Source organism: Bos indicus, chromosome 11 (assembly GCF_029378745.1).
Source record: "Bos indicus isolate NIAB-ARS_2022 breed Sahiwal x Tharparkar chromosome 11, NIAB-ARS_B.indTharparkar_mat_pri_1.0, whole genome shotgun sequence".
NCBI classification, from domain to species: Eukaryota; Metazoa; Chordata; class Mammalia; order Artiodactyla; family Bovidae; genus Bos; species Bos indicus.
In genome coordinates, this window is record NC_091770.1 from 23,482,260 (window position 1) to 23,626,438 (window position 144,179).

At 37.6% G+C, this 144,179-nt stretch overlaps 1 pseudogene; it reads left to right on the top strand.

The window, feature by feature from the left end:
* Positions 1 to 40,209: 40,209 nt before the first annotated feature.
* LOC109565797 (large ribosomal subunit protein eL36 pseudogene) lies at positions 40,210 to 40,525 on the top strand (annotated as a pseudogene).
* The last annotated feature ends 103,654 nt before the right edge of the window (positions 40,526 to 144,179 follow it).

Here is a 144,179-nt window from a genome sequence, read left to right on the forward strand (position 1 = left end):
ATTTTGAGGCATTGCAACTTATGCTTCTATTGCCAACAACATTTGTAAAATTGACAGTTTTACAGGGAGGATTGTGAGCAGCTATAAAAATATTATTTTCCTATAGATAAAAGTTAACTCTGATTTCCATCAACCCATGAAACATGGTTTAGGGTTCAATCAACAGTCAGAAGCAAGAGTGTGGAATTTAATCTTGGTTGTTTAATCCTTAAGGATCTGCAAGTATCAGACTATGTTTTCTTTGAGCCTGAGTCCCTTTCTGACAGTGAGATAAGAACCCAGAGAGAAATATTTTTTCAGCCTTTTAGGGAACCAGGTCTTTCATTACTATACCATGAAGATTTAACTGTAACAATGCTACCGTCTCTCACTGAACAACACACACACCAAAAGCATTTTACTCTGGGCATTTTGGAGGTGAGAGTATACATAAAATGCTACAGTTCAGTTTCCAGCAAAAAAAAAAAAAACACAAATGTTCTTGAGACCAACAGAATATGTATGTTATGTGTCTCTCCATTGATATGGTCATTAGTACTGTGTTCATATGTGCAACACCTTCTTAGAAAAGCTTTTTGAAAAAGTTTGAATTGTACTATGTGTCTACTCTAACTCATTTGAGAGAATATAGGAAAATAATCTACAGGAAATCCATGATAAACTAAAATACATGGAGACTAATAAAATGTGTTTGTATGTTAGATAGGTAAAGACTACTTCTGTTACCTAAAAAAATGAAGTTGGATGAATATTATAAGAAATAACTCTACACTGGACTTTATCAAAGAGTAGTCCACTATAGAAGAGGAAGAGAAAAAGAGGAAACTATATACCATTACATTAAATAAGATTTTACTTATGTTCATTTATGAAATGGATATTGAGCCCCTAGTATTTACTAGGTATATTTTAAATAGATGCTTGAAATATATCACTAGGCTAAAATAGATAAAAATTGGTCTTTACGGAGCTTGAATTTTAGCAAGAGGAAACAGAAAATATAATGATAAAATAATATAGAACATTAGGAGGTGATAAGATGTGTGGCAAAAATAGAGCAAGGCAAGTGGGTATGGAAAAATTATGAAATCAAGGACCTAGATGCTGTATCTGGATTATATGAAGCAGTAGAGTTTAATATTTTTAACAGAATGATGAAGAGGGTATTCAGGCAATAATAGTTTAAGGAAAATTGTTGATTCCTATGATGGTTAATTTTATGGGTCAACTTGACTGGGCTAAGGGATGCCCAGACAGCTGGTACAGCATTATCTCGAGGCGTGTCTGTGACAGTGTCTCCAGAAAAGATTGGCATTTGAATCAGCAGACTGAGTAAAGAGGGCCACCTCTGCTTGTGTCCATGTGCACTACCCAACCTGCTGAGGGCTCGGATAGAACAAAAATGGTGAAGGAAGGATGAATTTGCTCTCTCTGCTTACCTGTGACAACTCTCTTCTGCCCACAGACACTGGCACTTCTGGTTTCCCCTTCTTTGGACTTGGATTAAATTACATCAGTGACCCTCCTAGTTCTCAGGCTTGAACACGGCAGACGGTGGGACTTCTTGATCTGCAAAACTGTGAGTCAATTCCTATAAGGAATTTCTTCTTTTATAGCTATAACTATCGCAAGCTATCTCTCTCTCTCTGATGGAAGAAGCATGTAGCGAGACGTTTGGTTAGGTACAATACTGACTTCCTAGACACTAGTGTGTCTAATAGAAGATATACTGCTTTCCTAGATAGCAATGTAATTTAGTCTGTTCCAATTCACCAGTCCTACATATAGTGCCAACTTTTGCTCAGTTTCATGGTAATATTGATAAATTATTGTATTAAAAAACATCTCATTTTTGATTATAAAGTCCAGGAAGGGGAGCTGGATCAAGGAGCAGAAGTGGTTTCTCTAATCCTTTTTCCAATAAAGATTGTGCTTTCAGAAGAGAAAATTATGGGAAAAGCCAATAACTATCAGCATTTCATAATTTTCAGTGGTGGTTTATAGTATAAGACTCATGAGGTTTTGATTCGTATTTCCTTAGTGATTGATGAGGTTGAATACCTTGTCATGCTCTTGTTACTCATTTGAACATCTTCTTTGAAAAATGTCTATGTTCATAGCTGAGTAATATTCTACTGTGTATATGTATCACAGGTTTCTTATCCATTCATCTGCCGATGGACATCTATGTTGCTTCCATGTCCTAGCTATTGTAAACAGTGCTGTGATGAACACTGGGGTACATGTCTTTCAATTCTGATTTCCTCAGTGTGTATGCCCAGCAGTGGGATTGCTGGGTCATATGGCAGATCTGTTTTAATTTTTTTAAGAAATTCCGCACTGTTCTCCATGGAGGCTGCACTAGTTTGCATTCCCACCAACAGTGTAAGAGGGTTCCCTTTTCTCCACACCCTCTCCAGCTTTTATAATGAGGCGGATGAAGCTGCCTATTATACAGAGTGAAGTAAGTCAGAAAGAAAAACACCCAAACAGTATATCAATGCATATATACAGAATTTAGAAAGATGGTAACAACGACCCTATATACGAGACAGCAAAAGAGACACAGATATAAAGAACAGACTTTTGGACTCTGTGGGAGAAGGCAAAGATGGCATGATTTGAGAGAGTAGCATTGAAACATATATATTACCATATGTGAAATAGATGACCAGTCCAAGTTTGATGCATGAAACAGGGGACTCAAAGCTAGTGCACTGGGACAACCCAGAGGTATGGGATGGGGAGGAAGGTGGGAAGGTGGTTTGGGATGGGGGACACATGTACACCCATGGCTGATTCATATCAATGTTTGGCAAAAACCACCACAATATTGTAAAGTAATAAGCCTCCAATTAAGTAAATTAATTTTTTTAATAAATTAATTTTTTTAAAAAGAAAGAAAAATGTCTATTTTCTCATTTGTAAAATTTGAATTACTTATTGTAGAGTTTTTAGCTGTTGAATTATATGCATTTCTTATATATTTTGAGTATTAGTACATTATGACATTTGTGGTTTGCAAATATTTTCTCCTATCCAGTAAGTTTCCTTTGCATTCTGTGTATGGTTTCCTTTGCTGTGCAGAAGCTTTTTGGGTTACTTGCTTGTTCTTGCTTTTATTGCTTGTGCTTTTGGTGACATAGCCATGAAATCATTGCCAAAACCAATGAAAAAATATTGTCCCTTTGTTTTATTCTAGGAGTTTTATGGTTTCAGGTTTTGCATAAGTATTTAATCCATTTCAAGTTAATTTGGGGGAGAGGTGTAAGACTGGAGTCCAGTTGCATTCTTTTGTATATGAATATCCAGTTTTCCTAGCACCATTTATTGAAGAGACTAACTTTTTTTTTCTTGATTCCTTTTCAAATATTAGTTAGTTTATTAGGGTTGATTTTGGAGCTCCTTATTCTGTTCCATTGGTCTATGCATCTTTTTTATGCTATTACCATACTGTTGTGTTTTTTGAACTACCTAGTCACTATCTTGATGACTTAAATGTTATTATTGGTATTCAGAGACTGTTATTTTATTTTGTAGTGTGAATAGCTAGGTTGATATCATTGAGATTAAAATTTATATCATGAGATAAATTCAATTGGCAAATTTTAATGAAGCTAAGTAAAATCTGTAATAATGAATGAAGAATAAATTAATCAGTAAGAATTCTTGATGTACTTTATCTTTAAAAGTACAGATATTTTACTTTTGACCACTATAAAGGCATGGAAATAATATCAAAGCCAGCAGTAAATGAGCATAGCCATTGTCCCATGTGAGGGAAATAGCACTATATGGAGACCAAACATGATAAGTAAATATATATAATATTTATAAAATAGAGGCTTCTTGCATTGATCATTGATGAGACTATAACTTGAACTGCAGATTATGATAAATTCAAATCTTTGTAATTGAAGCTCAACAAACAACAAAATGAAATAAAGCAAAAATAAAACACTGGCTGCTTACGCCAAGGCTAGTATTACTACTTCATCTCTGCTAATATCTCTTGTTTATGAATTAGGTGGTGATCTCTGACATCATCAACTGTGGTTCTAGATAGCACTTTTTCTAGAGTTTGGCAAGTGACTCAATTCTGGGAATAAGCCCTTTGGGGGCAGAGATAGCTCAGAGAAAATTACTCCTAGTTAGTATAAAGTTACAGTAGATTCAAGAAGAAGCATTTGTTCTGGGTTACACCTTGCTTGTCTCATTATTTTGAATGAAATCTTTGTGGGGATATGATGATCAGAATAACTTCCATCATTTTGGAACACTGAAAAAAAAGACCTGGGAAACTGTAGTGATGCCAGTCATAAATCCTTGGTGCTGACTTAACAAATGACTGCAAGAAATAATTATCCTACCCTTGTTGAGTGAGGAAGAGAAAATCAAGTCTCTAGTCTAGGCTACATTAGCTTGGCTATTGTCTCACTTGAAGGGAAAGCCTTTCCTAATTGATACATTAGCATGTGTATACAATCTCTATGTTAAAAAAGAAACACTGTCTGTTGGTTGTAAAGGCTACCATAATCACCAATACTAGTAGTGAACAGTTAATTCTTTCCATTTGTGATTTTTTTTTTTTTTTAGCGCAGTGCTGTTGCTCTTTCCTGAATGCTTCATTCTGTTGCAGGAACTGGAAGGTCATTAGATGAGGCTAGGAGTGAGGGGATACTTTGTTTCAACTATTTTGTCCCCAGTGCCAATCAAAGTAACATTTAGTTTTTACATGAACTTTGTTCCTATTTGAGCATTTTTCCTCTAAGGGTAAGATGAAGGGGTGTTCTGATAACCTTCATTAGAAATAATGTATTGACTAGTGTCAGCTTTCCAGGTGGTACAGTGATTAAAAAATATCTGCCTGTCAATGCAGGAGACAAAGGTTTGATCCTTGGATAGGGAAGATTTCTTGGAGAAGGAAATACCAACCCTCTCCAGTATTCTTGCCTGGAAAATTTCATGAATAGAGGATGAGGTCAAAGGGTCTGACAGTACTGAGCGACTAAGCATACACACATTGCCAATTGTACTGGAACTCTTGGAAAAACTTGTCCTTAACAGTGTTTGAGTAAGTTCCTCAGAGATGAGCAAGACATTTTAGGTGGAAAAATTAACCTTAATTTTAGGTAATTAAGGCCACTTGGTAGAGTCTAAGAGTAATTTGCTAAGTGGTAACCTGGAGGCATCAAAGAAATAATTTTCCACATAAATTGCCTGAATTTATCTCAGAAGAGCATTCAGCCTCTCTAAAGTAAAGTAATAACTCTTAACCTTTTATGTGGTCATGTTTCAGCACCTCTGTAAAATGTGAGCATATTCGGAGAAATAATCAATGCATATTTATAAAGATACTGCGTAAAATTTTAGGGAGGTATGCAAGTTCACTGCAGAGTTTCCCAGACTCTCTGTCTTCCCATTTTTCTGGCTTCTATCTTACATAGTAGCCACAGTAGCTACTCAGTGGTGTAATACATCCTGAACTTCTTTGACCCCCAACCTTGTGATCTTTCAATAATTGCAAATGCCAGCGTTATTATTCTGATAAACCAGGAGTATTTGGTAAATGTTCTATTGATTCTGAATGATTCAGATAAGTTATGAAAGTCTCCTGGCAGTAGCAAATCTATGGCTATGGTTTCAGATTCGCAATAAGACTCATGTGACATAAACAAAATGGCAATAAAATCTAATAATAGAGAATAGTAATATAATACTATAGTTAATTAGCTGTTTAGAAGGATACAAAGCAGGAAATACAATATCTTCATCTCATTAGAAGGCCTGAGCAAAATGTATCCAAAAATGCAACTACTTTTGTCTCCTTAGATACATGGGTCACACATGGTTGCCACAGGTGAGGATCAAAGAGTATGAGGATCACCTTGACCTATGGAAGGGCATCACCGCTCTACCCACCAATTTTGTATACCATTGCAGTTGAAGCCTTCCATCCCAAATCACCTCTCTCCCAAACCAGTGCAGTACCACGCCGCAAAGGAGGCATAAACATTCATTTGTCTTCACTAGTACTTCCAAGGAAAACGTCAAGCAGTGTTGTGTTAACTTCAAGCAGGCCCAGTGTTAACATTTTATTTACACTGCCCTTTGACCTCTAAGAAACTCTGATATTAGATGGGAATCCTGGTATGAATCAGTACCATTGTGCCAGGCCTAATTTCATAGGAGTTTACAATGTAATGTGAATTATTAGATAACAGTAGATTAGCAAAATAAAGAATGAAGTCAGTAATATAAAAGATACCTAAATCAAATGCATCATTCTGATTCTGTTAAGGCTGAGAAGACATCATTAAACCTTCACGGAAAACATAGCATTTAATTGAGGCTCAGAAAGAAGGTTAAGTTTGTCTGATGCACTGAACAAATGTTTTGAGGAGGTATAACTTCCTTTAAAAGAGATTGTCTTACAATGATTTATATAGAAATATATCAGCTCCACAAAATTTTCTCAAAATATGTGTAGTCAGTGGAGCAAGTATTACATTTTAAAATATCTTCAGTATGTCCCAGGTATAACACTGAAATAGGTGTAGTTTTGTGTGAGAACACTGAAAGGAAAACTACATTCTTCAGGGACTTTGTGTATATCAGGCACTATGCTAAATGACTTACAAATGCTATTAATGTCTTAATTATCTCTAGCTTCATAACAATCCTGTGAGGTTGATATTCTATTCATTCAAGAGGGAGAACCTGAGACTCAGGGCTGTGAAGTAATCTACCCAACCACTCTCATCTCGTAACCAGTGGAGTCAGGATGTTAACCAAGGTCTAACTGAATTCAATTTAAGGATTTTTTCAAGTATATTATGATACTCAGAGGCCACAGTGTTAGAGTTGCCTACACAAATTAAAGACTATTCAGAAAAGGATAAACATAATGTTGGAGAATAAGGACAACATGTACAAAAGAATATTGAAAGAACTAAGGATTATTAGGGGAGATTTGCCAGCTCTGAATAATGCACAGACTCGCTCTAAATTCTGAGCCAACTGAGATGAAGTTCAAGGATTTGGACGAAGGATGGAATGCATCCAGTATCAACTTTATTATCCAAAGCACACAGCTTACTGTTCACATTGAATGTGAAAATGTGTCTTGGACTTAACAGTGAAGAGAGGCTTTCTACACTCTTCGTTATGAATTGAACTCTCTTGCCCATCCAGTTTCAGGCCAGGCAGTTGAATAACCGTTATTTCCTATAGTTAGTAAGACTGGGAAGGTCTTTAGTGGTGAGCTTACCACATAGACAGGATTGAGGAGAATATCTGCCACTTAGAGGCATTCCTGTCATCTGGGAGAGAAACTGCAAGAGGCCAAGACAGACATGGTCAGTGAACTTGGAATATTAATTCTGACCATCAGAGAGGAATCGATATTAGGCCTTTGCCTGTATTAATCATTTTTTTTCCAGGTGGAAGAGAGAAGAGGCTATGCATAGATGGTGTGAATAGAGGGAATCAAATTGTGTCTCTCCTATTCATCGCTGATGAAAAAAGAAATAAAATTATTCTTCTATAACCTCATGGATAAAGAAATGTTCCTTTTCCTCCATCCTTGTAACACACAGACCCTAGAAAGAAAGACAGAAATGTGGAGAGGGATGGGGAAATGAAATGCTTTCAATTATTTAAGCGATCCTAATGTGGTAAAAGAAAAGGCCTCATTCAGAAGATAAATGTTTATAAGTTAAAGCAAGCCAGAGTTCTGCTTATTATAAGAAAGACTTGCTGTGAATTAGAGCTAGCCATTAGTAGAATGAGCTGCTTTAGTGTTGCATTAGCAAAGACTTATGCCAAAACTACTCGTAATTAATGTTCCAATGACCAGCAAACTCAGGGAAAATTCTTCTAATGAAAACCTTGAATCCTCACTTACTTTTAATACTTGATGGTCTTGACTCTTCCTACTTCTTAAATACTTGGATAGCTTTTCATCTTTTCAAAAGTCAGTAGAGACATTCATCAGGAGCATTCAAGTGGACACTGGATGATCATTTTTTCTCTCTCAGTTAAGAAAGCAGAACACGTGATTTTCCAACAGTGCAGTAGAGAGGCTAAGCTATTTGTTGAAGAAGTTCGGTTAGAGAAAAGGACTGCAGGTGAGGGAAAGTCATGGTACTCTAAGGATTACATTAAATCTATAGCAATTAACTTAGAAAGCTCATCACTTTTTAGTATTAAAACTTAAATATTAGCAAAATATTACTTGTAAAATACTTTATCACTTCTACTGTGTATTGAGACGACATTGTAGCATGATGACTTCCAGTCCTTTTTTGGAGTATTTTCATTTATATATTTTTAAAAGAGATATTTTTATTCACTGAGGTACAATTTACATACAGTAAAGTTCACCATTCTCATGTGATATATGTACAATGTATAATGAATGTAATCATCACTATAATCAAAATACAGAACATTTCTCTCAGCGCCTAAAATTCCCTTTCTGCTTCTTGGAGGTCAAACCTCTCCCTCCCCATCTTGTAATCACTGGTCTGATTTTGACCTTTCAAGAATTTTGTATAAATCTGGTTGTACAGTTAGTGATGTTTTTCGTCTCACTTCTTTCATTTAGCCTGATGCTTTTGAGATTGAACCATGTCATTGCATGTATCTGCTCATTGATTTTATTAATAAGTAGTTTTCTATTATATGGATATGCCACAATCTATTTATCCATTCTACGATTGGTCTGTATGTAGTGGTTTTCCAATTGTGCAGACTATATTAATCAGGAGACCTTTGACTTAGAGTAACAGGAAGTTCAAATTGATTTAAGCAATAGAAAATTTATTTCCTCATTAAACAGCAAGCTTAGACATAGGGTCGTTCTAGATTTTGTTGATTTAGTGGGTCAGCAATGTTATAATAGATAGTCTCAGGTTCTTTCCTTCTTCTCTTGTTTTCCACCTTATGTTCAACTTTATCCCCTGGCTTCCAGATGACTGAAGTGGGTTCACGTGACTTATGCATTCATAACATGTCAGAGAAGAGACTTCTTCACAATAGCACCTCATTTCCCAAACACGCACGCACACACACACACACACACATACAGATTTTTCTTCACATTTTATTGGCCAATAGGAATCCTGTCGGGGGCAGGAAGAAGGAAATCTGAGTGAATAAAGATCCAGAACTTTTTCTGTTTTGGATATTATTTTATCCAGATTAAGTGCCTGTTCTCCATAGTCTATATTATGTCAATTTAAAAAAATATTCATGAAGCTTATTGATTAAAAGAAAAATTTGAGGGCCATTTTTATTTAGTACATGTGAGGAAATAACTTGTGGTTTTATGAGATAATCTGATTCCATTACTGAAATTAATTTATTTTAAAAATGTTAATTATCTAATATCATTATATGAAACATGGGCATTACTGAAAATAAAATCCAAGAAAAAAACCTGAATTGTCACTTTCTCTTTTTAAAAATTTAATCTGGAGTTGTTTATAATTTTTTAAAAATCTCGCATTGGTAAAAAAAATATATAGATATATTCAAGATATCAATGCACTGGGTTAAATTTTCTCCATATAAAATAAAATTGTGAAGAGTACTATTAAAATTTTATTACTAAATATATTAAATAGGTATATATTATAGTTAGGCTGCATGTTTACCACCAATTTTTAGGCAAATAACAATATACACACATATAACATCTATCATATATACATATCACAATTGAAATTATATTCCCTCAAGTAAACAGGCTGGTACTTTAAAAGATGATATGTATTGAAATGTCATAATAGGGGTTTTTTCCTTTCAGATCTTTGGTTCAAGGATATGACAAAATATTTTGGGATTATTTTTGTTCTACTGTGGAAAATAAACTGGATTAATTGCAAACAGGTGGTTTGTGGATGTTTTGTAGTTTTAGTACTAAAACCCATTTTTATTATTGGGGCTATGTCTAAAAGGTGAAAGTTCAATAGAGTTTTACAGTGACTTTAAGAATCTCAGGAAAAAATATATAGTACATTGTAAAATTAAAAGTTATTACTATCTGCTTATATTTCACAATTTTATGCATCTTAATGTTTTGGTATGTCTATCCTCTACCACAAGCTCACTGAGGATAGGGACTGTCTTGCTGTACACATACTGCCTAGCACAATGCTTTACTAAAAATATCATCATCATTATAATAGCTACCATTTATTAAGCACATTTTAGTTTATTTTTTATTTTTTTGGCCACACCAGTCAGCATGTGGGATTTTAGTTCCCCAACCAGGGATTGAACCCACACTCCCTGCACTGGAAGCATGGAGTCCCAAACATCCAACCACCAGGGAATGGTTGAAGCATTAATCTCCTATTAAGCACATTTTTAATAGCATTTGTAAAAGAAAATCAGGCTTTTTGTACCAAGACTTTTCAACATTATGTCATCCTTACAGCACAATCACTATAATTTTTTTCAACTTTATTGAGCTATAATTGACATATAACTTTGTGTAAATTTAAGCTTCATGACAATCAGGGCCCACCTCTGTCAGCTTGCTTCCCTGTCATCAGCTTCCATTTTATAATTTTAGAGGTCTATTGACTCTCAGGCCATAATGACTTCAGCCTTCAGGAGGGAGAAAGAATGACAAGGATGACAGAGGCTTGTCTATCCTAACAGTGATGATTTCTGGACGCTTTCATATACTTTTATTTGCATTCTGTTGATCAGTGCTTAGTCATGTAGCCAAGCCTAGTATTAAGAGTCTGGGAAATGTATACTTTATTCACAGTAGGCCATGTGCCCAGCTAGAAATTAGGTATTTTATTATTAAGGAAGTCAGGGAACCCAGATAATTTCAAAGAAAACTCTATGTCACATCAGAGATGAAAGATACTAAATGCTTTCTCCATTGAATTATGTAGTCTTTGTATCGTTGATGTTCCTTTTCTTTGCTGTTTTCCTTTCCATTTTCTTGCTTTCCCTCTTCTTTCATACCTCCTCTTTTTATGTTCTTCCTGCTTTTCTTTTTAATGGGGACAATACAGACATATTTAAAGGCTAATGAGAAGCATCTAGTATGTACACAGACATCTAAAACTCTAGAAGATGTTGGGCCTCTGTACTTGATGTAGACAGGCATCATCTTGTGTCTTAAATTCTAGTTTTTATTTGCAATGAATCCTAAGTGTGAATTCTATTCTTATGCTGCTTCACTGGCAAGTACTCTTTCCCAAGGCACTCATAAACAAGAACTTTATTTTGCTTATTACTCCATGCCCAGTTTGATCCACTCTGATAAAGAGAAAACTCTTAGAATTTTATTACTAGTTTAATGTGCTTCACCAATACACAATGTTTTATTCTAATCACTATTTAGGAAGGATACCTGTTAAGGTGGCCAGACTACTGCTGAGTGCTCTCTTGTTCTGGCTCTTAAAATGTATCTCAGAAAGTATTATGTAATATTATAAATAATTAATAACATAGGAGGAAGATCTCTTGCGATTTCAATTTTCATAAAATGATGCCAAGTTTAGGTCTTTGATTTAAGCATGGAAACTGTACCCATAAACTGAAGGTACTGTCTGCTTAGGTTGGCACCTATTAGCTGTTTTAGAGCTGGTACAAGCTAGCAGAATCTGTTTTACTAATATTGTAATCCAGAATTTCTGCACCAAGCTTAGAGGTATAGATATGGCACCTTGAAACCCAAATGACCTAAAGTACCACCCTCTGGAGGCCAAGGATATCCTGGCTAATTGCAATGAAGTAGAAGGTTCAAATTTATAAGGCCTCCACCTAAAATCGGAGAAGGCAATGGCAACCCACTCCAGTACTCTTGCCTGGAAAATCCCATGAAAGGAGGAGCCTGGTAGGCTGCAGTCCATGGGGTGGCTGAGAGTCGGGCACAACTGAATGACTTCACTTTCACTTTTCACTTTCATGCATTGGAGAAGGAAATGGCAACCCACTCCAGTGTTCTTGCCTGGAGAATCCCAGGGACGGGGGAGCCTGGTGGGCTGCCGTCTATGGGGTTGCACAGAGTTGGACATGACTGAAGTGACTTAGCAACCACCTAAAATGCTCCAGGGTTAGTGTTGATGTCTCAATTCAGGTAGATAGAACATTTGCCAAAATGTTGCTGAAGTGGGCTGGGGTTTGGATCAGATGTTCTGGTGTTTTGGGAACTTGAGAAGTTAGGCACTAGTAATTGCATGCTAGGCAAAAATGCTTCAGATCAGATCAGTCACTCAGTCATGTCCGACTCTTTGAGACCCCATGAATCGTAGCACACCAGGCCTCCCTGTCCATCACCAACTCCCGGAGTTCACTGAGACCCACGTCCATCGAGTCAGTGATGCCATCCAGCCATCTCATCCTCTGTCATCCCCTTCTCTTTCTGCCCCCAATCCCTCCCAGCATCAGAGTCTTTTCCAATGAGTCAACTCTTCGCATGAGGTGGAGTTTTGCATAAGTACTGGAGTTTCAGCTTTAGCATCATTCCTTCCAAAGAACACCCAGGGCTGATCTCCTTCAGAATGGTGGGACGACCCAGATGGAGGGTATGGGGAGGGAGGAGGGAGGAGGGTTCAGGATGGGGAACACATGTATACCTGTGGCAGATTCATTTTGATATTTGGCAAAACTAATAGAATTATGTAAAGTTTAAAAATAAAATAAAATTTTAAAAAAAACACAAAAAACAAACAAACAAACAAAAAACCAGAATGGACTGGTTGGATCTCCTGCAGTCCAAGGGACTCTCAAGAGTCTTCTCCAACACCACAGTTCAAAAGCATCAATTCTTCAGCGCTCAGCCTTCTTCACAGTCCAACTCTCACATCCATACATGACCACAGGAAAAACCATAGCCTTGACTAGGCGAGCCTTTGTTGGCAAAGTAATGTCTCTGCTTTTAACTTGGTATAAAACAATAGAAAGTTAGGAGTAAGTGGTACTGGCTCATTTACTCAGCATGAAGAAATGTGCTGTGTCAGGCCCATTAGAAGACTCTGGATTCCTCTTATTATTCAAGCTGCTTGAGACATGTCAGTATTACATCATGGGAATCAGTATAGATATTTTGAAATACAACTCCTAATTTAATAGCTAAATAAGGAAGGCAGTCATATCTGACTCTGTGCAACCCCATGGACTGTAGCCTACCAGGCTTCTCAGTCTGTGGGATTTTCCAGGCAAGAGTACTGGAGTGGGTTGCCATTGCCTTCTCCAGGGGATCTTCCCGATCCAGGGGTCGAACCCGGGGCTCCCGCATTGTAGGCAGATGCTTTACCCTCTGAGCCACCAGGGAAGCCCATATAAAGATTACTGTTAATAAAATAAAGATGTATCACTCGCAGTGGAATGAGACTAGACAGAAGCAAATATAGAGGACTTCAATCAGCCTTCAATCACTGTCTAGTCTTAGAATTTGGGATAAATGCTACTATTGCTTCAAATCTACAAAAAACAACTTAGAGTATGTTGGAATGATGAAGTGGTCTCTGGATCTCCCAACCCTGAGCTTGTTCCTCCTAGTGATAGGCTTTCTGATTGCATAACCTCAAAACTCTAAACCTTGGCTAATGGCCTTGGAAGCTATAAGAATGCATTCTTGAAAGTCAGTGCTATCAGATGAAAGCTGACTACTAAAATTTGAAGAGATCTTCAACAGTGTCAGAATGAACATCTGCAATCTCAAATCCTGGGCAACATGAGATTAACATAAACACTGGTGCCTACAAACTCAAGGGTCACATTGGAATTTTTATTATTCTATGATAAAAACCTGTAATCTATAATGGAAAGGAGAGTGGAGAGGGCCAGAATAAATGGAGTTGTAATTAATATTACCTGGTTATATGTGCTTTTTTTTGATAATTTTTTGTCACCAGGATAAAGTGTAACAATTACTAAGATGGGATTAGTAAACAATTGTTTGAAAATTGGAAATTGTCACTTTATTGCTGACCAGAAGTGGATTCTAATAGACTATTGTCTGGCTTAATACACTAAAATCTCAGGTTGGCTTGATGATGATGCATTAAGAAATCGAATATTGCAATATATGTTCACGAGGCAACCATTTATATATATGGCAACAGAGGGAACTTTTGAGTATTGATGGCTTTTCTGTGAGTAAACAAAAAAAGCACAAGCCTCAACTATGCACATACCTAATCACGTGGATTTCCTATTCTATACAAGCTGTTTGATCATTAACCTTCAAGCACATCTCCAGGAACAAATGGCATCACATGATCAACCTCACAACACAGCAACTCCTCATTTTTATTCTTTATCCCCAGTATAACATTAACTTGCTACTTTGCTTGTTTGACAGAAAAACCTAAGAAACAGTTAACACTAGCTGTATTTTAGCCTAATAGTATTTGAGGATAACATAGGCCAATGCAGAAACAATGACTTATAGATGCTCTTCATGACTAAAGCAGGATGATATCATTATCAAAAAATATAGATGCTCCATAGAATAAATGTAATAAGATTTTTATATCTTGATATTTCTATATGATAATATCCTTTGTAATATACAAAGGGATATAATAAAATTCAACATCTTCTGCAATGGTGTCAGTTTGCCTGGAGTAAATGAAAATCAAAAAGTTGTCCTAAAATAAAGTGCACCCTATTTCATGCTGCAGATAAATGTCATAAAAGGAACTTCAGCAATTAGTGATTCAAGTAGATGATATCATTCGAGATGATTTGCTTGAGCTTTCTTCTACTCCAAGCTTAATAATTTTAGTAATACCTGGCCTCATCAGTGTTCCATAATAATGATTGTCTTACTTTTCTTCGCCAGGTGATAAGCAAATTTGCAGGATTTTTCATGACAAGTCTATGGGAAATCCAAGTTTTCAAGTCAAAACTTTTTCTTAAGTAAAAGCTCTACATTTACCAAAGTGTTTGAAAATGGACATATGTGCCCTTTAGCTTTGATAGCTTCATGTTTAAATGGGCAAGAATTTGCACAGGAAAAAAAATACTGGAGCCTTTATAATCTATCACATTTAGTAGTCAATGAAAACCCAATTGGCATAAGAGTTTTATCATATTTCCCTGCACATTTTCATTGTATGTTAAATTCAGCATAAAAAGAAGATGTGGACAATCATAGCAGGATTTAGCAATTTTTACTGCTTCATAGGATTTTTATTTCATTTTTATTTAAAGTATTTTGTGGAGGTATAATTGACATACACACTGACCATATGTAAAATGTAAAATTTGATAGGATTGACACATAGATACAAGAAATCATCACCAAAATCAGCAAAATGAAAAAAGATACGTGCATTTCATTGTATTTAGTGAATGCTATATAATTTCACTTTACATAATATTCTTGAAATGACAAACTTAAAAAGATGGAAAACAGTTTAGTGGTTGCCTGGGGTATGGTGGTGATGAAGGATAGAAAACCAAGTGACTGTAGCTATAAAAGGATAGTGAAAAGATAGCAATGGAACCGTTCTATATCTTGACTGGTGGTGGTCACATGAAACAACACAGGCAATAATACTGTATACGGTTAAATAGCCACCCACAAATGAGTATGTGTAAAACTGGTAATATCTGCACGAGGTTGGTAGATTGTGTCAATATGAATTTCCTGTTTATATAATTCCTGTACTATAATTATGCATGGATTTGCCAACAGGGGAAACTGAGTAAAGAAGGCATGTGCTCCCTCTGTATCATTTCTTATAACTCTATGGGAACCTAAAATTATCTCAAAAAGTTAAAAAAGATTATGATGTGTGTAGGAAGCCTAGTCCAACAAGAAAAGAAAATAATTTTGTCCATCATCCCTGAAAGTTTCTCTGTTCCCCTTAAGTTTCTGCACCTTGTCCATCAGACAACCACTGATCTGCTGTTACAAATAATCAATTTGACTATTCTATAACTTGGTAAAAATGAAAGCACACAGTGTGTTTTGTCTGGCTTCAGATAATTATGTTGATGTTCATTCATTGTGCATGCATATTAAACAGTTCATTCTTTTTTGTTGCTTTATACTATGCCGTTATATAGCTGTACCATGTACTGTGGTGGTGGCAGTCTCACTTGCATCTTTGCCCATGAGAAATCTGGAGTCATGACTACAGCTCTTCTTTTTACATTATATAGCATGTCTTTTGTGGGGAGAAGAGGGGTTACTTGGTTTTAAGATTTTCTCTTTCTCCATAGGTTTTGAGTAGTCTGTGATATGCCTTGGAATAGTTTTTCCCACATTTCTTGTCTTGGTGCTTGTTGAGTTTCATGGACGTGTGGTGTCCATTTTTTCATTAAATTGAAAAACTGTGATCACTGTTTCTTCAAATATTTGTCTACTGCTCCTTCTACTTCTCTTCTTCAGGGAATCCATGACACCTATAGTACAACTTAAGTTTTAAAAATTTAATGCACACCTTTCTATAGTTGATTCTGTAAGAAATCCTATGAATACCACCTGTCTGTTCAATTAGTCTTATGCCATGCTACATGCATTCAAAGTAAATTTTGATTTAATAGGCTTGCAAAATCAATATCCAAAAGTACGGGCTAAAAATAAACATTTATTTTTCATTAAATCCAGGACACTAATCTTATAAAATTATTTTAATCGTGTGATTGAAAATATATCAAATTATAGCACTGGAATATTACACCCTAAATATGAACCCTGGGGTTGTAGCCATTTTTGTTAAAATACAAAAAGAGACACAAATATAAAGAACAGACTTTTGGACTCTGTGGGAGAAGGTGAGGGTGGGATGATTTGAGAGAGTAGCATCAAAACATGTATATTACCATATGAGAAATAGATGGCCAGTCCAGATTCAATGCATGAGACAGGGCGCTCAGGGCCGGTGCACTGGGACAACCCTGAGGGATGGGATGGAGAGGAAGGTGGGAGGGGGATTCAGGATGGGGAACACATGCACACACATGGCTGATTCATGTCACTGTATGGCAAAACCACTACAGTATTGTAATTAGCCTCCAATTAAATAAATTTTTTAAAAAGAAAAAAAATACTAAAATAACAATGTTTTTCTTCCTAAAATGTTATTTAAAATGGTGCTTTTATATTTGAAAATGTTACCAATTAATGACATAAAGGTGGCCAATATTAGAAGATACATAAATGTGCATCATGTTTTGCTTCCTAACCTCTGAAATTAGAGGAGGTATGTGAACATTGTGACATTGTCATGTGAAAATGTTTGACTTCTTTCAGCAAGATAAAAAATAGTAAGAATGTCAAAACACGTTAGATATATAGATCAAGTAGAGATACATTAGGATATGTTATAAGAAGTTTTAAATTATATATTGTTTCCTCTGGTCTTCTCTAACATTAATATTTAAGACATATTTAAATATTTTTTATATTAGAACTAGTATTAGACTTAAGTTGGATGTCCTAAGCTCCATTTCCCTTCTAACTAGTTCAGTCATTCTAAAGCTAAAATACCAATTTTCCATCCTGCCTTCAAACTTCACGTTGCCATGAGGCACAATGAAACGTAATGGCTGGTTAGCCAGTGCAACCTCTTCTCCTCATCCCTTCTGTCTGTCTGGAAGGGGCTCTCAATGCACGAAACTGAAGCAGCCATCACTAAATGCTGTGAAAAGAAAGACAGAAGGAGCATCTCTCTAAAGGTGTTAAGCTGCTAGAAAAGCCATTCCTGGTATGTCTTGGTGCATAAATTAAATAAACTCTTGTGAAACTTCGTACAGGTTTTCTTTTACTTGGAGCCAAGTACATTTCTAGCTGATGGAAGTAGTATGGATAATACCTGTTATTGCATTAGATTTTAGTATGGATTGGATTTCATAAAAGCCTTTGCATCTGCTTGAGGTTAATCACACGTACTTGGTAACTTAACTCTGGTATAGCTTGCTGTATGCGATCATGAAGGCACCTTTCACTTCGTCTCTTGTCAGTAGCTAGAGAAAGCTGTGTGCTATTCTGTACTAGATGTTTTCTTACTAAGAAGCTGACATACACTACACAAAATTCACCTTCATCTTCACCATGAATTTAAAAAGCTTTATCAGACACCAAGAAGCATTACTGTTTGTTGACATAAGCTCCAGTTTTTCATATGTAGTATGTCTCCTGTACATGTGATAACTAATAAGTGTGGGACTATTCAGGGATGAAACTGGAAATGATTCCCAAATCTGGAGAGTCATTGTCCTTAGATTCCTGTGATCTAATTTTTTGATAGCAAAATTTAGACCTCACTCATGTTCACAGTCCCAGCTGCTTCGGATGAACAACCAAGAGGTTGACAAGCAATCTCTGCCATCAGTTTGCTTTGCCACCCAAATCTGATTGCTACAATTTGCATTTTGTAAAACCTTGTGTTTATTTAATGAAAATGTGCTGGAGGCTGGGCTAGCTCCTAAGACCTGTAGGGCTAAGAAGATCTAAAAGTTTTTTTTTCAGCATTGCCACTCTTTTAAAGATCTAATTCATGTGCTAAGTTTCTTTGTAACATTTCACAGAAAAAAGCATTTCATAACCAATTTTTTTATAAAATTAAAAATTGAAAGCATTAAGCTTATAGAATAATGTGCCTAGATAGACACATTAGCTTGCTTTCCTTTCTAGCATCAACTCATCATGCTATTTGCATTGTACTTACCCACTTGAATAATTAACTTATAGTTTTCTGATTTTGGAATTTCTGATTTTCGACTTAATTCTTCAGATTTTGGGTTAAAACAATAGTCAGTGTCCTTTCTCTCTTCGTCCATTCCCCGTAACATTTGAATTCAATGTGTGTTAAGGATTCATTTTATACAAACACTCACACTGACACACACTTTCTTGCATTCTCCCCACATATTATAATGCTGTTTCTCCCAAAACTTAAAATGTGTATACCTTTGCTGAGCCTAAATTAATCTGAGTATTGGGGATATAAGTGGATGTTTTTAGTGAGTTCATGATACAATGAGGATGAATTTCTTAGATCAGAAATTCTGAGTGGTGGGATCTACTAATTTATATATATATATATTTAAATTTTTTTCCAAGTGATACTGATACACACAAGGTTCAGAAACATAGGTAGCCTATATTTGTTGTTGTTCGGGCTTCCCTGGTAGCTCAATTGGTAAAGAATCCACCTGCAATGCAGGAGACCCTGGTTCGATTCCTGGGTCGGGAAGATCTGCTGGAGAAGGGATAGGCTACCCACTCCAGTACTCTTGGGCTTCTCTTGTGACTCAGCTGGTAAAGAATCCACCTGCAATGTAGGAGACCTGGGTTCGATCCCTGGGTTGGGAAGATCTCCTGGAGGAGGGAAAGGCTACCCACGCCAGTATTCTGGTGTCGAGAATTCCAAGGACTGTATAGTCCATGGGGTCGCAAAAAGTTGGACACGACTGAGCAGCTTTCACTCATTCATTTGTTGCTGTTCAGTTTCTAAGTCATGTCCAACTCTTTGTGACCCCATGAACTGTAGCAGGTCAGGTTTTCCTGTCCTTCACTGTCTCCCTGAGTTTCCTCAGACTCATGTCCATTGAGTCAGTGATGCCATCCCCAACCATCTCATCCGATGTCACCCCGTCATGCTCTTGCCCTTAATCTTTCCCAGCATCAGGGTCTTTTCCAGTGAGTCAGCTCTTCACATCAGGGGGTGAGAGTAGTGGAGCTTCAGCACCAGTCCTTCCAATGAATATTCAGGGTTGATGTCCTTTAGGATAGACAGGTTTGATCTCCTTGCTGTCCAACACTCTCAAGTCTTCTCCAAACCACAGTTTGCAGGCATAAATTCTTCGGTGTTCAGCCTACTTTATGGTCCAACTCTCCCATCCATACATGACTACTGGAAAAACCATAGCTTTGACTATATGGACCTTTGTCCACAGAGTGATGTCTAATTTTTAATACACTGTCTAAATTTGTCATAGCTTTTCTTCCCAGGAGCAAGCGTCTTTTAATTTTGTGGCTGTGGTCACCATCCACAGTGATTTTGGAGAAATCACTAAGAAAGTGAAACCTGTCACTGTTTCCACTTTTGCCCCATCTATTGGCCATGAAACGATGGGACCAGATGCCATCATCTTAGTTTTTTTTTTTTTGAATGTTGAGTTTTAAGCCACCTTTTTCACTCTCCTCTTTCACCTTCATCAGGAGGCTCTTCAGTTCCTCTTCACCTTCTGCCATAGGGTGGTATCATCTGCACATCTGAAGTTGTCGATATTTCTCTCAGAAATTTTGATTCTAGCTTGTGCTTCATCCAACCCACCATTTCACATGATGTACTCTGCATATAATGTAAATAAACAGGGTGACAATATACAGCTTTGACATATTCCTTTCCCAATTTTGGAACAATTTGTTGTTCCATGTCCGGTTCTAACTGTTGCTTCTTGACCTGCTACAGGTTTCTCAAGAGGCAGATAAGGTGGTCCTGTATTCCCATCTCTCAGAATTTTCCACAGTTTGTTGTGATCCACATAATCAAAGGCTTTAGTGTAGTCATGGAAGCAGAAGTAGATGTATTTCTGGAACTCCCTTTCTTTTTCTATGATCTAGTGGATGTTAGCAATTTAATCTCTGATTCCTCTACCTTTTCTTTTTTTTTTTTTCTTTTAAATTTTATTTTATTTTTAAACTTTACATAATTGTATTAGTTTTGTCAAATATCAAAATGAATCCGCCACAGGCATACATGTGTTCCCCATCCTGAACCCTCCTCCCTCCTCCCTCCCCACACCATCCCTCTGGGTCGTCCCAGTGAACCAGCCCCAAGCATCCAGTATCGTGCATCGAACCTGGACTGGCAACTCGTTTCTTACATGATATTCTACATGTTTCAATGTCACTCTCCCAAATCTTCCCACCCTCTCCCTCTCCCACAGAGTCCATAAGACTGTTCTATACATCAGTGTCTCTTTTGCTATCTCGTACACCAGGTTATTGTTACCATCTTTCTAAATTCCATATATATGCGTTAGTATACTGTATTTATGTTTTTCCTTCTGGCTTACTTCACTCTGTATAATAGGCTCCAGTTTCATCCACCTCATTAGAACTGATTCAAATGTATTCTTTTTAATGGCTGAGTAATACTCCATTGTGTATATGTACCACTGCTTTCTTATCCATTCATCTGCTGATGGACATCTAGGTTGCTTCCATGTCCTGGCTATTATAAACAGTGCTGCGATGAACATTGGGGTACATGTGTCTCTTTCCCTTCTGGTTTCCTCAGTGTGTATGCCCAGCAGTGGGATTGCTGGATCATAAGGCAGTTCTATTTCCAGTTCTTTAAGGAATCTCCACACTGTTCATAGTGGCTGTTTGCATTCTACCTTTTCTTAAATCCAGCTTATACATCTGGAAGTTCTCGGTTCACATACTGTTGAAGCCTAGCTTGAAGGATTTTGAGTAATACCTTGCCAGCATGTGAAATGAGTGCAATTGTGTGGTAGTTTGAATATTCTTTGACAATGCTCTTATTCGGTATTGGAATGAGACTCAATTTTTTCAGTCCTGTGGCTACTGCTGAATTTTCCAAATTTGCTGACATACTGAATGCAGCACTTCTAACAGCATCATCTTTTAGGATTTGAAATAGCTCAGTTGGAATTCCATCACTTCCACTAGCTTTGTAGTGATGCTTCCTGACCACACCATCATGGTTATCCATTTCATTAGGACCTTTTCATACAGTTCTTCTGTGTATTCTTGACACCTCTTCTTAATATCTTCCACTTCTGTTAGGTCCTTACCTTTCTGTCCTTTATTGTGCCCATCTTTGCATGAAATGTCCCCTTGGTATGTTCATATTTTTTGAAGAGACTCTAGTCTTTCCTATTCTATTGTTTCCCTCTATTTACACCCAGTCAAAATCTGCAAGTAATTTTTACAGAGTGTTTCTTTAAAACGTGTTGAATTCCTGCCATATTTTTTTTGCTTTGTTTTTCACCCCACCCTACCATCATCTTTTATTAATAGAATGTTAAAAAAAATTGTAGATAGCCTTTCTCCTCAGTGTCCACATGTTAAGATGAGAAAGTTGATGAGCAGACAGGTATAGGGATGGGTCATTCCAATATTATTACACAGTTCCCCTAACTCAAAATGTAATCCTCTTGTTTCTCCATGCTAGACAAAATCAGTACTATTATTACTTCATTGTATGAAAGAAAAATGATCTTCTTTTGTAAAATGTTTTCCATCACACACATACACCCTGACAAGAATCATAATTGCCTTCAAGTCTAGTAATTGTCTATATTTTCTTTCCATACCTAGACTCTTATTTTCCATTTCTTTTAACAGGCACTGTCTGAAGATGCAGTTATTACAATATCATTTTATTTTCAACATCACATCCTGGAATCATTAATTTTCCCTGTCACACCAGCTACTCGAGGATATATTTCAAAATATGATTTTCAGTTGGGACTGTCCTCTGGGACAACTGTCAGAATCTTTTCTTGAATAGGTATCAAGAGGAGACCAAGAAGGTGCCATTAGGAGCAGTCTGGTGATGGATATGTTGGTGGCATTGATTATGGTGGTGGTTTCATGGGTGTATTTTTATCCACAAATACATCAAGTTGTATACAATATATACAGATTTTTGTATGTCAGTCATACCTCAATAATACTCTGGTTTCTCTTCAGATCAAATAAATCATTTGCCTTTTACTAAAAAAAAAATCATACTTCAATAATGTGTTCTTTCTTAAAAAAGGAATAAAGTACATGAAATTTAACAAACTCATAGAAATTGTTATGCTTTATGTTGTTCATTATTCAGTCACTAAGTCATGCCCAACTCTTTACAACCCCATGGGCTACAGTATGACAGACTTTGCTGTCCTTCACTGTCTCCCAGAGTGAAGTCCATTGAGTGACTGACTCACGTCCATTGAGTCAGTGATGCTATCCAACCATTGCATCCTCTATTTCCCCCTTCTCCTGACCTTAGACAATTCTAGTATGAGGATCTTTTCCAATGAGTTGGCTCATCACATCAGGTAGCCAAAGTATCAGAGCTTCAACTTCAGCATCAGTCCTTCCAGTGAATATTCAGGGTTGATTTCCTTTAGAATTGTCTAGTTGGATCTCCTTGCAGTCCAAGGGACTCTCAAGAGCCTTCTCCAGCACCAGAATTCAGAAGCATCAATTCTTCAGCACTCAGCCTTCTTTATGGTTCATCTCTCATATCCATACATGCCTACTGAAAAAACCATTAGCTTTAACTATACAGCCCTTTGTCCGCAAAGTGATGTCTCTAATTTTTAATACACTGTCTAGGTCTGTCATAGCTTTTCTTCCAAGGAGCAAGCGTCATATTTTTGTGGCTGCAGTCACTGTCTGCAGTGCTTTTGGAGCCCAAGAAAATGAAATCTGTCACCGTTTCTATTTTTCTCTCTTCTATTTGCCATCTAGTGATGGGACTGGATTTCATGATCTTAGCTTTTTGAATGTTGAGTTTAAAGCCAGCTTTTTCACTTTCCTTTTTCACACTCATCAAGAAGCTCTTTAGTTCCTCTTCGCTTTCTGCTGTAAGGGTGGTGTCATCTGCATATCTGAAGTTGATATTTCTTCCAAAAGTTTTGATTCCAGCTTGTGAGTCATCCAGCCTTGCATTTCACATAATGTACTCTGGATCTAAGTTAAATAAGCAGGGTAATAATATACAGTCTTGACATACTACTTTCCCAATTTTGAACCAGTCTATTGTTCCATATCTGGTTCTATTAATAATTATTGCTGCTTGATCTGCATATAGTTTCTCAGGAGACAGGAAAGGTGGTCCGATACTCCCAGCTCTAAGAATTTTCCACAGCTTGTTGTCATCCACACAAAGTCTGTAGCATAGTCAATGAAGTTGAAGTAGATGTTTTTCTAGAATTCCCTTGCTTTTTCTATGATCCAGTAAATATTGACAGTTTGATCTCTGGTTCTTCTGCCTTTTCTAAATCCATCTTGTACTTCTGGAAGCTCTCAGTTCATTTACAGTTGAAGCCTAGCTTAAAGGATTTTGAACATTACCTTGCTAGCATGTGAAATGAGTGCAATTGTATGGTAGTTTATGAGCTAATGACTTTTAAATTTTTTCCAAGGCATAAATATCATAAAACATTATTAACAATCACATTGTTAAATATAAAACTTGTGATGAAAATAGAAAATTCAAGTTTTAAAAATCATTCCTATACATCTTCTCATGCCCCCATTTGTTGTAGCAATACCAACAACCACAATCTGTGGAGCACTTTTTGATATACAGTGTATGTTTTATAGTCCCTCAGTCGATTGTCACAATACATTTACAAAGGAGCAAATGTTTTCAGAGGAAAAAGTGACTCGTGCAAAGGCACTTTGCTAATAAATTCTGAAGCAGCAATTCAGTTCCAGATTTTTGGTTGGCAAATTTAAAGATCTCAGGTATATTATAGGACTTCTGTTGCAATTAAAGTGCATTTTCGTAGTGAATGTAATAGTGGTTGGTGTTCTTTAGAAAGATCTGCTTTTTCTCAGACAATGTAAGTGGGTAGGACTTTGTTTCATGAAATATGGAATTCATTTTGAACTACTAATGTTACATAAAACTACTAAATGATCACATGAACTAATCATTATGTGTTGATAGGTTTGTTATTATTATCACAGAAGTAGTGCTGGCATCATATTTGAATAATTTTAAATGCATAAATTTTGTGCTCATGTTATTACTAAAGATATATGGATATTGAATCACATTCCATTGATTTCCAAATTTCCCTACAGATAAGGGCATAATTGCACTAATTCTTTATGATTTTCTCTTGCAGATGATATACTAACTTAGAAACATCCATGTATTTCTAATATTTAGTCATAGCATAAAACACTATTTTATAGCAGCTATCAGATCAGATCAGTCGCTCAGTCGTGTCCAACTCTTTGTGACCCCCATGAATCGCAGCACACCAGGCCTCCCTGTCCATCACCAACTCCCGGAGTTCACTGAGACCCACGTCCATCGAGTCAGCGATGCCATCCAGCCATCTCATCCTTTGTCGTCCCCTTCTCCTCCTGCCCCCAATCCCTCCCAGCATCAGAGTCTTTTCCAATGAGTCAACTTTTCGCATGAGGTGGCCAAACTACTGGAGTTTCAGCTTTAGCATCATTCCTTCCAAAGAACACCCAGGGCTGATCTCCTTCAGAATGGACTGGTTGGATCTCCTTGCAGTCCAAGGGACTCTCAAGAGTCTTCTCCAACACCACAGTTCAAAAGCATCAATTCTTCGGCTCTCAGCCTTCTTCACAGTCCAACTCTCACATCCATACATGACCACAGTAAAAACCACAGCCTTGACTAGACGAACCTTTGTTGGCAAAGTAATGTCTCTGCTTTTGAATATGCTATCTAGGTTGGTCATAACTTTCCTTCCAAGGAGTAAGCGTCTTTTAATTAAATCCAAGGTAAGTATTCTCAATTCAAAATAATGCCAGAAACTTTAAAAAGAGATGGGCCAGGCTTGGAAGAAATCTGTCTCTCATTAAATATTTACATACCTAGCTACCTACCTGTTGTGGGACCTTTTCAAAACAACCTCAAATTTCCCTTTCTCAGTTTCCGTTTCTCTTTCCAAAGATTCATTAGTATCCCTTATCTTTCTCTAGCTCACTTTTCTTCTCAGTCTAATTCTTTAGGGTAGTATTTTACAAAATATGATTTGAAAAAATAAAAAGTCTGGACCAGATGATCTCTGTTTTCCTTATACTCTAAAGCTCCATTATTGAGTAAAAGGAAGGGACTTTCAAATGACTATACATTTAAGATCTCTCTTCATCTCTCCCTGTGAAATCACTCTGGAGTTTTTCTAGTAGATGGTTTGAGGTAAATTCTAAACTGTCTGTGTATGTGTTAGTCACTCAGTCGTGTCCAGTTCTTTGTGACCTCATGGACTCTAGCCCACCAAGCTCCTCTGTCCATGGAATTCTCCAGGCAAGAATATTGGAGTGGGTTGCCATTCCCCCCTCCAAGGGATCTTCCTGACCCAAGGATAGAACCTAAGTCTCACATTGCAGGCAGATACTTTACCATCTGAACCACCAGAGAAGCCCCAAATTCTAACTGTATTTGTTTCTAAATGGATAACCAATGCGATTCTTTTAATAATTTCTTCTATAAACTTGTAGATCTTGCATCAATGTCATTCTGTTAAATACATTCAAATATCTTATTTAAGTAAATTATACATTGATTTGTACTTTTCTTTCTGAAATATCTTCATTGTTCCTTCACATTTACACAATCACATAAAATTCAATTAATTTTTAATTTTCCATATAAATTTTAATATGAGCTTGTAATTTTCTGTCATATCTATGGCACTTTTGTTATTTCATTATGCTTATAAATTTGAGGAAGATTGATATTTTTCACTAAATAGGACTATAGCATATTTTACCATTATTTGTATCTTCTGTGTTCCTCACTAATATTTCATGATTTCATTCATATGGTACTTGTATATTTCCTGTTTAATGTTTTCCTAATTATATTTTAATATAAGATTTTCCTTTTTATTTTTGTAATAGAATTTTTCATTATATTTTACTAAATGATAAATGCTTGTGTATAGGCAAGCTGCTTTTTAAGTTTAAAACCATAAACTATTACTGGATTTAAATACATTTCTGATAACTTTCTTGGTAACCTAACAAGGAGGTGATGGACTTGTCATTCCTTTTAGATACTATACCTGCTGGAATATAAGATAGTTTGGACATAAGAGTTGACAATTTCTCATGAAAGTTAAAACCACATCTAACATTTGACCCTAAATGTTATTTCTAAGTATTAATACAAGAGAAATAAAATCATATGTCCACAGAAAGAACTATACCTGAATTTTCATAGCAGCTTTATTCACAATAACTAAAAATTAGAAGTAGCACAAGTCTTCATCAGAGAAGGCAATGGCACACCACTCCAGTACTTTTGCCTGGAAAATCCCATGGATGGAGGAGCCTGGTAGGCTGCAGTCCATGGGGTTGCTAGAGTCGGTCACAACTGAGCGACTTCACTTTCACTTTTCACTTTCGTGCATTGGAGAAGGAAATGGCAACCCACTCCAGTGTTCTTGCCTGGAGAATCCCAGGGACGGGGGAGCCTGGTGGGCTGCCGTCTATGGGGTTGCACAGAGTCGGACTCGACTGAAGCGACTTAGCAGCAGCAGCAGCAATAGCAGCAAGTCTTCATCAACAGGAAAACTGATAAATGAATGTGGTTAACTCTACAGTAGAATTTAGCACAACCACACAAAGGATTGAACTACAACATTGACTTCACAGAGAAGTCGAGTTAAAAGAAGCCATTTGTTCTAAGGATAGCTTTGTATGATGAATATTTTGATTATTTATTTTCATTCTTACTTGATTTTATTAAATGCATTTAAGGGTATAATTCCACTATCTGTAGTTGCATCTGCATCCCAGAGATTTTGACATGTACTTTTGTCTATATTCAGGTCTACATATTTTGTTAATTCCAATTATTCCTTCCTAAACTCTTGGTTTTAAAACAGAAGATGAAAAGTGGAAAGCATGTAGAAGTCAGAGGACCATTTGAATTCTGAAATTCTCCTGGACAGATGTTGTCAGGTCCTCCGACTCCAGAATATACTGACTAGTGCCAACTTTGTTTCTACAGAATGGTACCTGAGTCCTTCGCTCCTGCCAGCTCCTGACTCCACCTTTGGGATGCACTTCCTTTTGCATTACCCACAGTGGCCATGTCTGCAGAGTTCGAATATGAGAGTGTACCCTTCTTGATAGCCAAGATTTTCCAGCCTGTTCCTTTCCTTTATGAAGTTGGAGACCATATGCAATTTTGCATCTCAATTACTTTAATATTTTAGACTCAGTTGGCATTGTTTTTGCTAGCACACATCTTTTTCAAAGACGGATCAATTCCTTTGGCAAAAGCTACATTCATAATCCTTTTTGAGATAGAACTCTCTATTTAATTTCAGGTAATTTGGATACAAGTGTGTGTATAACAAGGCATTTAATCTTTCTAAAGTCATTTCAGTCTAGAAGAATGGTCTACTGGATACCATCTAAATATTTTCAAAAGTGTTAACAAATAACAAAATGGTATTGAAGGCACATTCTTTGGTCTTTACCTGGAGCCTGTTTATTAATGGTTGCATACTGTGTTTGATCTTTTCCCTGCAACTGCATTTAAGTGGCTTACCTTTGATTTGGTGAAAAATTCTGACTCTGAAATTTATCTTTAATTTCCTTCTAAATTATCTTTTAAACTAGACAGGCTTGGTGTAAGTGCATCATTTTCTTGCATCATTGAAACAAATACAGCTAGCAAGAACCCGCTCACACTTCATACTTTTAGCATTCTCTTTCAAAATCTCATCATTCAATTTTTTGTGTAAATTTCCTTTTCAAATTATTTTAGGCAACACCATTACCCAGTGTTTCACTGCTACGAGTCACTGTTTTCCAGCCTTCTATGTTTCCTTATATGTGGCCCAACTGTGCAAAGACTTCAAGCTTCTGCTTATATCATGTGTGCTAGAATACTGCTGGCCAAAGCAAGTTACATGGCCAAGTCCTGAATCAACATAATGAAAAGTATAGTCTTCCAATGTAGATGGTGGTTATGGAAGGTGAATATTTCCTGAACACTAATCTTAATCCATCGTACTACTCAACTGGTATCATGATACATTTAAAGTAGTCTGTTCACAGAAAAGTTAACTAGAAAATTTGAAACTCATCCTTCAGATTTTCAAATAGTCATTTGTAAACATTGGTAGTAGGGGATCTTGCCATTTTATTTGCATCACAGACATATTTTTCAATTATACTGTGGACACACACAGGACATTCACAAAGATAGGGAGTGGTTGAAATCCCTTACTATTCCTGCCTCCTATCACAGAAAATTTGGAACCACTTCCCACTATGCATTGTGGACAGACTATAATGAAAAAGTTTCTATCTGCTGAATGTGTATTACTTCTTAATCTCTTTGATATTTTCTAGTATCTTCCACAGAAAAAGAAGTCCTTTGGTTAATAGAGGGGTTGCACATATGAACATAATCCTAATAATTTAACCATTTTATAGCAAAGGGAATTCTGGGAAACATACTTTACAGAAATAATTTCCTGTTATGAAACAGTTATTTTGGTAATTGCAGTAAACTGTCTAAAGATGACTTAAATATTCTTATTTTTATTTTCTGTTTTTCTTGCTTTTCATGAATCATGAAGTAGGAAGTCAGGGGATTTATGGACTGGTCCAGGGAAAAGACATGACTATGACAGGCAATAGAACATCTGGTTTTGGCTGGCAATTCTTTGACAGGTTTGCATGTAAAGACGTCCCTCACAGAATAAGCTTATCCAGAGGCTCTGGCTCAGGGTCTACTACTCAGAAGGAGAGAGATAAGACAACTCTAACTGGAGAGGGGAACCTGAGAGTGGGCTTAGACCTGTGTGCTCTTAGCGTCTTAGGGGCACTCTTTGGTCAGAGAATTGAAAAGGAGGGACCTTATAATCTCAAGGTTCCATTTGATCAACAGGTAACAGCTGGTTGGTGAGGTAGACATAGCCAAACATTTGCTTGTTTTGTCTATTTTAAAAATAACTATATGTGCAAAAATTTAAGTCTGGTGCTGGCAGGCTTTGGAGCTGGAAGGTCTCAGTTTGAAGGGAAGAAGTAACATTGGGGCCAACACACAGAGGCCATTTTTTGTGTGTTTATGTAACAGTGATGCAATGGGAAAAGAGCAGATTAGGATACATGAAAACTTGGCTGCAACTTGAGCTCTGATAAAAAGTTTTAAGGAACTTGAGTTAGAGGCAAGAATATACAGTGGAGAAAAGACAATCTCTTTAACAAGTGGTGCTGGGAAAACTGGTCAACCACTTGTAAAAGAATGAAACTAGAACACTTTCTAACACCATACACAAAAATAAACTCAAAATGGATTAAAGATCTAAACATAAGACCAGAAACTATAAAAATCCTAGAGGAGAACATAGGCAAAACACTCTCTGACATACATCACAGCAGGATCCTCTATGACCCACCTCCAAGAATATTGGAAATAAAAGCAAAAATAAACAAATGGATCTAATTAAAAGCTTCTGCACAACAAAAGAAACTATAAGCAAGGTGAAAAGACAGCCTTCAGAATGGGAGAAAATAATAGCAAAGAAGCAACTGACAAACAACTAATCTCAAAAATATATAAGCAACTCCTGCAGCTCAATTCCAGAAAAATAAACGACCCAATCAAAAAATGGGCCAAATATCTAATTAGACATTTCTCCAAAGAAGACATACAGATGGCTAACGAACACATGAAAAGATGCTCAACATCACTCATTATCAGAGAAATGCAAATCACAACCACTATGAGGTACCATTTCACACCAGTCAGAATGGCTGCGATCCAAAAGTCTACAAGCAATAAATGCTGGAGAGGATGTGGAGAAAAGGGAACCCTCTTACACTGTTGGTGGGAATGCGAACTAGTACAGCCACTATGGAGAACAGTGTGGGGATTCCTTAAAAAACTGGAAATAGAACTGCCATACGACCCAGCAATCCCACTGCTGGGCATACACACCGAGGAAACCAGAATTGAAAGAGACACGTGTACCCCAGTGTTCATCGCAGCACTGTTTATAATAGCCAGGACATGGAAGCAACCTAGATGTCCATCAGCAGACAAATGGATAAGAAAACGGTGGTACATATATACAATGGAGTATTACCCAGCCATTAAAAAGAGTACATTTGAATCAGTTTAATGAGGTAGATGAAACTGGAGCCTATTATACAGAGTTAAGTAAGCCAGAAAGAAAAACACCAATACAGTATACTAACGCTTATATATGGAATTTAGAAAGATGGTAACGACAACCCTGTATGCAAGACAGCAAAGAGATACAGATGAATAGAACAGTCTTTTGGACTCTGTGGGAGAGGTGGGGGGGGATGATTTGGGAGAATGGCATTAAAACATGTATAATATCATATAAGAAACGAATCGCCAGTCCAGGTTCGATGCAAGATACAGGAAGCTTGGGCTGGTGCGCTGGGATGACCCAGAGGGATGGTACGGGGAGGGAGGTGGGAGGGGGGTTCAGGATGGGGAACACGTGTACACCTGTGGCGGATGCATGCTGATGTATGGCAAAACCAATGCAATATTGTAAAGTAAAAAAAAAAAAAAAAAAAGTATATCATTTAACTTCATTTAGTATCTCTGAGGGCTTCCCAGGTGGCTCAGTGGTGAAGAGTCCTCCTGCCATTGCAGGAGATGCAGGTTTGATCCCTGTGTTGGGAAGATTCCCTGGAGAAGGAAACGGCAACCCACTCCAGTACTTTTGCCTGGGAAATCTCATGGACAGAGGAGCCTGGTGGGCCACAGTCCATGGGGTTGCAGAGTCAGACATGACTGAGTGACTGAGCACACACACGGTATCTCTGAACCTGAATTTCCTCTCCTCTAAAGAGATTAGCTTAAATGAAGTGAACTGAAGTGAAAGTTTCTTAGTTGTGTCTGACTCTTTGTGACCCCATGTACTGTAGCCTGCCAGGCTCCTCTGTCCATGGAATTCTCCAGGCCAGAATACTCACGTGGGTGGCCATTCCCTTCTTCAGGGATCGAACCTGAGTCTCCCACATTGCAGGTGGATTCTTTACGGTCTGAGCCACCAGGAAAGCCCCTAGATTAAATGAGTGGTCCACAAATATTAATAATTCGCATCTCAGTCTGGCTCACCCCCTGGTTTTGTAAATATTTCACTGGAACACAGCCACATTTGTTTGTCCATGTACTGCCCATGGCTGCCTTCCTTCTGCACAGGCATCACTGAATAGTGAAAGTTTCTATGTGGCCCATGAGACTCAAATATTTACCATTTGGCCTTTTGCAGAAAACTTTGCTGACCCCTGAACTAGCTTACAACACGGGCTTCCTTCAGCTTAAACCTTTTTTTTTTTTTTTTGAAAACATGTTAGAAATCCAGCTCTTATCATCTTCAAATTCCTGCTTCTTATTTTTACTTACCTTTTGAACAATCACTCAGCACTTCAGCCATGGAGTCTATTTGTAAGTTTCATGCCAACCGTCACAAACATCATCTCTCCTACAGCTAAAATGATATTGCCAGTCTCCCTGAATAAATCAGTAGCGCTCTCATTTTCATGTCTAACCTGAAATGAAAATAGAAAGAGAAAGCAAAAAGAGTGCAGGGAAATGGAAATATAATATTTAATTGAAATAATATGAGAATTTTATGTTAAAGGAAATGTAATTACCTAATTGGATTTCATTCGGTGGCTTGCCTTCCCTTTGTCTCGGCTAAATGACCAAGGTCATTCTGTCTCATTGGGGGTTCCAGCCTACCTTTTTACATCTCATCTGGCAAAGGCCAAAAATTAGTCAGAAGCAACCACTCATTTCAGGCACTTACATTCTTATTTGACACACACTGCCATTAATTATTAATTCAGTATTTCAACCAGAAATCACTCATTATTACAAGGAGCTTCAAATTGTCAGAAGTCAAACTGAAACCTCTCCAAAATCATTATGTCTTCTTCTCTAATAAAAGTCAAGATTATTTTGCTATACTATGAATACAGTTTTATACAGATCATCATTATTTTGCCAGCTCAAGAATAGCAAAACACATTATATAACTGTGCATCCTATATATTTTTAAAATAATTTAAAGCATAATGAGAACACTCACCTAAAAAAGGATATGTGTCCTTCTCAGAATGTTTTTGTTGTATATATTTAAAATAATCCCTTCATGAAGACTTCTTTGAGTGTGACTGAAGTCACAATTTATTTAAATTCATTTCTACTATTCATACTATGGTGAAGGACCAGTAGAAGTAGTTAAAAAAAAAAAAAAAAAGCAGCCATGGAGTTTGACTGATTTCCAAGGGCAAGATGGAAATTGAAAAATTTTAACTATACTTTCTGTTTACATGTAAAGCGCAGAATATTTTTTGACCAGGTTTTCTAATTTTAATATGTATTGTTTGCTGTCTATGCAAATTCATAGTGAACCACATCTATATCTAGTTAATATATGCTGAATTGCTACCATCTTTCAAGTACTGCTTCTGGTACTTTTACAACTATTTCCTTATTTTATATTGAGTATAGCCCTAGTGCTATGAACTAGGTTCTTTTTGTTGTTGTTTGACTTTGTCTTATTTGCTTCCATTATGCAGTTGAGGATACTGAAGCTCACAAAGGGCAAGTATACACTAAAAACAACAAAAATCAGAACCAGGCTTCAAATCCAAGGCTCTGAATCTCTAAACAGAATAAGGAAAAAAATATTTTCTCCCCCACCAACCTAAGTTCATGTTGATTCTGCCCTGGTTTGCTGACAACTGCATTCATAAGATGGATGAAATCCTGTTTAAGAATGACAATTACAAAAAATCTTTTATAGTGCTTTTCAAGAACTTTTTACAACAAATACCCAGCATCAGCAAAAAGGAACAATTCTAGAATGGGGGCAGAGAAAGAAAAGATAAAACCTTATAAGTAAACATTAATAGTGAAGTCAAATTGTTATAGTGATGATGTTTAAATCAGACACTTTTCAAATGTGCATTTCCTTTGTTGCATTGCTGCTGCCAGCACTATAGCACTGTATTTTTTCTCATCCTCTAATTCCTACTGTATTTAGGAAAGACCCCAGCAGAGTGCCTACTTGGAGCCCATTTGATGAATGGCAGTGCTGTGCAAGTGACATGGGGGAGCAGCATGTGGTACAGATACACCCAGGGATTGGCAGGAGACAATGGGCCTTTGTGGCAGCCACCAGGTCAGGTGGACACAACAGATCAGCTTCCTTAGACACAACAGATCAGCTGCCCTCACCATGCAGGTTTGTTGATACTGTGGAAGTCATCCCAGCCTGTCTCCAAAACAGCATGATATTGACAAGGTTTTTAGTTCCTGCTGCTGAATGGACTACACTCAGTGTCTCCTCAGCTTGCAGCAGTGGTAAAAGAACTCTTAGCCCAGCTTCCGTTATGTAGGGATGTTGGCAGGTAGGGGTTTCCATGGTAGCTCAGCTGGTAAAGAATCTGCCTGCAATGCAGGAGACCTGGGTTCAATCCCTGAGTCAGGAAGATCCCCTGGAAGAGGAAATGACAACCCACTCCAGTATTCTTGCCTGGAGAATATGGACAGAGGAGCCTAGTGGGCTATAGTCCATGCGGTTGCAAAGAGTCAGACACGACTGAGCCAACAACACACTTTCTTTTCTAATATCTAACTGAAAGTCTCTGCTGAGTACATTTTACTAAGTAAAGATTAAAAATGTATAACCAGTTAAATAGTATGCTCAACATTTCTGTGGCAAAAAAAAAAAAAAAGAAAAATTCTGTATCTATATCCTGCTGATACCTACTCCCTTTGCTAAAGAATTATTCTTTCAAGATGGTTATTATTTTCTTCCTTGGTTAGAAATCGTCTCTCAACCATTAACTGCTTACTATGTGATTGCTGTCTAGAAGTTTGTGGTGAGAGTTATGTAAGTATCAATCTAAAAAAGACTGTTTTGATACCCCAGCGATTATTTATATACTTATTACTACTGAGCATCTTTTGAATACTTTCTGGATTAGAAGAAACCAGTACATCAGGGGTCCAGACTGCTCAAGCTAAAAACCTGAGTTTGTCTTCCTAATATCCTTCAATCTGAATCAGACAGATGACCAAGGTTTTGTCAACCAAACACACACGAAAGCTTGATTCAGGAGAGTGATATGAGGAAGAGTATGCTGGGCAGAATTTACTGAGGAGGATATATCGTTGTGATGAAGGGATATTTGTCTGTTTAGAGTTTCCACTGGAGTAGCCCAAAGTGTAATCTAGGTGTTAGAATCTTAATTTCATTTCTCCTCTTCTAAGTTTTTGGCCTTTGCAGATTCTTAGAGAGTTGCCTCCATCTGTTAATATATTTTTTGTAGGTATGGGGCATAATATAGTTGGGCTAGATGCTCTTGCAAGTATCAAAAACAAATACCAAACTTTTAAACAGCACCTTTAAGTTCTTGTTTTGATGTCTCATGTAAATCTTCATAGAGTGAAATATGGCAGATATGTCTCCTTAGCTGCCAAAATTAATCTATTTGCTTTCTCTTTGTGTAACTTGAGGATATATTAGTGTATCTATCTTATTGCCCCTTGGTGGCTCAGACAGTAGAGTCTGCCCTCAGTTTGGGAGAACCAGGTTCGATCCCTGGTTTGGAAAGATCCCCTGGAAAAGGGAATGGCAACCCACTACAGTATTCTTGCCAGGAAAATCCCATGAATGGAGGAGGAGCCTGGCAGGCTACATACCATGAGGTTGCAAAGAGTTGGACATGACTGAACGACTTTACTTTCATTTTCATCTTACTGCCCCCAAGATTATAATGCATGTTTTTTTGTGAAAGTATTTGTATTTCATGACTTTTTTTTTTTTTTACTTTTTATTGAATACCTTTTATATGATGGGTAGATAATAAATGTTGAATAAATAGCTAAGTGCTCCTATCCAAAACTTGGGGATATAAAGCAAGTTTTATGTATTAAGCTTTTGGTAGCAAAGTAGTATTATGTTTGTCATGCACAGAAAATGTAACATTAGGACATAATGGGTTAAAGGTAGTTTGAGGGACAGAGTAGAAAGGTTAGAGTTAAAAAAAAAAAAAAAAAAAGAGGAAGGATCATGGTAGGACAGAAGAAAAGTGTTTTTTTTGTTTTTTTTTTTTTCTATAATCTACAAATTTTTCTTTAGTTCTGGACAAAGGGAAAGAAGTGATTTTCATAAACAATTAAACAGACCCCACTCCAATACTCTTGCCTGGAAAATCTCATGGACAGAGGAGCCTGGAAGGCTGCAGTCCATGGGGTCGCTAAGAGTCGGACACGACTGAGCGACTTCACTTTCACTTTTCACTTTCATGCATTGGAGAAGGAAATGGCAACCCACTCCAGTGTTCTTGCCTGGAGACTCCCAAGGACGGGGGAGCCTGGTGGGCTGCCATCTATGAGGTCGCACAGAGTCGGACACGACTGAAGCGACTTAGCAGTAGCAGTATAAAGTTTATAATACAGTGTGGAAAATACAATACAAAGGATAAGTAGTAAGTTGAGCTACCAGCATGATAAAACATTATCAATGTCATATTTAGACTGGACTCCTACTATTTACAGGGGTAAGGGAAGGCTAATAAAGTTGGTCTTGAGGCAGTAGGCATAAATGACTCCAATCCATGCAGCTTCAAAGGTGGAGAAGAAGGATTTTATTTAAAAAACAAGAATGAGGTGTGTTGTTTTCAGCAACCAAAAGCACAAAGTCTCAGACTTGTTTGCTACAGTGGTTTCACTTAGAAACTACTCCTTTCCATATTGAATTCTTGCAATCCAGTCAACTCCACTTCCTGTCGTGTGTTACTAATTCAATTTTCAGAGCCTGCATGTTTCCATATACTTCTGCCTAACCTAAGAGAAAATTAATAAGAATTCTTCAAATATGAAAAAAGAATTGGGTCAGAAAGCTTTTCTGTTAAAACTTCATTTTTATCCCATAGCAGGTGAAATATCAGCAAGGTATTGTGAAGTGTAAATGTCAAAATATTGAAGGTATTCAGTTCAGTTCAGTTGCTCAGTCGTGTCTGACTCTTTGTCGTGTCTGACTCTTTGTCGTGTTTGACTCTTCGACCCCATGAATCACAGCACTCCAGGCTTCCCTGTCCATCACCAACTCCCAGAGTTTACTCAAACTCATGTCCATCGAGTCAGTGATGCCATCCAGCCATCTCATCCTCTGTCGTCCCCTTCTCCTCCTGCCCCCAATCCCTCCCAGCATCAGGGTCTTTTCCAATGAGTCAACTCTTCGCATGAGGTGGCCAAAGTATTGGAGTTTCAGCTTTAGCATCATTCCCTCCATTGAAGGTATAGGATCAAATAATTTTAGAGGTCAAAAGAACTTTGTAAGTCATTGTCACCAATTTTCTACCCCTTTAGAAATATTTCAAGCAGTATCTCTAGCAGATGGCTATCTAGCTTCTGCTTAAAGACACTATAGTGGTAGGGACTCTACGTTCTCCTAAAGTGTCCATTTATTTACATAAAATAAGTATTGACTGGGGCTTTCCTGACTGGTGGCTCAGGTAGTAAAGAGTCCACCTGTGGTGCAGGAGACGTCAGAGACACAGGTTGAATCCCTGGGTTGGGAAGATCTCCTGCAGAAGGGAATGGCAAGAAGAGAATTCCATGGACAGAAGAGCCTTGAGGGCTACAGTCCATGGGGTTGCAAAAAGTCAGACATGACTGAGCTACTAACACGCAGCTAGAAAGAGATACATTTGATATTATGTACTAGATGTTGTAGCGGCATATCTTTAGAATATTTGTCCCATTTTACAATGAGCTAAAATTCATCTCACTTTGATTCCCTTTAATGGATACATATTTAATATTAGTCAATATTTAAAGTGTCTATTTACCTTGAGATTCATGATATAACTTTTGTCTTTCTGTCTGACTTCATTCAGTATGACAATCTCTAGGTTGATTCATGTTGCTGCAAATGGCATTATCTCATTCTTTGAATTAAATATCCATAACGGGATTTAAAGCCAACTTAGCTTTAATCCTTTTGAAAATCCTACCACTATCAAAAGTTTATAAAGAAGTTGTGTTCAATCCTAAATGCATAATTGGATCATTTGGGGAGATTTAATAACTACTGAGACTTCCTCATCACTAGTTAATTCTGATTTAATTGTATTTTGGTTGGACCTGGGCATGGGTAGGTTTCCAGTCTTTCCAGGGGATTCTAATATGTAGCTGGGTTTCAGAGTGCATGCGTGTGTAGCCATTAAGTTGTGTCCAACTCTTTGCATTGCCATGGACTGTAGCCCACTAGGCTCCTCTGTCCATGGGATTTCAAAGGCAAGAATACTGGGGTGGGTTGTCATTTCCTTCCCGACCCAGGGATCAAATCCATGTCACCAGGGAAGCCTCAGGTTTCAGAACAACTGTTTAAAGAAAATCTTGAAATCTCTCTCTCGCTCACTCCTATTTTACAAAGATCAGAATGATTTTATTTAGCAACTGTTCCATTGTATTATAACCCTGAGACACAAATGTACTTTAAAAATTGGATTTTTTAAACTCACATTTTATAGTATATTATTTATTTTAAACAATTCAAATAGCACAGAAAATTTTAAGAAAAAACAGAGAAATTGCCTATATGTCCATTTCTGGAAATAATGCTCACTATTTTGATATACAAATGCAACCATGAGTACATATCATTTTGTAATTATTGGATGTATTTCTACAATATTGGCCGGAGAAGGCAATGGCACCCCACTCCAGTACTCTTGCCTGGAAAATCCTATGGACGGAGGAGCCTGGTAGGCTACAGTCCATGGGGTTGCTAAGAGTCGGACACGACTGAGCGACTTCACTTTCACTTTTCACTTTCATGCATTGGAGAAGGAAATGGCAACCCACTCCAGTGTTCTTGTCTGGAGAATCCCAGGGACGGGGGAGCCTGGTAGGCTACCGTCTATGGGGTCACACAGAGTTGGACACGACTGAAGTGACTTAGCATAGCATAGCATAGCTACAATATTGGCAGGCTGCTTTAAAGCTTTCTGTTCCCTCAGGTAAGGTATTTGCTTTTTCCTCATGAACATAAGCAGAGGTACCAGTGTTTGACAGACACACTGGCTTTCAGTGTGTAGACATTGGGAAAGAGAACCACCATTTTCTTGGTTGGGGGCTTTCCCAGTAGCTCAGCTGGTAGAGAATCCACCTACCAATATAGAAGACGCAAGAGAAACGGGTTCAATCTCTGGGTTGAGAGAATCCCCTGGAGGAAGAAATAGCAACCCACTCCAGTATTCTTGCCTGGAAATCCCATGGGCAGAGGAGCCTGGCAGGCTACAGTCCATAGTGTTGCAAATAGTCAGACATGACTGAGCATGCATGCATCTATGCACACATTTTTTTGGTACAGCTGAATAGGTTTGCTCATGGTGCCAGAAAGAGTAATTGCGAATCTTTGATTATGATGGCTTCCTCAGTTTTTAGTCATAGATAAATCTAAGAGTCCTAGTCCACAGAGAGAATCAGAGAAAGATAAACTCAAAAGCCTAGAGAGAGTAACCCCCAGTTGAGATAATTGAATCAAGAAGAGAAAGTAAGGCATACCCACAAAGGGACATTTAAGGACCCTTTATTTATTTTTTATTTCCTTTCTTTTTTTTTAAGTTATAAAAAGAACAAACTTACACATAGTTCTACTTTATTATTTTTTAAGTATATAAATTAAGATTTTTAGTTGGAATTTCAATATCAGACTTCCAAAAATTAATAGCATGAATATCCACAAAGTAGAAGGGTATAGTGGACCTGAAAAGCACTATGAACCAGTTCAACCTAATTAAAATTTACAATTTTAAGAGAACTACTACTACTAAGTCACTTCAGTCATGTCCGACTCTATGCGACCAATAGACAGCAGCCCACCAGGCTCCCCCGTCCCTGGGATTCTCCAGGCAAGAACACTGGAGTGGGTTGCCATTTCCTTCTCCAATGCATTAAAGTGAAGAGTGAAAGTGAACAGTAGGATATAAATTCTATTCAAATTCCCGTAGACTATAAACTAACAGACACTGGAACATATCCAAGGATGCAAAAGAAGGTGCAACGATTTCATGGTATAAAGGTATTGAAATCATACAGTGTTTGTTCTCTTATCACTGTGGAATTACGTTAGAAATCAGTACCCAATGAGAGCTTGGAATCTCTTAATGAGTCTTTCTTATGTAATAATCAGATACAAGCCTTGCTTCCTTTCCCAAGTCCATTTTCTTATGCCTCTTTCCACATATGTGTCAGTAGCATGAAAATGATAAGAAAACAAACAAACAAATATAAAACGGGTCAAACAATTGCACTGATACTTCACAAAGAAGGTACATGAATGATTAATAAAACCTCAAAGAAGTTCAACATTATCAATCATCAGTTAAGTTCAGTTCATGAGGACATGCAATTAAAACCACTAACACCCATTAGAATGGTTAAATTTTAAAAAAGAAAAATGTGGTCCTTCCACTGAGGCAGCCATTGTAGAACAACAGCCATGGCTCTCTGCTACCTCATGGCCATGGGCCTCAGCAAGGGTCCCAAGGTGACCAAGAATGTGGGCAAGCTGAGGCACAGGGGCCGCCGCAGGCATCTCACCAAATACACCAAGGTCGTGCGGGACATGATCCTGGAGGTATGTGGCTTTGACCCTTACGAGCGAAGAGCCATGGAGCTGCTCAAGGTCTCCAAGGACAAGCGGGCCCTCAAGTTCATCAAGAGAAGGTGAGGACACACATCCGCTCAAAGAGGAAGAGAGAGGAGCTAAGCAACGTCTTTCTGCCATGAGGAAAGCGGCAGCCAAGAAGAACTGAGCCCTTCCCTTTTGTTCACAATAAATCTTGCCAAAAACTGAATAAATAAATAAATTAAAAAATTAAAATGTGACATTACCAAGTATGGGAGAGAATGTGGAGCAACTGGAATGCTCTTACACTGTTGATAGGATTGCAAAATGGCATGGGCGGTTTGAGAAATTTAAAGTAGTATATATAAGTCCCTTATCATATGATTTAGCAATCCCATTGTGTAAGAACAGATAAACAAAATGAAATGAAAACACACACATACAACTTACACATGAGTATTCAGAGTTTTATTTATCTTAGAGTCTGGAAACACCTGAAGTTGTCAATCAAATGGAGAATGGATAAACCAATAATCTTTTAACCATCCTATAAAACACCAGTCAGCAATAAAATGACCAACATCATAGCTGTAACTAAAACACATTTTGTTTAGTGAAAGAATTCATAAGCAAAAGATAGGTACTCTTAAATTCTATTTACATGAAATTCTATAAAAGGCAAAGCTAGTAATGACAGAAAACAGATTAGTGGCTGCCTGGAGATAAGAAGGGGTCACTTTAAATGGTCATAATGGAGCCTTTGGGGGTGATGGATACTGTATTTTCATTGTAATGAAAGATACAGAATTTTATACAATTAGAAAATATATCAAATGGTACTCCTAAAAGAGTAATTTTGTATATAAATTATAGCCAATGCCATAAACATGTATAATATCATATATGAAATGAATCGCCAGTCCAGGTTCGATGCATGATACAGGACGCTTGGGGCTGGTGCACTGGGGTGACCCAGAGGGATGGTACGGGGAGGGAGGTGGGAGGGAGGTTCAGGATGGGGAACACGTGTATAACCATGGCAGATTCATGTTGATGTATGGCAAAACCAATACAATATTGTAAAGTAAAAAAAAAAAAAAAAAAAAAATTATAGCCAATAACTATTTAGAAGTAAGTCCTAGAATTAGGCACTCTTATACACTGTAGATGGAACTGTCAATTGGTGCAATCTTTTTGGAAGAACATCTATGACAATTTAAGTATTTTCTTTTTTATGTACTTCCACATTTATATATTAACTCTACATAAATCATCACTTGTATATAAAGATGTAATGGAAAGATTGTTCATTGAAATAGTTTTTAACATCAAGCAATTCTCAACAGTATCCTGCTTAAATCAATGATAGCACATCTATACAATGGAAAAACACGCATCTTTTATAAAATATAACATGTTGTTGTTGTTAGGTCAGTAAGTCATGTCCAACTCTTTGTTAAGCCATGGACTGTAGCCCACCAGGCTCCTCCATCCATGAGATTTCCCAGGCAAGAATACTGGAGTGGGTTGCCATTTCCTTCTCCAGGAGATCTTCCTTACCCACAGATTGAACCTGCATCTCCTGTCTCCTGCATTGGCAGGTGGATTCTTTACTTCTGAGCTACAGCTGGAATCTGCATGGAAAGTTTCTAACATATATAAAATCAAAAGTGTTAAGGCACAGAACAATGTGTCTGTATTTAAAAACTCTCACCTTTTTTAAAATTAACTTTTGTTAGAGTATAGTTGATTTTCAGTGTTGTATTAGTTTCTGCCATACAGCAAAGTGAATAGTTATACATATATCCACTCTTTTTTATATTATTTCCCTGAATAGGTCATTACAGATTATTGAATAGAGTTCACTGTGCTATGCGGTAAGTCCTTATTAGTTACATATGTTGTATATAGTAGTGTGTACATGTCAGTCTCAGTAGCCCAATTTATCCCTCCTCCCTAGATTTGTTTTCTTCATCTGTGATTCTCTTTCTGTTTTGTAAACAAGCCCATTCTTCCATCTTTTAGATTCCACATGTAAGTAATATATTTTTCTTTCTCTGTCCAAAGGGAAAATCAAAGCAAATTATACATAAATGTACATGTGTTTATACATGATGAAACTTTAAATATATCTTTAAATTTTTCTGCAAGATAGTTGTTTAAAGCAAAAAAAAAAAATAAACTATTATACATGGCAGCATTATAGACTATTTAGAAGATAAGTAGCAAGAGCACATAGTACAGAAAAGTGTTACAGAATTATACTCTTGTAAATTTCATATATTTGTTTGGATATAAACTGTGATGTTAAAGATACACTGAAATCAAATAAAATGCATAAAGGTGTATCTTAAAACTCAACAGAGGAAATACAAATCAAATACTAGAAAAAATTTTACTAATCAAAAAACATAAAACTGAGGAATATAGGCTACATCAGTATTTGAAACAAATGCCAAACATACAATAAATGGGAAAGGAATAAACACTTTACTTAAAAGGTCTTGATGGTAAGACCAAATTAAAAAATCAAGACTGCCTATATGATACCTACAAGGAATATTGTGTAAAGTAGACTGCTTTAAAATAAAATGGTGGTGAAGTGTATACCTTGAGAACACTAAGAATAAGAAAGCAGGAATGGGTATATTAACATCAGACAAAGTATGCTGTACTTCATCACCAAAAGTGGAATTTCAAATACAAAAGTAAAACTAAAAAATTTAAAGGAAAAATAGACAGATTACAAGCAACTTTGGAAATTTTAACACTACCCTATCAATAGCTGATAGGAATCATAAAAGTCAATAAAGATATAGAAGGCTTGATAACATCATTAAGAAATTGGCTTATTTGACTTTGGATTACTACATCTAACAATTATGGAATATACATCATTTTCAAGTACACATGAAACATTCACCAACATAGGCAAAATGCTGGGTCATAAAACAGAACTCCATAAACATCAAAATAATGTGAAGTATATTATCTGACCAGAACAGTATTAATTTAGAAATCAGTAGAACAAAGAAAGAATTAGCATGGAAACAAATTGCCAACAACTAGAATAACATTGCACATCATTAGAGAGCCTTCATATATTAATAGGGTAATAAAAAGTTTAAGCAATTGAATGCCCCAAATTAGAAAAGTAAATAAAATATTTGAAAATACAATTTCAGGACTAAGACTTTCTCTCTAAAGTAATATTGGTGAAATTCTAGTGTACTCAAAAATCACTGCTGCTGCTGCTGCTAAGTCGCTAGGGGGGATCATTATAAAATACAGATTCTGTTTCTAAGTTCTGGTGTAAAAACTAAGATTCTACAATTCTAAGAAACTCCCAACTGATGCTAATGATGATTAGAAAATAATATATGTTACTTAAGGAGGGATACTCATTATGCTATTAAAATGCTTCAGGGTACTGAATGTATTTGTACTTACAGAGGATAGAGGTGTTTTGATCTGGAATCCAAGGAAAGAGAGCCAAATAAATGAGATGTTGACTTGCATGAGACATTTCATAGGAAGTTCTGAATTATTGCCAGGTTAGATTGGACGCCAAGGTGCAGGGAAAATCTGGCAAGGTGCAAAAAAAAAAATCCTTTACTTCACAAACATCAAGGGACTATGCCTCTCTTTATTCATACTGCCTTTTACAATGGATAGAAATTTTCATATTAAAATATCAAAAATGGTTAAATTAATTAAATATCACATTTTAAAAGGCCCTTGATTTGCAGATGAAAACAAGTTTAAACATTTTTCTTCATATAATGATCTTTCTAGTCTAGATGGCTTAAGTGAAGAATTTAATTAGACTGCTTTAAAAGATAACTAGTGTTCAAAAGTAGTCAATCTTCAAAATTAAAAATAAGACACTTTTCTCATTTAACAGTTGGCTGCACAGTCAAGGGTATTTTGCTTCCTATTAACACTGTATGTTTTCAAAGCTCAGCAAAAATGTTTAAATGTACATACAAATTACTTTTTCCTTGACTTATATTTTAATTTCAGCAATACTCTCCATTCTGATTGATCTTAAATAAGCTCTGACTTCTAATGAATGATTATATTGCTGAAAACAATCTTAGAGCTTTAGCAAGAAGAAAATAGCGAAACTTCAGTATTTTGGTCATCCGATGCGAACAGCTGACTCATTGGAAAAGTCTCTGATGCTGGGGAAGATTGAGGGCAGAAAGAGAAGAGGGCATCAAAGGATGAAATGGCTGGATGACGTCACCGGCACAGTGGATATGACTTTGGGCAAACTTTGGGAGATGGTGAAGGACAGGGAGGCTTGTCGTGCTGCAGTCCATGGGGTCCCAAAGAGTCAGACAAGACTGGTCGACTGAACAACAACAAGAAGAGGAAAATAGCAGAAAAATAAGCAAATTATGTCCTAGAAAAAAGTAAACTCCTTGATTTTTGAATTATGTTAATTTCTTGAATAGTAGTTTTGTTTAGAGCCTGGTCCCAGGTCTGTGATTTCAAAAAATTACCTTTGTGAATCAGGCCCCAAATTGATCAGGCTCTGATTTTGAAAGGAGATGTACGTACAAGGAAGTATGCAAATACACGATAATGCCAGATATCAATTCTACCTGACATATTTCACTCTTCTTAAAATGTATATACTTTTATTAAAAATAGTACATATGTAAGGCATATTACATGGTTTGATATACATGAGAATAGTGAAATAATTACTTAATTCACAGTAATTAACATACCGTCTTACCCAGTTACCATTTTTTTCAAAATAAGTTCATCTTAAATCTATTCTTTTAGCATATTTCCAGCATGTAATATAGTACTATTAACTACTATAGTCATCATGCCTGTACATTAGAAAACTATACTTATTCATCCTATATAACTATAACCTTGTACCCTTTGATTAGCATTTCCCCACTTCCTCTACTCTACCAGCTCCTGGTAACCACCTTTCTACTCTCTGCTCCTTTAAGTTCTATTTTTTTTTTCAGATTCCACTTATAAATGAAATCACACAATATTTGTCTTTCCCTGTCTTGCTTATTTCAGTAATATAAATGTCCTCCAACTTCACTCATATTGTCACAAATGGCAGGATTTTCTTCTTTCTCATAGCAGAAAAATATTCTATTCTCTCTCTATGGTACATAGAATAGAATGTTATATTTTAATATATATTCTATTTTAAAATATTCATATATATATATATATATATATGCTGCTAAGTCACTTCAGTCATGTCCAACTCTGTGTGACCCCATAGATGGCAGCCCACCAGGTTCCCCCGTCTCTGGGATTCTCCAGGCAAGAACACTGGAGTGGGTTGCCATTTCCTTCTCCAATGCATGAAAGTGAAAAGTGAAAGTGAAGTCGCTCAGTCGTGTCCGACCCTCAGCGACCCCATGGACTGCAGCCCACCAGGCTCCTCCATTCATGGGATTTTCTAGGCAAGAGTACTGGAGTGGGGTGCCATTGCCTTCTCCAATATATATATGTGTGTGTGTGTGTGTGTGTGTGTTCTCACTATTTTATCCATTCATCTCTCAGTCGACACTTAGTGTGGTTTTAGACCTTGGCTATCATGAATAATGCTGAGTGCAGATATCTCTTTGAGACCCTGGTTTCGTTTCCTTTGGATTTATATCCAAAACTGAGATTGCTGAGTCATATGGCAGTTCTATTTTTAAATTTTGGAGGGGAAGCAATACTTTTTTCCACAGGGACTGCACCAATTTACATTCCCACCGACAGTGAACATGGGCTCTTTTTCCCCACACCCTTGCCAACAATTGCTACTGCTTCTCTTGATAATAGCCATCCTAATAGGTGTGATATGATAGCTCATTGTGGCATTCATTTGTTTTTCCCTATGGTTAGTGATGTTGAGCATCTTTTCATATCTTATGGCCATTTGTATATTTTCTTTTCAGAGATGTCTATTCAGGTCCCTTGCCTATTTCTTAAATCAGTTTGTTTGTTTTCTTGTTATTGCGTTGTTTCTTTTATATTTTGGATATTAAGGCCTTATCAGATACATGGTTTGCAAATATTTTCTCCTATTTTGTAGGTTGTCTCTTCATTCTGTTCACTGTTTCCATTGCTATGCAGAATTTTTTTTCTAGTTTGATGCAATCCATTTGTCTAATTTTGCTTATATTACCTGTGCTTTGGGGGTCATAAATATATTTTAAAAAAACTCATTTCCAAGACCAATGTCATGAAGCTCTTCCTCTGTTTCCTTCTGATAGTTTTGTGGTTTTGGATCTTACATTTCAATTTTTACTTCATTTTGAGTTGATTTGTGCATGTATGGTGAGATGAGAATCCAATTTCATTCAACTGCATGAGGGAAACTAGTTTTCCCAACACCAGTTATTAAAGAGAATCGTCTTTCCTATCGTGTGTTCTTGGTGCTTTGTTAAAAATAATTTGACTGTAAATATGTCTATTATTTTCTGTTGGTCTTTGTGTCTGTTTTTATGCTGGTACCAAGATGTTTTGATGATTATAATTTTGTAGTATATTTAGAATTTGGTAGTGTGATGCTCCCAACTGTGTTCTTTTTGCTCAAGATTATTTTGGCTGTTCAGGTCTTTTGTGGTTCCACATAAATTTTAGACTCTTTTTTTCTATTTCTGTAAAATAGCCATTGGAATTTTGATATGGATTGCACTGAATCTGTAGATTCCCTTGGGGGCAGTATGGACATTTTAATACATTAATTCTTTCAATCCATGAACAAGGGGTATATTTCTACCTATTTGAATTCCTCCCATCAATATTCTACAGTTTTCAGTGTATAGCTCTTTTACTGGTAAGAGTGAGCATTCTTGTCCTATCCCTGAAATTAGAGAAGAAGCTTTCAGCTTTTCACCACTGAGTATGATTAGCTGTGGGCTTGTCAGATATGGTCTTTGCTATGTTTTGAGGTACATTACATCTAAACCTAATTTGTTGAGAATTTTTATAATGATGTTGAATTTTGCCAAGAGCTTTTTCTGTATCTATTGAGATGAAAAATGATCATATGATTTTTATCTTTCAGTCTTAATGTGGTATATCAGATTCATTGATTTGTGTATATTGTGATCCTTGTGGACTTCCCTTGTATTTCCAGGGATAAATCCCACTTGATCATGCTATATTATCTTTTCAACATGCTGTTGAATTCAGTTTGTTAGTATTTTGTTGTGCATTTGTACATCTGTGTTCATCAGGGATATTGCCCTGTAGCTTTCATTTTTGTAATGTCATTGTTTGTCTTTGGTATAGTACTATCCAGGCACCCGACTCCAGTACTCTTGCTTGGAAAATCCCATGGACGGAGGAGCCTGGTAGGCTGCAGTCCATGGGGTCGCTAAGAGTCAGACACGACTGAGCGACTTCACTTTCACCTATCACTTTCATGCATTGGAGAAGGAAATGGCAACCCACTCCAGTGTTCTTGCCTGGAAAATCCCATGGATGGAGGAGCCTGGTAGGCTGTAGTCCATGGGGTCACTAAGAGTCAGACACGACTGAGCGACTTCACTTTCACCTATCACTTTCATGCACTGGAAAAGGAAATGGCAACCCACTCCAGTGTTCTTGCCTGGAGAATCCCAGGGATGGCTGAGCCTGGTGGGCTACCATCTATGGGGTCGCACAGAGTTGGACACGACTGAAGCGACTTAGCAGCAGCAGCATCCTTATTAAAATATATTTGGAAATGTTTCCTCCTCTTCTATTTTTTAGAAGAGTTTAAGAAGGACCGATTTAATTCTTCTTTCAACATTCAGTAGAATTCACCAGTGAAGCCATCTGGTCTTAGGCTTTTATCTGCTGGGAAGTTTTTTTGCTATATTTTTATTATTTATTTTTCCAGTTTGAAATATAATTGACATAACACACTGTATGAGTTTCATGTGCACAACATAAAGGTTAACTTATATATATGGTCAAATAGTTGCCACAGTAGATTAGATAACATCCATCTTATCATATAGTACAATAAAAATAAATGAAAAAAAAGAAAACTTTGCTACTTGTGATGACAGCTCTTAGGACTTACACTCTGAACAACTTTCATATATATCATACAGCAGTGATAACTATAGCCAGCATGTTATACACTACTTCCCTAGGACTTATGTATCTTTTAACTGGAAGTTCATGCCTTTTGATTACCTGAATCAAATTCTTCCACTCCCCAACCCTTGCCTCTCATAATCACAATCTGATCTCTTTTTCCTATGAGCTTCCGTTTTTTTTTAGATTCCATATATAAATGAGATCATACGGTATTTGTCTTTCTTCATGTGATTTATTTCGTGTAGCATAAAGCCATAAAGGCTGACCTATTTTGTCACAAATGTAAAGAATTTCTTATTTTTTATGGTTGAATAATATTCCACTGTGTGTGTGTGTGTGTGTGTGTGTGTGGGTATTATGGCACAGCTTCTCTATCTTTTAGTCAGTCAATGGACACTTAGATTGTTACCATAGCTGGCTATTATAAATAATGGTGCTGTGAACATAGGAATGCAGATAGCTTATTGAGTTAGTGTTTTAACTTTACTTGGATATATTTCCAGAAGCGAAATTGCTTGATCATATGGTAGCTCTCTTTTTTAATTTTTTGAGGATCCTCCATTCTTACAATCCCACCAAAGAGTCTGTTTTTCTCACATCCTCACTAGCATATGTTTTCTCTTGCCTTTTTGATGATGGCCATTGTAATAGACATGAAGTGACAGCTTATTGTGCTTTTGATTTGCATTTTCTTAATGACTAGGAAAGTTAAGTTTCTTTTTATGTACCTGTTGACCATAGTTGCAAGGATTTTGAGTACTGGTTCAATCTGTTTACTTGATATTGGTCTGTTCAGACTCCTAATTCTTCATAATAAGGTCTTGATAGCTGTGTGTTTTTAGAAACTTAACCATTCTTCCTGGTTATCCAATTTGTTGGCATATAAATGTGTATAGTAGTCTATAATGATCTTATGTATTTCTGTAGCATCACATGTGGTATTTCCTATTTTATTTCTGATTTTATTTACTTTGAGTCTTCTCTCTTTGTTCGAAGTCTAACTAACCGTTTGTCAATTTTGTCTATTTTTTCAAAAAACTAATCATTCGTTTTAATGATCTTTTCTATTGTTTGTTCTAATCCCTATTTTAATTATTTCTGTTCTAATCTCTCTCATTTATTTGTTCTGCCAACTTCAGGTTTACTGGGACTGGCTGGACCTTGGGTCCACTGAAGCCTGGGGCTGTAAGGACTGGTCTTACATAGGAGTTGGCCTGAAGCCTAGTTCAGTTTAGTTCAGTTCAGTTCAGTCACTCAGTTGTGTCTGGCTCTTTGTGACCCCATGGACTGCAGCACACCAGGCCTCCTGTCCATCACCAACTCCCAGAGTCTATAAACTCATGTCCATTGAGTCAGTGATGCCATCCAACCATCTCATCCTCTGTCGTGCCCTTCTTTTCTGCTTTCAATCTTTCCCAGATTAAGGGTCTTTTCAAATGAATCAGTTCTTCACATTAGGCAGCCAAGTATTGGAGTTTCAGCTTCAGCATCAGTCCTTCCAGTGAATATTCAGGACTGGTCTCCTTTAGGATACACTGGTTGGATCTCCTTGCAGTCTTTCAAGGAGGAAAGACTTGAAAGGAACTTTCAAGAGTCTTCTCCAACGCCACAGTTCAAAAGCAATTCTTCAGCACCAGCTTTCTCTACAGTCCAACCCTCACATCCATACATGACTACTGGAAAAACCATAGCTTTGACTAGACAGACATTTGTTGGCAAAGTAATGTCTCTGCTTTTTAATATGCTGTCTAGGTTGGTCATAGCTTTTCTTCCAAGGTGCAAGAGTCTTTTAATTTCATGGCTGCAGTCACCATCTGCAGTGATTATGGAGCCAAAAAAATAAAGTCTCTCACTGTTTCCCCATCTATTTGCCATGAAGTGATGGGACCAGATGCCATGATCTTAGTTTTCTGAATGTTGAGTTTTAAGCCAAATTTTTCACTCTCCTCTTTCACTTTCATTAATAGGCTCTTCAGTTCTTCTTCAATTTTTCCATAAGGGTGGTGTCATCTGCATATCTGATGTCATTGAATTTCTCCCGGCAATCTTGATTCCATATTGTGCTTCATCCAGCCCAGCGTTTCTCATGATGTACTCTGCATAGAAGTTAAATAAGCAGGGTGACAATATACAGCCTTGGCGTACTCCTTTCCCTATTTGGAACCAGTCTGTTGTTCCATGTCCAGTTCTAACTGTTGCTTCCTGACCTGCATACAGATTTCTCAAGAGGCAGGTCAGGTGGCCTGGTATTCCCATCTCTTTCAGAATTTTCCACAGTTTCATGTGATCCACACAGTCAAAGGCTTTGGCATAGTCAGTGAAGCAAAAGTAGATGTTTTTTTGGAATACTCTTGCTTTTTTGATGATCCAGTGGATGTTGGCAATTTGACCTCTGGTTCTTCTGCCTTTTCTAAATCCAGCTTGAAAATCAGGAAATTCATGGTTCATGTACTGTTGAAGCCTGGCTTGGAGAATTTTGAGCATTACTTTGCTAGCGTGTAAGATGAGTGCAATTGTGCAGTAGTTTGAGCATTCTTTGGCATTGCCTTTCTTTGGGATTGGAATGAAAACTGACCTTTTCCAGTCCTGTGGCCACTGCTCAGTTTTCCTAATTTGCTGGCATTTTGAGTGCAGCACTTTCATAGCATCATTGTTTAGGATTTGAAATAGCTCAACTGGAATTCCATCGCCTCCACTAGCTTTGTTCATAGTGATGCTTCCTAAGGCCCACTTGACTTTGCATTCCAGTATGTCTGGCTCTAGGTGAGTGATCACACCATCATGATTATCTGAGTCATGAAGATCTTTTTTGTACAGTTCTTCTGTGTATTCTTGCCACCTCTTCTTAATATCTTCTGCTTCTGTTAGGCCCATACCATTTCTGTCCTTTATTGAGCCCATCTTTGCATGAAATGTTCCCTTAGTATCTTTAATTTTCTTGAAGAGATCTCTAGTCTTTCCCATTCTGTTGTTTTCCTCTATTTCTTTGCACTGATCACTGAGGAAGGCTTTCTTATCTCTCCTTGCTGTTTGCTTCTATTCTTTCTCAGCAATTTGTAAGGCCTCCTCAGACAGCCATTTTGCTTTTTTGCTTTTCTTTCTCTTGGGGATGGTCTTGATCCCTGCCTCCTGTACAATGTCATGAACATTTTTCCATAGTTCTTCAGGCATTCTGTCTATAAGATCTAATCCCTTGAATCTATTTCTCACTTCCACTGTATAATCACAAGGGACTTGATTTAGGTCATACCTGAATGGTCTAGTGGTTTTCCATACTTTCTTCAATTTAAGTCTGAATTTGGCAATAAAGTGTTCATGATCTGAGCCACAGTCAGCTCCCAGTCTTGTTTTTGCTGACTGTATAGAGCTTCACCATCTTTGGCTGCAAAGGATATAATCAATCTGATTTCGGCGTTGACCATCCAGTGATTCCCATGTGTAGAGTCTTCTTTTGTGTTGTTGGATGAGGGTGTTTGCTATGACCAGTGCATTCTCTTGGAAAAATTCTATGAGCCTTTGGCCTGCTTCATTCTGTACTCCAAGGCCAAATTTGCCTATTACTCCAGGTGTTTCTTGATCCTACTTTTGCATTCCAGTCCCCTATAATTAAAAGGACATCTTTTTTGGGTGTTAGTTCTAAAAGGTCTTGTAGGTTTTCATAGAACTGTTCAACTTCAGCTTCTTCAGCATTACTGATCAGGACATAGACTTGGAATACTGTGATACTGAATCATTTTCCTTGCAAACAAACAGGGATCTTTCTGTCATTTTTGAGATTGCATCCAAGTACTGCATTTTGAACTCTTTTGTTGACCATGATGGCTACTCCACTTCTTCTAAGGGATTCCTGCCCACAGTAGTAAATATAATGGTCATCTGAGTTAAATGCACCCATTCCAGTCCATTTTAGTTCACTGATTCCTAAAATGTCGAGCTTCACTCTTGCCATCTCCTGTTTGACCACTTCCAATTTACCTTGATTCGTGGACCTAACATTCCAGGTTCCTATGTAATATTTCTCTTTACAGCGTCAGACCTTGATTCTATCACCAGTCACAACCACAGTTGGGTGCTGTTTTTGCTTTGGCTCCATCTTTTCATTCTTGAGTTATTTCTCCACTGATACCCAGTAGCATATTGGGCACCTACTGACCTAGGGAGTTCATCTTTCAGTGTCCTATATGTTTGCCATTTCATGCTGTTCATGGGGTTCTCAATTAAGAATACTCTCTAGTGAACCTCATTTTGTCAGAACTCTCCACCATGACCCACCATCTTGGGGGCCCTACAGGCATGGCTCACAGTTTCATGAGTTAGACAAGGCTGAGGGCCATGTGATCATATTGGTTAATTTTCTGTGATTGTGTCTTTCAGTCTGTTTGCCCTCTGATAAGGGCAGAAGGATAAGAGGCTTATGGAAGTTTCCTGATGGAAGTGACTGACTGATGGGGAAACTGGGTCTTGTTCTGGTGGGCGGGGCCATGCTCAGTAAATCTTTAATCCAATCTTCTGTTGACCGGTGAAGCTGTGTTCGCTCCCTGTTATTTACCTGGGGCCAAACTATGGTGGAACTAATGAAGGTATGGAGACCTCCTTCAAAAGGTCTCATGTATGTACTGCTACACTCAGTACCCCCAACCCTGCAGCAGGCCACCACTGACCCACACTTTCACCAGAGACTCCTAGACACTCCTGGGCAAGTCTGGGTCAGTCTCTGTGGGGTCACTGCTCCTTTCTCCTAGGTCCTGGTGTGCACAAGTTTCTGTTTGTGCCCTCCAAGAGTCTCCAGTCCTGTGTAAGTTCTGGAAGCTCTATGGTGGGGTTAATGGTGACCTCCTCCAAGAGGGCTTATGCCGTACCCAAGTCTGCTGCATTCAGACCCCCTGCCCCTGCAGCAGTCCACTGCTGACCCATACCTCCACAGGAGACACTCAAACACAGTTCTATCTCAGTCTCTGTGGGGTCTCTGGGTCCTGGTGCACACAAGGTTTGTTTGAGCCCTCCAAGCATCTCTGGCTGGAATGGGGTTTGATTCTAAATGCAAATTCCCCCCTCCTACTGTCTTGCTGGGGCTCTTCCACCCTTGGATGTGGGTATCTCCTCACAGCTGCTCCAGCGCTTACCATCTTGCTGGGCCTTCTCTGCCCTTGGATGTGGGGTATCTCCTCATGATCACTTCAGCACCTGAAGCCCAGGGCCATAAGCAAATCTGGCACTGGAGTAGACCTGGAGCCCAAAACCAAGGGTGCTGGCCTAGAGTTTGTCTGTGAGTACTGATTTGGGTCTGGAGCCTGGGTTCATGGGTGCCAGTGTGGTACCTGGATTCACAGGTACCAGCTTGGGTTTTGAAAGCCAAGAGGACCAATTTTTGCTGGACTGTAACCAGAGCTGCATCTGTAGAGACTGGCACATAGGCTGGGGTCACAACTGCCAATTTGGAGTCTGGGGTCAGTCAGGAGCCTGAGGTCATAGGTGCCTGAGGCCAAGGTGGTTGGCCTGGTAGTGAGGTGAGGTCAGGTGCTCAGTTCACCCTCCTTCTGCCAAAGGGAAAGTGTCTCTCAGAGGTGCTGGGCTGCCCAGACTTGGGAGAGGGTGGAGGAGGGGATATAACACCTCCCGTCTGTAGTCATTAGTGCCTTTTTTCTAATTTTTATCTCTGCGCTGCGCTCATTTGTCTTCTTTCACCTGCAGTCTTTACCTGTTGCGAAAGTATTCTTGTATGTGGATGGTCATGAAAATAATGTTTCTATAAAGGCACAATCATGAAAAATTTCTGTCTCACCATCTTGCTGATACTACTCCATTTCTTCTTATCTTTCACTCTTATGTGGCGCATGACTTTCCTACAGTCATGATTCCTAAGAAGCTGAATTCAAAGCTTGGGAATTGTCTACTGGTTCAAATCAGAGCAGAGAGCACTGGGCTTAGTGTATGTTATTTAGGTCTTGGAAAAACTTGGGGATGCCCCTGTGTAGCAATTAGAGAGCTTGTATTGTCCTGATCTTCCCTGGTGGCTCAGACAGTTAAGCATCTGCCTGCAGTTCGGGAGACCCAGGTTCAATCCCTGGGTCAGGAAGATCCCCTGGAGAAGGAAATGGCAACCCACTTCAGTACTCTTGCCTGGAAAATTCCATGGATGGAGGAGCCTGGTAGGCTACAGTGCATGGGGTCGCAAAGAGTTGGACACGACTGAGCGACTTCATTTCATTTCACTTCATTGTCCTGATCCAGTGTTTCTACCTATATACTCAGCTAGGTAAATTCTCAGAATATCCTAAGAAAACCTTGCAAAAACATATACCAAAATATTGAGTTTCAAAACTTACTAACATTGAGTAGTAAAGCTGGTAAACATTTTCCCCATAATTTTGGAATAATTAAATTTTGTTGTAATTTCCACTGAGAGATACTATGGAAGTATCTTTTAGGTTGTAATTCTTATTCTCCCTCCACTTTCTGAAAGTTAATTGCTAAAGTTTTTCTATTTTTTTTTTTTTTTTATGTTTTCTCTCAAGGGTGTATTGGCACATGTGCAAAAATGAAGAATAAAGCCTAAATATTAAAAAAAAAAGCTTCTGTAATGCATTAAACACACTCATAAATATACATTGTATTGTTGTTATTCAGTCACACAGTCATGTCCGACTCTTTGTGACCCCGTGGACTGCAGCACACCAGACTTCCCTGTCCTTCACTGTTTCCCAGAGTTTGCTCAAACTCATTGTCCACTGAGTCAGTGATGCCATCTAACCATCTCACCCTCTCTCACCCCCTTCTCTTCCCGCCCTCAATCATTCCCAACAACAGGAATTGAGTTGGCTTTTCACATCAGGTGGCCAAAGTAGTGGAACTTTACCTTTAGCATCAGTCCTTCCAATGAACATTCAAGGTTGATTTCCCTTAGGATTGATTGGTTTGATATCCTTGCTGTGCAAGGGACTCTCAGGAGTCTTCTCCAGCACCACAGTTCAAAAGCATCAGTTCTTTGGTGCTCAGTCTTCTTTATGGTCCAACTCTCACATCTATACATGACTATTGGAAAAGCCATAGCTTTGACTCTATGGACCTTTGTTGGCAAAGTAATGTCTCTGCTTTTTAATATGCTGTCTGGTTGGTCATAACTTTTCTTCCAAGGAGGAAGTGTCTTTTAATTTCATGGCTGCAGTCACCATCTGCAGTGATTTTGGAGCCCAAAAAAATAAAGTCTGTCACTGTTTCCATTGTTTCCACATCTATTTGTCATGAAGAGATAGGACTGAATGCCATGATATTCATTTTTTGAATGTTGAGTTTTAAGCCAAATTTTTCACACTACTCTTTCAACTTCATCAAGAGTCTCTTTAGTTCCTTTTTGCTTTCTGCCATTAGTGTGGTGTCATCTGCATATCTGAGTTTATTGATATTTTTCCCAAAATTTGATTCCAGCATGAGCTTCATCCACCCCAGCATTTTGCATGATGTACTCTGTGTATAAGTTAAATAAGCAGGGTGACAATATACAGCCTTGACATACTCCTCTCCCAGTTTTGAACCAGTTCATTGTTCCATGTCTGGTTCTAACTGTTGATTCTTGATGTGCATGCAGGTTTCTCAGGAGGCAGGTAAAGTGGTCTGGTATCCCCATCTGTTTCAGAATTTTCTAGTTTATAGTGATCCACGCAGTAAAGGCTTTAGTGTAGTCAATGAAGCAGAAGTCGATGTTTTTTGGGAATTCCTTTGCTTTTTCTATGATCCATCAGAGATGTTGGCAATTTGATCTCTGGTTCTTCTGACTTTTCTAAATTCAGCTTGTACATCTGGAAGTTCTTGGTTCACATACTGTTGAAGCCTAGCCTAAAGGATTTTGAGGATTACCTTGCTAGCATATGAAATGAGTGCAATTGTGCAGTTGTTTGAACATTCTTTGGCATTGCCCTTCTTTGGGATTGGAATGAAAACTGACCTTTTTCAGTCCTGTGGCTACTGCTGAGTTTTCCAAATTTTCTGGCATATTGACTGCAGCACTTTAACAACATCATCTTTCAGGATTTGAAATAGCTCAGCTGGAATTTCATCACCTCCTCTGGCTTCATTTGTAGTAACACATCCTAAGGCCTACTTCCCACTCCAGTATGTCTGTCTGACTCTAGGTGAGTAATCACACTATCATGGTCAGCCGGGTCATTGAGACATATTTTGTGTAGTTCTGTGTATTCTTGCTACCTCTGAATATCTTCTGCTTCTGTTAGGTCCGTACTGTTTCTGTCCTCTATTTTGCCCATTTTGCATGAAATGTTCTCTTGGTATCATTAATTTTCTTGAAGAGATCTCTAGTCTTTCCCATTCTATTGTTTCCCTCTATTTCTTTGAGTTGTTCACTTAGGAAGGCTTTTAAATTATGTATATACATGTATTTTGTGCTACTCTCAGAAACATGTAAGCTGCCATTACCAATACTGAGACCGTTTAAGCCATCAAGATAAGGTGTGATCCTCAGACATACAGAACAGAGTTACGGACACGGCTGTGAGGGGGAAGAAGAAGAGGTTGGGATGTACCAAGAGAGTAACATGGAAACATATATTACCATATGTAAAATAGATAGCCAATGGGAATTTTCTGTATGACTCAGGGAACTCAAACTGGGGCTTGGTAACAACCTAGAGGGGTAGGATGGGGAGGGACGTTGTAGGGAGGATGTTCAAGTGAAAGGGGACAAAACATAAAGACAAGGTGTAATCCTCATCATCCAAAAAATGAGAGCTAGGTCTAGGGAAACATCTGCTTAATGGAAAGTGTGTTTTATCAATTAAGGTAATACAAAATAATAGTTTTTACTAACAGCTTTTGCACCTTTTGCAATTATATCTATAGAAGTTTTCAAATTTTTTCACTAATACATTTTTGACCACTGCAATTCTAAACAAAAAATACATGCAGACAGTTCATTGTAATGGATATTTGTCTTCAATAGGTGCTAATCTATATTATTTAAAAATATAATAGAAATATGCTTGACTTTTGTATATTGTGGCCATAATATACATTTAATCAATCACCACAGACCAAATTATCTGCTCCTTTAAATCCTGAGAATTTCTTTTTTTCCCTCCATTGCACCAAGAAAGGCAATATTAATAGAGTGAGGGAAAATTTTTTTAAATGAAGAATAGTTTTGAAATTCTGCTAGAGAATAAACATAAAAGATATGATCATAGATGAACTCAAGTAATCATAACAGAAATCAGATAAGAAAACATTCTTTTAATTTTCAAAAAGATAAAAAAATAGTGGATAACAGAAGTGAAGAAATGTATTGAAGAACTAGCTAACAAAATTTTATGTGCATAGTTAGTGGCAAAATTGTCAAATAACCAAGAGTTACCATAGGTTCACCTGACAAGACTTGCTAGAATGACATGATATTAACTTTATCTTACAATTGATATGGATATGCCCATGTTTGTTGCTTGTGATATTTGTACATACATGTTTGTGCGCATTTAAGCAAAGTGTCTGACAAAATGCCTTCTGATACCTTGCGATTATTTACAGGGTTAAATACCACACATTACTGATCCATAGATGGTTGACTATTTATGTGCTGATTATTTATTAATGAATATGTTTCAATATAAAATGAAGTATTTATTGCATCATGCTCTCTACCTTGTCACTGTTTTTCCTTAACATTTGTATCAATAATTTGAATGCAGAGCAAAATAAAGCACATTTGTGAAATTTGGGGTAGGGTGGGGCATCTAATATGCAAGATGACAGAATCAAGTTTCCAAAACTACTGAGCAGAAATAGCAAATCACAATTTTAATCACTACATTTTAGAGTAGTTACATGCTGACTGGGCTTCCCAGGTGGCGCTAGTGGTAAAGAACCCACGTGCCAATGCAGAAGACTACAGGTTCCAGCCCCTGGAGGAGGGCATAACAACATTCTTGCCTGGAGAATCCCATTGACAGAGGAGCCTGGTGGGCTACAGTCCATAGGGTTGCACAGAGTTGGACACGACTGAAGCAACTTAGCACTCACGCACTGTGTGCTGACTAGGCACCTTAATACACTGTATCTCACTGGTAATATAATTACCCAAAATAGACAAAATTTTTCTTGATTTTTTTAAAAAGACATATGAAAATCAAATGGCACACCTGGTTGCAGAGGAAATAATTTATCCCAGATTTGTCTTACTCAATAGTTCATGTTATAGCTTTGCCAGGCTAGCATTTATAAAAATTTATGAATAGGTAATTAAGTAGAGACAAATAAATTCATATGTTTAGACACAAGAGCCATTTTTCTATATATGGAAAGGGATAGCTTGAATTAAAAATAATTTTTTCTAAGGTAAGATTGTAGTATATATGCATAAAGAATTCTATTCAGCTGCTAATAAAAATAATACTGTCATAAAGTTTAGACTGCATTGAAAGTATTACACTGAACAGAAAAGCATTCCATCCTATTCTTCTTTGGTAAGATTACATCAGAACTCCTGTACCTAGTTGGTTATGTGTCCCCAAAGAAGTATATTGATAAACTCAGGACTCTGAGTAATTAGGACATGAGGCTTTGAGCACTTTCTTTGCTTATTTATATATTGTTCTTCCTAAAATGAGTTGTGATAGAATATGTACAAAATTTCTGTTTGAAAAAAAAAAATATATATATATATAAAGCCATAACCTACTTAGTCCTATATGTGAATGTCTCCCTATCCAGATAGTAAGAGAACTATATAAGAATTAAACTCATGCAAGATTACTGGATAGTTAGGAGTGTTGAATGACTCTTAAGAGCCACATGAAGTATTTTGGGATCAAGCAAAGCAACAATACAAACCAAACATCATAGATCTATCACACTAAGAAAATTCCTTAAAAAAATTTAATGGAAGCATAACTAGGGTTTTCTAACTATTTGAAAATATTATAGGATACATTTATAAGCACATATATTTATGCACACTGGAGATTTGCTTTTTCTCTAAGTTCTGTTACTATTAAGGGTGCCATGAAACATTCTGTAGTTACCAAGCAAGAGTGGAATTATAATATAAAGCACAATAGCAGTTGCAACATATTATGTAGAGGTAACTTGACTGACTTACATGAAAAATTACACTGCTTTTCATCACACTCTGTTAAACTTTCAGACAGTTCATTTAGCCTTTGATTTGTTGAGTATATGAACTTCAGTTTGAGCTTTCAAACCAGTTCCAACTGATTTGACAGAAGCATGAGTGACTTCTGATTTCAATTTAAAGACTGTGAACAAAGAAATGGTAAATGAGATTTTTCTATTTTTCTGTTTGTAGCACTGGATTGCTTTAGCTATGATTTAATGCATTTATTGTTCTTTGAGGGAACATAGGTAAGACTAATTTAATGAAAATATCTGTAGTGGAATACAGAGGGTTCTCTGTGTCATCTCAGGAACTTTTATCAATTAAGAGGGAATGAAGCAGAAAAATTGATGTCCCACAAATATGCTGATGTTGCTTCCATCAAGTTAATTTAGAAACTCTACCAATTGGAAAAATTATTATTTTTAATCTTTTTCAATTTTGTTACTCAAATATGCTAGCAAAGGTCATAAAGGGGAAAATCTTTCACAAAAACTGCAAGGATTATCAAGATTACTTTGTTTGAATCAAATTAATGCTTTGTGGCAAGGACCATAAAGTTTTTTCATTTAGTTGTTAATGGACATATCTCAGATCTACATCAGATAAAATTGCACTGGGTGATCCTTTAGAAGCTACAAGTTAGAAATGTGTTCACCGAAGAGAAACACTTCATTTAGAACAAATACATCTCAATATCCTTCTTCATATACCTATCAAAGAAGTTGACAGTATTGTTAATAGAAGGAACAGACAGTTCCTTCTATTATTAATTGGCTTATCGTTCCAACGTCATTTAGACTTGGAATTAGAAAATCATGCCTTTGCATGCTAGGATAAGCACAAGTTTAGTATGAGACTTTCAAGCAATTTTTGTTGTGTTAGTCACTCAGTCATGTCTGACTCTGCGCCCCCATGGACTGTAGCCTCCAGGCTCCTCTGTCCGTGGAATTCTCAAGGCAAGAATACTGAAGTGGTTAGTTGCTCCCTTCTCCAGGGGATCTCACCAAACCAGGGATCAAATCTGGGTCTCCATATTGTAAGCAGATTCGTTACCACCTAAGCCACTAGGGAAACCCATTAAAATCTTAACAATCATTCAATTGACTGGCTCAGGAATTTATTGCTAATTACAAAAAATATTATTTTAAAGCTTATTGATAACTCTATGCATCTTCTATCTGGGCACTACAGAGGTCATAAAGACCAATTATATCACAAGAAAAAAGAAACGAAAATAGTAAAAATTTCCATAATTTTAAAAGGAAATCTTGCCTGAATTGATCACCTAGATTTTTCAAACTTATGATCAGTAGTCCAAATTAATCAAGAGCATTGGATCTTTTGCTTAAGTCTCTAACTTTACTATATAGGGTAGAGAAAAGCATTATAAATGTGGATATAGGAATGGATCAATAGACCCTGAACACAGTCTTATGGAAAATAATGTAAGTCAGAAAACAAGTTATCTGCTGCTGCTGCTGCTAAGTTGCTTCAGTCGTGTCCGACTCTGTGCGACCCCATAGATGGCAGCCCACCAGGCTCCCCCGTCCCTGGGATTCTCCAGGCAAGAACACTGGAGTGGGTTGCCATTTCCTTCCCCAATGCATGAAAGTGAAAAGTGAAAGTGAAGTCGCTCAGTCGTGTCCGACTCTTAGTGACCCCACGGATTGCAGCCTACCAGCCTCCTCGGTCCATGGGATTTTCCAGGCAAGAGTACTAGAGTGGGTTGCTATTATCATCTAGTAGTATGCATTAAGATTCATGCAAAAAGTCAAATTTTAATTTATCTTCTACAAAGAGGAAAGTGTTATGACAAGATCTTCATGGTGAAGGGTGCAATGAAAGATCTGGAAATCACTTGCCTCTTTTACTGTTCTGGTTGTTATGATAAAGATCTAAATTAAAACAAGAGTGTGGGGAAGTGGAGGAAGGGAAAACTGGGGTCATGTGAAGAAAATAAAACCTACAGATTTTGGTGGTTGAATATAGAAAAGAAGAGTGAAAAAAGTGTCACACTAGATTACTGGATTGGAGGTAGTGACTTTAATGTAGCTTAATGATATTATGGAGAGAAAATAAGGGCAACTTTCTCCTCACTCTGGCTGACAATCAATTTGGTGTTAGAGAGTTACCTATTTTCTCTAATCTTTCTTTATTTGTGGGATAGGCTATACAAAACTTATTCTATCAACTCAGACTGACAATGAAAATAAATATTAGGTATAAAAATTTGCATAAGAAAATAATTGCTAAATGCTACCTTTTGCTTTTGCTCCTTCTTACTGTTAATACTAATGCTTCCAAATAAAACACTCACTGCATTTTGCATGAACAATTTCAGTAGTTTTCTAACGTGTCCACTACTCTTCATTTAAAATTTTTAATTCATAGTACCTCATACTGAGTTAAGTTCTTTTTTTTTTAAATTCTTTTTTAAAAAAGTTTTTTTTTTTAAAGAACAGGTTTTTTTTAAAAAAAGAATAGTTCTTTTTTAAAAATTAGTTTTATTGCAGTATGTGTTTCCCTGATAGTTAAGTTGGTAAAGAATGGTTCCTGCAATGCAGGAAACCCCAGTTTGATTCCTAGGTCAGGAAGATCTGCTGCAGAAGGGATAGGCTACCCACTCTAGTACTCTTGGGCTTCCCTTGTGGCTCAGCTGGTAGAGAATCTGCTTGCAATGTGGGGGACCTGGGTTCAATCCCTGGGTTGGGAAGATCTCCTGGAGAAGGGAAAGGCTACCCACTCCAGTATTTTGGCCTGGAGAATTCCATGGACCATACAGTCCATCAGGGCACAAAGAGTCAGACACGACTGAGCAACTTTCATTTCACCACACTTTATTGCTGTACAGTTGCTTTGCAATGTTGTGTTAGTCTCTACTGTATGGCAAAGTGAATCATCTATATGTATACTAATTTTCCCTCCTTTGGGGATTTCCTTCCCATTTAGCTCCCCACAGAGCACTGAGTGGAGTTCCCTGAGCTATACCCTGAGGTTCTCATTAGTTACCTGTCTTATACATAGTGCGTCCCCGGGGGCTCACTGGTAAAGAACATGCTTGCCAGTGCAGCAGACGTGGGTTCAGCCCTTGGGTACAGAAGATCCCCTGGAGAAGGAAATGGCAACCCACTCCAGTATTCTTGCCTGGAAAAACCCATGGAGAGAGGAGCCTGGAGCCTCAAAGAGTCAGACATGACTGAACAACTAAATAACAACAGCAATATCGCTTCTATTGGTTCCAAATGATACAGAAAAAGTTCAGACATGCTGTAGATTATCTCTTTATTAAAGTTCTATAGCCCTCCTTCTTTCTTTAAAAAAGGAGGGCCTTGTATTTTTCTTCATAGACAAATGGATATAATCTGCCTGAGACTGTAACTTGCCTGCCCTACCCCTCCCCTAAAAGCACATGAATTACACTCTCATTTCAGGGGAAGTCCTGTGTCACCTTCTTCAAAGTGCTAACTCCACCTAGGTACTGTCACCCCTCTCAATTTCCTTGGTCGTTGATTCAAAAGTTACTTTAATCTTGTGTCTTCATTCTTTCCTTTTCTATGATTCCATTCTTTCTGTCTGTATGATGCTAGCCATACATCCTTAAAAGGCTTTTCATCCTTAAAAGGCTTACCCAAACTTGCCTTGCACTCAAACTACCATCTGTTCTTCTTTTCCTACTCTGATACACTATATAAGCCAGGACTGTAATTATTTTCCACTACTTTAGCTTCCTCTACTTTTTAACTCATTTCGATTTAATTTTTCTTCATTTTGAAATCAACCTTAATCACTGCCTCCTGTACAATGTCACAAACCTCTGTCCATAGTTGTTCAGGCACTCTGTCTATCAGATCTATTCCCTTTAATCTGTTTGTCACTTCCACTGTATAACTGTAAGGGATTTGATTTAGGTCAAACCTGAATGGTCTAGTGGTTTTCCCTACTTTCTTCAATTTAAGTCTGAATTTTGCAATAAGGAGCTCATGATCTGAGCCACTATCAGCTCCCAGTCTTATTTTTGCTGACTGTATGTAGCTTCTCCATCTTTGGCTACAAAGAATATAATCAATCTGATTTCAGTATTGATCATCTGGTGATGTCCTTGTGTAGAGTCGTCTCTTGTCTTGTTGGAAGAGTTTGTTTGCTATGACCAGTGTGCATTCTCTTGGCAAAATTCTGTTAGCCTTTGCCCTGCTTCATTTTGTACTCCAAGGACAAATTTGCCTGTTACTCCAGGTACCTCTTTGCTTCCTACTTTTCCATTCTTTTCCCCTATGGTGAAAAGGATATCTTTACTGGGTGTTCGTTCTAGAAGGTCTTGTAGATCTTCACAGAACCGCTCAACCTCAGCTTCTTCAGCATTACTGGTTGAGGCATAGACTTGGAATACTGTGCTATTGAATGGTTTGCCTTGGAAATAAACAAAGATCATTCTGCCGTTTTTGAGATTGCATCCAAGTACTGCATTTTGGACCCTTTCATTGACTATGAGGGCTACTCCATTTCTTCTAAGGCATTCCTACCCACAGTAGAAGATATAATGTTCATCTGAATTACATTCACCCATTTCAGTCCATTTTAGTTCACTGATTTTAAAATGTTGGTGTTTACTCTTACCATCTCCTGTTTGACCACTTCCAATTTACCTTGATTCATTAGACTTACTTGTAGCTCAAATGGTAAAGAATCTGCCTGACATGCAGGAGACCAGGGTTTGATCCTGGGGTTGGGAAGTTCCTCTGGAGAAGGGAATGGCAATTCAATCCACTATTCTTGCCTGGAGAATTCCATGTACAGAGAAGCCTGGTGGGCTACAGTCCATGGGGTCACAAAGAGTCAACTGGGTGACTAAAGTACACGTGCACGGGGACCTAACTTTCCAGGTTCCTACGCAATATTGCTCTTTATGGCATCGGGCTTTACTTCCATAATTAATCACATCCATAACTGGGTGTTGTTTTTACTTTGGCTCTGTGTCTTCATTCCTTCTGGAGTTATTTCTCCACTCTTCTCCAGTAGTATATTGGGCACCTACCGACCTGGGGAGTTCATCTTTCATTGTCATATCTTTTTGCCTTTTCATACTGTTCATGGGGTTCTCAAGGTAAGAATACTGAAGTGGTTTGCCATTCCCTTCTCCAGTGGACCACATTTTGTCAGAACTCTCCACCATGACCCGTCCAAATTGGGTGACCCTATAGGCCATGGCTCATAGTTTCATTGAGGTAGACAAGACTGCAGTCCCTGTGATCAGTTTGATTAGTTTCTGTGATTGTGGTTTTCATTCTGTCTGCCCTCTTATGGATGAGGATAAGAGGCTTATGGAAGCTTCCTGCTGGGAGAGACTGACTGTGGGGGAAAGGGTCTTGTTCTGATGGGCGGGGCCATGCTCAGTAAATCTTAAATCCAGTTTTCTGTTAATGGGTTGGGCTGTGTTCTTTCCCTGTTGTGTGACCTGAGACCAAACTATGGTGGCAGTAATGATGATAGTGGATACAAGTTGTAAAGATGAAAACAGACACTTCACAGACACTTAAGTTGTGTCTGTATCATGGCTTTGAATAAAGCTACAATGAGCATGATAAGGTGAATGTTTCTTCAAGACAGTGATTTCATTTCTTTTGGATATATGTCCACAAGTAGAAATAATAGTTCAGTTTTAAAATTTTTGAGGAGTGTACATACTGTTTTCCATAATAACTGTGTCTATTAATATTTCCACTAACAGTGTACAAGGGTTTTCTTTTTTCCAACCCTCACCAACACCTATTATCTCTTTTTGTGTAGTTAATGTTAATAATATGAGTTCAGAAAGAAGACTCAGAGGAATGAAGGGTCAAAGTCACACACAAAAGTGATATAGAAAAGATGACTATGAAAACATGTTATGATGAGTACATTAAAATGAAGAGGCTGAAAAAAAAATGAAGTAATTTCCCACCTCTGTAGAATGACTCATGCGAATTGAGAACATGCAATGACCTTACTCAAAGAACAGAAGCTTTTTCCTCAGAAATGCCAGGTTGATTCGATCATTTAGCAGACATTTATTAAGAATCTTCTGTGTGCTAGGCACTATTTGGTGTGCTCAGTGAACATAATAAAAGTCTATGATCTCCTATAACATATTCTAATAAACAGTAAACAACAAGCATGATAATAAATTAGTAAACTGTGATGTGTTAGAAGATGTAAAGTGTTATGGGTAAAGAAAGCAGAAGATCTGTGTTGTGTTAAATACAGTGGTCACAACAGACTCACTGGAGGAGGTGAGGTTTGAACAAAGACTTGAAGGAAGGAAGTTAATGAGACACGCTGTTGTTAAGATGTGTGTTCAAACCCTTGTAAGCTGCCCAGGCTTTAAACCTATTCAATAGAGCTTTGCTCTTGGAAATGAGCAGACCCAAGTTCAGGGATTTATTCCTTTATCTCCATGTGCAGTCATGTAGTTCAAACCATTTAGATTCTATGACTTTCAATTTTCTAATTTGTAAAATAAATTTTGCAATATTAATACAGTATTAGTACAGGAAAATCAAAAAAGCATCACAGTTATTTTTTTTTTAATTTTAGAACAGATTTAGATTTTAGAGAAAAGTTGCAAAGATAGTACAGAGTTCCCATATATTCTATATTCAGTTCCCCTATTATTAACATCTTACATTAATGTGGTATATTAGTTACAACTAACCAATACTTTGGCCCCCTGATGCGAAGAAGTGACTAATTTGAAAAGATCCTGATGCAGGGAATGATTGAAGGTGGGAGGAGAAGGGGACAACAGAGGATGAGATGGTTGGAAGGTATCACCGTCTCAATGGACATGAGTGTAAGCTCCAGGAGTTCGTGATGGACAGAGAAGCCTGGCGTACTACAGTCCATGTGGTAGCAAAGAGTCAGACATGACTAAGTAACTGAACTGAACTGATGCATTGAGTCAATTCCTTGGCAGGTTGATAAGAAGTCCAGGGTCCTGGAGGAGGAGACAGGGGTCTGGAATTCTCAAGGAGGAGGAAATGACAAACTTTTTTTTTTTCCTACATTCCTTAGTGAGAATTTATACAATAATGCATCCTGCTTGAGGACAAGTTTCTGCTTCCTGAAAACCTTCTCACTAATCCTGTTATCTTAAAATGTATATTGTGGGAGTGAGTCTAGTAAGATCTTTACAACCTTGAGATATTCTTTTGATTTATTGTAATAAGCAATTAAAAAGTATATTATTTCTTTGCTAAGACTAGGGATTGGGGCACTCTCCATCCGCCTTCTGATGTCTATGTCAGAAGCTTTCTCTGCCCCTTTTTATATTTTAATAAAACTCTGCTACACAAAAGCTCTTGAGTGATCAAGCCTGGTCCCTGGTCCCAAAGCTAAATCTTCAGAGATCACAAATCCAACACCATTCCCTGTAAACTATCAGTATTAACCTAACTCCTTTATTCAATTTCCTTTGTTTTTTACACAGCGTCCTTTTTCTGCCACAGGATCCCAGCTAGGTTATCACATTCCATTTATTCTCATGTCCTCTGAGGCTCTTCCTGATTGTGACAGTTTTTAGGATTTTTCTTGCTTTTATGACCTGGACAGTTTTGAAGAGCAATGTTCAGATACTTTGAAGAATGTCCCTCCACTGGGAATCATCTGATGTTTTAGACTGTGGTTATGAATTTTGGGGAAGAAGATCACCAAGGCAAAGTGCTTCATCACATCACGTCAAAGGTACATAATATCAATATAACTTATGAACTGTTACTGTAAACCTTGAGGCAGTACCTGTCAGGTTTCTCAAAAAGCTTTGTGTTTAAAAGTGGATTCTCTTTAAAGTGGCAAACTAAAATCTGGACCCATGTCACTTGATGGTACTTGTTGAGTCTATTGCCTTGGCCAGAAAATCTATATTAATTAAACATACATTGCAGAATCTATCTTGTGCTCAATTGTCTACAAAGCAACAGATCTCTATTGTAAAAGAAAGTAATTGCTGAGTTATTTTCCCTATGATAAATCTTGTGAACAAAACAAGAGTTTCACCATGTACTTCCTTGTTACTATATATAAGCCCTTGGTCATATTTTCCTTTAATTCTATTTTAACCCAAGGGATGAAAAGCAGGTCTCTAAAAGACTTGCAACATGTCAAAAGTATGTGTTGCTTTGGAATGTAATTTTACTTCTGTGCTCAGCTTCTACTTGGGAATTGGAAATACACTTCCCAGTGACAAGAGCATATATCAACTGAGGCAGCAAGTTGGTTATGAGACCCTAGGATGTATTTCAGAAAATGAAAAGCAAACCAATCATAGAGAAGGACAGGCAGGACTTGCAGGCTAACCAAAGCCTTCATCTCTTTCTAATTTTGCTTTCATGAATCCCACAGAGTAAATTATATTGTTCAGGGTGAAATGAGACCCTGTATGTTCACTCCATTCTTCTTTTTATATGTTTCAAAAGATGCCAGACCCAGAGCAAGCCCACATTTTAGAGCCACACTGTCAATACCAGTGACAAAGATGTTTGCCTTAGGCATTGCTATTTTCTTTTTTAAAGAAATTCATTTAAATCAAAATCAGCCTTGAGAGGGCACAGAGTGGCAGCTTGGGGCAGTTCATCACAGGGCATTTGGCTCATGATTTTGATCTGCAAAAGTGCAGCAAGCGGCTGATGTAGCCATGGCTATACTGTGGGAGGTCAGCTCACCCTCCAGGGAGAAATCTGATTTTTGTCCAGAAAAGTCCATTTGTCTTTGGATTGTCCTCTTCTGCTTCTGGTGCCCAGGGTTCTTTTCACCCTACACTCCCCTTTTATTCCAGAACTTTGATTCATGATATGTAAAACCTAAAGAGTTACACAATTTGATGTAACTTTGAAAAGTAAAACATATTCTATATTGAAAGAGATACATTTCTCATCAAAGAAATCCTGATGTTGAACTGCATCTCTTAAATCTGTTTTAATATTTTAGTTCTATATTTAGCCACACTTTCCCATAACTTAGAGTCAACATCATTGTAAGCTCTGGTTATCACATACATATTGGTTAGAAAGAAGGAAAAATGAGTAATTAATGATTGGAGAAAAATATTTTCCTTTAATACGTCTTTTTAAAATAGTACAAGGGGTGCCTTTTAATACAATGAAAGTTTAAATATGCTTTTATTTTATTTTCTATTGGAGTATAGTTGATTAACAATATTGTGTTACTTTCAATCATACAGGAAAGTGATTCAATTATACATATACATGCTTATCTCTTCTTTTGCAATTCTTTTCCCTTTTACGTTATTACAGAATATTGAGCAGAGTTTCCTGTGCTATACTGTAGGTCCTTGTTGGTTATCTACTTTAAATACAGTAGTGTGGGGTTCACATGTACATATACTTTTATGTATTAATATAACTCCCTCTGTCCATTCCCAATCTTTCCAAATCCATGTTCTTTATGCCTACATTATTTAATTCATTAATTCCTATATCTCTCTCCCTATGATATTTCATTTATTTTATTTATTTAACCTCTCTAAAATATCCTTTCTTAAGTAAGGGATAAAATTTCACATAAATTATTAAGATTCCCCAGGAACAAGTAGTTGAATCAGTTTGTCAGCAAACAGCCATAGTATTGATATATTGGGAGTGAAATCCTAAGAACATGTAGGTGTGTGTTGTTCTCACAGATGACTAACAACAAAGTCAATCTGACATGTGTTTAACAATATTTTTATTAATGTATTGCATGATAATTAAACATAAATGAGAATAGTTAATAATACTTAATCTAATGTCTATATTTACTATTTCTCACACTGAACCATACCGGTGTCCAGCCCCGGTAGGATCCAGGGATTCCCTCGGGAGGACAACGTCGGTGAACGCATAGATAAAGAGACGGGGAAAGAATTTTGCAGTTAAGAAAATAGAGGAGAGAAAAGAGGCTGATATTCCTTGGTTTATGCAAAAAGCCAATAAAGCCCCAGCACGGGACTTGCTCTGTTCACGTAGGCCGCAGGCGCCCTCTCGAATCGCAAAAGGTGCCCCACCTTCTCAAGTGGGTCTTAGAAGCCCAGGCAGGAAAGTGAACACAGAGAGCCCCTGCGCTCCATGGAATCAGCCTGAGTAGGAAAAGAAAAGAGAAAGAACGACATGGGGAGACCAAGCTTCGGTGAGCAAGGCCCGCATTTTATTTTCCAAAGTGGTTTTTATACCTTAAGTTGTGCATAGAGGAGAATGGGGGAAGGGGTAGAGTCATGCAAGGTCAGCAGTCCTTGATCCTATTGAAGCCAGGCTTTCTTTCTGAAAACTTATCATATGCAAAAGTTTTAGGTGATTTACATCATCTTCTGGCCAGGAAGCCTGTTAACATTTTATGACCCTTTCCTCAGAAAATTTATTTTTCTCTAAAGGTGATTATTCTAAAGTCAGGTGCCACCCTCCAAAAGCATTAGATAAAGTTGCATTCCTATAGGGCAAAAGTGGGGGGCTATAACAAGAAAAGAATTAACTCAAGGGTCCAAGGTTACAAACATTAAAGCTACTACTTACATTTCTATACACCAACTATATTAATCAATACACTCCCAGGGACACAGTAGGTAAGGGATATGGAAACTTGGCAGCAAGCATTAGCTCAACAAAGAAATCCTCTATTAGTTCTATTTTAACAATTTTACTTCTCTGAGAAGCTCTGCATTGTTAGAATAGCTTAAGCTTCCCATGCCTCTCGTGGTTGGGAGGCTGTGAATCTGAACAAACCTGTCAGGCAAGCTAGAAAGTCATCAGAGGGGTTTGAATTGAAACACTCCTATTATGCCCAGGAGACTTATTAACTAGAGTTTTAAGTTGATTTTCTTACAGAGAAAGGTGGTCGGGGATAGCCCCCCGATAATGTCAGAAGAGTTGGTGAAAGTCGTGAAATAGTAAAACAGACAGATTTTGGTTTTGGGGTAGATGCTCGGGCAGGTCCAGGAGGGCCCCTTGAGCCCTGACTCGCCTTTGCATATCAGGCCTCTCTGCATGACCTTTGTCATGGGTGGGGACTCCTGTGCTGGCTCCCAGCAGAACCAAAGCATATTTTTCTCACCTCTTTGTATGCTTTTCAGTATTTGTAAATGGCACACACTGAAACATGAGTTCCTCTAAGGCAACTCACACCTGCTTTATGGGATGTCCTCAGGTCTTAGCACAATGTCAGCTTTATGATAATGTCACAATAAATACTGAAGGGATAAATCTTTATCCATGCATTGAAGTTCCATGAAAACATGTGAGCCTCATTTCATACTGGCTTATGCACCAAATGAGATGGTCACACAAACCCACGCAATTCTGGGCTTATTTTTGAGTCCCTTATTTGTGTCTGGCATTGGGCTATCCGTAGGTCTACAGAGATGAGAAGCCATATTTCATGCTCTCCGGGAGCCAACAGTCAGGAAGGGAGGTTGTGGATAAGACAAAAGACGATGTAAACTGGCTGGATCATAAACTGTCTATGGGGGGGATAAGAGGCTGAAAAATCAGCCTAGAAATTTGCCTTACAAGCAATGGGCATACCTTGCATGATTTTTAAGCAGCAAGTAACACTCATTAAAAAGTAAGTGGCCTAACATTCCAAAAGCCCTAATTATTTGTGCCCATATCTCTAGTCCAGGGCCAAGAATTTCTGTAACTACCTTTCTAGCTTCTGACTCAGTGGTTCTTGACCTCAACTGCTTATGAAAATCACCTGGAAAACATATACAGAATTAAAGAGAGGCCATCAGTATTCTGATTTATAGGTAAGACTGGGGTCTCAAGCATCATTTTTTAAAAGAACAATTCTAATTCAAACATGGTTGAAAATCATGGTTCTAGTTTGTTTTCTTCCTTTTACAACTTGGCAGAACTTGTTGCTGTTCAGTCCCTCAGTCATGTCTGACTCTTTGCAACCCCATGTACTACGGCATGCCAGGCTTCCCTGTCCTTCAGTATCTCCTGGAGCTGGCTCAATTCATGTCCATTGAGTCAGTGATGCCATCCAACCATCTCATCGTCTCTTGTCCCCTTCTCCTCCTGCCCTCAATCTTTCCCAGCATTAGGGTCTTTTCTAATGAGTCGGCTCTTCATATCAGGTAGCCAAAGTATTGGAGCTTCAACTCAACATCAGCCCTTCTAATGAATATTCAGGACTGGTTTGCTTTAGGATTGACTGGTTTGATCTCCTTGCAGTCCAAGGGACTCTCAAAAGTCTTCTCCAGCACCACAGTTCAAAAGCATCAATTCTTCGATGCTCAGCCTTCTTTATGGTCTAACTCTCACATCCATAAATGGCTACTAGAAAAACCATAGCTGTGACTAGACGGACCTTTGTTGGCAAAGTAATGTCTCTGCTTTTTAATACTCTGTCCAGGTTTGTCATAGCTTTTCTTCCAAGTGAAAGGTTGTTGCTGAACAAAAAGACGCTGGGATTCTTGGCTTCTGGAGGAAAAGAATTCAATCTGGGGCCAGAGACGAGGCTTGATCGCTCAGAGCTTTTGTGTAATAAAGTTTTATTAAAGTATAAAGGAGATTAAGAAAGCTTGTGACATAGGCATCAGAAAGAGGCAGAAAGAGTACCCCCTCTAGTCTTCAGCTGAATGTTGTATAGTCACTAGCAGTCTGTTAATGAAAGAAATGAATGTCTTAAAACTCAGAATGGCACCAGGCCCCTCAGTCATAAGAGGCACTTTGGGATAATCTTGGCACCAGTGGATTTATCTCAGGCCATAAAATGATTAACCTGAATCTTGTAGAAGGGCAGATTACCATACAAATAGTTTCGTTTACATAGATTAGGGGAACAATATCTGAGTATAACATACTGGTTTGTCAAGTAGGTTCTGAGCCATTAGGTGGAACAGACTTGAAGACAGAGTCTGGGGTAAATGCATAGCACATTAGCATAGCTTAAGACAAACATTTCCATAAGAAAAAGGCATTGGTTAACTCAAGGTTTGAGAATAGTTAACTTCAGGTGAAACCAGGTATCATTATGGCAACACAGTATTTTAAGAGAAACCTCCTTTTAAATTTGTATAGAGAAGAAAAAAATATCCCTAGTTTGTTTCCTCCTGCCCCTTAAGAGATATAAAAATGTCTGACACTTGCAGGCTATTTCCTCTGCCTGGCCTTCCTACCTGTTACCCTCTCACAAGGAGCAAGCATATTTTAATTTCATGACTGTAATCACTATCTACAGTGATTTGGGAGCCCAAGAAAATAAAGTCTATCACTGTTTCTATTGTTTCCCATCTATTTGCTATGAAGTGATGAAACTGAATGCCATGATCTTAATTTTTTGAATGCTGAGATTTTAGCCAACTTTTTTCACTCTCCTCTTTTCACCTTCATTAAGAGGCTCTTTAGTTCCTCTTCACTTTCTGCCTTAAGGGTGGTAGCTTCTGCATATCTGAGGTTATTGATATTTCTCCCGGCAATCTTGATTCTGGTTTGTGCTTAATCCAATCTGATGTTTTGCAGGATGTTCTCTGTATATATGTTAAGTAAGCAAGGTGACAATATACAGCCTTGATATACTTCTTTCTCAATTTTGAACCAGTCCATTGTTTCATGCCTGGTTCTAACTGTTGCTTATTGACCTACATACAGGTATATCTTTCCTTTTCTTCTTTGCTTTTGGCTTCTCTTCTTTTCTCAGCAATTTGTAAGGCCTCCTCAGACAACCATTCTGCCTTTTTGCATTTCTTTTTCTTAGGAATGGTTTTAATCACCGCCTCCTGTACAATGTTATGAACCTCCATCCATAGTTCTTCAGGCACTCTGTCTATAAGATCTAATCCCTTGAATCTATTTCTCAGTTCCACTGTATAATCATAAGGTATTTGATTTAGGTCATACCTGAATGGTCTAGTGGTTTTCCCTACTTTCTTCAATTTAAATCTGAATTTGGCAATAAGGAGTTCATGATCTGAGCCACAGTCAGCTCCCAGTCTTGTTTTTGCTGACTGTATGTAGCTTCTCCATCTTTGACTGCAAAGATTATAATCAATCTGATTTCAGTATTGACCATCTGGTGATGTCCATGGGTAGAGTCATCTCTTGTGTTGTTGGAAAAGGGTGTTTGCTATGACCAGTGCATTCTTTTGGCAAAACTCTGTTGGCCTTTGCCCTGCTTCATTTTGTACTCCAAGGTCAAACTTATCTGTTACTCCAGGTATCTCTTGACTTCCTACTTTTACATTCCATTCCCCTATGATGAATAGGACATTTTTTTGGATGTTAGTTCTAGAAGGTCATGTAGGTCTTCACAGATCTGTTTAGCTTCTTCTGTGTTAGTGGTTTGGGCATAGACTTGGATTGCTGTGATACTGAATGGTTTGCCTTGGAAATGAACAGAGATCATTCTGTCATTTTTGAGATTGCACCCAAGTACTGCATTTCAGACTCTTTTGTTGACTTGAGGACTACTCCATTTCTTCTAGGGATTCTTGCCCACAGTAGTACATATAATGGTCATCTGAATTAAATTTGCCCATTCTGGTCCATTTCAGTATACTGATTCCTAACATATTGACATTCACTCTTGCCATCTCCTGTTTGACCACTTGCAATTTACCTTGATTCATGGACCTAACATTCCAGATTCCTATGCAATGTTGTTCTTTATAGCATCTAACTTTACTTTCACCACCAGACACATCAACAACTGAGCTTTGTTTCCGCTTTGGCTCAGCCTCTTCATTCCTTCTAGAGCTATTTCTCCGCTCTTCTTCAGTAGCATATTGGGCACCTACCAACCTGGGGAGTTCATCTTTCATTGCCATATCTTTTTGCCTTTTCATACTGTTCATGGGATTCTCAAGGCAAGCATACTGAAGTGGTTTGCCATTCCCTTCTCCAGTGGACCACATTTTGTCAGAACTCTCCTCCATGACCCATCTGTCTTGAGCATGGCTCATAGTTTCATTGAGTTAGACAATGCTATGATCCATGTGATTAGTTTGGTTAGTTTTCTGTAACTGTGGTTTTCATTCTGTCTGCCCTCTGATGGATGAGGATAAGAGGCTTGTGGAAGCTTCTTGATGGGAGGGACTGGCTGGGAATAAACTGGGTTTTGCTCTAGTTGGTGGGGCTGTGCTCAGCAAATCTTGAATCCAGTTTTCTGCTGATGGGTGGGACTGTGCTCTCTCCCTGTAGTTTGGCCTGAGGCCAAACTATGGTAGGGGTAATGGCAACTGTCTTCAAAAGGACTTAAGTCAGCATCCCTTGGCTCTCGGGACTGTTGTATTCAGTGCCCCTGACTATCAACCCACACCTCCACCAGAGACTCCTGGACACTCACAGGCAAGTCTGGCTCAGGCTTTTATGGGAAGAACTAGGCATCAGAAATTCAGACAGGAGACTATAAATGGATGATTAGTACTGGGAGCTATGATATTTCTATGATGCTACAAGAAATCATGTGAGTTCACCTGTGTGCTGATTTGAGACAAGTTAGTGATGCACTATGCCTCTCATCAACTTATAATCTCTGGATAAAGACACTGGAGCAGTGAATTCCAAAGGAAGGGAACAAAAATGCCTTCTCCCAAAATCCAGAAAAATGATCTAATGTGGAAGGGATGGGCCTTTCCATGAAAAAGAGGTACTCATATATTATATTAATTACCTTGATTAAAAATTTATGTTCATAAAGTCACAAGAAAACAAATCAATGTTTGTTTCTGTGTTTCCCAGTTACATTACACGCACACACACACACCCCCCTCAATACAAACACACCCACATGTGCCAGAACATTATGCTTTGGCTTTAAGGGACTTTACCATAGCAGAGGGCACTTGCCTTCATAGTCCTCTTCAATACTCAGGTTCTAAATGTGCTGTTTTTCTTCACAGTTTTATTCCTCAGGCTGGGGCCTTTATTGACAAGTAGGTATAATAAGATTTTTTAAGTCTCAAAACCAACATATAAAGTAATTTTTGACTTTCAGACCAGAACAAAGATGATGGTATAGTGGGATTTATTCTAAAAACCTGTGAACTAAATTCTCTAAATATACTGGGGTTAGGCACCTTATCTCTTGTATATTTTAATTTATATTTAGATCTAGATACATAAATCTCTAATTGGTTAAACTGAGAGAAGTTTAATTCCTTAAGTAAACAAGAGATTTGGAGCTGAGCTCCGGGATGTCTGCATGTGCCCGTGATCTAATTTCTTATTTTCTCCTCTGCCGTATTCTCAGCATGTGGGCTTTGTTCTCATGACCACAAGATGACTGATGATCCTGCAGGCACTATGTCTACTTCCCTGGGACTAGTGGGCAGAGTTAAGGCAGAAAGATAGAAAATTGCATGCCAGCTGAACTCATTCCTTTTACAAAAGCTTTTCAGAAGGCCTATCAGAAATTTTCTTTAATATTTCATTGTCCGTATCTTGATCATTCGGTCATGACTAACTGCAAGGAAGACTAATATGGTCTAAGTTGGCCAGGCTAATTTGTCACCCAATTTCTCTCGTCTGTTCACCTCACCTCAACTTTCTTTGTTCCTAAACTCTAATATCTGGAGAGAAATTAAGAAGACCAGTTAAAATGTCAAAGCTTGAACTCATTGTTAAGACAGTTGGCGTTCATATCAGAAGCCACAGGCTTTATGTCAGAGCTGGGAAAGTGTGAAGGTTCGCCTCAGACATAGAACACAGGAAATAATTATTTCTTCATAATAGTGCTGAAAGACTTCAGAATGTAGGCTTTTTAATAATTGAGTAGTTATCTTGACTTTAGTTTACTCAGTTCTTGCTAAGAATTGTCACTAGGCACTCTTTCAGGAAAAAAATAACAGAAAAAAATGAACACATGATTTTTCTCTTCAAACTATTTCGGGAGCTAGGCAACAATTAGCGTTGCTATATTAATGTGGGAAGACACTTTGGTAGCAGTGCTGCTTTTCTAGTACTACATACTAGCGGCAGAGCACTGATATTAAGATTAATGAAGTGGTTACTTCATCCAAGAGGAGGCAGGAGTATCATTTCTGTGGATTTTCAGTAAATACATTATGCTAATTAGAAGTATTTAAGCTATTAACTGTGTCCATGTTGTGTCTAAATAATGGGTACTAGTTTTAAAACTCATTAAGTTTTCTTAATAAATATTTGACTCTTTATTAGGAGTAGCAGTTTCCAACCTAATTACTTGTTTCTGAGTTTTTCTTGGCACATGATCACATCCATATAAACACTCACACACACACATACACACTCAAAGGCTCATAATTATTCCGTAGAGTAGTTAAGTTTACTTACCTGGTTCTCTGATTAAGGAGAATAAAACTCATACTTCATCTTGCTATAAATTACAGTTAAAGAATTTGAAATACTTAAAAGAAAAAAGTGATGCCTGCACTATGTAATTCACACAAATTAAATTGTATTCATATATAATCAGTGGTTCTAGGAATTATTAGGTAACATATTTAAACTTTCCTTATTGGTTCTAATTTGAATATAGCAACATTTTGATGAGTATTCAGATCTTCGTAAAGTACTGTGGAGTATCTTTATCCAAAGGGTTTCAGTAATTTGTCAACTTGTATGTTGTATTATGACCTTCACTTTTAAAGCAGTTATGACATTGCTGACAAAGATCTGTGTTATGTTGTAATTTCATGGTCAGTAGAAATTACACATAAGATGCTTATACACTCTGAGGCATGATATTCCCTGTTTGAGGGTCAAAGCTTTGATTGTGATCACATTATTGTTAGTTTTCAGACATACTCATTTTTTGGCTTTGGGAAAAACAGCATTTGGAAAAAACAGTCAGAAGCACAAATCTTCATTCTGTCCATACCTAATTGTCAACAGCTTCTACAGAATTAACTTCTGCAATGAGTCACCAAATAAATGGTTAGAACTGTTTTTCTAAAAATGGTTTTGCCACTGATTTTCCTATTGGTGATAGTCCAATCACCAGTCAACACTTAGAATATCCATGAAGATGTTTTTCTTGAAGCTATTCTTCTGTAATACAAATAGCAATATACAATCTGATTTAGACAAAAAGCAGATCCCCACTTCTAAGATAAACTTACTGTCAACAAGGGGACCAAGACCATTCACTGGAAGTAATAGTCTTTTCAACAAATGGTATTAGAATAAATGGATATGCAGATGCAAAAGAATGAAGTTCACACCATTTATAAGTATTAACAGAATTGACAAAGGCCTAAATTTAAGAATTAAAACTATATACCAGGTATATGATTTTTGTAAATCATATACCTGGTAAGAGATTAATATCAAGAATATATAAAGAGCTGCTACAAATCAACAACAACAAAGAAAACATAAACCCAATTAAATGACAGGCTAAGGACTTGAACAAATATTTCTCCAAAGATATAAAAATGATTTATAAGTACATGAAAAGATGCTCAGTATCACTAGGGAAATGCAAATGTAGACCATAATGTGATACTAATTCACAGCTAATAGAATGGCTGAAAGTGAAAAGTGAAAGTAAAGTCACTCAGGCGTGTGTGACTCTTTGCGACCCCGTGGACTGTAGCCTACCAGGCTTCTCCATCCATGGGATTTCTCCAGGCAAGAATACTGGAGTGGGTTACCATTTCCTTCTCCAGGGAATCTTCCCGACCCAGGGATCGAACCCAGGTCTCCCGCATTGGAGGTAGATGCGTTAACCTCTGAGCCACCTGGGAAGCCCAATTAGAATGGCTATTATAACAAAATAGAAAATAACAAATGGTGGTGAGGCTTTGGGGAAACTGGAACTCCTGTGCACTTTTGGCAGATTTGTAAAATATCAGACTGTAGAAAACAGTTTGGATATTCCTCAAAATGTTAAGCAGAATTATCGTATCCAGCAACTTCATCTTAGATATATATCCAGAAACTTCATCCTAGGTATATATCCAGAACATCTTTTTGTGTCTCTGTTTTCAGCAACAAGTGTGCCAATGTTTATTGCTGCATCATTCACAATAGCCAAAAGGTAGAAACAACTCAAATGTCTATCAACAGACAAATGAATAAACAAAATATGACATATCCATAAAATGGAATAATATTTGGCCAAAAAAGGAATAATGTACTTGCTAAATGTTACCACTTAAATGAACCTTGAAAAAAGAAACTGGTCATAATAGTCCACACACTATACGATTCCACTCATATGAAAGTTTGGAATAGGGAAATCTATAGAGACAGAAAGTGGGTTACTGGTTAAGCCTGGGAAAGGGAGGAGAGGTGATAAGGAGTGACAGCTGAAGGGCATGAACTTTCTTTTTTTGGTGATGAAATGTTCTAAAAGTGACAGCGATGATATTTGCTCAAACCTCTCAATATGCAAGGAAAAACATTGAAAAATTGTACACTTTAAATGGAAGAGTTGTATGGTATGTGAATTCTATCTTAATAAATCTGACTTTAAAAATGAAGATTGACTAAAACATCCATGCCACCCCTTATCTCCAATTTAGATCTCCCTCTGACTTCATTTCTTGTTGTGACTTTGGCTGTCTTACTGGTGACGAAAAAGGCTTCTTGTATAGACCCACCTCCTCCAGGTACTTGATAATGGAAGAACCAAAAGTGGAACAATAGAGGGATAAGCTAACATTATTGATTTAGAACCAGAAGCTAAAGATGTGAATTTTTTCTAAAATATAAGTGGCAAGACAAATTTATTTTCTTTTAACACTTCATGTTAAAATAGTTTTGCCTTGCCACTTATGTTTTAGATAATAACATTACAATGGACTCAATGGCCTTGAGAGGAGTTTCCAAATACATTTATCTACTAGCTTCACATCCATATACATAAAAAAGATATTCCTACTCAGCAAGAATTCTTGGTGTTTACTGGTAGATAGATATGATTGTGAGGAATGAAAATCTTTTTCTTTTTCTGACTCTGGGACTGATGGGATTGATGCTCTGATTTTTCACTCTCTGGGCCAAATCTAGATAGGGGAGGGTGAGCCTTAGATAAATACTCACGATAGAGTACAGCACAGAACTTACTTCCTGTCTTGAGCCTCAGAAAAATGTCACTAACCTGGGGAACAAATGAATGTGGCAGCACAGCATGGTCAGGTAAAGAAAAGCCCTGGTTTTGAGGAGTCCTGACTTCCCCTGTGGTGTGGATGCTCTGGCAAATCTCAGGCCTGGATGGGACTCTGTGGCAAAGTGTAGTACTCCATAAGAAAGGTTAAGAGCAGAATGACTAGTCACAGGCTAGTGAAAAGTACAGAAATCTGGAGACAAGACTGTCAGTTATGACAGTCCCAAACAAGCTGCAAATGCCAGCAGGACAAGATACATCATCTGGGCAATAGAGGGAGATACTGACTGCAATTTTTCTTGGTGTCACCTAAGTTTCACAGCTTTCTTCCCCCATTTTACACACAGATACCATTATGGGGAGAGAAGCAGGTGGAAGAAGAGTATCTGAAAGAGAGACTGGATATTTTTTCCAAGAAACGTTATATGTAAACACACTAACCAGGGGACAGGAGAGCCAAAACCAGGAAAGTGAAAACCAGGAAAGTAAGAGTGGCAAATAGTTTTATACAATGAACAGTTGGTGCCTGGGTATAGGAACCAAAGAATAAATTTTTGAGACTTTGCATGTTTGTTGATTTCTCAAGGTGAAAAGTGTTGCATTGCCAATAAATTTAAGAACACCTTGGCTGAGACAATAGATGGACCTGTCTGTTCCAAGGTTTGAGAGTACTTCCCTGTACACAGGCAGAATCCCCAGGTATAAGCACTGAAATCTTGGAACGTAAATATAATGCAATGTTCAGGGAAAAGTACCCAATTTAGAACCCAAGTTCACGTTCAGGACTGATTAAGTCTGTTTGCTATATAATTAGGAATTCAGTTCAGTTCAGTCATTCAGTTGTGTCTGACTCTTTGCGACCCCATGAATCGCAGCACGCCAGGCCTCCCTGTCCATCACCAACTCCCAGAGTTTACTCAAACTCATGTCCATTGAGTCAGAGATGCCATCCAACCATCTCATCCTCTGTCATTCCCTTCTCCTCCTGCTCCCAATCCCTCCCAGAATCAGAGTCTTTTCCAATGAGTCAACTCTTCGCATGAGGTGGCCAAAGTACTGGAGTTTCAGCTACAGCACCAGTCCTTCCAATGAACACCCAGGACTGAGCTCCTTTAGAATGGACTGGTTGGATCTCCTTACAGTCCAAGGGACTCTCAAAGGCTGACAAATATCTCCAAAGAAAGTAGTCTGTGATTAATCAACATATCACACACATGCAAAGATGAAGTAAAAAAAATGCAGGAGGACATTAAGATTATGCAATTTATTGTATCCTGGAAAGAACTTGATATTTTGTTGTGGACCTGAATCCATACATAGGAAGGAGACATACAGAACTTTATACAGGTACATATATTTTTTTTTTCACAATTTTCTACTCTGCGGTACAAAGGAAAGGTAACAGGGGTCTTACGGAGAATAATTTTGAACTCCAAAATAATAAAATTAAATCCAGCTGACGATTTTGACTCATCAAGAGGAAGCATAAAATTTCTGGCATAAATATCCCAGTGGTATCCCCAGAAAACTGAAAGTTCAACTGAAAAGTGTCAAAACATGTAATTAAGTAGAATATTTACAACTTAGTTTCTTCCCAATAATTTGTAAATACTCCACTTACTTGGAATAGGTTTTAATTTCCTGTTTAACAATAACTGATTCTAATTACTTTCTGTTTTTCAGTTATGAAAAAGAGAAAAGTTATTTGAGTATGATGGTACATATATAACTGTTGGCCCTAGAAGTAAAGAACCTGTCTGCCCTTGCAGGAGGCGTAAGAGGCACAGGTTTGATTCCTGGGTTGGTAAGAACCCCTGAAGGGAGGCATGGCAAACCATTCCAGTATCCAGTATCCCATGGACAGAGGACCCTGGTGGACTATGGTCCATAGGGTCTCAAAAAAGCTGGACACAACTGAAGCAACTTAGCAAGCATGCACAAACATAAATAACTGTTGCCCAAGTTCTCCAAATGTAAAACTAGGATTATAGTATAGTGCAGTTGTTTAACAGTTTCTACTTCAACAAAATATATCCATTCCCCCAAATGTAATACAATATCACACTAACTACACACAGAAATGAATATATACATCTATTCACACGTATAGATTAAAACCTCATGCTCAATAAGTTATCTTGACTTAATAAATACAAAAATACCAAAGCCTATCATTCAAATATCAATTATGAACTATGTATATATCCATATGTGTATATTTATCCATGTGTGTATACATGTGCTGTGCTTAGTTGCTTATTCCTGTCTGATTCTTTGTGACCCCATGGACTGTAGCCTGCCAAGCTCCTGCTCCTCTGTCCATGTTAATTCTCCAGCCAAGAATACTAGATTGGGTTGCCATGCCATCCTCCAGGGGATCTTCCAAACCTAGGGATCGAACCCAGGTCTCCCGCACTGCAGGCTGATTCTTTATATCTAAGCCACTAGAGAAGCCCAAGAATACTGGAGTGGGTAGCCTATGCCTTCTCAGGGGGAACTTCCCCACCCAGGTATCGAACCAGTGTCTCCTGCATTGCAGGTGGATTTTTTACCAGCTGAGCTACCCAGGAAGCCTGTGCATATACATATTTTCCATCATATTTTAATTTCTTTTTTCAATATAATTCCCTTTATTCCTTCCTCCTTTATGTTATTATTATCATACAAGTTATATTGTTATAAGCATTTTTATAATTATCAATTTATGCCAGTTTTTAAAATCAGATATGAAAACAAAGCTAACAAAAATATATGTTACTGTTTTTTATATCTACCTATGCAGATACCTTTATTTCTTCATGTGGATTCAAGTTACTATTGTGTCCTCTCATCTCAGCCTGAAAGATTATCTTGATCACTGTAATTTTGGAGGGCAGGGTGCTAGCAATGGATCCTCCCCATTTTTTAATTTTTCTGAGGATACATTAAGTTTTCTTCCATTTTTGAAGAATTTGGTTGGATATATAGAATTTCTTGTTTTACTTTATTTTTTCATTGGAGGATAAAAACAATGTTGTGTTGAATTCATATATCAACATGAATCAGTCATAGGTACACACATGTCTCCTCCCTCTTGAAACTCCCTCGCACCTCCCACCCCATCCCACCCTTCTAGGTTGTCACAGAACGTGAGGCAGAGCTCCCTGCATGATACAGCAACTTTTCATTAGCTATCTATTTTACACATAGTAATATAAATATATTCTAGTGCTACTTTCTCAATTCATTCTACCCTCTCCTTCCCCTGCTGTGTCCATAGGTCTGTTTTCTATATCTAGGTCTGTATTCCTGCCCTGCAAATAGATTCATCAATATCACTTTTTCTGCATTAATATACAATATTTGTTTTTCTGACTTTACTCTGTATAATAGTCTCTAGGTTCATCCACCTCACTAGAACTAACCCAAATTCATTCCTTTTTATGGCTGAGTAATATTCCATTGTATATATGTGCCACAGTTTCTTCAGCAATTCATCTGTTGACAGACATCTAGGTTTCTTCCATGTCCTGGCTATTTTCAATTATGATTTTCTCAGGTTATATGCCCAGGAGTGGGATTGCTGTGTCATAGTAGTTTTATTCCTAGTTTTTAAAGAAATTTCCATACTATTCTCTATGGTGGCTGTACCAATTTACATTCCCACCAGCAGTGCAGGAGGGTTCCCTTTTTTTCCACATCCTCTCCAGCATTTATTGTTTGTAGATTTTTTTTGGATGATGGCCATTCTGACTGGTATGAGGTGACACCTCATTGTAGTTTTGATTTGCATTTCTCTATAAAAAGTGATGTTGAGCATTTTTCACGTGTTTATTAGCCACCTGGATGTGACAGTCTTTTCCTTTCAGCACTTTGACTATGTTATTTGCTGCTTTTGGCCTGCATGGTTTCTGATTAGAAGTTAGCTGTTAATCTTATTTAAGATTCCTTATATGTGATGATTATTTTTCTCTTGCTACTTTCAAGAGTCCTTTATTCTTTGGTTTTTGACGTTTTTACTATGATAATCCTAAGCATAGAAATCGGAGAGGGCGATGGCACCCCACTCCAGTACTCTTGCCTGGAGAGTCCCATGGACGGAGGAGCCTGGTGCGCTGCAGTCCATGGGGTCGCGGGGGGTCCAACGCAACTGGGCAACTTCACTTTCACTTTTCACTTTCGCGCATTGGAGAGGGAAATGGCAACCCACTCCAGTGTTCTTGCCTGGAGAATCCCAGGGTAGGGGGAGCCTGGTGGGCTGCCGTCTGTGGGGTCGCAAGAGTCGGACACGACTGAAGTGACTTAGTAGTAGTAGTAGTAGTAGTAGTAGGCATAGAAATATTTGAGTTTATCCTACTTGGAATTTATTTTGCCTCATGAATGTATAGATTAATATTTCTCATCAAATTTGGGAATTTGCCCATTAACTCTTCAAATGTACTCCTTGCCCCCTTTTCTTTCTCTTCTCTTTGTATGTATATGTTTCCTTTCTGTATGTATAGGTTGATATTACTATTGATGACCCATAGGATTATGAGGCTCTGTTTAGTTTTTTCCCATCATATATTCATTTCTTATCCTTAGATGTTTAACCTAGATGCTTTAAGTGGAAAGTGCTACACAAATTATTCCACATAGTCTATCAGTATGTCTTCTGTATGGTATTTAAGGGATGCATTAGTCTACTGCATGCCTATTGGAAGATTAGGCATCTTTACATAAACAGCTACATAATTTTACTATAAAAATCACTATATTCCTTTTGTGTATGCTTTGCAACTTCTGCCTCAGGCATTAGACTAAAGCCCATTGGACAGTTCTCACCTTTTATTTCACAAGGACTACAGCTGTTTAAAAAATGAAATTAAGGTTACTATTTCTCACTCTTTAAAGACATTTTAAGATGTTTTTTCTTCCATTTCAGTTCCTGTTTTTTCTTTCTCTCCTCTTCACCTTCCTTCCATCTCTTTTTAAAACAGTATCATGCATTAAGAATTGTGCTAGGTAGTAAGGATGAAAATAAACAAAACAAAAATTTGAATCCCAAAGAATTTTAAGTCTGGCAAAGGGAGCAGGGAAGCAAAATCACTAGTTTAATGTAGGATATGTTACAAGGGGTAGACACACAGAGTTCTGGAAACAACAAAGAGAACAACCTTGTACAAGTTATCAGGTAATGGTGAGCTGAGAGGATGGCAGCAGACTCATAATCTAAAGGATAAGTAGGAAATAACAAGGGAGACAAAAAAATGTATACCCAAGGGAAAGGAAGGGGTACATTTTTTATTGGGGAAATGCAGTTGTTTGATACGGCTGTAGTTCCATTCATCCATGCATTTATACTTCACAGTTTTCACTCACACTGGCCACCAGGGATTTTTCTAATTTCTTTGCATTGATTTGCATCTATTCATTATGATAATCTGAAAGAAACTATTTGAAATATTTTGGTCTACCAAATTGGTAGTTTATCACTTTTTTTCTAATTGAACTAAAATTGACTTAACAATGTTGTGTGAGTTTCAAGTGTACAGCATAGTGATTCAGATTTTTTTTTCAGATTATAATCCATTACAGGTCATTACAACATATTGAATGTTATTCCCTGTACTATACAGTATATCCTGTTTTATCTGTTTTATGTATTGCAGCTTGTATTGCTTAATTCCATGGCATCTGGTCCCATCACTTCATGGGAAATAGATGGGGAAACAGTGGAAACAGTGTCAGACTTTATTTTTCTGGGCTCCAAAATCACTGCAGATGGTGACTGCAGCCATGAAATTAAAAGACACTTACTCCTTGGAAGGAAAGTTATGACCAACCTAGATAGCATATTAAAAAGAAGAGACATTACTTTGCCAGCAGAGGTCCGCCTAGTCAAGGCTATGGTTTTTCCAGTGGTCATGTATGGATGTGAGATTTGGACTGTGAAGAAAGCTGAGGGCCAAAGAATTGACGCTTTTGAACTGTGGTGTTAGAGAAGACTTTTGAGAGTCCCTTGGACTGTAAGGAGATCCAACCCATCCATTCTAAAGGAGATCAGCCCTGGGTGTTCTTTGGAAGGAATGATGATAAAGCTGAAACTCCAGTCCTTTGGCCACCTCATGCGAAGAGTTGACTCATTGGAAAAGACTGATGCTGGGAGGGATTGGGGGCAGGAGGAAAAGGGGGCGACAGGGGATGAGATGGATGGATGGCATCACCGACTCGATGAATGTGGGTTTGAGTGAACTCTGGGAGTTGGTGATGGACAGGGAGGCCTGGCATGCTTTGATTCATGGGGTCGCAAAGAGTCGTTCACAACTGAGGGATTGAATTGAACTGAACTGAATTTGTCCCTCCATCCCTCCTCCTTCAGTTTGATAACCATAAGTGTATTCTCTCGTACTGTGAATCTGTCTGTTTTGTATATACATTCATTTGTATTATTTATTACATTCCATATATATATGATACCAAATACTATTTGTCCTCTTGTCTGACTTTATGAAGTATAATATTCTCTAGATCCATCCATGTTAGTGCAGGTAGCAATATTTCATGTTATATGGCTGATTTATATTCTACTGTTCCTGTGTGTGTGTGTATGTATATCTTCAGATCTTGAGTCAGTTGTCTGTGGACAGACACTTGGACTGTTTCCATGTCTCTGATGTTGTAAATAGTGCTACTGTGAACATTGTGGTGCATATATCTTTTCAAATTAGAGTTTTCACTCTTTCCACATATATATATACACACACACAGGAGTGGGATTGTTAGATCATACATTAACTCTGGTTTTAGGTCTTTTAAGGCACGTTCATAGAGTTGTCCGTAGTGGCTATGCTGATGTACATTTCCACAAATCATATAGGAGGGATCCCTTTTTTTTCACACCCTCTCCAGCATTTATTATTTGTAGAATTTTGATAATAGCCATTCTGACCAGCATGATATGATACCTCATTGTGATTTTGATTTGCATTTTTCTAATAATTAATGAGGCTGCCATCTTTTCATGTGCTGTTTGGTCTTTGGAGAAGTGTCTGTTTGGGTCATTTTTTTGATTGAGTTGTTTGTTTTCTGAATATTGAGATATATGAGCTATTTGTATATGTTGGAGATTAAATCCCTTGTTGGTTGCTTCATCTGCAAATATTAACTCCCATTCTGTGGGTATCTTTACATTTTGTTAATGATCTCCTTTGGGCAAAATGTTTTAAGTTGATTAGGTCCCATTTGTATATTTTTGCTTGTATTTCTTTTGCCTTGGGAAGTATTACTGATTTATGTGTGAGGACGTTATGCCTATATTCTCTTCTAGGAGTTTTACAGTGTCATGTCTTATATTGAGGTTTTTAAAACACATTGAGCTCACTTTTGTATATAGTGTGAGGGAATGTTCTAATTTCATTGATTTACATGTGGCTGTCCAGCATTCCCAACATGACCTGTGGTTTTCCATTGTAAATTCTTGCCACTTTGTAGAAGATTCATTGACCACAGATGTGTGGGTTTTCCCTGGGCCCTCCATTCTGTTCCCTTGCTCTATATGTCTGTTTTGGGGCCAGTACTATGCTGTTGTGATTACTGTAGCTTGCAGTAGAGTCTGAAGTCTGAATGGAGGACTCCTCCTGCTTTGTTTCTTTTCCTCAGGATTGCTTTGGCAATTCTGAGCCCTTTGTGGTATCATAAATTTTAGGATTATTCTTTCTAGTGCCATGGAAAATGTCACAGATGTTCTGATAGGAATTGCATTAAATATGTAAGTTGCCTTGAGTACTATGACCATTTTAACAATAATTCTTCCAATCCAAGAGCATATGATATCCCTCCATTTCTTGAATCATTTGCAATTTCCTTTGTCTGTATTTTAAGTTTTCACTGTGTAGGTCTTTCACCTTCTGGTTAAGTTTATTCCTAGGTATTTTATTTCTGTTGATGTGATTTTAAATAGGGTTTTTATAACATTCCCTTTCTGATATTTCATTAGTAGTATAAAGAAATGTAGTATAAAGAAATGCAACAGGTTTCTGTATATTAATTTTATGTCCTGCAGGAATTGAAGTTGGTATACTGCTGCCTATGATATGGGCTGTCTCTGGCAGCCTTCTCTCAGGACTTGTCTCAGATCCAGTATTAAGCTGAGGTATGCAGTCGAGAGAGTGAAAGGAGCCAAACACTCACTGGGAGATGAACTGCTGTTTATTCCTAAGGGGGCTGACAATGGCTATCATCACCCCACCCAGACCACACCCCAGCCCCCTCCAGGCTGTCTCTGTAAAGCTAGATGTGTCATCTCCTAGGATCTGTTTGCCATCTTCAGCACTTAGCTACTACGTCCTCTTTTGGTGCTGCCCCATGTGTGTGGAGCCTCCATGGCTCCACCCGGCTCATACCTCAGGCATTCTGGTCTTTCTCTGAATAGCCCAAACAAGTCTTGACTCAGATGGGAAGCCAGACTGTGGTGTGAAGTGAACGAGGCTGGGATGTTCACCTGTTTCTACTGGGAGGTGTGGCGAGGTGGCAATCACCAGTGAAAAGCTCTCTGCACCCTAAGTTAGCAAGCCAGCATGCTTGCACTCCTCTTGAGTAGAATTTAGGCTTCTTCTGCCCTCCTGTTGTCTCAGTGGACTTCCTAACAGGCAAGGAAGTCTGTCTCTTCTGTGTGGTATCCCACAACTGGGATGCCCAGATAATAGCTCAGCCTGCTTGCTACCCAAGGCAAGTGTCCACTCATGTGAACCTTCTCTTGTCTTTCTTATGGATCCCTCCCACGGGTGCAAGTCCTGACTCAATGCCTTTTATTTCTGTCCTACCTACCAGGTTATGTGGAGTTCTTTCTTGCAGCTTTGATTGTGTAGCATCTCTTCTGCCAGTTTCCAGTTAGTTTAACATGAGAATTGTTCCAAATATAGATGTATTTTATGTGTGTTTTGGGGGGTTAAGCTCCAAGTCCTCCTACCCTGCCTTCTTGATCTCTTCCTATATATGTTTTATCATTTTTAACACTAAAAATATTTAAATATACAAAGACTTTGTGATTATTTTCATGAGTCATATATCCCCTCATTTTTCTCAAAGCACTTCTATTTTCCCACAGAAGAGAAACTAAGGTCAAATGATTTTCCATCTTTCCATGATGATTTAAGAGAGAAACTAGGATAAAATATATGATGGTTCCTTAGTTTGAAGGCTATTATATATCTTATTGAGTTTAATTTCCTGTTAGCTATCTACTTTTTACCATTTATTATTTATGTCTTGGTACACTTCATTAGTGATAAATTAACCTGCTCTGAAAACATTTATACCTTCAACCAAATCTTATACAGAAAACTACAGTTTTCTTAAATATTTTTACACTTAAAATTTAACTATTTGTATTTTAATCCTTACATCGGATTACATCAATCATAAATCATTCCTAAATTCAAGATGAGACAGTGTACTAAACTATTCCCTGGTATGTCTAAAAACAAGAAGAAGGTCAGAAGAAACTCTGTTGGGCCCTCAAAATGTCCTCATGTGCTTCAACATAAGAAAGTGCTCCATGAATCTGAGGTCATACAGAAATAGAGCTAATTCTGTAGTCAGATTAATTTCTATTCCAGTGTATTACTCTGACAACTGCACAGACTTGCACAGATATATTTCTCTAGGATAGACGTTGACCTATTTAGTTATTTTTTTCATTAGTTACCTAAATAAATAAAATAAAAAATAAAACTTTTTAGTTATTTCTAATAGAGATATTGAATAGGAAAAAAGTTAATTGTATTGCTTATGATCCACTTTTTTTTTTTTTTTTTATCTGCTCCCAGGATTGCAGACATTCTCAAGGAAAGAGGTTCAGAGTGACAGTCACCAGATTGAAACAGACTGCATTATGCTCTAAATGTGAGAAAAAACATGAAGTAATATATGTACACAAAGACATTTCCATTGCTGTAGAGAGTTAACAAGGTTCAATTTACATTTGCTTGACAGTTGAAAGACTAGGGTTTATTTCAATACATTCAGGAAGACCTTGTAAAGTTAGTAAATTCTGCCATAAGTTCTCCTTTATTTCTACAGAGGTGGACATATTCTTGGAGAAGGCAATGGCACCCCACTCCAGTACTCTTGCCTGGAAAATCCCATGGATGGAGGAGCCTGGTAGGCTGCAGTCCATGGGGTCGCTAGGAGTCGGACACGACTGAACGACTTCCCTTTCACTTTTCACTTTCATGCATTGGAGAAGGAAACGACAACCCACTACAGTGTTCTTCCCTGGAGAATCCCAGGGACGAGGGAGCCTGGTGGGCTGCCGTCTCTGGGGTCGCACAGAGTCGGACACGACTGAAGCGACTTAGCAGCAGCAGCAGCAGGACATATTCTGAGGACAGAATTTCATATTGAATGTAGCTGCTAACAAATTTTAATTTTATTTTATTGGAGTATAGTTGATTTACAATGTTGTGTTAGTTTCAGGAATACAGTAAAATGATTCAGTTATACATATACTCATTATTTTAGATTCTTTTCTCATATAGATTATTAAAGAATATTCAGTAGACTTCCCTGTGCTAACCAGTAGGTCTTTGTTGGTTATCTATCTTACATAGAGTAGTGTGTGTATATTCATCCCAATCTTCTGATTTATTCCCCCTGCCTTGTCCATGTTTTTCCATTGGTCACCATAAGTTTGTTTTCAATATCTGTACGTCTATTTCTGTTTTGTAAATAAGGTCATTTGTGTTTTTAAAATTAGATCCTACATATGAGTGATATTATATATTTTTCCTTCTCTGTGTAACTTACTTCACTTAGTGTGATAATTTCTAGGTCCATCCATGTTGCTGCAAATGGCATTGCCTCATTCTGTTCATGGCTGAGCAATATTCCACTGTACACTTGTACCATATCTTCATCATCTATTTATCTGTTGATGGACATTTAACTGGCTTCCATGTCTTGGCTATTGTGACTAGTACTGCAAAGAACATTGAGGTGCATGTATCCTTTGGAACCATAATTTTCTCCAGATAAGTGCCTAGGAGTGAGATTGCTGGATCATACACTAGTTCAATTTTTAGTTTTTTGAGGAACCTCCATACTATTCTCCATAATAGCTGTATCAATTTACATTCCTACCAACTGTGTAGGAGGATTCCCTTTCCCCCACACCCTCTCCAGCATTTACTGTTTGTAGACTCTTTGATGATTACTGTTCTAACTGGTATGAAGTGATAACTCATTGTAGTTTTGGCCTGCATTTCTCTGATAATTAGTAATGTTGAGCATCTTATGTGCTTTTTGAACATCTGTTTGTCTTTTTTGGAGAAATGTTTATTTAGGTCTTCTGCCCATTGGTGGGGGGGGGCTTTTTTTTTTTTTTGACAGAGCTGCATGAGCTATTTGTATAGTCTGCAGGTCTTTGAATGAATAAATCTTGCTTCATTTGCAAGGGATTTTCATTTTCTTTCATTCTTTGGGCTATCTTTTCAATTAGCTTATGGTTTCCTTTCCTGTGCAGAGGCTTTTAAGTTTAATTAGGCCCTATTTGTTTGTTTTTATTTTCATTACTGTAGGAGGTGGTTCAAAAAAGATATTGCTATGATTTCTGTCAAAGAGAGTTCTGCCCATGTTTTCTTCTAAGAGTCTGGTCTTACATTTAGGTCTTTGATATATTTTGAGTTTGTGTGTATCATGTTAGAAAATGTTCTAGTTTCATTCTTTTATATGTAGCGGTCCAGTTTCCCCAGCACCACTTACTGAAAAGACTATCTTTGCTCCATTGTATAGTCTAGCCTCCTTTATTGTACATTGATTGACCACAGATATGTGGGCTTATTTCTGGGTTATCCATCCTGTTACATTGATCTATATTTCTGTTTTGATCTATATTTGTGTGATTTCTATTGCTGTTTTGTTTACTGTAGCTTTGTAGTATAGTCTGAAATCAGGGAGTCTGATTCTTCCAGTTCTGTTTCTCAGGATTGTTTTGGCTATTTGGGGCCTTTTGTGTTTCCATATAAAGTTTTAAAAGTTTTTGTTGTTGTTGTTTTGTTCTAGTTCTGTGAAACATGCCATTGGTGACTTGATAGGGATTGCATTGAATCTGTACATTGGTTTGGGAAGTATATTCATTTGGATAATATTGATTCTTCCAATCTAAGAACAGGTATATATTTCCATCTGTTTGTGTCAGCTTCAATTTCTTTGATCACCATCTTACAGTTTTTAGAGTACATGTCCTTTGTCTCCTTAGGTAGGTTTATTCCTATGTATTTTATTCTTTTTGTGGAAATGGTAAATGGGATTATTTCCTTGATTTCTCCTTCGGTCTTTCATAGTATATAGAAATGCAAGAGAGTTTCATGTATTAATTTTATATTCTGCAACTTCTGATGAGCTCTAGCAGTTTTTGGTAGCATCTTTAGGATTTTCTATGTATAGTAACGTGTCATCTGCAAACAGTGAGTTTTACTACTTCTTTTACAATTTGAATTTCTTTTATTTCTTTTTCTTCTCTATTTGTCACAACTAGGAGAAGGCAATGGCAACCCACTCCAGTACTCTTGCCTGGAAAATTCCATGGACAGAGGAGCCTGGTAGGCTGCAGTCCATGGGGTCACTAGGAGTCGGACACGACTGAGCAACTTCACTTTCACTTTTCACTTTCATGCATTGGAGAAGGAAATGGCAACCCACTCCAGTGTTCTTGCCTGGAGAATCCCAGGGACGGGGGAGCCTGGTGGGCTGCCGTCTCTGGGGTTGCACAGAGTCGGACATGACTGAAGCAACTTAGCAGCAGCAGCAGCAGCAGTATTTCCAAAACTATGTTGAATAAAAGTGGCAACTGTGGACATTCCTTGCCTTGTTCCTGATCTTAGAGGGAATGCTTTCAGCTTTTTCACCAGTGAAGATAGTGTAAGCTGTGAGTTTGTCATATAAGATCTTTATTATGTTGAGGTAGGTTCCCTCTCTGTACACTTTCTGGACACTTTTTTTATCATAACTGGGTGTGAAATTTGTCAGAAGGTTTTTCTGCATCTATTGAAATGACTATATGGTTTTTATTTTTTTAGTTTGTTAATGTGGTGCATCACACTGATTGATTTGCATATACTGAAGAATTCTTGCATCCATGGGATCAATTCCACTTGCTCAGAGTGCATGATCCTCTGAATGTATTGTTGGATATAGTTTGCTACTATTTTGTTGAGGATTTTTATGTCTATGTTTATCAGTGATAGAGGCTTATTACTTTATTTCTTTGTGGTGTCTTTGGTTTTGGTATCATGGTAGGTAGGTAGCTTCATAGAATGAATTGGAAGTGTTCCTTCCTCTGTGATGTTTTGGGCAAGTTTCAAAAGGATAGGTATTAACTCTTCTCTAAATGATATAGTTGGCCTACGAATTCATCTGGTTCTGGACATTTGTTGGAGAGTTTAAATCACAGTTTCAATTGCAGTACTTGTGACAGGTCTGTTCATGTTTTCTATTTCTTCCTGGTTCATTCTGAGAAAGAAACAGCCTTCTAAAAATTTGTCCATTTATTCTAGATTGTCCACTTTATTTGCATATAGTTGTTAGTAGAAGAAATTTTAGAACTGGTCTTATGGGTAGCATTTCTGGCCATCCATCACACAATGCTCAATCTACAAATGATTTGGGTTGTAATTCTATCACATTGCCAGAAGTGCAACTGACTACTAGATTTTTGGAGAGTACAGTATTGTCTGTGCAGGGAAATTTAGAATTTCCTAAAATTGGGGAAAAAAAATAAAATGAAATTTACTAGTTCAGTTCAGTTCAGTCACTCAGTCATGTCCAACTCTTTGCGATCCCATGAACCGCAGCACACCAGGCCTCCCTGTCCATCACCAACTCCCAGAGTTCACTCAGACTCACGTCCATTGAGTGAGTGATGCCATCCAGCCATCTCATCCTCTGTCGTCCCCTTCTCCTCCTGCCCCCAATCCCTCTCAGCATCAGGGTCTTTTCCAATGAGTCAACTCTTCGCATGAGGTGGCCAAAGTACTGGAGTTTCAGCTTTAGCATCATTCCTTCCAAAGAAATCCCAGGGCTGATCTCCTCCAGAATGGACTGGTTGGATCTCCTTGCAGTCCAAGGGACTCTCAAGAGTCTTTTCCAACACCACAGTTCAAAAGCGTCAATTCTTTGGTGCTCAGCCTTCTTCACATTCCAACTCTCACATCCATACATGACCACAGGAAAAACCATAGCCTTGACTAGACGGATCTTTGTTGGCAAAGTAATGTCTCTGCTTTTGAATATGCTATCTAGGTTGGTCATAACTTTCCTTCCAAGGAGTAAGCATCTTTTAATTTCATGGCTGCAGTCACCATCTGCAGTGATTTTGGTGCCCCCAAAAATAAAGTCTGACACTGTTTCCACTGTTTCCCCATCTATTTCCCATGAAGTGATGGGACCGGATGCCATGATCTTCATTTTCTGAATGTTGAGCTTTAAGCCAACTTTTCACTCTCCACTTGCACCTTCATCAAGAGGCTTTTGAGTTCCTCTTCACTTTCTGCCATAAGGGTGGCGTCATCTGCATATCTGAGGTTATTGATATTTCTCCCGGCAATCTTGATCCAACTTGTGTTTCTTCCAGCCCAGCATTTCTCATGATGTACTCTGCATAGAAGTTAAATAAGCAGGGTGACAATGTACAGCCTTGACGTACTCCTTTTCCTCTTTGGAACCAGTCTGTTGTTCCATGTCCAGTTCTAACTGTTGCTTCCTGACCTGCATACAGATTTCTCAAGAGGCAGGTCAGGTGGTCTGGTATTCCCATCTCTTTCATAATTTCCCACAGTTTATTGTGATCCACACAGTCAAAGGCTTTGGCATAGTCAATAAAGCAGAAATAGATGTTTTTCTGGAATTCTCTTGCTTTTTCCATGATCCAGCGGATGTTGGCAATTTGATCTCTTGTTCCTCTGCCTTTTCTAAAATCAGCTTGAACATCAGGAAGTTCACAGTTCACATATTGCTGAAGCCTGGCTTGGAGAATTTTGAGCATTACTTTACTAGCGTGTGAGATGAGTGCAATTGTGCAGTAGTTTGAGCATTCTTTGGCATTGCCTTTCTTTGGGATTGGAATGAAAACTGACCTTTTCCAGTCCTGTGGCCACTGCTGAGTTTTCCAAATTTGCTGGCATATTGAGTGTAGCACTTTCACAGCATCATCTTTCAGGATTTGGAATAGCTCAACTGGAATGCCATCACCTCCACTAGCTTTGTCTGTAGTGATGGTTTCTAAGGCCCACTTGATTTCACATTCCAGGATGTCTGGCTCTAGTTCAGTGATCACACCATCGTGATTATCTGGGACGTGAAGCTCTTTTTTGTACAGTTCTTCTGTGTATTCTTGCCACCTCTTCTTGATATCTTCTGCTTCTGTTAGGTCCATACCATTTCTGTCCTTTATCGAGCCCATTTTGCATGAAATATTCCCTTGGTATCTCTAATTTTCTTGAAGCGATCTCTAGTCTTTCCCATTCTGTTGTTTTCCTCTATTTCTTTGCACTGATCGCTGAGGAAGGCTTTCTTATCTCTCCTTGCTATTCTTTGGAACTCTGCATTCAGATGTTTATATCTTTCCTTTTCTCCTTTGCTTTTCACTTCTCTTCTTTTCACAGCTATTTGTAAGGCCTCCCCAGACAGCCATTTTGCTTTTTTGCATTTCTTTTCCATGGGTTTGGTCTTGATCCCTGTCTCCTGTACAATGTCAGGAACCTCATTCCGTAGTTCATCAGGCACTCTATCTATCAGATCTAGGCCCTTAAATCTATTTCTCACTTCCACTGTATAATAATAAGGGATTTGATTTAGAGTTCTACACTATTGCCTTGATAGTAAATATTAGACTATTAGCTTATAATAAAAATGAAAGGGAGTTTGTCTCAACAACTACGTGGCCAGAGCAACTAGTTTCTAGCAGAAGACACATGAAAAATTAGGCATATCTCTTTCACCAGGAGTACCAGGGACTAGGCTTATGAAAAAACAAAAAGGAAACAGAGTCGTTGTAAGTAACCAGATCTGTGAATGAAACTCTTCAACTTGACTATAACTGTATAAAAGGCAAAAATTTTAAATTAAGTGGGTTTAACAATATAGGACCTCATTTCTTTCTCACACAAAGTGAGTTTAAAGTATTCAAACCAGGACAGATATGTGGTTCTAGTGCTGGATATTTGGGAGCAATATAGATTCCATTATTAGGTAAATAAAGTCAAATGTGAGATATATATATACACACACACACACATATATACATACACTAAAGAATACAGTCTGGAAGTTAGAAGGAAATAACTAGATGTGTAAGACACACTGTAAGTAAATCCCAGAAACATACACACACAAATAGTCATGGATGAAAATAGGTGGAACAAGATCTATAGCATGTAAAAACAAACACACAAAAGTTAACACTACATATTTTCAAGTATACTTATGTATTCAAAGATTTGTTAAAATGGCAACCTATAAAGCAAGAGGAAATGGTGGTGAGTAAGGATAAAAGGAAAACGATTGTGGATGGATAGGTGATAAACACTTCTTAAGGAACCATATTAGTAATTTCTCTTGAGCAGAAATATATAAGTAACACTGTACCTGAGTTCCATGAGGAACTACAACAAAAATGTTCAAATAGAAAAAGAAATAAATCTAACTAAGATGCAACAACAGGGATAATAAAAAATATTTTTCCCCCTCTGATGTCATAAATGAGGGCTATGAGATAAATCTTCAATAGAAGTAGAATACTATCTTCAGGAGTTGTGGAGTAAACAGCTTGCCTTTCATGAATGATCTGTTGTGAGAATTGACACATCACATGAGATAGTGACAAATTCTTTAATACTCTGTTTATATTGGACAAGAAGGAAGTGTATAAATAATAGATAGAGCCCCCATTATTAAATAAATTTATATAAGCCTGAGGGCTTCCCAGGTGGTGCTCATGGTAAAGAACCCACCTGCCAATTTAGGGGACATAAGAGACGCAGGTTCAATCCCTATCTTGGGAAGATCCCCTGGAGAAGGAAATGGCAACCCACTCCAGTATTCTTACTTGGAAGGTTCCATGGACAGAGGAGCCTATAGGGCTACAGTCCATAGGGTAGCAAAGAATCAGACATGACTGAAGTGATTACATGCAGATGAGCCTGAAAGACATTTACAGTAATCCAAATCTCTGCAAGGAAAACAATATATATGAGATTTAGGTTCTTGTAAATTATTACCTGAGAAAAAAGGGGACTTGAACTGGCCAGAACTATGATTCAATTTATGCTCTTCAAAAATAAAACAGATTTAGAAAATAGTGTGCCTTAGTTCAAACAACCAAAAAATATTTTCTGATTGCCTTGAGGACAGTGATCAACTTGGTTAAAATTTAACCTAGAAAATATAAATTTTAAATGTAATTCTGCCATTACAGAAAGGAAAACAATTTCCCAGAAGTGTTGTAAAGGAGCAGAGAATATTTACAACTGTATTAGGGAAATTGCCAATTCTCTCCCTAGATCCAACTGTTTTTGAGTGTAGCATCTTATTAGAAAGTATTTCAAAAGTAGAAGAAAAGGCCCTGGAAGTGTCTACTACAAAATGGAAAGTATTCCATGTTAACAGAAGAACGAGATATGTGGAAATGTCCTAATGATAAACCATAAGAAGGGGAAAGCACAGATTCTGATGTTAGAGCTGGAAAGTCAAGCAGGAATTTAGAATATGGGTAGCTATTGATGGTAATGGTCAAGATGATGTAATAGAGTAGAGTCCATTCAGCAGTACCATTTAATATTTGTCATTGTCTTGGGCACTTTCCTACTTACCTTAGAGAAAAAAATTATTATATGTAGTAGGGAGAATTCTAAAAGTGGACCCCCAAGATTTCCTCCCATAATATCCAGAACTATTAACATGTTGAGATATCATACCAGGAATATGTTATTTAACACAGCCAAAGAGACATTTCAGGTGTAATTAAGGTTAATAATCAGCTGCCCTTTATATACAGAGATTAGATTGGGGGGGTCCAATCTAATTATACGAGCCCTTTAAAATCAGAGACTTCTTTCTGGCTGATCAGAAAAGGAAGTCAGAGGGATTCAAAGTACAAGAAAGATTAATTTGCCTTGCTGGCTAGAAGGGGAGGACAGGTGGGCACGTGATGAGAAACAGCCTCAAGGAACTAAGAGTACAGTCTAGCTGTCAGCCAACAAGAAAATGAGAACATCTGTCTTATGACACCAAAGAAATTAATTCTGCAAACAAGGAGTATAAACTTAGAACAGGATTCTTTTCCAGAGCCTTGAGAAAAGAGTTTAGGCTGGTGTGTAGCTATTTCCACCTTGTGACTCCCTGAGCATATACCTGGTCAAGCCCATATGTACTTCTGAACACAAAAATATGAGCTCATAAATGAATGTTAGTCTAAGTCACTAAGTTTGTGGTGCTTTGTCATACAACAATAGAAAACTAATACACCATAATTACATCACTGCAGTTTTACTTTGAATTTCTTTTTTAGACAATGTTATAATATGCATCTGTGCCCTGAGTCAAAATTATATATCAAATAATTTTAACGATCATTGAGTACAAAGGCTATGGTGGCTCAAGTCTTTTCACTGAAAGATTCATTAACTAATGTCTTAATACAACATTCTTATGGAAAATAATGAACCAGTTATTTATGACTATGAATGTAAAAGTTCTCCAAATTGTCTAAATTAAGTACTTACTCCATTGGACTTTGCTAAAAATAGTTATTTTGAATTACAATTGATTTTTAAAATGAATTTCAAAGCAATTCAGACATTAATATAAATTATTAAAAATTCACATTCAGCACAGTGAATTATTCAAAGATAACAAGATATCAGCTATAGTGCTGATTATATGTGTACTGACATGATCTTGAAGAAGGCATCTAACACTCTGACCTCAATTTTCTGCTCTCTATATAGTTTAAATCTTCTTTGAAAGTTAATGGAGGTCGCTCAGTCCTGTCAGACTATTTGTGACCCCATGGATAGTCAATGGAATTCTCCAGGCCAGAATACTGGAGTGGGTAGTCTTTCCCTTCTCCAGGGGATCTTCCCAACCCAGGAATCGAACCCAGGTCTTCTGCATTGCAGGTGGATTCTTTACCAACTGAGCTATAAGGGAAGCCCCAAAATCTTCTCTAGGTCCCTGTAATATAATAACATTTATAACAGAACTGGCTAAAGGTAAAATGCACTTTTGAAAGCAAACAACCAAATAAAAAGAAAAAGAGTAAATATTTTAATATAACAGATTTTAAATGTTTATTTGAGAAACTTTTTCAAACAAATGCTCTGTAATAATGGGAACAAATAAGATCATTATATTACTATGATAACTTTGTGAAAAATCTGTATATATACATATATGACTTCATGGGATTATTGAAATCCTTTGTGTATTTTCAATTTCAGATTGAAATATTTGAAGAATGGTATAAAATGTACGAACAAGAGATAAAGAGGAAAGAAGGAAAAAAATCAAAGGAGAAATGTGTGACCCTGCTTTGAGAATACCTAAAATCTCTAATTAGGAAAAACGAATTCAGCCAAGCACGTGAGAGGAAAAACCCAAGAAAGGAAGAAATCAGGAAGAAATGAGGATAAAACACTCACACTCCATGAACAGAAGGAGGTATTGGAGCATTTTTTAAGAAAGGATGAGAGACATCTGAGAAATAGGAAAGGCTTGTATATGTCCGTGCTCAGTAATGTCCAACTCTTTGAGACCCCATGGAATTTTCCAGGCAAGAATACCGTAGTGGGTTACATTCCTTCTCTAGGGGATCTCCCCCACCCAGGGATCAAACCCATGTTTCCTGTGTCTCTTGCATGGGCAGATAGATTCTTTACCCCCTGTGCCACTTGGGAAGGCTTGTTGAAATATTAATAATAGTCTGGATTATCATCTTCAGTAAAAAGATGTCCCAACTTCAATGTGTACCTTACCTGTTATAACTTTATCTATTTTAGCTCAATCTTCTGAAAAATTTTGACACCAACAGATTTCCTTGAGCAAATAATAACTACCAGAGATCCGTCAACTTGGTGAAAGCATCCAGTCAGAAATAGTCAATATAAAAATGAAGTGCTTCTAGGCAGCTGCTTAGACAGAGTGAATTTTGCAGAAGCATAAACCTCAGTTACCCACTTATCAGCAGGGCCTGCTTATTTTGGAGCACACTCAAGCATCTGTCAAGAACTCTGACATTTACCACTATTATTTCAATGGGAGGAAACAATACCTGTTAACCTGCCACTCCTGAAAATTCTGCCTCAATGGCAGCAATACTGAGAATAGACAGTGAGGGATGGGTGGGGGGTTGTCCCTTCATGCAAATAGCATTTACCAACAAACCAAAAGACCAAAGAGGGGAAATGGTTGACAGAAGACATCCCCTGAACCTGCCTCATCCTTTTTAGGGGGAGAACAGAACAAAACATTTCTAGTAGATAGGATTTGCTATTTTCCACTTGCCCCATAACCTTCCAAGCATAACTGGTGAGCATGATAGAAGTAACAGCCTCCAGAAATGTAATATGCTGTGTGCATAGATGCTACATGGATTAGTCAACACAGAAGCCTGTAGAAAAGGCAAGAAAGAAACATACATTGTTATTTCTACATTGGTAAAATAATTGTGAAAGCCTAGATAGATATTAAAGATAAAAGTTTTCTTTCAGAAAACCCCAGCAATTTCTATCTCCTTTGGCTACAGTTATAAGGAATGCTGAGAAATGGCATTTTTCTTTTTTGCAAGAAAGATGGCAGGAGTCACCTGAACTAATCAAGGTGGTGAGTTAAGGAAGGATTGGGAGTGATAGACAATTTGATGTAAAATGAGAAATACTTTCTTCAGGCTATCTCTTACTATCCAGCAGTCATACTTCCTCTCACCTCCCATGAACAGGCTCCCCTCTCCCCAGTGTAGTCTGTTATACTTACTCTCACTTACCAAGTCTAAGATTTCAGAAGTTTTGTCCATCAGGTTTGGAAGTAGCTCCTATGTGAAGGTCTGGAAGCTTAAAATTTTTAATCTTATCTGACACCAACATACCAATATGTAATAGTTTAGAAGAAACAGGAAACTAAATAATTTCCAATTAGGCATGGGAGGAATGGGAAATAACATTAGTAAGTTTCTAGACTTCCATTGGGGCTCATATGGTTAAAGAATCCACCTGCAATGCAGGAGACATGGGCTCGATCCTTGGGTCAGGAAGAAGGGAATGGCTACTGGCTCCAAATTTCTAGAACATACCAAATCCTGGGGGAAAAGACGAGGGAGAACGTCCTGGGATGGGAGTGAAGGAAGCTCCTTAGGAGCCGATCTAAGTCCTTGCTCTGCTGCGGGGAAAAATATATGGATACACTGGCATCATGGAAGGTGTCTACTTTCACAACCCACTTCCTCCTTGCATTTGTTTGGGTGTTTCAGAAATATTTTAAAAATTGAAGTCATTGGCTTTTGCAGGTCAAGTTAGGAGTTTCTTTTGGAAAATGGTAAGGTTCTCATCAGGCAGTGGTTCCGAAAATAGGCTCTTGATAACAAAACCACTGTGTATCAAATTGTGGTTCTGCCTTTTCCTAACTCTGTGACCTCAGCTTACTTCTATATAAAATGTGTGGCAATCGCAACCATCACAAGGGAGTATGGATAATATATGACAAGCAGTTAGAACAATGCCTACACTATAATGAGTGCTACATAAACTTTATATTCTATTTATTTTACAACCACCATCATCATCATCATTGTTAATAACATGGGTAAATAACCATAAACAATAATTATTTAGACATATTCTTTAGAGAGGTGCCTCTCACATGTTGATTTTTTTTTCTGCTCCTTCCATAATCTTTTCACACAATAGCTATAGCCTTACATAACCTTGAAATAGGCTTACTTAAAAACATCTGATGTTGGGTTCACAGCAACTGAATGACAAAGAATGCTTGGTCTAGATTATCCACACTGGAGATACAGCAGGACAAACCAAAAGAAATGCTTCTTTCATGCTATTTACATTATGAGAGGGGGAGACCCGATAATATTAAGCAATAATAAGTACACTGAATAAAGCAGGACAATGTCAAAATTGACAAAGGGAGGCATTATTTTAGGGAAGAGTCCTCAGGGAAGACATTTCTATTGGAAAGACATTTGAGAAGAGACCTGAAAGAAATGAGAGAAGAGCCCATCTTCTGGGGAAACAGCATTCCAAGCAGAAGGAGTAGCATGGGTAAGGGGCCAGAGATGGGACCACATTTCAGTGTTTCCATGAATGACCAGTGTGATTGGATCATGATATAAAATCAGAGAAAGAGGTAAGGTCTAATTCACCTTGTGAAGACGTTCAATTTCATTGCAAGAGCAATGGGAAGCCAAAAGTTTTAAACTATGAGACCGACAGGATGTTATTTAGGTTTTTCAGAGTTCATTCTGGATTTTCTGTGAATAATAACATTATTAGAAGGAAGAATTTGAAATACATAGCAGTCAACATTAAAAATGGAAAGCTGACCAATTTTGCATTTAATATTGACCAAAAGATAAAAACAGAACAAAAATTTAAGAGAAAAATGTTTCCTGAGGTTGCAAAAGGACAGACATATTCCAGGGGTCTTTACTATGTAAGGAACTACCTCTTTAAAACAGAGCCATACCACTGCTATCTAAATATCACTGCAGGCCCATTTTACCTAGGCCTTAAACTGTTAGAAGACACAATATTAAGTCATTTTATCCCCGTCTCCACTTTTTCCCTTTACCAATGGATTAAAGAGAGATGTGATTTTTAATTGATTTTTTTAGGAAAAACAGAAGATTTCAGATCACACACAACGTAACACTAAATATCATGAATTCACATTAACTAGTCGCTTTCCAAATCTTCACCAAGGTACCACCACTAAGAGAGCTCTCCTTCTATGTAGTTCAGTCGCTCAGTCATGTCCAACTCTTTGAACTCCAGGGACTGCAGCATGCCATGCTTCCCTGTCCCTCACTATCTCCCTGAATTTGCTCAAACTCATGTCCTTTGAGTCACTGGTACCATCCAACCATCTCATCCTCTGTCACCCCCTTCTTCTCTTGCCCTTAATCTTTCTCAGAATCAAGGTCTTTTCCAATGAGTAGCTCTTTGCCTAGGGTGACCAAAGTATTGGAGCTTCAGCCTCCGTCCTTCCAGTGAATATTCAGGGTTGATTTCCTTTAAGATTGAGTGGTTTGATTTTGCTGTCCAAGGGTCTTCTCCAGCACCACAATTTGAAAGCATCAATTCTTAGGCACTCATATTCTTTATGGTCCAACTCTCCCATCCATACATGACTATTAGAAAAACCATAGCTTTTACTACATGGACCTTTGTCCGCAAAGTGATGTCTCTGCTTTTTAATACGCTCCTGCTATATTCTCTGAGAAAACTGAACATCATTGTCTCCTTATTACCCCATCTTCCGTATCAGTTACTTTACACCTTACATTTCTAACAGACTTTCTTAGGCATAACAATGGAACTTGTTCTAGTGTATTCAAATTGAACAGCCACTTATAGGAATATCACCAACAAAAGATCTTTCTGATATTGAGATGCACTCTTTAGAGCGTAGTCTAATGATTTAAAGCATGTATTCCTGATTCAGAGTTCATGGGTTCAAATGAAAAGTTTACTGTTTTTGTGTTATGTGTATTTAGACAAGTTATTTTCCCTCTCTATGTCTGAATGTATTCACCTTTAAAGTGAATATTGTGATCGATATAATCTTAGAAATGTTATGAGATAGAATTATGATGATACCTATAAAATTCTTGGCATAGCACCTGGCATATAATAATGTGATGAATAAATATTAGGCATATTCATTACTATTTTTAAAGATGATTTCTTTCAAGTAACTTTTGTTTCTTTATATGAATAGTGAAGTTTCTCTTGAAAGGATGTCAAAACAAAAACACTTAATATCCTAAAAAAGTTTTCTTTTGGATACTTTGTTAAGATTAGGTTGCATATTTACCCTAAGAACCAAAAGAAAACCCAAAGTTACTCTATTAATTTAATTTGCTCATAAGGCTCTCTTCTATGTAAGAAGGCTATTTGAACTAAAAACATGATACAGAATGCAGGGCTAAAGATAGTACGCTGTTTCATTCTGTAAAGTTTCTTTGGCAAAGGATTTCTAAGTAGACTTAGAGTCATAAAATTAAGTTCAAATCCCTGGTCTGTTATCTACTATGCAATTTTAGTCATGTTGCTTAATCTTTAAGGGCCCTCAGTTTCATCAATAAGACATGGTTAACAAGAGTATCAGTTCAGTTCAGTCTCTCAGTCGTGTCCGACTCTTTGCAACCCTGTGAACCACAGCACGCCAGGCCTCCCTGTCCATCACCAACTCCCAGAGTCCACCCAAACCCATGTCCATCAAGTTGATGATGCCATTCAACCATCTTATCCTGTCATCCCCTTCTCTTTCTGCCCTCAATCTTTCCCAGCATCATGGTCTTTTCCAATGTGTCAGGTCTTCGCATGAGGTGGCCAAAGTATTGGAGTTTGAGCCTCAACATCAGTCCTTCCAATGAACACACAGGACTGATCTCCTTTAGCATGGACTGGTTGGATCTCCTTGCAGTCCAAGGGACTCTCAAGAGTCTTCTCCAACACTACAGTTCAAAAGCATCAATTCTTCGGTGCTCAGCTTTCTTTATAGTCCAACTCTCACATTCATACAAGACCACTGGAAGAACCATATCTTTGACTAGATGGACTTTTGTTGGCAAAGTAATGTCTCTGCTTTTTAATATGCTGTCTAGGTTGGTCATAACTTTCCTTCCAAGGAGTAAGCGTCTTTTAATTTCATGGCTGCAATCACCATCTGCAGTGATTTTGGAGCCCAGAAAAATAAAGTCTGACACTGTTTCCACTGTTTCCCCATCTATTTCCCATAAAGTGATGGGACCGGATGCCATGATCTTAGTTTTCTGTATGTTGAGCTTTAAGCCAACTTTTTCACTCTCCACTTTCACTTTCATCAAGAGGCTGTTTAGGTCTTCACTTTCTGCCATAAGGGTGGTATAATCTGCATAGCTGAGGTTATTGATATTTCTCCCGGCAATTTTGATTCCAGCTTGTGCTTCTTCCAGCCCAGTGTTTCTCATGATATACTCTGCATATAAGTTAAATAATCAGGGTGACAATATACAGCCTTGACGTACTCCTTTTCCTATTTGGCACCAGTCTGTTGTTCCATGTCCAGTTCTAACTGTTGCTTCCTAACCTGCATACAGGTTTCTCAAGAGGCAGGTCAGGTCATCAGGTATTCCCATCTCTTTCAGAATTTCCTACAGTTTATTGTGATCCACACAGTCAAAGGCTTTGGCATAGTCAATAAAGCAGAAATAGATGTTTTTCTGGAACTCTCTTGCTTTTTCCATGATCCAACAGATGTTGGCAATTCGATCTCTGGTTCCTCTGCCTTTTCTAAAACCAGGTTGAACATATGAAAGTTCACGGTTCACGTATTGCTGAAGCCTGACTTGGAGAATTTTGAGCATCACTTTAGTAGCATGTGAGACGAGTGCAATTGTGCAGTAGTTTGAGCATTCTTTATCATTACCTTTCTTTGGGATTGTAATGAAAACTGATCTTTTCCAGTCCTGTGGCCACTGCTGAGTTTTCCAAATTTGCTGGCATATTGAGTGCAGCACTTTCAGAGCATCATCTTTCAGGATTTGAAATAGCTCAATTGGAATTCCATCATCTCCACTAGCTTTGTCTGTAGTGATGGTTTCTAAGGCCCACTTGACTTCACATTCCGGGATGTCTGGCTCTAGGTCAGTGATCACACCATTGTGATTATCTGGGTCATATAGATCTTTTTTGTACAGTTCTTCTGTGTATTCTTGCCACCTCTTCTTAATATCTTATGCTTCTGTTAGGTCCATACCATTTCTGTCCTTTATTGAGCCCATGTATACACCTTCCAAAAATATTCAAGAAATATTTTCTAAATTAAATTGATGTCATCTGTCAGCTTTTAACTATTGCAATGTAGAGTTTTACAGATTCTTGAAAAACAATTTAAGTTGTTACTTAAAATTATTTTCCTTTACATGTTGAAAATAGTTTCTGAAAGAAGGGCTTTAGTCAATTTGATTTGAAATCCTTGATGGCAAGAAGACATAAACTGAAACACTGTGGACTGGATTCACCTACAGAAGGAACTTCCACAGAGCCACAGTTACTCAGAGTTTTCAGAATCTCTTTCCTGAGAGATGTTTTAACCCTGAGATGACTTTAGTATTATCATCTTTGAAGTAGAATTATTTTTTTCAAGGTAAGCTTTCTTATTTTCTGTTCTCTCATTCTGTATCTTAGTGAAATTACTTTGAATGTACTCTATCATTAAATTTGTGTGTTATCTATTGCCACAAAAGCACAGCATAACAAACACATAATGTCAACAAGCATCTATTTAGCTTGTTTATCTGCAGATAAGCTGAACTAGACTTAGCTGTGCTAGAAAGGCTCTATCCCCAAAAGTTTCTCATCCTCCATGAACCAACAGAGAAATATGTTCTCGTGGTCATGGCAGAAGTGCAAGAGAGAGCACAAACCAGCAAGCTCTCTTAAGGTCTGGGCTAGAAACTCATAGCTTATTATTGCCACTTTATCCTCCTGTTCAAAGTAAGTCACTTGGCTCAACCTAAAAGTCAAGGGTCATGAAAACATGTTCTGCATAATTTAGTAGGAGAATCATTACAAAGCCATGTAGTCAAGAGAGAACATAAAGGAAGGGTAGAGTTGCAATCACCCTTCCAAAGTAAGTATTCAACTATGATTCTAAGTGTAAGAGGAATTTTTCTGTCTTCTATTCATCATTTTCACCTTCCTCCCCAGGACTCTTCTCTGGCGTAGTGGGAATGGAGAGGGCTGTTTTGTGAAAAGGTACAACTCTAAAGAAAATATAACTTTCACTATTATAATTTAATTATTTAATGAAGCTCTTGCCCATCTGTCACTATTAAATTTTTCAATATAAAAATAACAGTAGTTCCATCTAGAAAGACAAAAAGAAAGAAAAATCAAATAAGGACACAGATAGAGAAACTTTTAAGCCAATTCTATTCTTCATTTCTTCCTTTAGACCTAAATAGGCCATTTCCAGATTTTGCAAACAGACCATATGCTCCCAATTCCTTAATATTAAAAGCTGTCTCATTTTGCTTTATTTAAGATGATATTTATAGTTCCCTCTATTCTATATATGAGTAGTTAAGCATTTATGCATGATCATTAGCATCTATTAAAATATTTCTACTAGATTTCATGTGGCAAATTCTCTTTGTGAGTTATTGCTCCAAGCTGCTGTGTGTCAAAGCTGTGAATTTGTGTGGAGGGTGGAAAGGACTAGAAGGGGGACTCTTCAGTAATATTGTTTCCTATTTAATGTAGTTATTCATTAAGTAACAATAAGATTATTGAGACTTTTGGAATGAGATCATGAACATGAGAGGAGGAGAGTATACAATAGGAATATTTTACTAGAGATCTAGGATATTAGAAGAGCCATGCACTTTGGATATAAATTTTCTGTTCCTGCCAACATTATCATCTTTGAGCTTATGGAATTCCTTATTCTTTGCGTATTCCACATAATGTTTCTCATTACTGAGGACCTCATTTTACTGCAAAAGAGGTGCAGCAATGTTCATATTCATAGAATCATTGGTCTTATCATAGAACCCATTGTCCTGAAGGAGCTAGACTAGCAGAACAGTTAAAAATAGCTTATTAGAGACTCAGTTATAAATAAATGAAATAAATGGCATGAATTATTGGAGTACTAGCTTACAGCATAAAGATTATAATTAAATTAGCAACCTATACATGTGCTATATTTCTTCCATTCTATAGTACATACGTACAGGGGTTCCCTGGTGGCTCAAACAGTAAAGAATCTACCTTCAATGCAGGAGACCTGGGTTCTATCCCTGGTTTGGGAAGATCCTTTTGAGAAGGGAATGGCTACCCACTCCAGTATTTTTTCCTGGGAAATCTCAAAGGCAGAGGAGCCTGGTGGGCTACAGTCTATGGGGTCACAAGGGGTTGGACATGACTGAGTGACTAACACTTTCACAGAAATCAAGAAGTGAGAGATTCTCATTGTTATTATACCTAATAACCCATTCAAAGATTTTTTTTCCTGACTGAGAAATCTTGAGTTTTTCTAGTTTGGGGTCTTAAATATCAGGAGAGAAAGGGTTTTATTGGTAGACATAATAGCTCTGTTGATTTCAAAGTTGAAACTGTCACCTGGACATTTGGGGCTCTATATCACTGGACCAATAGATGAAGAATGAGATAATAGGGATAATATTTCCTGATTACTGAGAGTAAAAATGGATTTTTGCTATACAACAGCTTTGTCTGAAATACTAGGAATTCTTTGAGATGCTTATTGCTTCCATATCAAATGATAAAAGCTAACAGAAAATCAATGGGAAGAAGGTCACTGAAGATTGCAAATCTTCCATTAATCACTAGGTAAATGATTACAACAATGTATGGTTATGACTTGACAGAAAATGGAATGGCCAGTGGGTTAAGAAAGGTAGAAATGTCAACTACAACTTCATGGCCATTTACAGTAAAAAGGATTGTAGCAGCTACACAGGTCATCTTTGCTTGTTACATACAAAACTAATTTGTATGTATTATCTAATTTACTTTTGTATATATTAACTAATTCCCTTTTTACCTCCTCCTTTCTTATATTATCATGCATAAGGGTCATTGGGAGCTATTAATGTTACAATTTGTTATTTATCTTCTCATATATATATATACACACACACACACACACACACACACACACACACACACACATATATGTATAGAACTGTGACTGAATAAGAAGTGCACTATCATTGCCCAGAGACAGAGAGAAAGAGACTATTAGAGTTTGTCTATTGGGGGGCTGAGAATGAGTGCATCTTTGTTTGTACTAAGGATAGTTGGTTCTTATTAGAGCATTAACATTGTTCAAAGGAATCACTAAGCTGAATAAGAGGTGAGCTGTAACACATACCAGAACACAAGAGCCAACTGTTAAATTTTTAGGAATTTTGACAGCCGGTTGTTAAACAGGCATTATTTAAAATTAAATTACATACACAAAATTAAATTACACTAAATAAAATGAATACTAAAAACATATCACTTCTTAATTACTTTACTACATTTTACCATTATCTACTTTGAGATCATGTAGATCAATCATATCAGTATTATAGCTGAATACCATTGTCATACTGTTTCATCATGTTCAATATTTGGAAGCAACTATGATGATAGAAATATTTTTACCATAATATAGACATACTCTACAAATTTGAACTTTCTCTTCTTTCCCAGAATCTAATTAAACATCTATCAAGTTGCCATTGGTTAGGACTTTATAAATTATACTTTTCTTTAGTCAATTAACCATCTTAATAGGCTCTGCCAATAGATGGCATAGCACTTGGAGATTAAAAGTCAGGAGGACAGAAAGAATTCTTTCCTGTTCAGTCAGTATTTTGTTGTCAGGACAGGGCCAATAAAAGCACCTCACCCTGGTTGCACTAGTTGACTCTAGTCTTCCAGTTCTTTCAACACCCCCATACCATACTGAATTCCAGAGAGTACAGTTTGAACTATTAGAGGTGGGATGAGAAAAATATGCCCAATTCTCATTCAGTTTTCATCCTTGATTCAACCTTTCAAGAAGAAACCCGGCCTAAGTTTGATAGCTCTTACCTTAATTGAATTCTATTTAATCATAAATTATATATTCATTATCCATTATCACGGAGAAGGCAATGGCACCCCACTCCAGTACTCTTGCCTGGAAAATCCCATGGACGGAGGAGCCTGGTGGGCTGCAGTCCATGGGGTCGCTAAGAGTCGGACATGACTGAGCGACTTCACTTTCACTTTTCATTTTCATGCATTGGAGAAGGAAATGGCAACCCACTCCAGTGTTCTCGCCTGGAGAATCCCAAGGAAGGGGGAGCCTGGTGGGTTGCCGTCTATGGGGTCACACAGAGTCGGACACGACTGAAGTGACTTAGACTCAGCATCCATTATCATACTATATTTGGTATACAATAATGGAAGTGAAGTGAAAGGTGCTCAGTCGTGTCTGACTCTCTGAGACCCCATGAACTATAGAGTCCATGGAATTCTCCAGGCCAGAATACTGGAGAAGGTAGCCTTTCCCTTCTCCAGGCGATCTTCCCAACCCAGGGATCGAACTGGGGTCTCTTGCATTGCAGGCGGATTCTTTACCAACTGAATTATGAGGGAAGTTACATGCTAAATTCTTGGAGAAGGAAATGGCAACCCACTCCAGTGTTCTTGCCTGGAGAATCCCAGGGTCGGGGGAGCCTGGTTGGCTGCCGTCTATGGGGTCGCACAGAGTCGGACACGACTGAAGTGACTTAGCAGCAGCACATGCTAAATATACTCAGCCATAAATTTCTCAATTGTTGATCCTCTCCTCCTCCTTCTTCTTCCTGAGACTCAAAATACATAGAATTATCCTATCTGGTGCTCATCACAAACAATGTTCTCTCTTGACCTGTTTATTATTGTCCTCATATTTCAAATAAAGCTTATGGATACCTCTCCTTTATTTACTTGAAATAGTATTTGAAGAAATAATTATAGCAGTTTATCAACATCAAGGGACTTATGTAAATGTTTATAACCATTTTTCCATTACTGGATATTTTAATTTACTGATAATTGGATCACACACCCACACAGTGACACAATCACATAACTTTTGTTGTGAAGTACAACACTGAAAGTTGGACCAGATGGTCTTATTTTTTTTTTCAATTTTATTTTTAAATAAAATTTGCACCTAGTTAGGAAATACTTTTAAGAGTTTGTACACTACGACCTCAGCTAATTGTTGAACAAGTATACAAAGCTAACAAAGAACTTTCATTTTTTGCCAGTCATATAACACTGATTTTGAATTTTTCCTACTATAATATTATACAGTAACAGCATGTTTGTGTGTTCACAGTCAATAAGTGTAAGTATTTTTCTTTTTCTTCATATCGTTAACATTTATTACATATATTGATTAGCTATTCAGTTAGAAGCACCAGTATTAGTTGCTAAGCTTCCATATTTTGAAAATGACTAATGTTAAATGTAATGTAGTTTCATGTTTTTAAATGCCACTGTTATATATAATATATATATTATATATATAAAATGCCACTGTTATATATAATATCAACATATTCTTTATAAATATAAAGGAATGCCAGCTTTCAACAATACCTTGGACTTGTAAACACACAATGTAATTCACCTTTGTTTTCCTCACACTCCATTTTGAAGTACTTTTTTTCACCTTCTCAAGTATAGAGCTTTATTAATATAATGGAAAGCTCATTAGCTCTGAAATTGCAGGAAACGTGTTTTTGTGAATCTTGGAATTGGGGACTGATGGCAAAAGACATATTTTCCCCCAGTGAAAGCTGGATAGTTACTGCCTTAAACTTGCCAGAAAAACACACTGGTTCATTTTTCTTTTCATTACAGCATCAGATTTGGGCATGATTTTGAGTTTTCTGAAATAAAAAGGGAGCTCCAACTTCCTGATGGGAAGTCATCCGACAGTACAGTTTTACCTAATCAGAGTAACAGAGTATCCTCATTAGCATTAGGATAATTTAGCATCCATTCCTCGAAGAAGGCAATGGCACCCCACTCCAGTACTCTTGCCTGGAAAATCCCATGGATGGAGGAGCCTGGTAGGCTGCAGTCCATGGGGTCGCTAAGAATTGGACACGACTGAGCGACTTCACTTTCACTTTTCACTTTCGTGCATTGAAGAAGGAAATGGCAACCCACTCCAGTGTTCTTGCCTTGAGAATCCCAGGGACAGGGGAGCCTGGTGGGCTGCTGTCTATGGGGTCGCACAGAGTCGGACACAACTGAAGCGACTTAGCAGCAGCAGCAGCATCCATTCCTATGCCTTCAAAATAACCTGAAATAGTCATTCCATATACAAAACATTAATGTAACAAGGCACTGAGATTCTAACTTTTAAAAAATTTTTTTCTAATTTTTTTTCCAGAGGAAAAAAACCAGCTTTTTACCTATAGTTCATGTAAATCAGGACAGAGCTGGTTAAGTGCCTAAAACTGATTTAAAAGGAGACTATTAAATCAAGAAGTTTTAATAATGTATTCTTAAATATTATTTTAAGAGTCATGTGGTGTGGCTGGAAAATAGAATGTAACTGAGTTAATTACATAATCTGATGATCAGTTCTATTATTTAGTCAAGATATCAAGAAACTCCCCAGGCATATCAAGTTAACTTGGTCATATTAAAATTCATCAGTCAAATTATTTATTCCTAGTAGTTCTTTCTTAAAGATAGAAAAAAAAATAGGTTATTGTAAAGTTATAGATCTTTGTTTTTTCCCTTGATGTTTTTAGTTGGAAAAACTATCCTAGAATTCATAAAATAGCTCACTTTATAATCACTGATACTTTTTGCTTATTACATGAATTTTTAAAGGGAAATTATATTGGATATTCTAAGGTAAGTTATATATTTTAAGATAAATTATATCTTCTATACTATGTAAATTACTATTTAGCAAAATTCATTTTGTTTTCTGGATGGTTCTGTAAATTTCAACAAACGTGTGGCTGGGTTTTCAACCTTCAAGATGTCATGTCTCACCAACTGCTCAAAATTTCTCTCATACAGACAATCTGTACATACACATAACCCCCTACTTACCACCTATCTTCAGTCAATGTTTAATCATCAATCTGTCCCCATAGTTTTTATTACTGCAGAATGTCACATAAATGGGATGTTATACAAGCATTTGAGTCTGGCTTCTTTACTTAATGTATTTAAAATTAATTAATAGCATGTATCAATAGTTCATATCCTTAAATTGATGAACAATAGCTCAACACGTGGACATACCATAGTTTATTTACTCATTCAGCACTTGAAGGAAATTTGGATCCTTCCCAGTTTTTGGTGAGGATGCACCAAGTATCTCTAAATGTTTGTGTATAAAATGTTTTGTGTCAATTGAAGTATTCATTTCAGCTGGGATAGCATTTAGAAGCAAAATTGCTGGTTGTATGGTAATTGTAATGTTAACTTTATAAGAAATTATAAAGGTAGCTGTGGAATAGACAGTCACTGAAATATTGACTTATAGCTATTGACATGTCACTGAAATATTGACTTATAGCTATTGACATGAAGAGATGATCACTGAATGTTTTTTAATGCACATTTTTTGAGATAACTGTAGATCTGTATGTAGTTGTAGATATTATAGAGACGGTCCATATACCCTGTACCTAATTTTTCCCAGTGGTAATATCCTAGTAAACTAGGAATATAATCCTGTGTATTATAAATAGTAAACAGAATATAATCCTGTATACTATCCAGAATATTGACATTATCAAAACACAGAACAGTTCCGCCACCACAAGAATCCCTGCTGTTGATCTTCTATAGCCACGCCTACCTCCTCCTCCCACACCAATTCCTGGCAACTCTGATTTTGTTATTTCAAGAGTACTATATAAATGGAATCCCATAGTATGTAATATCGGAAATTTTATTATTTTTACTCAGGATAATTCTCTTGGATGCATCCAAGATGGTATGTATATTAAGTTTTTGAGTAAAATATCTAGTTATAAAATGCTATGCACAAGTTAGTTAATCCAGTTTTCTATAAACTATAGATTTTCTACCCAAAAATATGTATTAGAGAGCAAAATGATAATAGTACATAGGAGTAATGACAGAAAAGTAGGAATTTTTGTGTCCCTTTTCATTGTACTTCTCATATTTATGATTACATGAATGACTTACTCCATGAGAAAATATATAAATATAAAAAGGCAGGCCATGGGAGTTTCAAGGGAGAGGTAGCTCCATGTGGGTACTGGAGGGTTAACACAGTAGGCTTTATGGTTTTTATTTTCAGATAAAAATAAAATATATTAGTTCTTTTGAAATAGAAAAATTTCCATGTGCTAAATTCTAAAAGGAATATGTCATATAAATTTTTACCTATGGGAAACTAAGCTACCAGTGCACAATGTATTTTGCAGAGATTTAGCAAACCCACTCCAGTGTTCTTGCCTGGAGAATCCCAGGGATGGGGGAGCCTAGCAGGCTGCCGTCTATGGAGTCTCACAGAGTCAGACACAACTGAAGCGACTTAGCAGCAGCAGCAGCAGCAAAGGATACAAAATGTTCCTGACACTTTCTTTTTTCAATCCTCTAGGAGATTCAGGATTTGTCAGTGGCTCAGAGGGTAAAGAATCTTTCTGCAATGCAGGAGACCCAGGTTCATTCCCTGGATAGGGAAGACCCCTGGAGAATTCTACAGACAGAGGAGCCTGGTAGGCTATAGTCCATGGGGTCGCAAAGAGTTGGACATGACTAAGCAACTAACACTGACTGACACTAACTGATGAGATGCAAGAAACTCATGTTAAAGCATAAATTAATACAATCTTAGCTACATTCTGACATTTATTTTTTCCCAACTACTACTTGTCTTTTGGAAATTTTCCTACTCTTACCCTTATTAATAGGAAAAGTGAGTGGAATAATCCAAATTTGAAAAATAGACCAACAGACCTGATCAAAGGGTTTCTGTAACACTAACAGCATCAAATTTAAATGAGACTTATGATTTGTCCTCCTTCTAATTTGACCTGATAATTGAATGAATTAAAATGTGTTTAACATTATCTTTGGATTTCTTAAAATACTGGAAAATATTATTGAGATTGTATCCTCTTCTGGTTAGATTTTTTTCTTCCTTTTAGAAAAATTAAAATATTGGAATTTCTTCCTGGTAGTGATCACATTTTTCTGAAAAATTATAAAAATAATTTTATGACCACATATTCTTTTTTTTTTAGTAATAATTCACTACTAACACTAATGGTAGACATCATGACTGTGCCAGCGGCATTGTCAACAAGCAAGAAGGCTACCACATGCCCCTCATGGCATCTGAGTGTTGAAATTCTTAGCTCTTGGTAACTGTCTAAGGAATGAAGCAGTGTTTGGGCTGGATTTATAAAGACTAAACATCTAAAGTAACTGCCATTGTAATAACAGAGAGCTGTCTAATTATTAAGTTTCCAGATTAGTATTTCTAATAAGGGATTATAGGACAGTGTTAGGAAAATTAAGTTATATTTGAAAATGTCATGAAAGAGAATTAAAAACATTTTCAGCAAATAATTGCTAAGTACATTGCGAGCTATGCAGGCTCTGCAGCACTGTATAATTAGTTAACTTTATTAGCCACCAAACACCTAACTGCAAAAAGAATATATTAGCCACCAAAACAACAGGGTGGAATGTTGGTAAATGCCTCACATACACAATTATAAAATTGATTTTTATAAATGCCACACATAGAGGTAAAGTTATTGATCCCCAGCACATGCGTATACTGGATAACATTGTTTAGGAAGAAATCTAAGAACTAAAATCTAAGTGCAATATAAAAGAATATTTTCTCAAATTTAAAACCATGTCTTTCCCAGATACAGCATAAAACTACTACTCATCAAAAATTATAAAGCAAATCTTGTGTTTCAAAAGAGAACTTGTAGTTACAATAACTTCCATGCACAATATAAACAGATAGTTCAAGCATAACTCAGTATTACTGAGTTTGTACCCAGCCCTCTACAGCATGACATTTCCACATACTTTCTCCTCTCATTTGCAGAGGAAGCTGGATCTGTCTTATTCCAATTCTAAGGTTTATTCACAGAGCACCTTTGAGTTGCTCACGGTGGATGGTTCAACCTTCATCTTGACTTCCCCTCCCCATTCCAGATAAAAAAGAAAAACAGAGAGAAGGTGTAGTGGATTGAACAGTGTCCTCCCAAAATTCATGTCAATTGGTGCTTTGGAATATGATTCTATTTAGAAATAGAGTTTTTGCAAATATAATTAGTTACATTAAGATGAGGCCATGGTGATTAGAGTGACTCCTAAATCTAATGACTGGTGTCCTTAAAAGAAGTGGAGAATGGCAATGAAACATGTAAAATATGTAGGAAACGAGTTGCCAGTCCAGGTTCGATGCACGATGCTGGATGCTTGGGGCTGGTGCACTGGGACGACCCAGAGGGATGGTATGGGGAGGGAGGAGGGAGGAGGGTTCGGGATGGGGAACACATGTATACCTGTGGCGGATTCATTTTGATATTTGGCAAAACTAATACAATTATGTAAAGTTTAAAAATAAAATAAAATTAGAAAAAAAAAAAAAAAAGAAGTGGACTCACAAAAAGATAAAAAGGGAAGAAGGCCAGGTGACCATGGAGGCAGAGATGAGAGGGGTGCATACAAGCTGGGAACACCAAGAATTGCTGGCAGCCACAAAAAGCCAGAAGAGAAAGCTGGAACAGATTATCCTTCAGTGCCTCCAGAAGGAACCAACCTTGCCCATACCTTGACTTGGGACTTTAGGTCTTCTGAAGTGTGAGTGAAAAAAATGTCAGTTGTCTCAAGCTACACAGGCAGTGGTAGTTTTTTAATGCCAGTCCTAGGAAATAATAGAGAAGGTAAAAGAATTGATTTGAGAATAAAATTAGTCAAATAGAGTCACAACTTCTTCTGTTCACCTAACTCCCGTCTTCTGACATCATCTGGCTTTATTTCTTAAGGGCGTTATACTGTCATTCCATCTTTTAATTATCCAAAGTCTCCCTCTGTATCTCAACAGTGGGTACTTCGAGTTCTTAAATTCATACTTTCTCTTTACCTCACTGATAATTTCTATTCCTTCAGTGCAGAACACACATACTTTTTTAAAATTATATCTATATTCTACCAATGACAAAACAAAAGAAAAAATAGTATGACCTCTAGGGGATACACATACCACTTTCTTTTTCTCTATAAAAAATGGAATAATACTACATATACAGTTTTATAATCAAGTTTTAAATTAAACCATATAAAATGACCACTTTCATTTGATAAATATTGTAAATATGATTTATAATGGCCACATGATATTTCATCTCACAGATGCACCACAGTTTAACTATTCAGTTTTCTGGGAATATTAGGTTAGGTATCATTTTGCCCATTGTAAATGAGGAAGTAATGATAAACTTCACACATTAATCTCTGACTGCATATCTCATGTTCTCCATGGTATGCAGTCCTAAAAGCTGCATTTCTGACTCAAAAGGCAAGAACAACTTTAAGGCACTTGATCTGTGCTGCCAAACTTTGAGAAACATTGCCTCAAGTAGACTCCCCACTGACAGCTATCTATGCCTACTCAGTGAATGTGATTCAATGATGATTTACATTAATATATGAATGATCAGAGAAGGCAATGGCAACCCACTCCAGTACTCTTGCCTGGAAAATCCCCTGGATGGAGGAGCCTGGTGGGCTGCAGTCCATGGGGTCGCTAAGAGTCGGACACGACTGAGCGACTTCACTTTCATTATTCACTTTCATGCATTGGAGAAGGAAATGGCAACCCACTCCAGTGTTCTTGCCTGGAGAATCCCAGGGATGGCAGAGCCTGGTGGGCTGCCGTCTATGGGGTCGCCCAGAGTCGGACAGGACTGAAGCGACTTAGCAGCAGCAGCATGAATGATATTTTCTTGGTGTTCATTTAGGCTATTTTTCTTTTACTGATCAATTTGTCTAGAAGCTTGTCCATTTTTTAAATCTGTTTAAAAATCTACTTTGACTTTGCTGATTTTCTTTTTCCATATTCTCTGTCATTGACTTCTACTCTAATTTGTATTATTCCCTTTATTTAGTTACTTGGTTTTAATACGCTCTTTATGTCTGAAGTATAAAAATCATCCCTAATATTACATTTAAAGTTTTATATATATATATATATATATTTTTTTAAGCATTGCTTTAACTGCATCCCACAAAATTTGGTATGTCTTATTTTCATTGTAATTTCAGATTAAAATATTTTCTATATCCCCTTTTAATTTCTTTCTGACCCAGGGATTATTTAGAAGTATATTGTCTAATTTCCAAATATTTAAAGATTTTCTAGGCCTCTCATTTTTAGTCTAAATTTAAATCTGCTGTGGTTGGAGAATATACTCTTCATGACGATGATCCTTTGAAAGTTCTTGAGACTTACTCTGCTGTTCAACAGATATTCTATCTTGATAAATGTCTTATCTGCAATAATCTCTATTCTTCACAGGTATGAAAAGGAAACCATTTATCTGTTGTAACTAGCATAGAACCTTCTAGTTGCCATCCATAGTTTTGCTTAATTTACAATTTACAGTGAAACTCAGAAAATCTATCCAGTGATCAGCTATAAATTAAACAGATTCAGAATATTTTGTTTTCTAAATTAATGTTTTACATAGTATGTAAGAAGGCTGAACATAATAGGATGGATATTTATAGTAGGAGTCATTAAAAAAAAACAAACTATAGTTTGGCTAATACACCTCATGGTAAGAACCTGTATCTTTTGAGTCTTTTTCAAGATACACTTGAATCTTTCTTATGACTGAGTAGTGTTCCATGCTACTTGTGACTACATTGATAGATTCTGAGGATGTTATTCTAAGTAAAATAAATCCAGCAAAGAAAGAAAAATGCCATCTGGTTTTACTCACTTGTGAAACATAAATACAAACAAAATAGTACAAAACCAAACCCAAAAGACAAACACTGCTGCTGCTGTCACTTCAGTCGTGTCCGACTCTGTGTGACCCCATAGACGGCAGCCCACCAGGCTCCCCCGTCCCTGGGATTCTCCAGGCAAGAACACTGGAGTGGGTTGCCATTTCCTTCTCCAATGCATGAAAGTGAAAAGTGAAAGTGAAGTCGCTCAGTCGTGTCCGACTCTTAGCGACCCCATGGACTGCAGCCTTCCAGGCTCCTCCGTCCATGGGATTTTCCAGGCAAGAGTACTGGAGTGGGGTGCCACTGCCTTCTCCTAGATACTGGAAATAGAATAACACTGCTTACCAGAAGGGAAGGGGCAGTGGCAAAATGGGTAACGTGTATCAACTGTATGGTGTCAGATGGAAACTAAATATTTAGTACTAAGCACGCTGTTGTGCATACAGAAATAGTAATATAATGTTGCACATACTAAACATGTTATATAAGCCACTGTTATCTCAATAAAAATTTAAAAATACACATATATTTTTTATTGCAAGTTTCTATTAATAATTAGCTTAGTTGTCCAAAATAAAGTAGCTCGGAGTGATTAGGAATGGTAAATATGGTATAGTTCTTTGTTTACATCATCTTGTTTATATCAGGAAAAATTACATGAAAATTCTTTCCACACTACTCAATTTTTATTAATGCTACTATTTGATATTTGAACCTGATATGTTTTTAGTGAAATTGATGGATGTCAAATTAGCCTTTCTTTCCTTTTACACATTCTGCCAATATGTAAAAGACTTCTTGGTAGCCTGAGTCTTTTCATAGCCAGTCTTTTATAAGAACTAATATATATATTCCATATATTCTCTTTATATATGTGTGTGTATATATATATATTATATATAGAGAGAGAGAACTGAGCTTATATTTTTCTCTGTGCCCTGAGCAAAGTTTAGACTCTGAAATTTTGAGAATTATATGGGGCTTCCCAGGCGGTTCTAATGGTAAGAATCCTCCTGCCAAATCAGGAGATGCCTGAGTCAAGAAGATCCCCTGGTGAAAGAAATGGCAACCCACTCCAGTATTCTTGCCTGGGAAATGCCATGGACAGAGGAGCGTGGTAGGCTTCAGTCCATGTGGTTGCAAAGAGTCAGACACAACTTAGTGACTAAACAACAACAATAAAATGTGTTATATATATTATATATAACTATTCTTAGATTATCAAATCATATAGATGTGGTTGGTGGGTAAGGCAACTAATTGCATATTGAATGGCAGACAGACTAGAAGTCTTTACAGCATGTTTGCCAGATGATTATATACCAGAATCTAAAAGATTATTTGTCAGTTTTATAGGCTCCATTCTGTCCAATTAAAAGGATTAAGAACTATAATTCTATCTAGGGATTCTGGTTATGTGAATACTACATCTGCAAGCCACTGAACAAAACTCTGAGGTAGCAACAAGTGTAAATTATTCACACAATATAGACGCTTTTCCTACATAAAATTTAAGGGAATGGCTCTATTCTATTTTCCAAAAAAAATCATTCTTGTAGGGAGTACGTGTGTGCATGCTAAGTCGCTTCAGTCGTGTCCAACTCTTTGTGACCCTATGGACTATAGCTCTCTAGGCTCCCCTGATGATGGGATTCTCCAAGCAAGAATACTGGAGTGGGTTGCCATGTCCTCCTACAAGGAATCTTCAAGACCCAGGAATCAAACCCGAGTCTCTTATGTCTCCTGCATTGGCAGGCAGGTTCTTTACCACTAGTACTACCTATACACTTTGTTCTTAATTTCAAATTCTTTTCTCCTAATTAGTCTCAAAGGAAATCAATGTTACTGTTTTATTTTCATAGATAGTGGGAAAAGAATTGACCAGATAATCTTAAGAGTCCAGCAATAGTTCCAGTGAGAATGCTGAATGGGAGAAAAGAGGAGCAGTCATCCAAGTGCCAGCCTTTGAAAAGTGCTAAATGGGAAGCACAAGGGAGGAACAGAGTGAGAACTATGTGAAGGTTTTCAGTTCAGTCCCTGCATGAGTTGATTTCCTTTTCTCCCTTCTATGCCTATAGACGGTAACTTAACTTTGGATAGTGATTCCCAAATCCACACGGGAAGTCAGAGATGAGTGAGCAAAAAAATCTAGAAAAGTGACTCAATATATGTTCAGTACTTTGCCAGTAGCATGTCTTCATGTAGAAGAGAGAGAAAAATAATTAAGAAGTTACTTAAACCTTGCGATCAACTACTCTCCCAGCAGCTCAGATCTTACTTCTTCTATTTATAGGTGGATACTATAAACTGTATATATTTCTAAAATAATATATACCTACTTCAAAGGCTTTGAATGAAAAATTAATAATTTAAGGAATTTTTTAATGTAGTCCAGAAACAGAATTAAAAAAAATCTTTTCTATCATTTTGACTATTAGAGCTGCCAGTCATTGCCACATCCATATAAGAAGCCTCTTATCTGAAGCACCTCCTCCTGTCATTATCAGTACCAAACAGGGAATACACAAACTTTTGCATACCACTCTATTTTTCAATCCTGCAGCATCTCCCAGGACTTAAGTGACAACAGGAGTAATACTCAAGGAAACCAAGCTGGCTCATCCAGCACTGCCACCAACCATTCGGAAACCTATCTGAGCCTCCTGTGTGCTCTGGACCACCTTTGACTTATAGAAAAGAGTAGATACAATGGACCAATTTGCAGAGAGTAATTCTGATAATCCATTTACTAGGTGATGTCACAAGTGTTCATTGCATTTCCATGACTGTTGTGTCCAAACTCCAAAGTGTTTCTAGTTCCTGGGGAATGGCAGCTCTAAGTCAATCCAATGTATTCTCAATTGTACCCATATGATTCAGTTTGTCAATGATGCTGTCAAAAATAGTATAATTGCCACAGCACAATGTTAGGGTTTTTTATTTGGGGAATATCATTGACAGTTTGGACAGCATCACCGACTCAATGGACATAAGTGTGAGTAAACTCCAGGAGTTGGTGATGGACAGGGAGGCCTGGCGTGCTGCAGTCCATACGGTCGCAAAGAGTCGGACACAACTGAGTGAATGAACTGAACTGAACTGAATGACAGTTTGGGCTTTTTATCCATTCCTACCTGCTCTCTGATTTCACCATGAATATTTGTGGTGAATGACAAGAATGAGAAAGTACTAGTTGCTCAGTCATGTCCAACTCTTTGTGACACCATGGGCTGTAGCCCACCAGGCTCCTCCATCCATGGGATTTCCCAGGCAAGGAAACTGGAGTGGGTTGCCATTTCCTTCACCACAAGAATGAGAAAGTGCCCATTTAATGTCCTCATAACTGCCTTTCATACACAGAATTGCACTACTAGAGAGTAAGTGGCATTCTTGACATACCAGTGTTTGTTTTTATTCCATACACAGAATGAGAAACAGATGACATACAATTTTTTAAATCTGAGGCACGGGAACTGATGTCAGCAAATGGCTTCAGTACTGTGACTCCTAAACCAGTTTCTCATTCAAATTTTACCTTCTTTATAGATTTCACCATTTAGGAAAAGGACCTGCAAATGCCCAAGTCAGCACATTTCTCTCTGGGGAACCTCATTTACATCCTCTTAATTGCTCTTGGGTACATTTTACTACATGTGACAGTTTATTTCCTTGTTTTGATTATTTTTTATTAAAGCATTGTGATGTAATTTGCTTTGGGCTGTTTAGATGTTATAAGATGTTCATTTGCAATATAACTGAGCTCATAATTTTCTCTGTCCCCTGAGCCAAGGTTAGACTTGGAAATTTTGAAAATTATAGCACTTCTACTGATTGCCTCACAAATTGAATATACATATACAATTGTACATAATTCACAGGATGGCAATACAAATTGTATAAATATTTTACAGGGCACCATGTGAAGTGAAATCTATAATTTCCTCCTAAACACACTCATATTGGATGTCTACTGTAGTGAATCTCTCCTATTCATAATGAAAGAGAAGAAAATCACAAAGGAATTAATGGGAAAGATGGGCCCTGGAAAGCTGAGAATAAGTTCTGACTGTACAGTTCAGTATATTGTGCTTTGGAGCAAGTTCTTAGTCTCCTAAGCCTAAAATATATTATATGTATAATATGAATGATAACAAAGGATCATTGTGAGATGCAAAAGAATATATGAAATTCTTTTATATTTTAAAACATCATTCATGTATAATCATTTATTGGACATCTTCAAAGATGTACCCAAATGTGGATATGCAAAAGTCAACTTGAAAATGTCCTCAATAGAAGTGCTTTTCAAAATTTTATGTACATTTGAATCACCTTCAGATTCTGGTTCAGTGATTTGAGGAGAGGTCTTATGATCCAAGACAACTCAAAGTATAAACCAGGATCTATGCCTATCATTGAACCATTGTCCCCAGTCCATAGCAGTGAGATAAGAAGCTTGTATCAGAACATGAATCAACACAATGATTCCTTAATAAAGAAAGTCTAGTTACGGAAAAATGTCAGCTATACAAAACAGAGTAGTAGATGATGCAGATAATTTCCATCTGGCTAAAACTCTTTATCCCAGTGTGAACTGGAAAACAATCAGTTCCAGAAGGCATACTGAGTAGCACTGTTTAGACTGATATGGGGAAAGCATTTAAAATGTCACTTGATTTTCCACTTGTAAAACCAGTGTCAATCTGAAGTCTCTAAAGCAATGGTGTTTTGGGGGGAAAGTACTATTATCTAATTATTAATCAGTAAAATGTTGGACTCTGAGAGATCTGAGTCAAAAATCCTGTTCTGCCACTTATTAGCAGGATGATTTTTAGGCAAATTTTTAAAATTCTCTAAGCCTCATTTTTCTCAATTTTACAAAATGAAAATGATGATACCTATCTCATCGATATCTTTCTCATTAATTTATCCATTCAACAAATATACATTGCATTCTGAACAATGGGGTACTAGAATTGAATAAGACAAAGTTCCTAGTATAAGCAGGACTATGGTCAAAATCAAAAGAGAAAATAAATATGAAAGAAATTGGCAGTACCCTTTGCTTTCCTTTCTCTATTTTTCTCTCTCCAAACATGCATCCAAAATCCTAATTAAACATTGATATGGTAAATTCTTATTGATCTTTAATACTATTATGAAAACAAAATCTGAGATAATGAAACAACATTCAATAGGCAGTATTATATGAAAGGCATATTCTTTGCAAGCAAGCTGAACAGAGTCCAAAGCTTAGGTTTAACAGACTCTAAAGTCCCTTGGACAATAAGGAGCTCAAACCAGTCAACCCTAAAGGAAACCAACCCTGAATATTCAGTGGAAGGGCTGATGCTGAAGCTGAAGCTCCAACACTTTGGTCACCTGATGTGAAGAGCCAACTCTTTGGAAAAGACCCTGATGCTGGGAAAGACTGAGGGCAGGAAAAGAAGTGGGTGACAGAGGATAAGATGGTTGGATGGCATCACCGACTCAATGGACGTGAGTTTGAGAAAACTCTTCGAGATAGTGAACAACAGGGAAGCGTTGTGTACTGCAGTCCATGGGGTCTCAAAGAGTAGCAACTGAACAACAACAACAAACATGAAATACTGGGCAAGTTACTTAACCTCCCTAGCTTCAGTTCTCTCCTCTCAACACAAGGCTGGTAACTTCTATCTCATGCTGCTGCTGCTGCTAAGTCGCTTCAGTCGTGTCCAACTCTGTGTGACCCCATAGATGGCAGCCCATCAGGCTCCCCTATCCCTGGGATTCTCCAGGCAAGAACACTGGCAAGAACATTGCCTTCTCTGTTCTATCTCATCAGTTCAGTTCAGTCACTCAGTCGTGTCTGACTCTTTGTGACCCCATGAATCACAGCACACCAGGCCTCCCTGTCCATCACCAACTCCTGGAGTTCACTCAGACTCACGTCCATCGAGTCAGTGATGCCATCCAGCCATCTCATCCTCTGTCGTCCCCTTCTCCTCCTGCCCCCAATCCCTCCCAGCATCAGAGTCTTTTCCAATGAGTCAACTCTGCATGAGGTGGCCAAAGTACTGGAGTTCTATCTCATAGTACTGTTCAAAAAGTTAACTGATATGTAAACACACTGGTGCATGGAAAGCACTCAAAAAATTGTAGCTCTTTAATTACTAAGGACCCAATTCTAGTTAGAGAAAGTTGGCATGGATGGTTATAATCCTGACATTTTGTTTCCTAAAGAAAAGGATTATATATGATTTCTAATGAACATTTTAGATAATGACAATAATATTTATTTAACATCTGTTTAAAGAAAAGGGAGAGATCAGAGGAAGATGGAAGGAAGGGAAAGAAAGACAATGCAGAATGACAGAGGCACAGAGGCCTCAATTCATGCATCTGATCACATAATGCTATCAGTGTGGAAGAAACAGAACATTGGTACACTGTTGGTGGGAATATAAACTGGTACAGGCATTATGGAAAATAGGACAGAGGTTCCTCAAAAAACTAAAAACAGAACTACCACATGATACAACAATGTTACTACACAGTATACATCTGGAAAAAATGAAAACACTATTTTAAAAAGATACACGCACCTCAATGTTCATAGCATCACTATTTACAATAGCCAAGATATGAAAGCTATCCAAATGTCCATCAATAGCTGAATGGATAAAGATGACATTGTGTATCTCTGTCTATATATATATATATATATATATATATATATATATACACACACACACACGTGTGTGTGTATACACACAGGAATATTACTCAGCCATCAGAATGAATTCTGCCATTTGCATCAAGGTGGATGGACCTAGAGAATATTATACCGTACTTAATGTTAGTAATAATAAGTCAGATAAAGACAAGGACTGTATCATATCATTGATATGTGAAGTCTAAAAAATAATAGAAATGAATAGCAAAACAGAAATGGACCCACACATAAAGAAAACAAGTTAATGGTTACCAGATTGGATATAAAATGGGGGAGGGGCAAATTAGGGATATGAAATTAAGAGGTATAAAATGGATAAGCAACAGGGATATTTTGTATAGCACAGGGAATTATAGCCATTATCAGATAACTTTTAGTGGAATATAATCTGTAAAAATGCTGAATCACTATGCTGTATACTTGTATAATATTAAATTATAAATCAACTATTCTTCAGTAAAAGAGAGGTCATTGTTATATCCCTTTTTATCAGTATAATGCAGTGTTGTATTTAAAGGTAATGCAGTGTTGCATTTAAAGTTTATGCAATTTTATTTATGAATTCATATAAATATATTTTTCCACCAAATAACTCCTCGAAGTAAGAAGTGCAATGTATTTTTAAAATTCATTATGAAAATAATTGAAACAAGATCTAAACTTTTCAAGAAATTCAGGTTATTGTATAAAATGTCTCAGATACGGAGGAGGAAAAGGCAGTGAGGAGGAAGTAAAAATTACTCAAAGCACTGAACACCAATGAAAAATTTGAGAAAGTGTAGTTTAGCACATTTCTTATTTATAAGATCAGATATATTTAGAAGAAGATGGGGGAAATACAGTGGATGCTATTGCTGTGAGCATTGATTATATCTGTCTCCTACCCACTGTAGGCAAAATTATAGCTCTTAGAAAACTGATTGTCCTCTGCTAAACACTATAATTTCTAATATAATTGGCCAATAAATAACAACATAAATTAATTGCTGTATTTAAATACTAATGAGATTCATTTCTATTGAGCTTTGGCATATTTCACATAGGCACTAATGTGCATCAAATCAAGGAAATAAACCAAACCACAGCAACCTTATGGACATTTTTAGCTTGTAAAGAGCACATCTTTGTGGTGGTATTTAAGCCTTCAATATATAGAAATTTGGGTGTGTTCAAGCTACTGAGTATATTTTTATTCCATAAATTTTTTTAGAATTTAGTTGCTTATTAGGCTGTGATTAATGTCATGCTTATTTTCATGTAGTTAGAAAACTAACACTTACATATAATAAAAAAGAGCAGCTTTAAAAAAATATTTTAAAAAGATGACAATGAAGTCATTAATCAGAATTACTTTAAGCTCCTCTTATCAGGGAGGAGAACAAAAATTTTTTTGACAATCATATAAATATGACTGGGAAAATAAAAATAGTCCTGCTAATGTCAAATATTGTGATTCTGGTAAATCTTGGAGCCTGCATACCCAATATGAGTATAATCTGGCTACTTTACAATTTTTGCAGGCTTTCTTAAAAAATTCAGAAAATGAAAAACTCATCATATGAAATTTGACTTATAGCTCCATTTTAAAAATAACTGTCAAAAGACTATAGACTAAAAAAAAAGAGAAAAGACTATAGACTACACAATTTTAGTCCTTTTCCAAAAATAAGCTAGGGAGAGAGCACTTGGGATATGGTGGGATGGATTCAATTATACTATAAAAGAAACTTTGGTCTAATAATAGATTTCCATGACTTCTATTTCATAGTCAGCTGCAATTGTGTTATAACCCAGTTTGCATTATTATTGTTAAGTATTTGCATGCTTATTTTATTTACAAAATGTTTACTGATATTTTCATTGGCTGCAAATAAAATGTAAGTGCAATCAGAGGCCAAAATTGTAAGTTTTCAAGGTCAAACACTAAGGAGCTACTGAGGCAAGATAAAATTTATTTTCATCTAAAATAACCTAGTAAAGTTTATTTAATGAGCTATTAGAAAGGCATTTATGATAGTAGCCATGAAAGACTCAGATCTTATATTTGTAGACAATGTTGGTGTTCTCTAGTAGTTAAAACCCTTCCATTTTAAGATTCTGTTCTTTTGAATAGCTGATGAATTATGAGTCCGATTTGACTTGAACAATCCCAATGAAAGGGAGCTCGGGAAACTCATAAATCACCAAGAGCAAATTTCTACCTTTTAATCCTGACTTTTTTGGCGAGGGGAAGGGAGTGGAAATCAAGCAGAAAGGAAGAGGTTCTTACTTCTAGGTAATGTGTGCATACTCAGTTGTGTCCAACTCTTTTAGACCCCATGGACTACAGCCTGCCAGGCTCCTCTGTCCAGGCAAAATACTGTAGTGGGTTGTCATTTTTCCCTCCAGGGGATTTTCTCGCCCCAAGGATTGAACCTGCATCTCCTGCAATGGCAGGTGGAGTCGTTACCACTGAGCCACCTGGGAATCCCTATCAAGTATGTAAAGACCCTTGATAAGATCTTGGAGAAAGGTATTTATGGATTCAACCTGACATTTGTTGAGATTATATATACAGGTCCTGAGGTTTTTATTAAGATTGGCAATGAAAAAGAATGTGGTTAATGAAGTTCATTTCAGGCCTGCACACAATCAATCTAATTAATAAACCCTGTAAATATAACAGGTATTGCATAAGACATTAACAAAGTAAATGAAATGTGCACTCATGAAACTTTTGGCAGGAAAGTCAGATCTTTAACCAATACTTACTTACACATTAGACATATACACTCAAAACATGGTATTGTCACTAGTTTTCTCAATGACTAAAACCCAAATTCCTTCCCATGACCATATCTTCACATATCAAGCTCTACATTCTAGCAGCGGTAACGTTATTTTATTACTTAAGCTTGTAAAATAATTTCTATTTTCCTCTTGAGGAATTTTACACAAGTTGCTTCACCTTCTTAAAATACTCTGTTCCATGGTATTATTGTCTTTTCCACGATTCAGGTGTCAGCTTAAAAGAGGATCTCTCCAACCATCTCTAAGTGAAGGCACTTTCTCAGTTACTTCCTCCTGAGGATCCTTCTTATTTCCTTCATCTACTTGCCTGAAACATATAACTGTTATGTTTTTTGAAAAAAATTGACCCTTATTTATTTCCCCCAAATCAGGACTTATTACTTCATTCAAATATAAAGAATCTACTGGGTAGCAAGCACTGTTCTGTTCAGGCCTTGGGATATAGCACTGGACAAAACAGACTTAAGCTTCCAGCACCCTTGGTGTCTATATTTTGAAGGGGAAAACAATAAACAAATGGAAAAAAATCAATGCATGATATATCAAGAAAGTAGAGAAAGTCGTGCACAGAAATAGAATTCTGTTTTAGACAGGGTGGCCAGAGAAGACCTCTTTGGTGACATGCCATCTGTATCCATGAAGTAAATTAGGATAGAAACTCTGCAGTACAACCCCAGTGATTGGCACAATGGCTAGTCTACAGGAGGTACCTAACATATATTTGATACTTGAATGAATGAGTGAAGCAATTTTTTAAAAAGTTATGTTCCACACCACTTACTGGATTATATCTTTGCCTGACTCTCCAACCAGAGGTAACTGGAGGAGACAGGACTGGAGACAAGGAAGCCCACTAAGCAGCTGTTGCAGAAATGCAGATGAAATGATTATGGCCAGCATTAGTGGGATGATGATAGGGGTGGAAGGTAAAATGATGGCATACAATCAAAGAATGAATACTGAGAGAGTAAAACAAGGAGGAAATTATAACACCAGATTTCTCAGTTAAAAAACTGCATGGATGATAGTACTGTCCACTTATTTGGGAAAAATGGAAGAAATATATGTAGGGGAAAGATGATGACTTTGTTTTTAGACATTAATTTTACAATATCTTGCAATATCTAAGTAAATATGTTTGATTAGAGGGTCCAAAGTTCAGATAATAAATTTATACTTTAAAAAGCATCATATAGTTTATAATGAAGTTATAAGAGTGGATGAGATAACCAACCCAGTGAAAGAAGAAGGATCAATTAAAAAAAAATCTTAAACTGTATCAACATTTAAGAGTTGTCAAAAAGAGGGACTAGCTGTTGTGGCCCTTTAAAAAAAGAACTGTCTGATGTAATAATAGAATTGGAAAATTATTCTTTCAAGAAATGCAAACAAAGTTATTTCAAGGGGGGAGTAAATTGACAGTGTTCAGTGTTGCTGAGAAGTTAATTAAAATAAAGATTGAATAGTGACATGCTAATGTTTAATGGAAGTTTGAGGGCAGTAGTTGGATCAGAAATGAGACTGGAATACAAAAGAATCAAGGTGAATGAGTGGAGGCAACCACTACAATTGTATTTTAAGAAGTTTCACTGTGAAGAGGGAAAAGAGGGTATATATGTGTTAAGTCGCTTCAGTCGTGTTTCACTCTTTGTGACCCTATGGACTGTACCCTGCCAGGCTCCTCTGTTTATGGGATTCTCCAGGCAAGAATATTGGAGTGGGTTGCCATGTCCTCCTCCAGGGGATCTTCCAGACCCAGGGATCGAACCCACATCTTGTACACCTCCTGAACTGGCAGGTGAGTTCTTTACCACTAGCGCTACTTGGGAAGCCAAAAGAGAGGGAGGTAGTTTTAAAAACAGAGTAAGGGGATGGAAATGGTAAGAGGGATGGACAATTAAATTTTAAATATTCAAAAAAAAATTTTAAATATTCAACATTTTGGTAAATGTGACTTCTAAGACTGTCTAAACTGTAATTAATATATAAAATAAGTAGAGCCTTCTTTCACTCTTTTAGGAATTTCCCTTCTTTCAATCCTATGATAATTATAAAACTGTCTTTCTAAATTTCCAACTTAAACTCTAGGATATAGTGAGCTAGAAGAGGAGTCCCTACCGCTTGAAAAAGAGCTAAAATATCTTCAAATTAGTGACTTGTTTTCAAATTTTACTTTGAGTTCATTGTAGATTCACATGTAGATGTAAGACATAATACAGAGAGATCCCTAATACCACATACATAGTTTTGCCCAGTGATCCAGATACGGCCTACTATACCTACTCATCATGTGCCAAGATTTTTTTTTTTTTTTATCATTTCTGTTCTGTTTGGAAAACTTGTTTTGGTCAGTTTTTAGGTTGTCTTCTAGAAACAAATGTTCTTAATTTTTCCCCATCTAATAATGCCTTGATATCCCCTTTATGCCTGAGGATTATTTTGATGGGTATAGGATTCAGGGATGCCAATTCCTTTATTTCAGCACTCGAAAATGTTATGTCAGCTCCTTCTCATAGCCAGTTTCTGATCATTAATCCTCTATAACTTGAGTTATTTCCCCCTGTATGTAAGGTATCCTTTTTAGCTGGCTGCTTTTAAGATTTTTATTGTCTGTTTTAATCAGAAGCTAATTATGTTGTATTTTCAGTTTATCCTATTTTAGATTCATATAGCTTCTTGAATATATAGACATATCTCTTACCAAATATGGGGAGTTTTCAGCCCTTATTAATTCCAGTATTTCTTATATCTGTCCATTTCCCCCCCTCTTTCAGGGATATATATATATATATATATATATATATATATATATATGAATCACTTTGCTGTACACCTGAAACTAACACAACATTGTAAATAAATAATACTTCAATAAATTTAATTGAAAAGAATCCTGAAGATGTTACCAGATAACTATTGAGTTCATCAATGAATTTGGTAAAATTGTAGGGTACAAAAGTAATATACAAAAAGCTGTTGTATTTCTACAATGAAACAATGAAATAACTGAAAGTGGGATTTAAAAAATATAATCTCATTTACCATTACATCAAAAAGAATAAAATACCTAGGAATAAACCTACCTAAGGAGATAAAAGACCTATACTTGGAAAACTGTAAGACACTGAACAAAGGAATTGAAGACTATGAAAACAGATGGAAAGATACACCATATTAATGAATTGGTATAATCAACATTTTAAAAATGACCATGCTACCCAAGGCAATCTTCAGATGCAGTGCCATTCCTATCAAAATACCAAGGACATTTTTCATAGAACCAGAACAAATAATTTTAAAATATTTATGAAAACACAAAAGACCCTGAAGCCAAAACAATCTTGATAAAGAAGATGAGAACTGGAGATATCACACTCTCTTACTTCAGATTATAATAAAAGCTACAGTAATCAAAACAGTATGGTACTGGCACATACACATATTCATGGACCAATGGAACAGGATAGAAAGCCCAGAAATAAAGCCACACACTTATGATCAATTAATCTACAATGAAGGAGACAAGAATATATAATGGAGAAAAGGCAGTATCCTCAATAAATGGTGCTGGGAAAACTGGACAGCTATATGTGAAAGAATTAGAGCATCTCTAATTGAACTCCGGGAGTTGGTGATGGACAGGGAGGCCTGGCATGCTGCAATTCACCGGGTTGCAAAGAGTCGGACACAACTGAGCGACTGAACTGAACTGAACTGAATACCATATAGGGCTACCTGAGTGGCTCAGTGGATAAAGAATCTGCCTGCAATCCAGGAGACACAGGTTTGATCCCTGGGTCAGGAAGATCCCCTGGAGGAGGGTATGGCACCCCACTCCAGTATTCTTGCCTGGAGAAGCCCAGAGAGAGAGGAGCTTAGCAGGCTACAGTCCACAGGGTCACAAAGAGTCAGACACGACTGAAGCGACTGAGCATGCACAACACCTTATACAAAAATAAACCCGAATAGGTTAAAGACTTAAAATAAGACAGGAAACCATAGGACTGCCAGAAGAAAACATAGGTAGAACCTGATGCTCCTGCTAAGTCGCTTCAGTCGTGTCTGATTCTGTGCGACCCCATAGATGGAAGCCCACCAGGCTCCCCCGTCCCTGGGATTCTCTAGGCAAGAACACTGGAGTGGGCCGCCATTTCCTTCTCCAATGCGTGAAAGGGAAAAGTGAAAGTGAAGTCACTCAGTCGTGTCCGACTCAGCGACCCCATGGACTGCAGCCTACCAGGCTCCGCCTTCCATGGGATTTTCCAGGCAAGAGTACTGGAGTAGGGTGCCATTGCCTTCTCCAGAACATTCTTTGACATAAATCTTATTTTTTTGAATCTGTCTCCTAATGTAAAGGAAATAAAGACAAAAATAAAAATATGAGACCTAATTAATCTCAAGAGCTTTTGCACAACAAAAGAAAACACTAACAAAATGATAACATACTATATAAAATATTTGTAAATGATATGATCAATAAGGGGTTAATATCCAACCTATATAAACAGCTCCAACAACTCAACATCAAAAAAAAAAATTTTTTTTAATGAACAGAAGTTCTAAACACACATTTTCCCAAAGACTACACAGATGGCCAACAGGCACATGAAAAGATGCTCAACATCATTAATCATCAGAGAAATACAAATCAAAACCACAATGAGGTATCACCTCACATCTATCAGAATGGCTGTCATCAAAAGAACACAAATAACAAATGTTGGGCAGAATGTGAATAAAAGGAAACCCTTGTGTATTGTTGGTGGGAATGTAAGTTGGTGCAGCCACTATGGAAAACAGAATAAGGATAGCTCAAAAAAGTAAAAAACAGAACTACTAGGGCGGTCCCAAGATGGCACAGGAATAGGATGGGGAGACCACTTTCTCCCCAACAAATTCATCAAAAGATCATTTGAATGCTGAGAAATTTCCACAAAACAATTTTTGAGTGGCTGGCAGAGGACACCAGGCACCCAGAAGTGCAGCCCACTCTCTTCGAAAAGAGGTAGGACAAGACATCAAAGACTAAAAGAGAGACAAAAGAGTTAGGGACGGAGACCCGTCCTGGGGAAGGAGTCGTAAAGTTTCTAAACAGTAGAAAACCCTATCCTATCACAGGCAGGTCTGTGGGGAGTTTTGGAATCTCAGAGGGCAACATAACCAGGAGGGGGGAAAAAAAACCCACAGAATAGGCGCCTAACCACAACTGCCAGTGAAGTAGCCCAGATGCTTGCATCCACTACCAGTGAGCAGAGGATGGACAGGGAGGCGCGGGCTGCATCATTGGCACTTAGGGTAAGTACTGGGCCTGAATGCCTGGAGGACAATCTGAGGGAGCTAACATGAGATAGCAACCCAAACTGTGGGATCGCCAGAGAGGGGGGAAAAAAAGAGAGCTTTCCCACGAAAGGCTGTATAAAGTGAAATACCAAAGGGGAGCTAGCTGACGTGTACAGCCCACCCCCCTCCCACCACCACCACCACCAGAGGCAGAGAGGCAGGCATGGGACAGCCAGAGCCAGAAGGCAATCTTCTGGCCTTCTGGGGCTGCTACAGTCTTGGCCCCAGAGACCAACATCTTCCACCAAACTGTGAGCAGGCTCCCAGTTGCTAACCACGTCTTCCTGGGATCCTGACAGTTGACATCTGCCAGGAGGGTCACAGCCTGAGATTAGCTCCCCAGAGGAGACACACAGCACACCTGAGATAGTGCTCTCAGGGCGCACTGGGAAACCGAGTTTCCAGGTCCGGGGAGATGATTAAGACTGCACAGCCCACCTGGGACAGTGCGCTGGCCAAGCACCTGGTTGCCTGAGCTGTTCCAACCTGGGTAGGGCACAAAACGCATGCCCAACCAAGTCTGTGCCCTTGAAGAGTACCCAAGAACCTGAACCTGAGCAGCTTAGACTTGGGAAGTGCATGTTGGACAGTGCCCTGTAGAGTACCCTGGAGCCTGAGCAGTGTACAGCTAGAAAGCACATGCTGCTGTGAGCTGGGGCAAAGCCACTGTGGCCCATACACTGCCAGCACTCCCCACACATGCCAGCAATATTTGCTTGTAGTGTTCCTCCCTCCCTACCACACAACTGAACAAGTGAACTTAAATAAGTGACCACCTTCTCTCCCTTGTAACAGAGTGGAAATTAGACACCAAAGAGACCTGGAAACAGAGTAAGCCAAAATAAACAAAGAAGAGAGAACTGCTCTGGAAGTGATAAGTGCAATAGATTAAAACCTTGTAGTTAAGATTGACTAAGCATTGGAGGGGGCCTATAGACCTTGAGAACAAGTACAAGCTGGAACTAGGAACTATCTGAAACTGAACTGACCTCACACTGCCCACAACAGCTCCAGAGAAATGCCTAGATACATTTTTACTATCATCACATTTTAATTTTTTTAAGTTCTTTATTACTCCTTTAATTTTCATTTTTATAACCTACTATTACCTTGAAAAAAGAAACCCTATTTTTAAAGCAAATTTCATATCTATATTTTTAAAATTTTTGTGATTTATTTTGTTTTGTATTTTTAATATCATATTTTTGGGACTCTAACCTCTATTTTAGATTTTTAATCTTTGGTATTTTGGGTATTTGTTATCAATTTTGTATTTTTAAGAATCTGATCTTCAGTATCCATTTTCACTTAGGGGTGTGATTGCTGGCTTGATGCTCTCTCCTCTTTTGACTCTCCCTTCTCTCCCCCAGGTCACCTCCATCTCCTCCCTCCCCTTTCTCTTCTCTACTTAACACTGTGAATCTCTCTTGGTGTTCCATGCTGTGGAGAACACTTAGGGAATTGATTACTGGCTAGATAGCTATCTCCCCTTTTGACCCACCCCTCTTCTCCTCCTGGTCATCTCTATCTCCCTTCTCCCTCTTCTCTTCTCCATGTAACTCTGTGAACCTCTCTGGGTGTCCATCACTGTGGAAAATTGTTTCACCATTAACCTAGATGTTTTATCATCTGTGCTATATGGATGGAGAAGTCTTGAAGCTACTGTAAGAATAAGACTGAAAGCCAGAGGCAGGAGACTTAACTCCAAAACTTGAGAACATCAGAGAACTCCTGATTCCAGGGAACATTAATAGACAAGACCTCATCAAAAAGCCTCCATACCTATACTGAAACCAAGCTCCACCCAAGAGCCAACAAGTTCCAAAGCAAGACATACTATGCTAATTCTCCAGCAAAGCAGGTATAGCCCTGAGCATTAAAAGAGAGGCTGCCCAAAGCCATATCAAACCCACAGACACTGCAAAATTCACTACTGGACACTTCATTGCACTCCAGACAGAAGAGATCCAGCTCCACCCACGAGAACACAGACACAAGCTCCCCTAACCAGGAAACCTTGACAAGCCACTTGTCCAACACCACCCACAGGGAGGAACCTTCACAATAAAGAGGAACCACAAACTTCCAGCCTACAGAAAAGGCACTGCAAACACAGCAATCTAAACAAAATTAAAAGGCAGAGAAATATTCAGCAGGTAAAGGAACATGATAAGTGCCCACCAAACCAAATGAAAGAGGAGGAGATAGGTAATCTACCTGAAAAAGAATTCAGAATACTGATAGTAAAGATGATCCAAATCTTGAAAACAAAATGGAGTTACAGATGAATAGATAAGAGACAAGGATTGAGAAGATCCAAGAAATGTTTAACAAGGACCTAGAAGAAATAGAGAGTCAACCAATATTAATAATGCAATAACTGAGATCAAAAGCACTCTGGAGGGAACCAACAGTACAATAACTGAGGAAGAAGATAGGATAAGTGAGGTGGAATATAGAATGGTGGAAATAAATGAAGCAGAGAGGAAAACAGAGTTAAAAGAAATGAGGACAACCTCAGAGACCTCTGGGGCAATGTTAAACACCCAACATTCGAATCATAGGAGTACCAGAAGAAGACAAAAAGAAAGGCCATGATAAAATGCTTGAGGAGATAATAGTTGAAAACTTCCCTAAAATGGGGAAGGAAATAGCCACCCAAGCCCAAGAAACCCAGAGAGTCCCAAATAGGATAGACCCAAGGTAAAACACCCCAAGACACATATAAATCAAACCAATGAAGATCAGCCACAAAGAGAAAATATTAAAAGCAGAAAGGGAAAAGCAACAAATAACACACAAGGGGGATCCCCATAAGGATAAAAGCTGATCTTTCAACAGAAACTCTTCAGGCAGGCCAAGAAATGAATGGCAGGACATACTTAAAGTGATGAGAGAGAAAAATCTACAACCCAGATTACTATACCCAGCAAGGATCTCATTCAAATATGAAGGAGAAATCAAAAGCTTTACAAACAAGCAAAAGCTGAGAGAATTCAGCACCACCAAACCAGCTCTTCAACAAATACTAAAGGATCTTCTCCAGACAGGAAACACAAAAAAAGTTTATATATGCTGTCTACAAGAGACCCACCTTAAAACAAGGGACACATACAGACAAAGTGAAGAGCTGGAAAAAGATATTTCACACAAAGGGAGACCAAAAGAAAGCAGGAGTAGCAATACTCATATCAGATAAAGTAGACTTTGAAATACAGGCTGTGAAAAGAGACAAAGAAGGACACTATATGATGATCAAAGCATCAACCCAAGAATAAGATATGACAATTAGAAATATAATGGATGCAATATAGGAGCATCTCCATACATAAGGCAAATGCTAACAAGTATGAAAGGGGAAATTAACAGTAACACAATAATAGTGGGAGGTTTTAATACCCTTCTCACACCTGTGGATAGATCAACCAAACAGAAAATTAGCAAGGAAACACAAACTTTAAATGATACAATGGACCAGTTAGACCTAATTGATATCTGTAGGACATTTCACCCCAAAACAATGAACTTCACTTTTTTCTCAAGTGCACACAGAACATTCTCCAGGATGGATCACATCCTGGGCCATAAATTTAGCCTTGGTAAATTCAAAAAAACTGAAATAATTTCAAGCATATTTTCTGATCACAATGTAGTAAGATTAGATGTCAACTACAGGGAAAAAAAAAACTATTAAGAATGCAAACATATGGAGACTAAACAACACACTTCTTAATAACCAACAAATCATGGAGGAAATCAAAATATGCATAGAAACGAATGAAAATGAAAACACAACAACCCAAAACCTATGGTATTCAGTAAAAGCACTGCTAAGGGGAAGGTTCATAGCAATATAAGCTTACTGCAAGAAACAAGAGAAAAATCAAGTAAATAACCTAACTTTACACCTAAAACAACTAGAAAAAGAAGAAATGAAGCCCCCAGGGTTAGTAGAAGGAAAGAAATCATAAAAATCAGGGCAGAAATAAATGAAAAAGAAACAAAGGAGACTATAGCAAAAATCAACAAAACCAGAAGCTGGTTCTTTGAGAAGATAAATAGCCAGACTCATCTAGGAAAAAAGGGAAAAGAATTAATTAAATCAACAAAATTAGAAATGAAAATGGAGAAATCACAACAGACAACACAGAAGTCTAAACTCCCAAACTCATATTATGAGGCCACCATCACCCTAATACCAAAACTAGACAAAGATGCCACAAAAAGAAAAAAAAAAAAAAAACTACAGGTCAATATCACTGACAAACATAGAAGCAAAAATCCTCAACAAAATTCTAGCAAACAGAATCCAACAACATATTAATAAGATCATACATCATGACCAAGTGGGCTTTATCCCAGGGATGCAAGGATTCTTCAGTATTCACAAATCAATCAATGTGATACACCACATTAACAAATTGAAAGATAAAAATCATATGATCATCTCAATAGATGCAGAGAAAGCCTTTGACAAAATTCAACACTCATTTATGATAAAAACACTCCAGAAAGCAGGCATAGAAGGAACATACCTCAACATAATAAAAAGCTATATATGACAAACCCACAGCAAAAATTACCCCCAATGGCAAATAATTGAAAGCATTTCCCCTAAAGTTAGGAACAAGACAAGGGTGCCCACTCTCATCACTACAATTCAATATAGTTTTGGAAGTTTTAGCCACAGCAATCAGAGAAGAAAAAGAAATAAAAGGAATCCAGATTGGAAAAGAAGAAATAAAATCTCAGTGTTTCCAGATGACATAACCCTCTACACTGAAAACCCTAAAAACACCACCAGAAAATTACTAGAGCTAATCAACGAATATAGTAAAGTTGTAGGACATAAAATTAATACACAGAAATCCCTTGCATTTCTATACACTAACAATGAGAAAACAAAAAGAGAAATTAAGGAAATAATCCCATTCACCATTGTGATGAAAAGAATAAAATACTTAGGAATAAATCTACATAAAGAAACAAAAGACCTATATATAGAAAACTATAAAACATTAAAGAAATCAAAGATGACACAAATACATGGAGAAATATAGCATGTTCATGGATTGGAAGAATCAATATAGTGAAAATGAGCATACTACCTAAAGCAATCTACAGATTCAATGCAATCCCTATCAAGCTACCAACGGTATTTTTCTGAGAACTAAACAAATAATTTCACAATTTGTATGGAAATACAAAAAACTTTGAATAGCCAAAGCAATCTTGAGAAAGAAGAATGGAACTGGAGGAACAAACCTCCTGACTTCAGACTATACTACAAAGCTACAGTCATCAAGACAGTTATGGTACTGGCACAAAGACAGAAATATAGATCAATGGAACAAAAGAGAAAGTTCAGAGATAAATCCACGCACCTATGGACACCTTATCTTTGACAAAGGAGGCAAGAATATACAATGGAGAAAAGACAATCTCTTTAACAAGTGGTGCTGGGAAAACTGGCCAACCACTTGCAAAAGAATGAAACTAGAACACTTTCAAACACGATACACAAAAATAAACTCAAAATGGATTAAAGATCTAAATGTAAGACCAGAAACTAAAAAACTCCTAGAGGAAAACATAGGCAAAACACTCTCTGACATAAATCACAGCAACATCCTCTATGACCCACCTCCCAGAGTAATGGAAATAAAAGCAAAGTAAATAAATGGGACCTAATTAAACTTAAAAGCTTTTGCACAATGAAGGAAACTATAAGCAAGGTGAAAAGACAGCCTTCAGAGTGGGAGATCAGATCAGATCAGATCAGTCACTCAGTCGTGTCCGACTCTTTGGAACCCATGAATCGCAGCAGGCCAGGCCTCCCTGTCCATCACCAACTCCCAGAGTTCACCCAGACTCATGTGCATCGAGTCAGTGATGCCATCCAGCCATCTCATCCTCTGTCGTCCCCTTCTCCTCTTGCCCCCAATCCCTCCCAGCATCAGAGTCTTTTCCAATGAGTCAACTCTTCGCATGAGGTGGGCAAAGTACTGGAGTTTCAGCTTTAGCATCATTCCTTCCAAAGAAATCCCAGGACTGATCTCCTTTAGAATGGACTGGTTGGATCTCCTTGTAGTCCAAGGGACTCTCAAGAGTCTTCTCCAACACCACAGTTCAAAAGCATCAATTCTTCAGCACTCAGCCTTCTTCACAGTCCAACTCTCACATCCATACATGACCACAGGAAAAACCATAGCCTTGACTAGACGAACCTTTGTTGGCAAAGTAATGTCTCTGCTTTTGAATATGCTATCTAGGTTGGTCATAACTTTTCTTCCAAGGAGTAAGCGTCTTTTAATTTCATGGCTGCAGTCACCATCTGCAGTGATTTTGGAGCCCCAAAAAATAAAGTCTGACACTGTTTCCACTGTTTCCCCATCTATTTCCCATGAAGTGATGGGACCAGATGCCATGATCTTCGTTTTCTGAATGTTGAGCTTTAAGCCAACTTTTTCACTCTCCACTTTCACCTTCTTCAAGAGGCTTTTTAGTTCCTCTTCACTTTCTACCATAAGGGTGGTGTCATCTGCATATCTGAGGCCATTGATATTTCTCCCGGCAATCTTGATCCAACTTGTGTTTCTTCCAGCCCAGCGTTTCTCATGATGTACTCTGCATATAAGTTAAATAAACAGGGTGAAAATATACAGCCTTGATGTACTCCTTTTCCTATTTGGAACCAGTCTGTTGTTCCATGTCCAGTTCTAACTGTTGCTTCCTGACCTGCATACAAATTCCTCAAGAGGCAGATCAGGTGGTCTGGTATTTCCATCTCTTTCAGAATTTTCCACAGTTTATTGTGATCCACACAGTCAAAGGCTTTGGCATAGAGTGGGAGAAAATAATAACAAATGAAGTAACTGACAAGGAATTAATCTGGAAAATATACAAACAGCTCCTGCAGCTCAATTCCAGAAAAATAAATGACCCAATCAAAAACTGGGCCAAAGAACTAAACAGACATTTCTCCAAAAAAGACATACAGATGGCTACATCTGTATGTGTTTCATACAAACACATGAAAAGATGCTCAACATTACTCATCAGAGAAATGCAAATCAAAAACACAGTGAAGTACCATCTCACCATGGTCAGAATGGTTGCTATCAAAAAGTCTACAAACAATAAATGCTGGAGAGGATGCAGAGAAAACAGAACCCTCTTTTGCTGTTGGTGGGAATGCAAACTAGTACAGCTACTATGGAGAACAATGTGGAGATTCCTTAAAAAACTGGAAATAGAACTGCCACATGACCCAGCAATCCCCCTGCTGGGCATACACACCTAGAAAACAAGAATTGAAAGAGACACGTGTATCCCAATGTTCATCACAGCACTGTTTTCAATAGCCAGGACATGGAAGCAACCTAGGTATCCATCGGCAGATGAACGGATAAGAAAGCTGTGGTACATATATACATCAGATTATTACTCATCTATTAAAAGTAACACATTTGAATCAGTTCTAATGAGGTAGATGAAACTGGAGCCTATTATACAGTGTGAAGTAAGTCAGAAAGAAAAACACCAATACAGTATATTAACACATATATATGGAGAAGGAAATAGCAATCCACTCCAGTATTCTTGCCTGGAGAATCCCATGAACAGAGAAGCCTGGTGAGCTACAGTCCATGGGGTCACACAGTGTCAGACATGACTGAAGCAACTTAGCACAGCATAGCACATGGAGTTTAGAAAGATGGTAACAATGACCCTATATGCAAGACAGCAAAAGAGACACAGATATAAAGAACAGACTTCTGGACTCTGGGAGAAGGCGAGGGTGGGATGATTTGAGAGAATAGTATGTGTAATAGATGACCAGTCCAAGTTCAATGCATGAAATAGGGCACTCAAAGCTGGTACACTGGGACAACCCAGAGGGATGGGATGGGGTAGGAGGGGGGTTCGGGATGGGGAACACATGTACACCCATGGCTGATTCATGTTTATGTATGGCAAAAACCACCACAATATTGTAAAGTAATTAGCCTCCAATTAAAATAAATAAATAATTTTTTAAAAAAAAAAGAACTACTATATGACCCAGAAATTCCACTCCTGGGAATATATCAGAAGAAAATGAAAACGCTAGTTAGAAAAGATACACACACCCCAATATTAATAGTAACATTATTTACAACTGCCAAGATATTAAAGCAATCAAAGTGTCCATCAGCAGATGAATAGGTAAATAAAATGTTGCATATACACACAATGGACTACTACTCAACCATAAAAAATGTCATTTTGAGAACCGTGCCAACATGTGTGGATTTAGCAGGTATTATGCTAAGTTAAGTCAGAGAAAGACAGATACTATTGACACCACATACATGTGAAACCTAAAATATAAAAAATTGGTGAATATAACAAAAAAGAAACAGACTCACAGATATAGAGACCAAATTAGTAGTTACTAATAGGGAGAGAGGAGGAGGTGCAAAATAGGGGGAAGAGATTAAGAAATACAAACTAATCCATATAAGATATATAAGCTACGAGAATATATAGTACAGCACATGCAATATAGCTAACATTTTACAATAATTATAATTGGAGTATAACCTTTAATAATCATGAATCACTATGTTGTATAACTGAATCATATAATACTGTACATCAACTATCCCTTAATTCTTTTAGAAAAATTTAAAAAGAATACAAAAGGCTTGAACATTATCGATTAGACCTAATTATCAATCAATTATCAATTATCAATCAATTAGACCTAATTGATATCTATAGAGCACTTTACCCAACAGCAATAGAATATATCTCTATAGTCCCCACAGCCATTAAAGAAATAAGAAAATAGTACAAACAATGTTATGCCCAAATACTGCACAATTTAGAACAAATGGAACAATTCCTTGACAGAAATATCTACCTGATATCTACCAATAACTTAGAAATAGACAATTTGAACATCCCTGTATCTATTAAATAAATTAAATTCAAAGTTAAAAACTTTCCAAATAAAATACACACAATTCCAGGTCAACATGGTTTTACTGAAAAATTCTATCAAAGATTTAAGGAAGAATTATCATTTCTACATAGCCTATTCCATAAAACACAAAGGTAGAATATACTATCTAATTCAACTTATAAAGACACACTTACCCTAAAATTAAAGCTCAGAAAAGCATAAGACAATTACAGACCAATGTTTCATGAATATAGACTCAAAAAATCCTCAACAATATATTGATACATTGGATCCAGCAATATATACAAAGGCAATACATCACTATAAAGTGGGCTTTACTCCAGGAATGCAAGGCTGGGTTAACATTTAAAACCAATTGATAGGAGGAGGAGCTAAGATGGTGGAGGAGTAGGACGAGGAGAACACTTTCTCCCCCACAAATTCATCAAAAGAACATTTAAATGCCGAGTAAATTCCACAAAACAACTTCTGAATGCCGGCAGAGGACATCAGGCACTCAGAAAAGCAACCCATTGTCTTTGAAAGGAGGTAGGAAAAAAATATAAAAGACAAAAAAAGAGACAAAAGAGGGAGGGACGGAGTTCCGTCCTGGGAAGGGAGTCTTAAAAAGAGAGAAGTTTCCAAACACCAGGAAACCTTCTCACTGCCGAATCTGTGCCGAGCCTTAGAAGCACAGAGGGCAACATAACAGGGAGGAAAAATAAATAAACAAATAAAACCTGCAGATTGCGAGCCCTACAGTAACTCCCCCAGCGGAGAAGCAGCGCAGATGCCTGCACACGCCACTAGCAAGCGGGGGCTGGGCAGGGAGGCGCGGCGCGGGCTGCATTGCTTAGAGTAAGGATCTGGCCTGAATACCCTGAAGGCTATCTAAGCGAAATAATTTGGGCTAGCAAACCAGACTGTGGGATACCTACCACGCGAAAAGCCAGCCCTAACCTAAGACACCGCCAGGCCTGGGCACAGAACAAAGGACTGAACAGAGATAGCCAGCTGCAGACCGTACCCCTCTGGTGACAGGCAGCCAGAGCCAGAATGGGAAAAATCACAGCCCCAGAGAGACATTATCTATAAAACTGTAAGCAGGCTTTTTTGCTAACTAAAACTTCTTGGGGGTCTGGACGATCAACATCCACCTGAGAAGGTGTGCCGGTTGTACACCTAGATAACCGAGCGTCAGGGAGGCAATAAGTCGAAGCAATTGTGCTCACCAAACACCTCATTACCTGAGCTGCTCTGACCTGGGAAGGGCACAAAACGCAGGCTGAACCGAGTCTGCACCTCTGAGGACTACCCGAGTGCCTGAACTTGAGTGGCTTGGACCCGGGAGGTGCAAGCAGCCCAGGGCCGGCCACGGATGGTTCCTGGCAGAGCAACCTAGAGCCTGAGCAGTGTGGGCAGGGAGGCTACATGTGCCGTGAGCGGGGGCAGACCCAGTGTGGCTGAGGCACTGCGAACACACGCCAGTGTTATTTGTTTGCAGCGTCCCTCCCTCCCCACACCGCGACTGAACAAGTGAGAAAAAAAAAAAAAAAGTGTCCACCACCATCCCCTTTGTGTCAGGGCGGAAACCAGACACTGAAGAGACCAGCAAACAGAAGAAGCTATAACAGAGGGAACCACCTTGGAAGCAACAGGCAATAGATTAAAACCCTGTGGTTACTACGGACTACATAGGAAGGGGCCTATAGATCTTGAGAAATATAAGTCGGACCAAGGAACTAGCTGAAAATGAACTGACCCCACAATACTCACAACAAAACCAGAGAAAGTCCTAGATATATTTTTACTATTTTTACGATCCTTCTTTCTTTTTTTTTAAATTAAAAAAAAATTTTAAGTCCTCTATTATTCCTTTAATTTTCACTTTTATAACCTACTATTACTTCTCAAAAAAAAAGACCTTTTTTTTTTAAAGCAAACTTCATATATATATTTTTTTATAATTTTTGTGACCTTGTTTTTTTTTTTAATCTTCTTTTCTTTAACACTGTATTTTTGAAA